This window comes from Pantherophis guttatus, chromosome 6 (genome assembly GCF_059756535.1).
Source record: "Pantherophis guttatus breed Tessera chromosome 6, ASM5975653v1, whole genome shotgun sequence".
NCBI lineage: Eukaryota > Metazoa > Chordata > Lepidosauria > Squamata > Colubridae > Pantherophis > Pantherophis guttatus.
The window spans coordinates 5,040,889-5,178,827 of record NC_142068.1 but is presented as its reverse complement, the minus strand read 5'-3'; the positions used below and the strand labels follow the sequence as shown (position 1 = coordinate 5,178,827).

Sequence of the window (137,939 nt, the reverse complement as noted above, 5' to 3'; positions counted from 1 at the left end):
GCGGTACGATCTAAGCATAGTACCCAAAATTGTCTGCTACAATGTCTTACCTGTCAACAACTTCTTCAGCTTCAACCACAATAATACACAGACAAACGATCGATACAAACTCCAGGTGAACCGCTCCGAAATCGATTTCAGAAATACGACTTCAGCAAAAGAGTGGTCAACGCCTGGAATGCACTACCTAACTCTGTTGTTACAGCCCCAAACCCTCACAGCCTCAACCTCAAACTGTCTACTCTGGACCTCACCCCAGGGGTGGGATTCAGCTGGTTCGGACCGGTTCAGGCGGAGCGGATGTTAACTTTAATCTGGTTTGTCGAACCGGTTGTTGCAATAACTGGCTGACCTCGTCCACCCCTACCCTCCCAGAAGTCTCCACGCAGCCCATTGTGGATGCCAGGTAAGTGCAGGGGCTGCGCAGAGGTTCTGGGAGGGTAAAAAGCGGCCTACTGGAAGTTCCGTTTCTAGCCTCTGGAGCCTGGGGGAGCCATTTTCGCCCTCCCAGAGGCTCAAGGAAGGCCTCCAGAGTCTGTGGAGGGTGAAAATGCCCCCCCTTGGTGCAGGAGGCCGAGTAGACCACGCCCACCATGGCCACACCCGCCCAGCAACCAGGCAGAGAACCAGTTGCTTAAATTTCTGAATCCTACCCCTGCCTCACCCCATTCCTAAGAGGTCCATAAAGGGGGCATGCATAACCGCACTGTTGTGGTCCACTAGCAGCCTGCGGAGCTGGCAGCAGAGTTCGACAGTGAGGAGACTGGGGAGAAACGTGGGCCAGTCCTGGAGTCTGGGGAAGGCTTGGGCAGGGGCTCTGCATTGGAGGCAGAGAAAGGGCCATCTGGGAGGTACGTGCTGTCTCCAGAGCCTCCAGAGTTGGACCTCAGCAAGGCAGAGGAACAGGGGGAGCCTGTTCCCAGCGCGTGCATGCGCAGAGCTGCCAGAAGGCAAGAACAGTTAAAACAAAAGGGACGACTCGGGAGTAGGGCTTGGAGATGATTGGCCCCTCTCATAAGACTTAAAAGAGGAGCAAAGGCACACAGGCCTTTGTAGGAAGCAACGTTTGTTCATTCTGTGCAGTTTAAAGTCTGAAGCTCTGTTTGATTCTGGACTCCATGTGGCTTTGCCAATTAGGTCTTTGGCAGCGTGTCAAGGGAGATAAAGGTGGGTGATTATCAGCCTTATCCTGCAAGACTCTTTACAACTATTTGGGACTCATCTGTGAATGAACAGAATTCACAGCTGTTAAAATAAAACAGGTTTTTGGGGCTACTCGTGTGTTTTACTGATTCAGGAAGCCTAGGTCAGAACACACACCAGCGTGCCTACCGTCCCTGTCTTACTGTCCCCATTTACCTGTACTTTCTTCCTTTGTTTATATCTATGTTTATACCTATACCTGTTTGTACATGTTTGACAAACAAAATAAGTAAATAAAATAAATAAATAAATAGTTTGGCCACTAAATGAGAAGAGAGGACTCCTTGGAAAAGACCCTGATGTTGGGAAAAGGCAGAAGGAGAAGGGGATGGCAGAGGAGGAAATGGGTAGATCAGGGGTGAAATGTTACTGGTTTGCTCCTGTTCGGGTGAACCGGTAGTGATAAAAAGCAACTGGTTCAGTTGAACTGGTAGTTAAAAAAACCTACCGGTTCATTCGAACCGGTATTTCCAATGATCAGCTGTGCTGCGCGATTTAGCTTCGCTAGAAAGCAGGAAATCGCACGACACAGCTTCTCCCACCCCCTCGTTCTACTTACCTAGTAAAGTCTTAAGTCTTCTTTTTCCACGCGAAGCATGCGTTTGGTGCGCACCATGCATGCGCGCACATAGCGCATGCTTGACACGCACCGTGCATGTGCGGGCAGCGAATCGGCCATCCGAGAAGGATTTCACCACTAGAGTAGATCTTGTCATATAGGCAATGAACATGAATTTGGGCAAACACTGAGAGAAGAGAGAAGAGTCAGACGTGACTTAGCGAGTGTACAACACACAACCTTCCACAAATTAGAGAAAACATAAAGAATATGAATAAGCTCAGCAAAACTACTAATTACCAGTATTAGTATATATTATAGTATATAACACATATAATATCACAAGCATGAAACCAGTCTTCTCGAGATTAGTGGGACACAACATGGAGCCACTAAGAAAAGAGTTCCACAATTTGAGGAAAGCAAACCCTAACCCCCAAAAAACGGCTTCCTTCTCTCTCCATTTTGGTTTTATTTTCACTGCGTGACATTCTGATCTTCCGTTGGCCTGGAATTAAAAACTGCTGCAGCAAAATCTGGGGACAAAATGAAATGCAAGTTTTATTGCCTTCGTAGGGGAGCGATCAAATTCCTCCAGAAAGCAGAAATAAAGAATGAAAAGGGCTCTTCTTGACAGCTGACATACAGAGTGAACAAAAAGAAAAAAGAAAAGACGTTTGATAGAGAAATACGCAGTTTGGGAAAGAGAAATAAAACGATCGGTTTCCTCAGATGGCTTGTCAGAAAGATCTTGGAAACGTAGGTGGCTACAAATCAATTATGAGCCAGCCTTTTGCTGTGGCTGCAGAAAATTCAATATTGCATCATCAAGAATATATTTTCCAAATCATGGCAATTAATCGGAGTACAGGTAGTTCTCGACTTACAACAGTTCATTTAGTGATGGTCCAAAGCAGGGGTGAAATGCTACCATTTCGGGCCGGTTCACCTGAATCGGTAGTAAAAAATGCTACCGGTTCGCTGAACCGGTATTAAAAATGTAAAAAAAATAAAGATTCTGACGATCAGCTGAGTGACACGCGATCGTTGGAATTTTTTATTTTTTTTTTTAGCATTTTTTTACTACCGGTTCTCTGGAACCGGTAGTTAAAAATGCTTTAAAAAGTAAAAAAAAAAAAAATATTCCCACGATCGTGCATCGCTCAGTTGATCGTTGGAGCTTTTTTTTTTACTTTTTAAAAGCATTTTTTACTACCTATTTGCCCAAGCCGGTAGTAAAAAATGCTTTTTAAAAGTTTTTTTAAAAAGGTTCCCATGTGCGCCACAGCTGATCACACACACACTCCTGCACACTGTTCTACTGACCTTCCCAAGCCTCCTTTTGGTTTGCACTGCACATGTGCGTGCACAGCCCATGCTTGATTTGCACGCACAGCATGCATTTGACGCATGCGTGGCCAGCAAACCAGTAGTAAACCGGTTTGGATTTCAGCACTGGTTGAAAGGTACAACGGCACTGAAACGTATGTAACATGAACGTTTTTCACACTTAGAACCTCTGTAGCGTCCCCCTGCTTGTGTGATCAAAAATTCAGACGCTTGGCAGCTGGTTCCTACTTATGACCGTTGCTGTGTCCCAAGATCACACAATCCCCTTTTGCACTTTTTGACAAGCAAAATCCATGGGGAAACCAGATTCACTTAAACAACCGTGTTACTCACTTATCAACTGCAGCGTTTCACTTACTGTTAACAATCATGATGAGAAGACTCGTGGTGTAAAAGGGGACAAAACTCACTTCGCAAAGGTCTCACGTCACAGCCAAAATGTTGGGCTCAATTGTGGTCGTAAGTCTTGGACTACCTGTATCTGTTTGTCACAAGTGTGATACACACACAGAAACAAAACCAAGGAAAGATTTGATCACGCTGTTGCAGCAGCCACAATGATTTTAATTAACGTCTGTGTGGATGTTCTTGGCAATGGCTTGGGCCTACCTTGACTATCTGGGCCATCAAAGACTCACAAAAGGAATAAGAAGGAAGGGAGAAAATAGGACAACGCCTACTTCAAAAATGGTTCACAGACGATACTTGGAGTTTCCCTCTCTGCTCTTCATTAAAGCAATCTCGGTTTTTTTTTCAGCCTTCTACATAAACCTGAAATGTGGGTGCTTGAAAAATCAATGTATTTTTTTTTTACAGATTAAAAGTTGGAAGGGATCTTGTAGGTCATCTAGTCCAAGCCCCCCCCCGCCCAAGCAAGAGACCCTACACCCATGATGGCGAACCTATGGCACGTGTGCCACCTGTGGCATGCAGAGCCATATTGGTGGGCACGCAAGTGTTGCCCTTGACTCAGCTCCAGCACGCATGTGCAAGCTGGCCAGCTGATTTTCGGGCCTTTTGGGCCCACTGGAAGTCGGCAAATGGGCTGTTTCTGGCCTCTGGAAGGCCTGCGGGGGAGTGGGGAAGGCTGTTTTTGCCCTCCCCAGGCTCCTAGAAAGCTTCTGGAGCCTGGGGAGGGCGAAAAACGGGCCTACCGGGCCCACTGTGTCATCACATGCCAAAACTGGTGAGAGCATGGGGGGGTCACACACGCATGCGTGGGGGGGCAGAGCGCAAAGAATTATGGGTGTGGGCACGCACGCACGTGACCACCCCGCACTCCCCCCGCTTTTGGCACGCGATGGCAAAAAGGTTAGCCATCACTGCCCTACACCATTTCTGACAAATGGCAGTCCGATCTCTTCTTGAAAGTCTCAAGTGATGAAGCTCCCACAACTTCCGAAGGCAACTTCTGTTCCATGGGTTGATTGTTCTCACTGTCAGAAAGTTCCTCCTTGTTTCCAGGTTGAATCTCTCCTTGGTCAGTTTCCATCCATTATTTCTTCTCTGGCCTTCAGGTGCTTTGGAAAATAGCTTGACCCCCTCCTCTCTGGGGCATCCCCTCCAATATTGGACGACTGCTATCATGTCTCCCCTGGTCCTTCTCTTCACTGGACTAGCCATGCCCAGTTCCTGTAACCGTTCTTCATATGTTTTAGTCTCCAGTCCCCTAATCATCCTTGTTGCTCTTCTCTGCATTTTTTGCTAGAGTCTCAACATCTTTTTTTATAATGTGCTGACCAAAACTGGATGCAGTACTCCAGATGTGGCCTTACTAAGGCTTTATAGAGTGGTATTAGTACCTCTCTTTTTTTATTTTTTAATTTGATTTATATGCCGCCCTTCTCCAGAGACTCAGGGCAGCTTACAATGCGTTAAGCAATAGCCTTCATCCTTTTGTATATTTATACAAAGTCAGTTTATTGCCCCCACAAACTGGGTCCTCATTTCACCTACCTTAGAAAGGATGGAAGGCTTAGTCAACCTTGAGCCTGGGGAGATTCAAACTTGCAGTAATTGCAGGCAGCTGAATGTTAATAACAGGCTATTAGTCTGCTGCGCCACCAGGCTCTTGATCTTAATTGACCTTGATCTTGATATCTCTCTGTTAATGGGTATTTGCGGGACCGCCTTCTGCTGCCGATAGCCTCCCACCGACCAGTACGCTCCCACAGAGAGGGACTCCTCAGGGTGCCGTCAGCCAGGCAATGTCGGGGGGGCTTTTCTGTGGCAGCTCCTGCCCTCTGGAACGATTTGCCCCCGGAGATACGAAGGATATTGGATCTCCGGGCCTTTTGCCATGCCCTAAAAACTTTTCTTTTCCATCAAGTAGGGCTGGCATGAACCCCCCCCCCTTTTTTTTTTTTTTAGTTTTTTAGTTTTTAAATTGTCAATGGGTTTTAGTTTGAATGTTTTAAATTTTGGGCCAAAGTCATATAATTCTTTTAAAAAATTTAAATTTTGTATTGGTATGTGTTTTAGTTTTGGCTGTGCACCGCCCTGAGTCCACTAGGAGAAAGGCGGTATACAAATTGAATTTTAAAAAAATGCAATTTAGGATTGCATTGGCTGCTACTGCACACTGTACGAAAGTGACCTCTTGTTGGCTGTGCCATGAAGGTGCCTTCCTGGTATTGAGGGACCTCTCTTCATGAATGAACTCCATCTCTTTCTTAGCCCACTGCTACGGCAGCTTGAGGCCATCCTTAGATATCCAGGTTTTGGAATGGTGGGTTTCCTTCTTCGCCCTACTCAAGGCTGGCCATCCCAACAGTATAAGAAGCTGAGGAACCTAATGGGGATGACCATCTGGGCAAAATGATCTATCTCTGCTCCAACGTGGCCTAAGACTTGGTCAAGCTTGTTGCATGAAAACAACCAATGAACTACACTCAACACTAGCTGACGGCCTTGAATTAACCTTTGATGGCCTTGAAATTCTGCCCTTGATCATTCAGTAACACGGCTGCTTTCAACAGTTCAGGCTTCAGATGGGATCCGGTCTTCTCCTTCATCTTCCTTTTCTCCTGGAGGGGCAGGAAAAAGGGTCTAAGGACAACTTGCCTTAATCAACTCTCGGCTGCCAACTCACCACAAGGACAACTGCACAAGGCCAATGCGCCATGGAGACAACTTGGTTGGAGGGAGGGAGAGCCGGGAAGGTGTGCGAGTGAGTGAGTGGGCAGAGCACAGCGCACATTGTTGTGGGTGGCAGGGAGGCGGCAGCAGAGGATTTCCCATTTTCTCAACCCCTGCCATTGCTGCCGTGCCAAGCTCAAAGCTGCCACAGCTGCCATATTAAGCCCGAGTTCACTGTGGTGGCAGAAGCTCCGGTGGCAGCAAGGGGTGTGAAAATGAGAAGCCCACAGCTGCCGCCGCCTGCCTACCACCTGCCCCAATCTGTTCTGCATTCTGCCCATCCACACGTTTGCACGGTTGCCCATGGAGCTCTCCTGTCGGCTCAGAAGCGAACCTGGCTGAAGCCAACTTGTGCTGCCTCATAGTTGCCATGAACTTTGAGAGGGGGAAGGGAGGGGGAAATAGATAGCCAGCTATAGTCAAAACAAAAGGTTTTCTTGAAGGAACCAAGGTCATCTCAACAGGTGGTAGTTGAAGGAGGAGAGGCGTGACCAAGCAGCCTGCCAGCCACTTTCATTGGACAATGTGACAGGTGACATCTGGGGAGGGAAACATTTGCTCTTTTAATTAGGGGGAAAACCGCGGGAACTTTTAGAGTTGGCTTTCACTGGCTGTGTCGATATGATATATACAATAAACATGTTCTTTGAGGAATCTACCTGCCTTGGAATCCTGCTTTTGGCAGATGCGTTACTTGGAACACTGACGTTATTAAGCCCGAGTTCACCATGGTGGCAGAGGCTCTGGCGGCAGCAAAGAGTGTGAAAATGGGAAGCCCCCAGTTGCCGCTGCCTGCCTGTCACCTGCCCCAATCTGCTCTGAATTCTGCCCAACCACTCGTTTGTTCGACTGCCCACGGAGCTCTCCCTCCGGCCATCCATGGTGAGTTCTCCCTGTAGAAAGTTGGCCACGTGGAGTTGGCAGAGACAAGCTGGTAGAGGTGAATTGGCTGCAACAAGAGGACTATGGTGAGTTGTCCCATTCCACAGAGAAACAAGGGAGAAGAAAGAGATAGAGTGAGCAGAGTAGTGGGATTCAGCCAGTTCTATCCGTTTTGGACGAACCGGTAATGGCGGCTGCGGGAGGCTCCGCCCACCTGCCTGGACGTTATCACGTCCCATTTTTGATGCTTTGCGCATGTGCGGAAGGCTCAGGCAGACCGCGGCGAGTATTCCCATTCCGCAGAGAAACGGGAGAAGAAAGAAGTAGGGTGAGCACCAGTGGTGGGATTCAAATTTTTTTACTACCGGTTCTGTGGGCGTGGCTTGGTGGGCATGGCTTGGGGGTCATGTGACTGAGTGGGCGTGGCCAACTCGACATCACCCCGCCAAGCCACACCTGAACAGGTTCCTAACCGGCTGAATACCACCTCTGGTGAGCACCCAAAATGGAGAAGGCCAGAGAACTTCTCTACAACTTCTTTCTCCATTGGATTCATTGTCTCTGCTTCTCCATAAGCCTCCCAGTTCTTGTTTTCCATCTACCACTCTGACTGCCTTGCCCAGAAAGGTGAGATACCAAATCATACCAATCAGATACAGGTAGCCCTCGGCTTACGACCACAACTGAGCTCCAAATTCTGTCGCTAAGCGAGACAGTTAAGTGAATTTTGCCCCATTTTATGACCTTTCTTGTCACCGTTGTTAAGTGAAACACTACAGTTATTAAGCTAGCAACACGGTGGTTAAGTGAATCTGGCTTCCCCATTGACTTTGCTTGTCAGAAGGTCACGAAAGAGGATCCCATGACCCCAGGACAATACAATGGCCATAAGTTTGAAAAATGGTCATAAGTCACTTTTTCCAGTGCTGTTGTAACTTTGAACATTATTGTAATTCAAGGACTACCTTTAAACGTTCGTTGGTAAAGAATACAAGTTTTAAAAGATGCTTTTTTTTCTGATTGGCTTCTGCAAAATCTTTTGCTTCCAGATGCCGCCTCGTCTTCAAGGTGGTGCAAGTTCCTTTTCAAAGGTGTGCTTGTGTATTGTTAATTCCATGTTCACGGCTAATTGCTCTAAAAACCCACCGCCAGAGCAGTTTGTAAAATTGCACAATCAGCTGAGTACAAGTAAAGCTGCAGTGTGATGACACTAACCCACAGAGCAGAGATCGTAAAAAATTTTCCCAGCTTTAATCATTACTGATTTATAGCACTATGAATCATTATGCAATACAGAGCTGAACACTGGATTTCTTCAGACTACTTTTAAAATCAGGCCCTATATTCTAATGTCGCAGACAAAATCTTGCAAAGAGTTGCAAAGACTCAGAACAGGGCTAGGTTCTAAAAAAATTTTACTACAGGTTCTGTGGGCGTGGCTTATTTTGTGGGCGGTGCTTGATGGTCATGTGACTGGGTGGCGGTGCTTGATGGTCATGTGACTGGGGGGACGTGGCCGACTCAATGTCACTCACGTCAAGGCGTGCCTCGCCTGGCCCCTCTCCTCCCAGCCATTCCTTGTCACACTCAGCCTCAACATATCTATAGTTCTGTAAAAATGTTCACCTTTTTTCAACTTCATTATCTGCGTCCACATACCATAGATGTACTTTCATGGACCACTGAAAGGAGGAAATGGCTCACATGCTTTGCCCAAGAGTGTGATAGGCAACAGGGTTTTAAGGGGCTGCCAGAAAGAGGGGGCGGGGTAATGTATTTGTCAGCGTTCCAAATTATGATCTCCTTCAGTGCTGACATGAATGAATGAAAGAGGGAGAAGCTTTGCTTTAATGCTGAGATGAACTTTTACATAGTTCCCTGCTCTTCAGTAGATAGCGTTACCTGGGTGACAGAGGGAGGGGGGAAATTCCTGTGAAAAGAAAGTGCTTGGGATGAGGAGATGGATCTGCACGATGGCCAATGAGACATTGGGGTTGAGGAACGGAAAGGGAGGGGTTTGGAAGGAGGTGCCAGTTTTGGCTGCACGCAGAGTTCAGGGATGTCGTTCTCCTATTCTTAAATAAATAAAAAAAAAGATTCATTAGAGACCTTGCGTTTGAGAATGAAGTTTATTTAAGATAGCAACGAAACCTGACAGTATTTTCCAAAGCACCAGAAGGCAAAAGAAGCAATGGATGGAAACTGAACAAAGAGAGAAACAACCTAAAACTAAGGAGAAACTTCCTGACAGTGAGAGCCAATATAGGTGCAGAAATATTTCAGTCATAATTTCACATATAAAATAGCCATTCGTGTAATACAACCTGCCTATTGTTCAAAAGAGTCATTAGTATTATGGCTGATGTTTGACAGCAAGCCTAAAAGTCAAAGATCACAAAAGTGCTTCTTTCTCTGTATGTATACAAAACATCACATACCAAGAATAGCATATTAAGGCTTCCGGTTTGCTCTTCGTAGCCACCAGACGGTCCCTCGGGACCGCCAGCCCCTTCGCCTGTAAAGAGCTGCCTGTACAGCGGAAAGGCGGCTCGAAAAACTCCATTTCCAGGAGGAAATGTGAGACAGAGCAGGTGAGTGTAGGTAGAGCTCTCCGTAGCCCCCAGAGTCTTTTTTTTTTACTCCTGGGGGCGAGCGGACAACGCTCCCTATAGCACTCGCCGTTTGCTCCGGGCGTTGGGAGACCTCTGCTTTTTGCAGAGCAAGGCTACGAAGACAAGCTTTCCAAGATAACTAACAGATTAATCAAAGTGGATGAGATCTGGATCTGGACATGGACCCTAAATTGCAAGTATTAATACTTATTTCGCAAAGGATATTCAATAAAGTAAAAAAGATCTTTTAAAATGGCGACTGCCGAAACTGGAGCAGGGAAGCTGAAAAGGGAAAGTCCTTCCGTTTCTTATTAAGCCACAAAGTAGCGGAATAAATGCTCCTGGCTACATTTGAAGAAAAAGCTACACTTTTGTGTTTTCTCCTTCCTGGAGATTTGATTTGATTCTGATCCTGTTTGGAAAGAGGCTTGGGTTTTTTTTCTTTTCTAAAAAGTTTGCCTGTGTGGAAATATGGCGTTTAGGCTTATAAAGCTGGACAATCAAGCAGGGGGGGGGGATTCCCCCATCCACAAATTATATGAACAAGTTCTTAACTTACAGTCTCAGAAATCTGATTTTAATATAATTGAATTTCTTTTGGAGGAGATTGTAAGAAGGGATGAGATTATGAATCAGAACTTTGAGTAATTTAAGCAGGAAACTAAAGAATTGGTGCAATTAAAGTTTGATATTTTGCATCGAAAGATTTTAAAAATGGCTAATGGTTTCTCAGAATTTATGATCAGGCTGGATACAAATACTAATCTATTAGAGTCCAAAGTGGAGGAAATTGAAGACAATTTGGAAAATAAAATAGAAAAAATTGAGAATGATTTGATAAATACTCAAGACAATAGTTTAGAAGAAAAACCTGAAATGGAAGCTGATTGTAATGTAGAAAATATACAGCAACGTATTGAAAAGGAAGTTTTATTGATACAATATAATTTTACTGAATATGCGATCAGACTGAGAGAATTACAGGAAAATAACAGAGAGGATTTAAGAAAAATATCTTCTGAAGTTCTGGCTGGGATTTTAAAGGTTCAACCTGAGGAGGTACTTTGTAGGATCGATAGAGTTTATAGAATAAACTCCTGGATTGCAAAGCAAAGGCAATTGCCTAGAGATGTGGTGATTTATTTTACAGATAAAGATATAAGGAATAATATTGTGCAGAAATCCTTTAAGTCTACTTTGCAATTTTTTGGAAGAAAGATTTGGATTTATAAAGAGCTCCCGCCTAAGATATTATTGGAAAGAAAGAAATTTGGCTTCTTGGTGGCTGAGCTTAAAAAAAGAAATATCTTATTCAGATGGAATATTCCAGTTGATATAATATTGAGATATCAAGGAGAAAGATATCAATTAAATACTGTTGAAAAAGCAGAAGAATTTTATCAAAAATTTTTAAAAATGAACTTAACATCTTTATGCACAACACAAGATAAGCAGAAGGAGCTAGAAATAAAGGAAAAATATCGAGTTACAGAGGCCTTTGCAGATGAATTGCCTTTGGATTCTTCAGATACCTCAGATGGATTATTTATAAATAAGAGAGAAGTGGCATCGGATTCTAACGTGATGACTCGCCAAGTTACAGATAACCATGGAAACCAACCAATTGATATACAACTTACAGAAAAGAAATATGAGTCACAAAAACAAAACCAACAGGATCAAGTTATAAAACAGAATGAAAATCGACCAGTTGATACACAACTGGCAGGAAGGAAATCAGGATGGAGAACCAACCCACAAAAAGAAAGGAAAAAAAGAAACAAGTCTCACAAAAATAAAAATTTCTAAACTAAGCAACAGTAAAGCCAGTTACTTTGAAAAAATATATGACTGAATATATGAAAGGATGGATGAGGCGAAGTAGTGGTTGATATCATCCTGAGGAGAGTGACAGACCTCTGCAATGCTGTAATTTTGGGATGTGAAAAGGGCCTATGAATTGTTGGATTGGAATTATCTATTTTTGGTTTTTTTTTATTGATTAATGTATTATATTTATGCTGAGCTATAAGGCAAGAGAGTTATGCTGGGGCATGCAGAAGATCTGGATGTTACCCCATTATGAGAATGGGAATTAATAATCCTGAAGAAAGCCACTATTACAGATATGGATTACAATTATAAAGTCACTTGGGTGGTTGTTTTCTTTTATATATATATACGTGAAGATATTCATTATTGATGGGGGCAGATGATAACCGAGGATTTTGAATATTCTGTTGCAACTGGGATGTTATGTTACCCTAATCCGGATGATGGAGTCAGCAATCCAGTGGAAAGACATCAAAGAAGATATTATATGGATTATAAATTTAAAATCATTGATTTTGTTTATATAAGGGAATATTTTTTTAGTAGGATGGGCAGAAGAATAAAGATATTAAGAATTGTTGTGCATGGTAATCTTGTAGGAAAGTGAGTGGAGACAGGCTAGTGTATTGATTGTATAGATTAAAAAAAGGGATGCTTAAGAGACATATATATGGGAGTGGAGGAAATGGATAGAGTAGAACAAATGTAAAACTAGAATTCATGGGGAAGGCTGCTTTGAAATGTTATATTAATATACGCAAAAGATTAAATGTTAAAGTAGGATTTATTATATAGTTTTAAAGTGGAAGGTTGTTTTGAAATGTTATATTAATATACAGACATAAGTATGGGGAAGGGGGAAAAAAGGGCAGACTATCGATAAATTTGGGAGTTATAATAATATTACTGTGTTAAATCAGAAGTTATCATATAGTGTTATAATGGAATGTTATTTTGAAGTGTTTGGTAAGAGGGGGAAGTAATAATATTAATAATATCACTAGAAGTAAGGGTCAGTATTTGGAGGGGGAGTAAGGGGATGGTAAAATATTATATAATCTGTTATGTATTAGGTTTTTATTTTGAAGAAGTCACAGGGGGGATGGGGTGGTGAGGGGGGGTTAGGGAGGAGGGGGGGAAAAGGGGGAAAAATTTGTAATTGAAAACTTTTTCAATTAAAAAAAAAGAATAGCATATTAAGATGGACTTATATACAACCTGATATACAAAATAAACACATACATATTTATGCTCTGGACTATAGACATTGAATGCATGTAAATACCTGAAAAATATGTGGTAGCCCTGGGCAAAAGAAAGGCAGTAAAATCATTCTAGGTGTAGGGACAGTGTAAAATATTAACACAGGATAAATAATGGAACAATTAAAAATAATAGCACACAGTTTTTTTTCTCTCTCTCTCTCCCTCTTTCTTTCTTTCTCTTTCTTCTCTCTCTCACATACACACACATTTCCTCTTTCTTTCTTTCTTTCTTTCTTTTTTTCTTCTCTCTCTCCCTCTCTCCCCCCCCCCCCCTCTCTCTCTCTCTCTCTCTCTCTCTCTCTCACACACACACACACACACACACACACCTGGTCTGGGCACAAAGTATCTGTTGTTACAGAAGTTCTCATTTCTCTCTATAATACACCTGATACTAATCGATACCCTACCTCTCAACTACGTAAAGCCTATGCATGTTTACTTGGCAGTAAGTCTACTTTCTTTCAGTGGGATTTACTCCTAATCAGTGATGGGTTGCCCCCGGTTCAGACTGGTTCGCAAGAACCGGTAGTAAAACTGGCGGGAGTCTCTGCCTACCGCCCTGGATGTCGTCTTCGGCGATCTGTGCATCAGTGGTGGGTTGCTCCTGGTTCGCACCGGTAGTACCGTTCGCAAGAAACGGTAGTAAAAATCTGTAGTAGTTCGAAGAACCAGTAATAACATTGGCTGGCCACGCCCCTGAATCGGTCCCTGGCCCGGTTGCCGCTCGCTTACCCCGCCCACCTCATCAGAGGCTTTTTTATTATTATTATTTTTAAAAGCATTTTTTCTACAACCTCTTCGACCAAAAAAATGCTTTTAAAAGTAAAAAAAAAAAAAGCCTCTGATGAGCACGTGTCTCAGCTGGGATCATCAGAGGCTTTTAAAAGCAACCTCTTCAGGTGAAGAAGTTGTAGGGAAAAAAATGCCTTTAAAAGCCTCTGGCGATCCCAGCTGACTTGCCTGATCGTCAGAGGCTTCTAAAAGCATTTTTTTCTGCAACCTCTTAAGGTTATAGAAAAAATGCTTTTAAAAGTTAAAAAAAAAATGTTGGCCACGTCCACCCAGTCACATTACCCCCCACCAAGCCACGCCCACCAAATAAGCCACGCCCACAGAACCGGTAATAAAAAAATTTAGAACCCATTCCTGCTGCACATGCGCAGAAGCTTCCCGTTGCGAACCCGTAGTAAAAGTAAGTAGAACCCACCCCTGCTCCTAATAGATACACATGATTGCAGGCAGACAGCTAGCTCCGTTGTTTAATAGGCTGTAAGTAAAATTTCCACATTAACAAAATTTATACCTAAACAACAGAATATAGGAGCAAAAAATCATAGCAATAGTCTGAGCTATGCTTTTGTTCTTTTGTTCTTTAAATGGAAATATTACCCATTTTTAACCAGACATTAAGACTCATTGGCGGTCTTCCAGGTGCGATTCAAGGTGTTGGTCACCACCTTTAAAGCGCTCCATGGCTTAGGACCGGGGTATATACGAGATCGCCTTCTGCCACCGACAGCCTCCCACCGGCCAATACGCTCCCACAGAGAGGGGCTCCTCAGGGTGCCGTCGGCCAAACAATGCCGATTGGCGGCCCCCAGGGGGGGACCCTTCTCTGTGGGGGCACCTGCCCTCTGGAATGAGCTGCCCCTAGAGGTTCGTATGATCCCCGATCTGCGTACCTTTCGCCGTGCCCTGAAGACTTTTTTATTCCAACAAGCCGGGCTGGCCTAATAGGAATTTTATAATGGGTGTATGTTAGTTTTTTAATTTTGTGGGCCAAATTTTCATATATTCGGTTTTAAATTGTTTTTTAATTTATTTATTTTTTTAATTTGATTTATATGCCGCCCTTCTCCGGAGACTCAGGGCGGCTTACAATGCGTTAAGCAATAGCCTTCATACTTTTGTATATTTTGTATAAAGTCAGCTTATTGCCCCCACAAACTGGGTCCTCAATTTACCTACCTTAGAAAGGATGGAAAGCTAAATTTAAATTTTGTAAATCTATATGTCTTTTAATATGGCTGTACACCGCCCTGAGTCCTTCGGGAGAAGGGCGGTATAGAAGTCCAATAAATCTAATCTAATCTAATCTAATCTAGTCTAATCTAATCTAATCTAATCATTAGTTTGGAATACTAGTATGGCTTGCACTGAACCTTGACAGAACTTGTTTTCCTTACAAACGAGCTCAACTTTGTTTCCTTTAAATCTTGCTTTCGTTACACACTGCCCGCTTCGGACCAAGAGCTCCGTTTTTAGGAAAAGAATGGACCGGAGGGGGGGGGTTCCTTTGGAAATAAAAGCACAGCAAGAGAAAAGGGGAAAGACGCGCTCTGGATTCCGGACTCCGAGCCTTCCCTCAGCCGGGAAGCCCTCCTCGTTCTCATCCTTCCCACTCCCGGATCCTTCTCCCCCCTCTTCCCCCCCCCGCTTCCTTTTGCTTGAAACTCCTTTCAAGGTGGGAGGGAAAAACCAAATAAAAACGGCTGAAGAGGTTGTAGAAAAAATGCTTTGAAAAGTTTTTAAAAAAAAAAGTTGGCCACGCCCACCCAGTCACATTACCCACCACCACCAAGCCACGCCCACAGAACCGGTAATAACAAATTTTACATTTCACCCTCTGTCCCCAATTATAAATAAATTTCCCCACTGGAATATAAGCCAAAAATTAGCATTTCTGTTGAGGGCTGACTCTCCTCCTCTGGTAAGAGCGATCACTCGATACCTTAAAAGAATGACGGCAATATGAGCCAGTTATATCAAAAAACATTTTATCGATTGTAAGGAAGATGAGCTCAGTTAGAGAGGAGCTATCCTATTTGGGTTATCTAGTCTTGGCAACTTAACTATTGAAATTTGATATTGTAAAATTTTAATGTCATCCATCATATATTTTTAGATTTGCTATTTTTATAACTGTTTTATCTTTTTCCCTTTTTCTTTTCTGTTTTGTTTGAAAAGGCCTTCGGGCTATTCAATAAACTATACTATACATTTCACCCCTGCTTTGAACAGTCACTAACTGAACTGTTGTAAGTGGAGGACTAGCTACAACATTCTCCTGCCCTTCTGACTTTCTAATCCTAGCATTTGTGGTAGAGCTTATGCCACACGTGCATTTCTCTGTGGATTTTTTGCTTTCTTCAGAGATGTTTCAGAGCTCAAAACATCTTTGCTACCACGCCTTCCGTATTCTTTCGAAATTAACATCTCAGTTAAACATCTGTGGAGATTCTCAGGTCATGGTTGCCCTAAAGGTGCAAAAGGCGACTGGATTTTGTTTTTCCTTTTTTTTTATTTTGCATAATTTTTTTAAAATTTTATAAACAAACAAACATACAATACATAATCAATTCTTCAGTGTAACTAGAGGATGCTTAAGAACTCAATGCATTGCCCCACAGTCCCAAAGGCCATGTGAAACACACCCTATTCTCACATGCCTTCCACAACATCAAAAACTACATAAGAAAAGAGTGTACTTTGAAGAATAATTTTGTTCTTACCCGGAGGCCTCAAAAAAAGCACATCCTATTCTTGCACGTCTTATGCAGCGTGCAAAACTCCTGCAAGAAGAGGATGTGCTTTCAGGAATAATTATTATTTGATGTTAGGGTATCAACTCTAAATATCTTGGCATTGTCACCTTTGGTGGGTGAGTCATAGGATCATAATAATAATAATAATAATAATAATAATAATAATAATAATAATTATTATTATTATTATTATTATTATTATTATTATTATTATTATTATTATTTTATTTCTATACCGCCCTTCTCCCGAAGGACTCAGGGCGGTGTACAGCCTATTTAAAAACACAGACAAAACAACAATGTAAAATTTAAAATAATTAAATAAATTGGCTCAGATTTAAAACCCCCCAAAATTTAAATACCCCAATTTAAAACTATTGTGTTGATAGTCCGGCCTGGCGGAACAACAGGGTCTTCAGTGCGCAGCGAAACACCCGGAGGTCGGAGATCTTACAAATTTCCGGGGGCAGTTCGTTCCACAGGGCTGGTGCTCCCACAGAGAAGGCCCTCCCCCTGGGTGTCACCAGCCGACATAACTTGGCGGATGGCACCTTGAGGAGATCCTCTCTGTGGGAGCGAACTGGTCGGTGGGAGGCTATTGGTGGCAGAAGACGGTCTCGGAGGTACCCGGGTCCTATGCCATGGAGCGCTTTAAAGGTGGTAACCAACACCTTGAATCGCACCCGGTCATCCAGTAGTAACAAACTATAAGGCCTAAGATGCTCATTGCTGGAGTCTCCCTTTCTATTTTGGATGTGTTTCTTCTATTGTTCCCCCAGTGCCAAAAATGGCATTTGGAAACTGGACAAGTATTAATCTCTCTCCATTAAGATCCTTTAAGAAAGTACTTAGAGGCCTCTCCTTGTTATATGACACTAGCTTTCCCAGCTAGGTTCATTTCAGACCCCTTGAACTACAACTCCCACTAACCCCTGACATCGAGGTCAAAGTCCTCTCCTTCTGCACAACTCCAATCTGGAGAAAAATTACAGGTAGTCCTCACTTTATGACCATAATTGAGCCCAAAATTTGTGCTAATATGCGAGACAGGTATTAAGTGAATTTTGCCCCATTTTACAACTTTCCTTACCACCGCTGTTAAGCGATAGTTAAAATAGTTGTTAAGTGAATCTGGCTTCCCCATTGACATTGCTTGTCAGATGGTCACAAAAGGGACCATCCCCACATGACCCCGGGACACTGCAACTGTCATAAATATGAACCAATTACCAAGGATCTAAATTTTTGTCATCTGACCATGGGCATGCTAAAATGGTTGTATGTGTGAAACAGGTTGAAGTCACTTTTTTCAATGCCGCTTTAACTTTGAATGGTCACTAAATGAACTAGGTAAATCAAGGATTACTTGTACTTATGGAGTCACTGGGGGTCGAAAACAACAATATTCTCTGCAGTCTTAACTCTGATTTAATTCAGAAATAACAGTCATAAGTGTAAAAAATGATCATTAGACACTTTTTTCAGTGCCGTTGTAACTTCGGTCACTAAACAAATGGTTGTAAATTGAGGACTACCTGGACCCATGTGGTTGCTAGGAGTCGAAAACAAAAATATTCTCAGGAGTCTTAATTCTCACTTAATTGCATTGAAGCATTCATGGGAATGCTGCAACAGTTGTAAAAAAACAGTCATAAGTCACTTCTTTTCAATGTCGTAACTTCAGCCACTAAACAAATGGTTGTAAGTCGAGGACTACCTGTATTTATGCTGAGAGACAAAGCAAATTGGAGATGAAGCCTGTCAGGGTAATGATTTAAGAGCTGACCAGGTGCTACGATGATGTATTGCTGGGAATAAGTCAGCAAGGTTTTTGGGCTGATATCACTTTAAGAGCCTGTAATAAGAAGAGCCCCCCCCCTTCTCTCTCTCTTGTGTGTGCTTAATTGCTGTAATTGCTGATTGCTCTTTGTTTGAGGTCTGACTAAAGTACATGTATGTATATATTCCTTGTAGATAAAACCACTATTTAAATACAAACCTCTGTTTATTGTATTTGCTCCTGGGTTGTCTCACATAGTCACACTGTGCGCACTCTGACAAAGCCATCCGTAGCGCTCACGACTCTTCCTGTTGCCTTTCTTCCTGCCACTCTGGTGTAGGTCAGCGAGCCTGCTTGGGAGAAAACCTGGCCAGAATGGAACTTTTTCTCCTCTTCGCCAACCTGCTGAGAAGGTTCCACTTCCAGCTGCCCGAAGGAGTGACCGAAGTGAACACAAAATACATTAAAGGCATGACGTTGCAACCACCTCCGCAACTCCTCTGTGCTCTCCCTCGCTAGCTGAATTTTGCCTTGCGGGTGACTTAAAAACCCACTCTGGTGATCACGTACTCATCGGTAGGTAGTGTCACCATAATAGAATAATAACAGAGTTGGGAGGGACAGAATTGTAGGTCATTGAGTCCAACACCATGTTCACATAGGAGATCCTACACCATTTCTGTCCAGTCTCTTCTTGAAAGCCTCCAGCGATGAAGCGCCCACAACTTTTGAAGGCAATGTCTGTTCCGTGGGTTGATGGTTCTCCCTGTCAGAAAATTTCTCCTTATTTCTAGTTTGAATCTCTCCTTGATCAATGTCTATGGAGATCCTCAGTCATCCAGGTCATGGTTGTCCCATAGTTGTGCTTTTTTAGAGTCAGCTCTGAAGAAGTTTCTTAGATGTGAAGCGAAACATCTTCAAAGAAAAACCAGAAAGTCCAGATGCCTCTTGAAAAAAAGCACCTTTTAGGACTCTCCTTGATCAGTTTCCATCCATTGTTTCTTATCTGGCCTCCGGGAAAATAGCTGGACCCTCTCCTCTCTGTGACAGCCCCTCAAATATTGGAAGACTGCTATCCTGTCTCCCCTGGTCCTTCTCTTCACTAGACTAGCCGTGCCCGGTTCTTGCATGGGCTGGACTGGAGATTGATATTTGGACATAGATCTTTTTAACATTTGTATTTTATTGTGTTTGCTAGATAAAATTATTAATATGTAGCTAATCCAAGTATGACGTGCCATACACTAAATAAATAAATCTAAGCTTTCTTGGACTATCTCTTCTATTATCTATTAAGATCATCTCTTCTTTCTTTGTCTACCTGTTTGGCATCCTCTGGGAGGAAGTCTCATATTCAAGGTGTTAGTTATCACCTTTAAAGTGCTCCATGGCTTAGGTACCTGGGTACCTACGAGACCGTCTTTTGCCACCAATAGCCTCCCACCGACCAGTTCGTTCTCACAGGGAGGGACTACTCAGGGTACCGTCAGTCAAATGATGCCGACTGGCGACTCCCAGGGGGAGGGCCTTCTCTGTGGGGGTTCCAACCCTTTGGAATGAACTGCCCCGTGAGATACGGAATATCCCTGATCTCCGTGCTTTCGCCGTGCCCTCAAGACCCTTATGTTCCAACAGGCGGGGCTAAACATACGAACATGTGAATGAATTTTTTAAATGTTATCTAATTCTGGGTTTTATTTAATTGACCAAACTAAGTAATAATTTTAATTAGCAATTTTATGATGTTTGTGTGTCTATATTTTTCTTGACTGTACACCGCCTTGAGTCCTACGGGAGAAAGGCGGTATAGAAATATAATAAATAAATAAATAAAATAAAATATAAATATGAGATGAGATGAGATTCAAGGTTCTGGTGATGACCTATAAAGCCCTACATGGCTTAGGTCCAGGATATTTGTCGGACCATCTGCAACCAGCAACAGCTCCCCGTCGCCTGGTGCATTATCACAGGGAGGGCCTACTCAGGGTGCCGTCGGCTAAACAGTGTCAACTGGCAACCTCTAGAGGCAGAGCTTTCTCTGTGGGTGCTCCCACCCTCTGGAACCAACTTCCTCTGGGGCTCCGGTTGGCTCCTGACCTCCGCACCTTCCGCCGCGACTTAAAGACATGGTTGTTCAGCCTGGACTGGGGGGAGGGGGGATGGGTTAACATGTATTTTAACACGCTTTTATTCGGATATTTTATTGTTATGAGCTGTCCTGAGTCCTATGGAGATAGGGTGGCAAATAAATCAAATAAAATAAATAAATAAATAACTATGTAAACAATAAACACATTAAAAAGAAACCAACAGAAAACAAGATTCTTACTATGAAACACTCAAAGGCATTTATCAAAGTTCTGATGGCTGCATAGACACCCCGCAGTTCACCCGATCTCATTTGGGGGGGAAGCTTGGCAACTGGCTCGCTTTTATGGCCGTTTGCAGCATCCCCCTGTCAGTCTGTAGAGATTCTCCATCATCTAAGTCATGGTTGTCCCAAAGGTGCTTTCTCAGGAGGCAACTGGACTTTCTTGTTTTTTCTTTCGAAGACATTTCGCTTCTCATCCAAGAAGCTTCTTCAGCTCTGACTGTATGGTGGGGAACGGAAGGATTGATGCTCCTTGCAGACAGCTGGTCATTTGCATCCTTTTAGAGGGTCGTTGAGGCCATTTGGAGGTTTGTCTGTGTCCTCGGGGTCACCTGAGCAGTGCAAATGGGTGTGGAGCCTTCTGGGCTACAGGATGTTTTCTGCCCCGTGTCCCTTCACTGTTGAAGACATCCTGTGGCCAAGAAGACCCCACGTCCACTTCCACCACTCAGGTGACCCTGAGGACACAGATAAACTTCCAAGTGGCCTCAACGACTTTCTAAAAAGGATGCAAATGACCAGCTGTCTGCAAGGGGTATAAATCCTTCCATTCCCCACCATCCGGTCAGAGCTGAAGAAGCTTCCCGGAGGAAAAGTGAAACATCTTCAAAAGAAAAAACAAGAAAGTCCAGTCGCCTCCTGAAAAAGGACCTTTGGGAAGTCCTCCTGCCATGTGACCATGATTTCCAATGGGGCATTTTTGCTGATTTCCAGCGTTTGCTTCCAATTTTCGGGAAAAGAGCGACCATTGGATAAAATGGGTCCACTTAAGAAAAGGGTCGGGGTCAGAATTGAAAACTCCTGAGAATATCGTTTTCAACTTTTATCAACCACTTAGAATAGGGTAGGGTAGGGTAGGATAGGATAGGATAGGATTGAATTGAATTGAATTGAATTGAATTGAATTGAATTGAATTGAATTGAATTGAATTCTTTATTGGCCAAATATGATTGAAAACACAAGGAATTTGTCTTGTCCTGTCGGTGTATATAAAAGAAAAGATACATTCGTCAAGAATCATAAGGTACAACACTTAATGATAGTCCTAGGGAAACAGTCAGTATAAATCATAAGGATACCAGCAACAAGGTTACACAGTCATAAGTGGAAGGAGATGGGTGATAGGAACGATGAGAAGACTAATAACAATAGTAATGCAGACTTCGTAAATAGTTTGACAGTGTTGAGGGAATTATTTGTTTAGCAGAGTGATGGCGTTTGGGAAAAAACTGTCCTTATGTCTAGTTGTTCTGATGTGCAGTGCTCTATAGCGTCAGTTTGAGGGTAGGAGTTGAAACAATTTATGTTCAGGATGTGAGGGGTCTGTCAATATTTTCCCAGCCCTCTTTTTGACTCGTGCAGGATACAGGTCCTCAATGGAAGGCAGGTTGGTAATAATTGTTTTTTCTGCAGTTCTAATTATCCTCTGAAGTCTGTGTCTGTCTTGTTGGGTTGCAGAACCAAACCAGACAGTTATGGAGGTGCAGATGACAGACTCAATAGTTCCTCTGTAGAAGTGGATCAGCAGCTCCTTGGGCAGTTTGAGCTTCCTGAGTTGGCGCAGAAAGAACATTCTTTGTTGTGCTTTTTTGAAGACGTTTTTGATGTTGGGTGTCCATTTTAGGCCGTGAGATATAGTAGAACCTAGAAATTTGAAGGTCTCTACTGTTGATTCTGTGTTGTCTAGTATTGTAAGCGGTGGTAGTATGGGAGGGTTTCTCCTAAACTCCTAAAGTTCTGGTTGAATGAGACCGATTGCTATTGTGTCGTCTGTGAACTTCAATAGTTTAACAGATGGATCGTTAGAGATGCAGTCATTGATATACAGAGAAACGTGGGGAGAGCATACAGCCTTGGGGGACTCCCTGTGCTAATTGTACAGGCATCTGATGTGATTCTTAGCTTCACCTGCTGCTTCCTGCCTGTTAGGAAGCTTATGATCCACTTACAAGTGTGTTCAGGTACCTGTAGCTGGTTTAGCTTAGTTAGAAGTGTGTCTGGAATGACGGTATTGAATGCTGAACTAAAGCCTACAAAGAGGACCCTTGCGTAGGTCTTCGGGGATTCAAGGTGTTGTAGGATGTAGTGCAGAGCCATATTAACAGCATCATCTGTCGATCTATTTGCTCGGTATGCAAATGGCAAGGGGTCTAACAGCGGATCCGCGATGGTTTTCGAGTGGGACAGCACTAGCCTTTCGAAGGTTTCCATGACTACAGATGTTAGAGCAATTGGTCTGAATGTCATTCAGTTCCTTGATGGTGGGCTGAAATAGGTCTTGCACTTCCTTTTCTGTGATCACTAGGGCAGTGATTGCTAACCTTTTTGCCATTGCATGCCAGGAGCGGGGGGGTCGTGCGCACACGTGCCCACACCCATAATTCTATGCACCCGGGCCCCACGCATGCGCATGCAACCCCCCCCCCCACACTCACCCCGTTCCTGGCACGCGATGGCACAGTAGGCCCAGTCTCCAGAGTCTTTCTAGGAGTCTGGGGAGGGCAAAAACAGCCTTCCCCACCCCCCCCAGAGGCCCTCCGGAGGCCAGAAACGGCCCGTTTGCCAATTTCCGGTGAGGCTGGGGACAGCAAAAAATGGGCCTTCCCCACCACCCCCTGAGATCCCCCAGAGACAGGAAACAGACTGTTTCTCTACTTCTGGTGGGTGCAGAAGGCCCAAAAATCAGCGGAGCTGAGCTCACGTGCCCACCGATATGGCTACGCGTGCCACCTGTGGCACACGTGATATAGATTCGCCATCACAGCACTAGGGGTTGTAGGAGTCTTGGCTGTTGTTGGTGTGTCTGAGATGGGGGTTGTGGAGTTAAGTAGCTGTAGTTTCCTTTCAAATCTGCAGTAAAACACATTCAGGTCATCTGCCAGTTGATTTCCTTCAGCCTGGGAAGGTAGCCGGTGATATTTTAAAGAGTTTTCTACATGTTTGCTGCAGTGGTGGGTTCCTCCTGGTTTGGTCCGGTTCGGCGGAGCCGGTAGCAGTGACGATATGACGTCACTGAACCGGTTCTCACCCACCACCCGCCCTCCCACGTTATTCTTACCTTTTATTTGGCCCCACCCCCAATCTATTGCTGCCTCCTGAGTCCCAGCTGATGGCTAGAGGGAAAAAAACTGTTTAAACTCGGGGCTTCAAAGGGCCGCCCTACGGCTGATCAGTGTTAAAAGCAAACAAATGAATCGGGTGGTAAGTGCGAGGACTGGTCGTAAGTGCGAGGACCTTCCAGAAATGACTCTGACCAGCTAGCCACGCCCACCTAGTCACATGACCTCCAAGTCACACCCACAAAATAAGCCACGCCCACAGAACCGGTAGTAAAAAAAATTAGAACCCACCCCTGGTTTGCTGGTTCATTTGTTGAGAACTGATTCTTTAGCTTTTCAGAGTAGCTTCTTTTTGCTGCTCTGATCTCCCTTGTTAATACATACATATTAACAGCATCATCTGTCGATCTATTTGTTCGGTATGCAAATTGCAAGGAGTCTAAACAGCGGATCCGTGATGGTTTTCAGGTGGGACATCACTAGCCTTTCAAAGGTTTTCACGACTACAGATGTTAGAGCAACCAGTCTGAAGTCATTCAGTTCCTTGATGGTGGGCTTCTTCAGCACTGGGATGATAGCAGAGCTTTTGAAGCAAGAAGGAACATAGCATATCTCTAGCTATTTGGCGTAGGAGGCTAATGCCTCCTACTAAGGCAGCATTTAACATCCAGCTGCCTGCAATTACTGCGAGTTCAATTCTCACCAGGCTCAAGGTCGACTCAGCCTTCCATCCTTTCTAAGGTGGGTAAAATGAGGACCCAGTTTGTGGGGGCAATAAGCTGACTTTGTATAAAAATATACAAAAGTATGAAGGCTATTGCTTAACGCATTGTAAGCCGCCCTGAGTCTCCGGAGAAGGGCGGCATATAAAAATAAATAAAAATAAAATAAATAAAATAAGATTCGGGTGAAGATGGGGGCCAATTGGTCAGCACAGACTTTTAAGCAAGAAGGAGTTATCTTGTCTGGGTCTGGAGATACGGGTGGTTCTCGACTTACAACAGTTCGTTTAGTAACCGAAATTCCCATGGCACTGAAAATAGCGACTTACGACTGTTTTTCACACTTACGACTGTTGCAGCATCTCTACAGTCACGTGATCTAAATTCATTCCGTGGCAACTGGGCATGTATTTATGGTGGTTCCGGTGTCATCTGATCCCCTTTTGGGATATTCTGTCAATGGGACAGTCAGATTGTGTTACTAATTTAACAGCTGCAGTGATTCGCTTAACAACTGTGACAAGAAAGGTCGTAAACTTTTACTTAATAACTGTCCCAGTTAGCAACAGAAATTTTGGTTTGAATTGTGGTCATAAGTCGAGGACTACCTGTGGTCATAAGTCGAGGACTACCTGTGCGGATAATGTAGCTGATATTTTAATTCAGTTAGTGTCTAACAGAAATATTTTATTTCTGTTAGTGTCTCTCTTCCCTTTTAAGGGACCTGCACCCTCTAGTGGCATTTCTTATACATTACAGTAAATAAGAAATATTGTTAATATATTGGAAGCTGTGGGGTCCTTTGTCCCAATGTTGGTCTGATGTTGGAGTTTTCATCACGTCTTTTGACTGCTAGTTGGTATTCATGGTTCGTACATGAAAACAGCTTAACTTCACAACACTTGACCATAATTTCATTTGGGAAACTCTGAGCATCCTAAACCAGGGATCAGCAACCTGCAGCTCTGGAGCCGCATGTGGCTCTTTCATCCCTCTGCTGTGGCTCCCTGTCACTCAAAATATGCGTCACAACTGCCAATGTGCGACACCCACCAGCATGTGACTTATTGAGCTTTTCAACCCCCGGTAGGCCAACCATGGATAAATCCAAGAAAAGAAAAGTTTCAGAAGAAAACAGAACATTTAATTAATAATAATAATAATTTTATTTCTATACCGCCCTTCTCCCGAAGGACTCAGGGCGGTGTACAGCCAATTTAAAAACACAAGACACAACAATGATTAAAAATTAAAATAATTAAATAGATTTGGCCGATTTAAAACCCCAAAAATTTAAAATACCCCAATTTAAAATTATTATGTTGATAGCCCTGCCTGGCGGAACAACAGGGTCTTCAATGCGCAACGAAACACCCGGAGGTCGGAGATCTTACGTTCTAATTCAACTACATATGCTAGTTTTTGTGGCCGCTCACGAAATAGTCAGGCACGGGAAGGGTTTTGTGGCTCCCGGTGTTTTCTTTTCTGTGGTGAAACGGGTCCAAATGGCTCTTTGAGTGTTTAAGGTTACAGACCCCTGTCCTAGAACCAAGCCAATTCCAAAAACATTAGAAGCCTGGCACTCGGACAAATCGGCCATCAACAGACACATAGACATCAGCAATGTGTACGCGCCATTCAAAAGAAACAATCAAAAGTGAAAAAGAAACAAAGGGGCCAAAACACTTCTCCCACCAGCAGTCAACAACTAGATGAGCACCAAGACTAACATTAGAGCAACTATCAAGAGGCAAATCCAATCAAGGAACTGCCAACCAGGCTAAAGCAAATAACAGCCCAATCAAAAACCACACAGATCACACCCACTAACAGTGGTTTGGCAAGCCGCTAGTATATAAATTGAGAGGAAACCCCACTCCCTTCTAGCACTGATGATGTTACCTAGTTGGGTAATGAAATGTCTTCAAGAAAACAACCACGCTCTGAGCACCAAAGATCCCATGGTCCTTATCTTCCTCTTCCTAATAGAATCCTTGGTTGTATAAGGAGAGGCATGAGCCAAGGTGGCGCAGTGGTTAGAGTGCAGTACTGCAGCTACTTCAGCTGACTGCTCATTCAGCAGATCAGCGGATCAAATCTCACCGGCTCAAGGTTGACTCAGCCTTCCATCCTTCCGAGGTGGGTAAAATGAGGACCCAGATTGTTGAGGGCAAGATGCTATTTAGTATACTGTCTTTGGTGTAAGCTGCCCAGAGTCCTCGGAGAGTGGGCGGCATAGAAATATGACTAATAAATAAATTAAATAAATAAATAGAATCAAAATCTCGTGAAGTATTCGTACCGCTTTATAAAACCTTAGTAAGGCCACACCGGAAATACTGCATTTAGTTTTGGTCACCATAATGTAAATGAAGCGGGCTCTGATAGATGACCACTGGATAACTTTCTATTCACTCTATTCTAAAAAGCAATGCATCCGGTTGGAAAAAGTACAAACTCAGCCAAAATCCTTTTGGTACCTCTAGGAGGCCTCTAAGTTGTCAGAAGAAAGGAACATTCTAATGACATACAGCTTAAGGATTGGTTAGGTCAAGGGGATCCACATGAGTTAAAAGTTGTCTATCGTCAGAAGATGATTTGAGTCTATGCTTCAGTACAGAAAAGATGTTGAGACTTTGGAAACAGCGCAGAGAAGAGCAACTAAGATGACTAAAGGCCTGGAGACTAAAACATATGAAGAACAGTTGCAGGATTTGGATTTGGCTAGTCTAGAGAAAGGATAGACTTAATCGCGATTATCAGAGGCTTTTTTTTTTGTTGTTGTTACTTTTAAAAGCATTTTTTCGGCCAAAGAGGTTGTAGAAAAAATGCTTTTAAAAATTAAAAAAAAAAGCCTCTGATGATTGCGCAGCTCAGCTGGGCATGGGGGGGGGCAGGGATTTTTGCTACTGGTTCTCCGAACCACCCGCCTCCATCGCTACTGGATCGGGCGATCCGGTCCGAACCGGGAGCATTTCACCCCTGCCTTCAAGGTCTGTTGCACAACCCCAGCCCAGGGAGCAGCCCCCTTCCCACACACACGTTATTCCTTGATGGATTGCGGGATGTTCTGCCTGAAGGTTTGAAATGTGGACATTCCTTGGAGTAGCAGGACCATCTGCTACTACTTCTCTTGCTGATGCAACACTCTTAAATGTCACAAGATTTGCTGATGAATAGTGGGAAAGGATGAGGGCGTGCTGAAATTTGTTTCAGGGGTTCCTGAGCTCCAGATGTATTCATAAGTCTCCTACCGAATGGCAACTCCACTAAAAGGGAATAGGCTGTCATCCATGACAGATATTCCAAAGCTTCCTGGCATAAGGGGTTTTAATGGGAATTTTAGATTCTTTTATTGTTTGAATTTTAATTTGGACTTCTGGTTGTTTATTGCTGAGACCTGCCCTGAGTCCTTGTGGAGAAAGGGCGGCATATAAATCCAATAAATAAATAAATAAATAAATAAATAAATCCAATAAATAAATAAGTAAGTAAGTAATATGTAAGTAAGTAAGTACTGGTAGTCCTTGACTTACAACAGTTCGTTTAATAACCGTTTGAAGCAGGGGTGAAATGCTCCCGGTTCGGACCAGATCACCCGATCTGGTAGCAATGGAGGCAGGTGTTTCGGAGAACCGGTAGCAAAAATCCCTTCCCCCCCCCCTCCCCAGCTGAGCCACACAATCATCAGAGGCTTTTTTTACAACCTCTTCGACCGAAAAAATGCTTTTAAAAGTAAAAAAAAAAAAAAGCCTCTGATGATGGCTCAGATGGGATCATCAAAGGCTTTTAAAAGAAAAAACCCTTTTTTTCTTTTAAATGCCTCTGACGATCCAAGCTGAGTTGCCTGATCGGCAGAGACTTTTTTTCTTTTAAATGCTTCTGACGATCAGGCAACTCAGCTGGGATCGTCAGAGGCATTTAAAAGAAAAAAAGCCTCTGCCGATCAGGCAACTCAGCTTGGATCGTCAGAGGCATTTAAAAGAAAAATAAGCCTCTGCCGATCAGGCAACTCAGCTTGGATCGTCAGAAGTTTTTAAAAGAAAAAAAAGCCTCTGCCGATCAGGCAACTCAGCTTGGATCATCAGAGGCATTTAAAAGAAAAAAAGCCTCTGCCGATCAGGCAACTCAGCTGGGATCGTCAGAGTCTTTTGAAAGTATTTTTTTACAACCTCTTCACCGAAAAGGTTGTAGAAAAAATTATTTTAAAAGTAAAAAAAAAAAAAATTGGCCACGTCCACGCAGTCACATTACGCCCCCCCCCACTAAGCCACGCCCACAGAACAGGTAGTAACAAATTTTAGATTTCATCACTGGTTTGAAGTTACCCAGAATTGTAAGCCACCCAGAGTCATTGACTGAAATGAGTGGCTGTGGGAATTGATGGATGGATGGAGGAAAACATCCATTCCTAAAATGGATTAACACTTAACAATCCCATGATTTCCTTAATGACCACATGATTTGACTTTTGACCATGGTGACTCCCTTTACAATAGTCACAGAAACAGTTGTAAAATAAGAGTCCAGCCGCGTGGTGCCTCAACTTACAACCATAATGGTTTACAACCGAAATTCCAGGCTCCACTGTGGTCTTAAATCGAGGACTTTCTGCAGGTGGACTTCGACCCCCAGGTGGCTGGGGAATTCTGGGAGCTGAAGTCCACTTCTCTTAAAGGTGCCAAAGTTGAGAAACGCTGGTTTAGGGATAACCTAACACACATAGTCCTCAACTATTTAGTGACCATTCGAAGTTACGACAGCCTTGGAAAAAAAGTGACTTATGACCGTTTTTCACACTTACAACCACGGCAGCATCCCCACGCCATGTGGTCAAAATTCAGATGGTCGTGTTAGTTGCAGTGTCCCAGGGTCAGATAATCCCCTTTTGCAACCTCCTGACAAAGTCAACGGGGAAGCCAGATTCCTTTAACAACCTGGTGTAAGGTCCCAAAATATACTTGAGTCATCAGAATGCAAAAGAGACTCAAGACGAGGCTTGCAAAAAGAAGCAGATTTTATTTATGGCCAAAAACAAAATACTGGGTGGGACTATACCCAGAACATACAGATACAATTGCGTGTGAGGAGATAGCCACACCTTGGGGAAGGTATGGCATCCTTTTTATACCCTCAGAGACATCAGCTTAGTACCCAAATTCTGGCCTCCTCGGTTAGGTTTGTGTATTCCTTGTTGCCCTGCAAAGGAATAGAAGCCTCCCAATTAGCGTTATCTTTTTTCTTGAGCGTTCCTTTGTTCTCCCAATTGTTCATTTGGCCCCCCTGGTTCTGCAAGGAAGGAGCTTATACAGATCAAAGGTGTAAGTTAGAGCTGAAGTGTAAATTATCCCTCGGATGATGTCTGCAGTTCCAACTGAGATACCTACCGTGCTCTTAGACGGCACAAGAAAAAACAGGGAGAAGATTGATATGGGTTCAGGTCAAATGGCAGGAACATACGTTTGACAAATAGCAGAGACATTACACAGGCCTAATAACAGAATATGTTCGTTACAGGAGATACAAATATAAAGGCATAATATATGTGAATACAAATACAAAGGCATATATGCATTACAGGAACCTAATGGTTACAGAATCTAGTATACCAGTATATCATATTCTAGTATTATTTATTATATCCTTATTATTGTTTCCCTTCACTGGTAACCACCTTAACAATTGCAGTGATTCACTTAACAACTGTGTCAGGAAAAGTCATAAAATGGGGCAAGGCTCTCATGATGAATGTTTCGCTTAACAACAGATATGTGGGGCTCCGTTGTGGTCGTAAGTCGAGGACTACTTGTATCTGCCAGCAAGAAAGCTTTATTTCTGTTTATTTTCTAAGCCCGTGTCCCTGTAAACATACGTAAGCCGCTCAGGGAAAGCCCTGCTGAATGGCCCAAATATGCACCAGTGATGCTATCTAGCCCACAAATATCAAAATATCAGCAGGAAGAAGACCAAGAATCCCAACTAGCAGGTGTATTTGTACAACGTGCTAAGCTTGGCTGCTGTCTTTGGTGAAAACTGCTCCTCTGATTATCCTCAAGCATATTTTGTGTGCTCAGAATGTGAGTTCATTCAGGGGTTGGACTAGAAGACCTCCCAAGGTCCCTTCCGACTCTGATGTTTAATGTTCGATATAGTCTAATTCAGGGACCAGGTTAAGCGGGCGTGTGGTGCTCTACAATGCCCGCAAGGACAGCTTTAGCTGACTGAGCCACGTAGAATATAGAATCACAGAGGCCGAAAGGACCTCGGAGGTCATCTAGTCTAACCCCCTGCTCGAACAGGAGAGCTTATCCAGGCGTGGGCAATTGTGGCTCTTTTACAACCTGTGGACTTCAACTCCCAGAATTCCTGAGACAGCCAAGCTGTCTCAGGAATTCTGGGAGTTGAAGTCCACAGGTTGTAAAAGAGCCACAATTGCCCTGCAGTGTTGACCACAACTTCTGAAGGCACACTCAGCCTTTGGCTTCCCAGCCCTCCCCACGTAGCGCAAAACCTGCTTTAAAGAATTGCGCATTTCAGCATTGCTGTAGTTTCTATGTTCTATGTTCTCAGATTTTGAAACACGCGACCCCGGAAACAGCCTATCCGCTCAAACGAAGGCGACTCCTCTTCTATCTTTGCTCTACGAGACTTCACAGCACAAGGGATGACGAGAGCTAGAGGGACCAACCATAGAGTTCCGCAGTCAAGAAAGTCCCGAGGAGCCGGAGTGCTACCGGCTTCTCGAGCCGAGCAGAACCCGCCGGCCTAAGGACAAAGGTTCCGCCGGGCCGGAAGTGGGGGAAGACTGCGAATGGAAGAGAGGAGGCAGGCCGCTGAACGGAAGTCGTGCGGCTGAGGGGAAGCGAAGCGGCTTCGAGTGACGGAGCGAGGAGGATGAACAACAAATTCGACGCGTGAGTGAGTCGGGACGCCGCGGCATTGCGGGGCAAGGGCCGAGGGGGAGATCTTCGCGTCGGCCTCCCGGTCTCGGAGGGGGGGGCGTGTGGGGGGGGGAGGCCGCGGCGCGTGCGCAGTTGGTCCCCGGGGCGAGTGGGGGGGGAGGGGAAAGCGGGGTTCGCCGAAATACCCCCCCCCCTTTGCTCCGGGCTCCCAAAGACGCTAAAACCTGACAGGCTCCGGGGCTTCGGCTTCCTCAAGCCAGAGCCAAGGTTCTAGTCCTCATTGTCATAAATAAAGACACCCCCCCCCAAAGCCAGCAGGAATGTCAAAGCAGCTGTTTCCGGAATGTGGGGGAGGGGGAGGAGGGTACAGCTAGTCCTCGACTTACGACCCCAACGGAGCCCCACATTTCTGCTGTTAAGGGAGACGTTTGTCAGGTGGGCCTTGCCTCATGTTACGACCTTCCTTGCCACGGTTGTTAAGTGAATCGCCGCAGTTGATAAAAGCTAGTAACCTGGTTGTTAAGTGAATCTGGCTTCTCCCTTGACTTTGCTTATCAGGAGGTCACACACGTCTCATAAATATGACAACAAACGGTCATAAACACGAACCGTTTGCCAAGCACCTGATTTCTGATCACGTGGCCGCGGGGATGCTGCAAAGGTCGTAACTGTGAAAAATGGTCATAGGTCACCTTTTTTCAGTGTCGTCGTAACTTTGACTATTATACGAACTGATGTAAGTTGAGGACTTACCTGTATGGAAGCCAAATCACAGCTCCTCCCCAGGAACCCTCGGAAGGGAGACCACCAGGAAATCCCGGGGGGGGGAAATGACTCGAACCGTACGCCCAGAAAAGGCAGCGAGGGGGCCCTTCTCTCTCATGGCTGAAGGCAGTCTTGGCTTTCTCCATGGACATACAGGTAATCCTCAGCTTACGACAACAATAGACCCCAAAATTGATGTTCCTAAGTGGGACATGTGTTAAGTGAGTATTGCCCCATGTTACGACTTTTCTTGCCACAGTCGTTAAGCGAATCGCTGCACTTGTTGTTAAATCTTGGTTGGGAAATTGTTACATCATGGTTGTGAAGCGAATCTGGCTTCCCCATTGACTTTGCTTGTCGGAAGGTCGCAAAAGGGGATCATAGTACAGGCAGTCCTCGACTTACAACGGTTCACTTAAGTGACCGTTCAAAGTGACGACGTCGCTGAAAAAAGTGACTTAACGACCATTTTTCACAGTTACGGCCTTTGTAGCCTTCCCATGGTGACGTGGTCAAAATTCAGAATGCTTGGCAATTGACTCATATTTATGGCCGTTCGAAGTCATGGGGTTCCCTTTTGCAACCTTTTGATTCACTTAACCCTGTTGCCAACTTAACGGCTGTGATTCACTTAATGGTCGTAAAATGGGGCAACACCCACTTAACAAATGTCTCACTTAACAACATAAATGTTGCGCTCAATTGGGGTTGTACGTAGAGGACTATCTGTACCCCGGGACACTGCAGCCATCATAAATGTGAATCAGTTGTCAAGCATCCACATCAGTGGTGAAATCTAAAATTTGTTACTACCGGTTCTGTGGGCGTGGCTTGGTGGTGGTGGGGGAATGTGATGGTGGGCGTGGCCAATTTTTTTTTTTTTACTTTTAAAACCATTTTTTCTACAACCTCTTCAGTGAAGAGGTTGTAAAAAAATGCTTTCAAAAGGCTCTGACGATCCCAGCTGAGTTGCCTGATCGTCAGAGGCTTTTTTTCTTTTAAATGCCTCTGACAATCCAAGCTGAGTTGCCTGATCATCAGAGGCTTTTTTTTTTACTTTTAAAAGCATTTTTTGGCCCAAGAGGTTGTAGAAAAAATGCTTTTAAAAGTTAAAAAAAGCCTCTGATGATTGTGCGGCTCAGCTGGGTATTGGGGGGGGGCAGGGATTTTTGCTACCGGTTCTCCGAACCACCTGCCTCCATCGCTACTGGATCGGGCAATCTGGTCCGAACTGGGAGCATTTCACCCCTGATCCACATGTAAATCGCATGATCATGGGGGATGCTGCAACGGTCATAAGTGTGAAAAATAGTCATCGGTCGCTTTTTTCAGTGCCGTTGTAAGTTCGAATGGACTCTAAGCAAACTGTTGTAAGTCAAGGGCTACCTGTGGCTGGTCAGAGTCATATGAAGCTCATGGCAGCCTTGGGGTCCCCGCAGGTGGATGGCTGTCAGAGGGTCTGCAGGAGTCAATTTTCCCAAGCCTGGGACAGCTTTTATTTGGTGGGGAGTCTTGCCAGAAGGCCTGGATTCAAGTCCTGGATCTTTGCAGCTCCTTCCTCCCCCCTGAGCAGCCTTCAAGAGCTGCCTCCAAGGTCCCTCCTGACATTGTCTTGGCCATCAAGAGGGTCTTGGGTGAGTCCACAGCTTCTGCTGTCTATGGAGATTCTCAGACATCCAAATCATGCTTGTCTCAAAGGTTTTTTTTTTTTCAAAATGACTCCCCTCCAGAAGTTGTGGGTGCTCCAACACTGGAGGTTTTTAAGAAGAGATTGGACAACCGTTTGTCTGAAATGGTGAAGGATCTCCTGCTCGAGCAGGGGGTTGGACTAGAAGACCTCTGAGGTCCCTTCCAACTTTGGCATTCTGTTAAAAGGCAACTGGGTTGTGTGTTTTCTTGAAGGAGGAGGAGACATTTCATTTCTCATCCAAGTAGCTTCACAATCCTTCCACTCTCCCCCCCCCCATCCATCCAGACCTGATGAAGCTTCTTGGATGAGAAGAGAAACATCTACCACTTCTTCTTCCTCGAGGAAAAACAGTCCAGTTGCCTTTTGAAAAAAAACACCTTTGAGACAGCTCTGCTGTTTCTTAGTCGTCTCCTTTCCAAGGACTCGAAAAGTCCTGGCCTTTTGAGGTCAACCGAGGACCAAGTACGGGTAGTCCTTGACTTACAACCACAATTGAGCACAACATTTATGTTGCTAAGTGAGAAATTTGTTAAGTGGGGTCTTGCCCCGTTTTACGACTTTTCTTGCCACCTTTGCTAAGTGAATCACTGCAGTTTTTTAAATTAGTCACACGGTTGTTAAGTGAATCTGGCTTCCCCATTGTCAGAAGGTCGTAAAACGTGCCCCCCTCCTCCCAGGAGACTGCAACTGTCATAAATGTGAGTCGGATGTCGAGCAATCCGAATGTAAATCACGTGACCATGAGGATGCTACAAGGGTCGTAAGCGTGAAAAATGATCATCAGTCAGTTTCTTCAGTGCTGTTGTAACTTCAAACGGTCACTAAGCGAACAATTGTAAATGGAGGACTCCCTTTATCAGGGGATGCAAAAGAGCTCAAGCCCAGCCCAGCCATAAGAGAGAAATTGTCATTTACTATATTTATGTCAGCTGGCATTAACACAGCTTCTTTCCTCGTGGTCCTTGTTAAATACCGTATTTTTCGGAGTATAAAATGCACCGGAATATAAGACGCACCTACCTTTTTTGGTGAGGAAAAGAAGAAAAAGAAATCTCCCTCTGCCTCTGAGCAATTTTGCCTCATTGCAGCAAACAGCCTGCTTTACTTTCATTTTCGTTTTCCGCATAGCTTGATTAGCACAAGGGGGAAAAGAAATCTGCTCCAGCAATTTACCTCTTTGCAGCAAGCAGCAGAGCCCTGCGCAAAACAGCTGAGAGCAAATCAGCTGAGAGTCGGGAGGCCGATCCAATCAACTTGTGCTAATTAGGTTGTGCTGAAGCTGAAAGGAACTGTTTTTTCTTGCTGTTTGCTTGCAAGGAGGTAAACTGCTGGGAGGCAGAGGCCAAAGGGTGGGGGCCAGTGGGTGGGCGGGGCTACATTCGGTGTATAACATGCACCTAAATTTTCACCCCCTTTTAGGGAGGTAAAAGGTGCGTCTTAACTTTAAGGGGTAATAGATGCCAAAGAACCTTTTCTTCTTAATAACTATTGTGCATCAAAGAGAGATTTTTATAGTTATGCCTATTGAAACTACTACTTCCACATAATAATTAGGTCAACTATTTGCAGGTATTGCTTTATTTTATAGTCCTTTCTATTACTCCTAATCGACTGAAGGGAGTTTTTTTTTTTCCCCTGGCAAAGTACTGTATATGGCAGGCGAAATATTCAACAGCCATAATATTGATAGAAAGCTTTCAGAGTTCCTTTATCTACCACAACAAATATTTATTTGCTATGTCTTTCAGTTGTCAAGCTTTCCATTTTTAATTTCGTAACCCTGGTGTATTATTGTTATCCAAATTGAGAGATTGGAGCGTTGTTTTTTAAAACGTTTGCTTGTTCGGGTAAATTCAGATTTACCACTTAAAGAAGGAACCTGTTTGGGAATGGATGCATCTGCTTTAAAATTAGATGCTGCTTTAAAGTTAAATTTCCTTTGTGACATCCTCCGGCTGTGTTGGACTACTGTGCCCATCGTCTCTGTTAAGCAGAACAGGATATTTGTGGACTTGCTGACGGGAATGAGATAAAATCAAGCATGGTCTTAAATATTGGAGACGTGGAGTTGTTGACGCTCGTTTATATATATATAATATACAGGCAAATCTGACATTTTTAACATAAAATATCCCCAAAGAAGAGAGACAAAGGAATGTAAAACTGAACTTAAAATAATCTTTTTTTTTTTTCCTTCATAAATTAGGCAACTAAGTAGGCTGGTGCATATACAATAAGGTTATGTAGGGCTCAGGGTGGATTTGATTTAAATCACGATTTAAATCACTAGCAAAAAGGCTTCATTTAAATCAACTCGATTTAAATCATAATTTTTAAAGAGCAACTGTCATCTCTCCTACTCCTCTGACTCGCTGTTGACTTACCGACAGTCCCAATACTGCAGAATATACAGCCTCACGCTACGTACCTTCATGCTGAATAAACTAAATTATGTATCTTAAATAGAAAGCTATCTTTAGATAGATTTTTACTCCAAAATCATTTTATTAAAATAAATTTGATAAAAATAAAAAAAAATCCAATTTAATTTTTTTAAAAAAATCCAATTTTTAATTTTTAATTTTATTTTTAAAAAATCATCGATTTTTATCCACCCTGGTAAAGCTTCATGTTTGAGAGCCGGCTTGGCCCAGGGATTAAAGCATCAGGCTAGAAACCAGGAAGCTGCGGGTTCTAATCCTGCCTTAGGCATGAAAGCCGGCTGGGTGGCTTTGGGGCCAGTCCTTTTTTCCTTAGCCCATGATGTGAGACTTGAGTGACAAATTGGTCGATCAATCCCTGTCACAACCAAAGGATTAACACTCGGTTAATCTGAAGAAGAAGGGAAAAAAGCACAGCCTATATACTTCGAGGGGAAACACTAGCTGCTTTGTGTTTGATACGCTTTGAGTGCTGCCAACATAGTAACTATCTAAAGCAGTTGTGTATGTGGCTGACCTTTTCAGGTGCTCTGTGATCTTTGAATACACAGCTGCTGTGTGAAATATTGGGACAGGTGCTGAGCCAAGTCTTCAAAGGATCTCTGGAGTCACCTGCGAAGGATTTCACAGTCCTAACAGGCTGGTCCAGCCTTTGAAGCTTAAAGTAGCATCTGGTTGCAGAGACAGAATATAGGAGAACGATCCGTCACAGATCTTCATTGGAAGCGCGATCTCTAGCAGCCTGCCTTTTATGAATTGGGGGACTGTCAGTACAGCTAGTCCTCGATTTACGACTAAAATGGAGCCCAACGTTTCTCTTGCTAAGCAAGAGAGTTAAATGACTTTTGCCCCCATTTTACCACCTTTCTTGCCAAAGTCGTTAAAGCGAATCACACCGTTGCTAAGTTAGTCACTTGGTTGTTAAGTCCACAAGTCTTACAGTTTTGCTGGCTGAGGAATTCTGGGATTTGAAGTCCACAAGTCTTAAAGTGGCCAAGGTTGGAGACCCCCCGATAATGCTAAAAGGAGAAGCTTGTTGATTTTTAAAAATACCTTTTAACTTAACCATTACCTTAATGATTTATAATCAGCAGCTAGTTCAGTTTGCATTCTCAGGTCCAGCCATAAGAGTCATGTGAAAAAGAGGGGGGGAAATAGGCTTAGATGGAATAATTTGTCCATCAATGAAGGCCAATCTCTAAATTTCACTCCACTTGTCAGGATTGTGGGAATAAATTCATTTAGCTCTCGGACAGCGGCTTTGAACAAACTCTTCTTGAACGGAAGTTATTATTGTCATTCACTCTTCTTGTTTTTCTCAATACAGGACATATAGTCCCCCTTGTCATTCTCAAAGTCCTGTTAGGTAAGTTACGAAGGTCAGTGAAAAAAGCTTTCACTGAGTAGAGATTCCAACAGAGCTGGGGTTTTTTTTCCTCCTTCACTCCACCGGACTTCCATGTCGGGCACGTAATTGTCACCTGTGTGAAATTAACGCCTTGCAACGAATGCCTTGGCCCACGCGTGTAATTTTTTTCAAAAAATGGAAATGATGCTAAAATAATCTCTCCTTCCTCTCCCTTCCACCTCCCTCTCACGGTGATGGGTATTTTCTTGCCTTGGAGAAAATAAAAACGCTGCTTGATATAACCACGGGAAAACAATTCTACTTGGTCCAGGAAAATGGTTTCTCAAAAAAACCCCACACACCTCTGATTGTTCCTCTGTCGTTCACATTCACCCCTCTCTTCTGCACTTAGAAATAAATAAGGAAGCTTGGATTAAGTTGAGACAGATAGCTAAATTATTGCTTTAAAGCAGAGGTTTTCAAACTTGGCAGCTTTAAGACTTTTGGACTTCAACTCCCAGAATTCTCCAGCCAGCCATGGTACGCTGGCTGGAGAATTCTGGGAGTTGAAGTCCATAAGTCTTAAAGTTGCCAAGTTTGGGGACCCTTGCTTTAGAGGCTTATGAATTTAACCCTCTCTGCCTTGAGAAGGGAACTTCCGCAGTTTCTCCTCTCAGTGGCATTGATTAGCTTCTGAAGTTGGGAAATAATTTGACCGAAAAGTTGGAAGATAAAACGGGTTGGTGCTTTCCCGCTGTGTATGATGACAAGCCCTCTAATGAAACTCAGGAATCCTTTTTTATTTTATTTTTTAATATCTAAGGCCATCAGACAAAGTTGTTATTTTTTGGCTTTGACTCCGTGTATCACCGGAACACATGTATTTATTAATGCATTGTAAACCGCCCTGAGTCTCCCGAGAAGGGCGGCATATAAATCGAACTAATAAATAAAATAAATAAAAAATAAATTCTTTTTTTTTTTAAATCAAACAAAGCACACTGGGTGGTATACCTCCTGTAGCTTATCCAACCATCCCTAGTCTGAACTCAAAGTCACGAAGGCTTTTTTTTTCCCAATCTCGAAGCAGAAGCAGGACTTCTCTCTTTCAAGCTACTTTTTCTTTCTTTCCTTTCCTTTTTTTTGCTAGTTTGAAGGATGACGACAGTGGCGATCATGACCAGAATGAAGAGAACAGCACACAGAAAGATGGTGAGAAGGAAAAAAACGATAAAGACAAACCCCAAAACAGCACCAAGAGGAAGGTATGTCCCTGTCTTTTCTCTAGAGACTATAGATCAGAGATCAGTGGATTACAGTTCTCAGAAGGTGATCCTTCATCCCCAAGCTGGGGCCCTCCAGATCAGTGGGAATTGCAACCCTCAGCCCTTCTAACCAGCTCCCGGATCATAGTCTGATAGATTTGGAGGAGCTTCAGCTAAACTCTTAGAAGGGTCTGCATCAACTGTGGGCAAAATACAGGGAGTCCTCAACTTACGACCCAAATGTTGAGCCCAACATTTCTGTTCCTAAGTGAGATGGTTGTTAAGCGAGTTTTGCCCCCATTTTATATGACCTTTCTTGCCACAGTTGTAAAATGAATCACTTGCCGCTGTTAAGTTAGTAACATGGTTGTTAAGTGAATCTGGTTTCCCAGACTTTGTTTGCCAGAAGATCGCAAAAGACACTGGAACCGTCATAAATATGAGTCAGTTTTCCAAGTGTCTGAATTTTAATCACGTGATTTCGGGGACTTACAATCATTTATTTAGTGACTCTTTGAAGTTACAGTGGCACTGAAAAATGGCCATTTTTCACACTTACGACCGTTGCAACATTCCCCTATGGAGATTCTCAGTCATCCAGGTCATGGTTGTCCCAAAGGTGCTTTTTTCAAGAGGCAAACTGGACTTTCTTTGTTTTTCTTTGAAGGCGTTTCACTTCTCATCCAAGAAGCTTCTTCAGTTCTGAACTCAACTTGAAGAAGTCAGAACTGAAGAAGCTTCTCGGATGAGAGGCGAAACATCTTCAAGGAAAAACAAAATCCAGTTTTGCCTTTGGAAAAAGCACCTTTAGGATTCCCATGATCTTGTGATCACAACTTGGATGCTTGTCAACTGACATGTATTTATGAAGGCTGCAGAGTCCTGGGATCATGTGATCACCTTTCATGATCTTTCTGACATGCAAAGTCAACGGGGAAGCCAGATTCACTTAATAACCATGTTACTAAGCACAGCTGCAGAGATTCACTGCAGATGACAAGATCGGTACCTGACCTAGGCTTCCTGAGTCAGTAAAACACACGAGTAGTCCCCAAAGCCTCTTTTATTTCAACAGCTGTGAATTCTGTTCATTCACAGACGAGTCCCAAATAGTTGTAAAGAGTCCTTCGGGATAAGGCTGATAATCACCCACCTTTATCTCCCTTGACACGCTGCCAAAGATCTAATTGGCAAAGCCACACGGAGTCCAGAATTAAACAGAGCTTCAGACTTTAAACTGAACAGAATTAACAACAGTTGCTTCCTGCAAAGGCCCGCGTGCCTTTGCTCCTCTTTTAAGTATAAGTATAAGTATAATTTTATTTCTATACCGCCCTTCTCCCGAAGGACTCAGGGCGGTGTACAGCCTATTTAAAAACACAAGACAAACATCAATTAAAAATTTAAAATTATTAAATAAATTCGGCTCAATTTAAAACCCCAGAAATTTAAAATACCCCAATTTAAAATTATTATGTTGATAGCCCGGCCTGGCGGAACAACAGGGTCTTCGGTGCACAGCGAAACACCCAGAGGTTGGAGATCTTACGTATTTCCGGGGGCAGTTCATTCGACAGGGCTGGGGCTCCCACAGAGAAGGCCCTCCCCCTGGGTGTCGCCAGCCGACATAACTTGGCCGATGGCACCCTGAGGAGACCCTCTCTGTGGGAGCGGACTGGCCGGTGGGAGGCTATTGGTGGCAGAAGTCGGCAGAAGTCTTATGGGAGGGGCCAATCATCTCCAAGCCTTACTCCTGAGTCGTCCCTTTTGTTTTAACTGTTCTTGCCTTCTGGCAGCTCTGTGCATGCGTGCACTGGGAACAGGCTCCCCCTGTTCCTCTGCCTCGCTGAGGTCCGTCTCTGGAGGCAGCACGTATCTCCCAGATGGCCCGTTCTCTGCCTCCGACGCAGAGTCCTCATCCGAGCCTTCCCCAGACTCCAGGACTCGCCCATGGTCCTCCCCAGCCTCCTCACTGTCCGACTCTGCTACCAACTCCGCAGGCCACCGGTGGACCACAACAGTCAGAGAATGGAACAAAATTCACTGAATGACTGTCTTGCTTAGCAACATAAATTTTGGGCTCAATTGTAGTCGTAAGTCAAGAACGATCTACAGTGGAAGGAGGGGAGCACATGCCCACCCACCCCAAATCAGAGCAACTAGAACAGGAGAAGCAGGACCCTTTGCAGTGTGAGAAATCTTAACCTTTAGTCTTTATAACAGGGTGGGAAGGGAGACGAAGCTGCAGAAATGGACTCCAGACACCGATTTAAACTCAAACCCCATCACCATGAAGGCGGCTATTTTGTGAGCACTGCAGGGAAGATAGGATTTCAGGCTTCAAAAAAAAAAAAAAGTCATCATGGTGGAAAGAAAAAGGCTTCTCTCCGGGAGCTTTTACTTGGCCAACGTTTTGGGGAAGAATTTATAGCAGATCTTGAGTCGTGGTGGCGCAGCGGTTAGAATGTAGCATTGCAGGCTCACTCCGCCCACTGCCAGGAGTTTTATCGTGACCGGCTCAAGGTCGACTCAAGTCTCCCAGCCTTCCAGGTCGGTAAAAGCCTGATTGTTGGGGGCAATAGGCTGACTTTGAAATATAAAACTTCCAGTCTTTACTTATGTTTGATTAATAGTAGTAGAGCTGTGGGTGGCACAGTGGTTAGAATGTAGTATTGCAGGCAAACTCTGCCCACTGCTACCAGTTCAATTCTGACCGGCTCAAGGTTGACTTCCTTCCAAGGTCGGTAAAATAACAACCCAAATTATTGGAAATGGAATGGAATGGAATGGAATGGAATGGAATGGAATGGAATAGAATAGAATAGAATAGAATAGAATAGAATAGAATAGAATAGAATAGAATAGAATAGAATAGAAAATATGGAATGGAATAGGATAGAATAGAATAGAATTCAATTCGATTCAATTCAATAGAATTCAATAGAATAGAATTCAATTCTTTATTGGCCAAGTGTGATTGGACATACAAGGAATTTGTCTTTGGTGGATAGGCTCTCAGTGTACATAAAAGAAAAAATAAAATATATACAACACTTAGTGATGGTCATAGGATACTAATAAGCAATCAAATCATACTAGGAAACGATAAAACAATATAAATTGTAAATGTTAAGGATATTGTTGTGTTAACCAAACAGCAGAGCGTAGAGCACAGGGAAACGGTGCTGAGAGCAATAAATAAAATACATTCAAACTGGTTTATCAAAGTTTTTACTTTGTAGCAAAAAACAATCTCATAGTCTTTAATCAATCCAAGTCTTTGCCAGTCAAATCAGTCCAGTGATACAAAAGTCTTCTTACCATACAAAACAGCAGTAGGTAATAAACAGCAGCACATTCACGCTGGTAACAGGTCACGCTGGTAGCATATCCACCCACGATGATAGCATATCCACCCACGATGGTAGCACATCCACCCACGATGATAGCATATCATCAATGACTACATTTCAGCTCCCTTCTTAAATACAGTTACAACAGAGCTTATCCAATCAGGATACAATGACTCAGCATTACAATGACTCAGCAGTACTTCTTAAAGTCATAGAATACATATTCATGTTAAAGTCATAGAACACATATATTGTCCATATATTGCCTGGACAACCTGTTAGGCTTACACCATATCCTAACAGTAAAGATACAAGCAACATAGATATAGCCATAAGCGGGAAGAGATAGGTACCAGGAAGGATGAGAACAAGAACAGTAATACAGTCTTAGTAGTTAATTTTCCAGTGTTGTGGGAATTAGTTGTTTAGCAGAATGATGGCATTCGGGAACAAACTGTCCTTGTGTCTTGTTGTTCTGGTGTGCAGAGCCCTATAAGCGTCGTTTTGAGGGTAGAAATTGAAACAATTTATACGCTGATTCTGTAAACCGCTTAGAGAGGGCTGTAAAGCACCGTGAAGCGGTATATAAGTCTAAGTGCCATTGCTATTGCAGGCTAACTCTGTTCACTGCCAGAAGTTCAGTCCTGACCAGCTCAAGGTTAACTCAGCCTTCCATCCTTTCAAGGTCGGTAAAATGGGGAGCCAGATTGTTGGGGGGCAATTTGCTGACTCCGTAAACCGCTTAGAGAGGGCTGTAAAAGCACTGCGAAGCGGTATATAAATCTTAAGCACTATTACTATCGCTAATTTTGATTCCCCCTTTATTCGTTGGGAGCTGTACTTCTGACTTGGCCTATTCAGGAAATCTAAAAACCGAGCCGAGTTGTTAACCGTGGTTTGCTTAAAAACCTTCTGTGGCGTTTGTCAGAGCAACTCAACTCCATCTGCTCCCTTACGCCAAGGCAGGGAAACAAATTCCTCGTTGCCTCGCAAGGTTTTTTTCATTTAAGAGCTGTTCTCCTCCAACCAGAGGCACATAAAGGCGTGTAAGCAGAGTTCGTGAACTGGCCTTGTGCAACGAGCCACTTTTAAGATGCCTCTCAGGAGCCTCGTCCTCTGCCAGTTTGGAGAAACTCCAGCAAAGCACCCGGCGCCGCTAATCTCCGACTTGAAATACAGTCAGTTTCTGGCAGACTAAATGGTCTGTTTCGAGCTAGCAAGAGAGATGGAATTTCAGGAAGAAAATGAAGCTAAAACCGGCAGGGAACAAGGCAGGTTGCTAATGCTTGCCAATGTCTCTTTTGAGAAAGGCGTCGGGATAAATGAGTGCTTTGAATTTCACCCGCAGGCTACGGTTCCAGGACCGGCTGAGCACCCTCTGCAGTATAACTACACCTTCTGGTACTCCAGACGGACACCGGGAAGACCCACCAGCTCTCAGAGTTACGAACAGAACATCAAGCAAATTGGCACCTTTGCCTCTGTGAGTGCATTTCGGTTGTGTAGTTCCGACAAAGTTTGAATGGGTGGGATAGGCGTACCAAGAAAAGAATTAAGGGATACGCTGTGACTGTTTGGGTTGTCATGATGTAAAAAAGATGTTGAGATTCTAGAAAGAGTACAGAAAAGAGCAACAAAGAGAATTAGTGGACTGGAGGCTAAAACATATGAAAAACGGTTGCTGGAATTGGGTATGTCCGGTCTAGAGAAAAGAAGGACTAGGGGTGACATGATAGCAGTATTCCAGTATTTGAGAGGTTGCCACAAAAAAGAGGGAGTCAAGCTATTCTCCAAAGCACCTGAGGGTAGGACAAGAAGCAATGGGTGGAAACTAATCAAGGAGAGAAGCAACTTAGAACTAAGGAGAAATTTCCTGACAATGGGAACAATTAACCAGTGGAACAAGTTGCCTCCAGAAGTTGTGAATGCTCCAACACTGGAAGTTTGAAAGAAGAGATTGGACAACCATTTGTCTGAAGTGGTGTAGGATTTCCTGCCTGGGCAGGGGGTTGGACTAGAAGACCTCGAAGGTCCCTTCCAACTCTGTTACTCTATACCAGCCTTAGATATAAAGTCTTTTCTTCCAAGATGAGACTCCAGTGAGCCATTACCAGTTAAAAGGGAAAGTCTGACCCTGGAAACAATTTAAATATTGTATTCCCAGGCTACATCAGATCGTTTATATCTCACAATCTCCTTTTATGGTACAGGCCGTCCTCGACTTACAACTGTTAATTTAGTGACCGTTCTAAATTACAACAGCAGGGGGAAAAGCAACGTATGGCCATTTTTCACACACACCACCGTTGCAGCATCCTCATGGTTGTCCCAAAGGTTCTTTTTCCAAGCGGCAACTGGACTTTCTTTGTTTTTCTTTGAAGACGTTTCTCTTCTCATTCGAGAAGCTTCTTCAGCTCTGACTGGATGGTGGAGAATGGAAGACAGGAAAGTCCACATTCTGGACAGGAGAGGACCCCTGGTTTGAAAGAGGGGTCAAAGAAATGGTATAGGGTTCCCTGCCTAACCAGGGGGTTGGATTAGAAGACTCCCAAGGTCCCTTCCAACTCTACTCTACTCTACTATTCTATCTATTCTATTCTATTCTATGGCCATCTGTATCCAAATTGAACAGCCCTCTCTCAACAGAGGGGGAGGGATACGACATCATCTATCTCCAGTCTACAACATGTGTCAAGTTTTGTGGTCGTCTCGAATAAAATGCATTTCAAACAAAATCTTTGAAGAAAAAACTCCTTTTTATTGAGCACAACATCCTAACCTGACTCAAAACGAAGCCAACACTGACGTCCAGCCCCCAACCCCCCCTTTCTGTTCCCCACTCCCCTGCACTCATTGGCCATCTTCCAAGTCATTCTACCCCTAATCTACTCCAACTCAAAGGAATTACCCCCTCCCATCTCATCTCCTCGGAAACATTATCTCCAGGGAAAATAAGTAGGTGAAAAGTCAGCTGTCCCTTTCCAGACGCCTTCGCTTCTCCTTCTTATGTCAGCACTAGAGTGAATGCAGGTTGAAGTGCTGACAACATGGTCCTTTCAGCAGCTCCAAGAAGGCTCCACACCCATTTGCACCACTCAGGTGACCCTGAGGACACAGACAAACCTCCAAGCGGCCTCAACGACTCTCTAAAAAGGATGCAAATGACCAGCTGTCTGCAAGGAGTATAAGTCCTCTTCCCCACCATCCACTCAGAGTGGAAGAAGCTTCTTGGATGAGAAGCGAAACATCTTCAAAGAAAAACCAGAAAGTCCAGTTGCCTCTTGAAAAAAAGTACCTTTGGGACAGTCATGACCTGGATAATTGAGACTCTCCATAAATATTCACCATCTCCTGGTTTCTACGCTGATGTCTTAACCAGAAAGCCAAACTGGCTCTCACATATGAAGCACTTCATAACTCAACCTATATGCAAATGGGTTTCTCCTCTTCTTATAGGAGAGCCCTGTTAATCTGGAAAAAAAATAATCAGGAGTCTGGTAGCATTTTTTCCGACAAACTAATTTTTATTAAAAGGTACTACTTCAGTGTTCTTTTCCCTTTACAGCTTTTATGGAGTTTTATCTGTGCAAGATGCTCAATTTTATTTTATAAATGAATATTAAATTGATGGGTAAAATCTGCTTTCATTTGAGTTCTTATTTGTTGCCTTTAAATTGTAAATTTTTATTTTAGCTGACAAAGAAATGTTTCTGCGGTGTGCCCAACCAATTTGGGCTGTTCCAGCGTCGATAAACTCCACAACCTCTCAGCTTTAGCTTGCATAATCAGCTTATACAGATCCCATCAGTCAGGATAGGTTCTGTAGTCCAACAACTTTGGTTTCCTCTGATGTGAAGTATCCAGAAAAGTTTTGTGTCACAAACATGATGTGAATTTTCAGAGGATAAGGATAAGGATAATTTTTATTTCTATACCGCCCCTCTCCCGAAGGACTCGGGGCGGTGTACAGCCAAGTAAAAACACAACACAAATCACAATTTAAATTTAAAAAAGAGGATATTAGTTTGACCAATTCAGGTTTCTCTTTGTTTACAAGTAAATGTAAATACCTGTTTCCCCGAAAATAAGACATCCTCTGATAATAAACCCAATCAGGCTTTTGAGCGCATGTGCTAAAATTAGCCTCCCCCCGAAAATAAACCCTCCCCAAAAATATTTAAACACAGAGCTGGAAATCAGGTAAGACGGCAAGAGGAGCCCCGTCTTGCTTCACGCACCCCAAAACAAGACCTCCCCGAAAATAAGGTTTAAGGTGCTTATTTCGGGGTTCAAAAAAATATGAGACAGGGTCTTATTTTGGGGGAAACACGGTATATATTAACATATTGTGATACATGATCATAAATACTGTACAGATACTCCTCGACTTGCTACCACAATGGAGTCCAAAATTCCTGTTGTTAAGTGAGACATTTTCCCCACTGTACGACCTATCTTCCTGCAGTTGTTAAGTGAATCACTGCAGTTGATAAGTTAGCAACCCGGTTCAGTGAATCCGGCTTCCCCATTGACTTTGCTTGTCAGAAGGTTGTAAAAGGGGATCATGTGACCCGGGACACAGCAGAGGTCATAAATACGAACCAATTGCCAAGCGTTCGAATTCTGATGGCATTCGAGTTCATAAGTAGGCTGTAGGTATGAAAAACTGTCCTAAGTCACCTTTTTCAGTGCCGTCGTAAAACTTTGAACGGTCACTAAACAAACTTGTAATTCAAGGTTTGTAGTTTGTGTTATAAGCAAGATGAGAGTTTGAATAGGAAAGATGAGTTTGCCTGTTGCAGTTTGAATTGGCAAGATGAGAAGGAAGGAAGGAAGGAAGGAAGGAAGAAAAAGAAAAAGAAAGAAAGAAAAGAAGAAAGGAAGGAAGGAAGGAAGAAGAAAGAGAGAGAGAGAGAAAGAAAGAAAAAGAAAGAAAGAAGGAAAGAAAGAAAGAAGAAAGAAAAAGAAAGAAAGAAAGAAAGAAAGAAAGAAAGAAAGAAAGAAAATCTTACCAAACCAGTTTGATTCACCGAAATGCCACATTAGACAGTAGAAGTAGAAGGTTACGTAAATACTGTTTGGGAGGTTTACCGGGCAACCTTCTTAAGATTTAATCAGAAATAAGATTTGGTCCCTAGAGGGCAGCAGGACTCTCTGGAATGGCTGGCAGATGCTTGCAACATCTGCTGAAGACCCCGGCAGCAAGAGTCTTTTTAACGATGAAGGAAGGCGAATAATAGAGTGTCCCAGGGTAATATTGTGGGATCCGATCTGGGTCGGTCACCAGGACAAGAGGTTTTGTCTTCCCAGCCTTTGGACTGCTGCTGGAGCCCATCCTCAGGGAACTTTTCTCTCCAGCAATAGAATAGGAGATGGATTGGATAGGATAGGATAGGATAGGATAGGATAGGATAGGATAGGATAGGATAGGATAGGATAGGATAGGATAGGGCAGGGGTCAGCAACCCGCAGCTCTGGAGCCGCATGTGGCTCTTTCATCCCTCTGCTGCAGCTCCCTGTCGCTGGCTGGCTCCACAATTGATAGGACTTTTGGTTAGGACAGGTAGAAGAAAAAGGACGCCGCGCTAGGAGGAGACTCTATGGTGGGGGAACTGGACTTCCGGTCGGCTCCAGAATTGAATGGGGGGGCTTCCAGTTAGGACTTTTGTGGCTCTTTGAGTGTTTAAGGTTGCCGACCCCTGGGATAGGGTGTAGAAGATAGGATAGGATAGGATATAGTGGATAGGATATAGGATAGGACAGTGATGGCTAACCTTTTTGCCATTGCGTGCCAAAAGCGGGGGGAGCATGGGGGGGTCATGCACGTGCGTGCCCACACCCATAATTCTATGCACCCCGCCACCCACCTCGCTCTCCCCGTTTTTGGCACGTGATGGCAGGGTGGGCCCGTTTTTCGCCTTCCCCATACTCTGGAGGCTTTCTAGGAGCCTGGGGAGGGCAAAAACAGCCTTCCCCACTCCCCCGGAGGCCGGAAACAGCCCCTTTGCCAACTTCCGGCCATTGATCATGTGACCTCAGGGACGCTGTAACACTTGTAAGTGTGAAAAAAGGGTCCTAAGATACTTTTTCCAATGCCATTGTAACTTTGAACGGTCACTAAATGAACTGTTGAAAGTCGAGGACTACCTGTATTCCAACTCGACAAGCCCATCATGGGCAGGACTGTTCTGGGCAGGACCCTTGAATGTATCATTGAATATCAAGCATGATATTTCATAATACATTCATAGGTCCTGCCCAGAAGAAATGTCAAGCGGACACGACTTATTATTTATTTTGGATCCTTTTTCTTCTCTCTCCTGGAGGTAGGATCATCCTCCTTCTCTCCCAGTTTTTTTTGTGGCTTTGTCATCTTTCAGGAATCCTCCAAGTTTAGTAGAAGGGGTCCTGCTCGTTCCTTCCGTATTCTGTAATCCACCTGGCCCTGTTCATTTAATCCCTTCATTCTTCTTTATTTTATTTTATTATATAAAATGCAAAAAAGAAAAGAAAAGTGGAAATTAAGGGAGGGAAAGGGAACGGGGAAAAGGGGGTGTGAGATACAAGGGGGAAGAGAAAAAGAAAAGAAGACTTCCAACTCTTCCTAGCACAGCACAAGATACACGCACTCCAACCTCAACTTTTTGCTTTTACACATTAACATATAACCAGCCATTTCTATAACACCCAATCTTTCTAATCAACAAAAACCAAGATCAAAGTTTCATATATATATATTTTTGCTTCTTCACAAGCACAAATTCCAGGAGCAATATCCAAATAAGAACCTATTTTCCTCTATAAATAAAGTAATCAAGTTAACCATTCCTGCTTTATCTTCCTTGCTAGGGAAAGAATGTGTACTTCTATTTGCACCGAGTAAACTTTGTGAGCTGTCACGCATTTTTATTTGCAAAATTTTATTATTTTCTTTCAAATTCTTTAGCCTTGCTGAGGAAAAAAAAAACTGAGTGGGGGAGAAAAAAACTTTTCTTTTCTTTTTCACTCTCCTCTAGCCCTGTTCATTTAAATTAACCTCATTTAAATTAGAACAATTAATCAGTGGAACGACTTGCCTCCAGAAGTTGTGAATGCTCCAACACTGGAAGTTTTTAAGAAGATGTTGGATAACCATTTGTCTGAAGTGGTGTAGGGTTTCCTGCCTGGGCAGAGGGTTGGACTAGAAGACCTCCAAGGTCCCTTCCAACTCTGTTATTCTATTCTACTCTACTCTCCTCTACTCTACTCTACTCTACTCTACTCTACTCTACTCTACTCTACTCTACTCTACTCTACTCTACTCTACTCTAACCCTTAACTTGTCCTCACCTCTCCTTCCTTAGGGACAAGGGCTACATTTCCTTTCTGAGAGAAGACAGACATAAAATAAGATTTAAGCAGTTCTGCCTTTTTACCGATTTGCCTTTTCTCCTCGCAGTGGATCTACGCTGTCTTTTATTCTGAACGTATCCAAAGTAATCCTTTATATTGGTTTGGTATCCCTTTGCAAATCTCAGCTTTTTTTAGAGCTTTTTACCTTTCCTGACAGGGTTTCCTACAGTTTCTGGAGATTTATCTTATAGGGCTTTTTTTTTTTTTTGGATGATGTGCCTCCTCTTCCATATCCCAGTCACGTTTCATTTTTTCTCTTCATTTTATTTATTTATTATTTATTTATTTTTAAAATTTTTATACCGCCCCCTCTCCCGAAGGACTCGGGGTGGTGAACAGCCAAAATTAAAAAACATACAATATAAACATTAAAATACTATAAAAACAAAATTAAATTTATATTGGCTTCCCCCAATTTAAAACCCCTTACCCATAAAATTCAACAATTAAAAGATGTTTAACCCAGCCCGGCTTGCTGAAATAAAAAAGTCTTCAGAGCCTGGCGAAAGGTCCGGAGGTCCGGGATCAGTCGTATCCCTGGGGGTAGCTCATTCCAGAGGGCGGGTGCCCCCACAGAGAAGGCTCTTCCCCAGGGGGTCGCCAGCCAACATTGCCTGACCGACGGCACCCTGAGGAGGCCCTCTCTGTGGGAGCGTATTGGCCGGTGGGACGTTACTGGTGGCAGAAGGTGGTCTCGTAAATAACCGGGCCCTAAGCCATGGAGCACTTTGAAGATGAGAACCAATACCTTGAAGCGCACCCGGAAGACCACCGGAAGCCAATGCAGCTCGCGCAGAGGAGAGGTGTAATTTTAGAGAGCACAGTATATATCCCTGCTGGACTCTAGATTTTTCCCCTTTTTCCTTCTTTTAGGAATTGATTGGGATTTAGAAATAATGAAATAACACAGTTGGAAGATCTTCTAGTCCAACCCTCTGCACAAGCAAGAAATTCTATACCACTTCAGACAAATGGTTGTCCAATCTCGTCTTAAAATTCTCCAGTGTTGGAGCATCCACAACTTCTGGAGGGAAGCTGTCCCACTGATTAATTGTTCTCGCTGTCAGGAAATTTCTCCTTAGTTCTAAGTTGCTTCTCTCCTTGATTAGTTTCCACTCATCGTTTCTTGTCCTGCCTTCAGGCACTTTGGAGAATAGATTGACCCCCCCCCCTCTTTTTTGTGGCAGCCCCTCAAATACTGGAAGATTGTTATCGTGTCTCCCGTAGTCCTTCTTTTCCTTAAGCTAGACATACACAATTCCTGCAACCATTCTTCATATGTTTTAGCCTCCCGTCCCCTAATCATCTGTTGCTCATTTGTTGCTCTTCTCTGCACTTTTTCCAGAGTCCCAACATCTTTTTTATATCGTGGCGACCAAAACTGGATGCGTGTATTCCAGATGTGGCCTTACTAAGGTTTCATAGAGCAGTACTAATACTTCACATGATCTGTGCCTCTGTTTATACAACCAAGGATTGTATTAGCTTTTTTTGACTACTGCCCAGGGGTGAAATCCAGCAGGTTCTGACAGGTTCTGGAGAACTGGTAGCGGAAATTTTGAGCAGTTTGGAGAACCGGTAGCGGAAATTTTGAGTAGTTCGGAGAACCGGCAAATACCACCTCTGGTACCGCCTCTGTCACGCCCACCAAGCCACGGCCACAGAACCAGTAGTAAAAAAATTTGGATTTCACCACTGCTGCTGCCACACACTGCTGGCTCAGGTTTAAGGGATTTGTCAGGTTTCGATGTCATCTCAAATAAATTGCACTCCCAAACAATTAATTTTTGCTGAAATATTCCATTTATTGAGTACGACAGATCTGGCCCCGACTTCGTCGTAGCCGATACTAACCCTCTGACCCCCAAACCCTTCCCTTTCCGTTCCCCAATTCTCATCTTCTCATTGGCCATCTTCCAAGTCAGTCTCCCCAGCTTCTGACCTTACCCACAGGAATGTTCCCCCCACCATCCCATCTCCTAGGGGATATTATCTACAGAGAAAATAAGTAGGTGAAAAGTCAAGCCTCGTCTTTTTATGGCAGCATCAGAATGCTGACAGGATTGTCCACTAGGACTCCGAGGTCCCTCTCACAGTTCCTATTTTTGAGCCAGGTTTCGCCTAATCTGTACTTGTACCTTTGATTTTTCCTGCCCAGGTGCAAAACCTTGCCTCAATTTGTCCTCAACTTACACCCACAATCGGTACCAGGATTTCTGTTAACTAAGCAAGGAAATCAGTTGTGCCTGATTTTACAGCCTTTTTGCCACTCTTAAGCAAATCACTGCAGTTGTTAAGTGAATCGTCTGGTCATTAAGCAAATCCAGCTTCCCCCAGTGACTTTGCTTGTTGGAAGCCAGCCAAGGGAAGTTTGCAGTGGTGATCACATGATCCTGGGAACTGTCATACATGCTGCAGCTGTTGTAAGTGCGAGGAATGGTCATCCTCAGTGACTTTTTTTCCCACTGCCATCATAACTTTGAAAGGTGGCTATGTGAATGGTTGTAAATCAAGGACTACCTGTATCATATTTTGACATATTAACCATGGACAATTCCAGAGGGCAGATCCAGGAAGGTTGGGTAGTTCCTTACAAAATCAGAATTCTGTGGAGCTAAACAGTTCAGTCACTTGCTCCTACCCAGCCATATTGTGATTTTTTTTATGGAGATTCTTATCATAGATCGATGGCGATGCTGACGAAACCAGATGAATTCTGCATCTGTTATCTTTTTCGTCTGGCTGGGATAACAGATTCGTTGTTTAAAGCAGCCAGATTGTCTGTGATAGTTTGTAGAATGGGACTGCAATTAACCACTGATTAATTTTCAGTGTTTTATGTGGGTTGTGTAATAATAATAATAATGTTGATTTGTTCCTTTTTCTTGGATTGCTTTTAGTCCAAATTATGGAGGAAATTGTACTGTTCCTTCATGATTGGTGTAATCTTTAAACCCAGTAAAATAAATTAAAATAAAATTATAAACTAAAATCAATAATAATAATAAAGAATTCCTCTTTGATGATCTTAGTAACTTTTGGTCATGATACGAGTTGTGCATATTGGCTTGATGTTTAAGTTTCTCTCTCTCTCTGACCATGTAAACTGATTAGATTTATTTTCATTTATTTATTTTCATTTATTTATTTAATTTATTTATTTTAGTTTTCACATTAGCCGATGACAAAAGTGAAGAGAAATAAATAAGAGCATCATTTGCCCCTACAGTGACCCCAATACAAGTGATCCTCGACTTATGACCCACAAATGAATCCAAAATATCTGTTGCTAAGTGAGACCTTTGTTAAGTGAATTTTGCCCCAATTTACGACCTTTCTAGCCGCCGTTGTTAAGCGAATTGTTGCACTTGTTAAATTAGTAACACAGTTATTAAGTGAAGCTGGCTTCCCCATGGACTTTGCTTGTCAGAAAGTCACAAAAGGGGATCACAGGACTCCGGGACACTGCAACCGTCATAACTATGAGTCAGTTGCCAAGCGTCTGAATTTTGATCATGTGACCTCAGGATGCTGCAACGGTCGCAAGTGTGAAAAACTGTCACACTTTTCCAGTGCTGTTGTAACTTTGAACGCTCACTAAATGAAACGTCTGTCAGCACTCCAAACTACATTCGTTCCAGTGCTGACGTGAGGAGGAGAAGAGGGGGCAGCTGGCAAGAGGACGTTTGACTTTTCACCTACTTATTTTCCCTGAAGATAATATCCCCTAGGAGATGAGATGGGAGGGGGAACATTCCTGGGAGCTGAAGTAGTAGATATGGGGAGAGTGATTTGGAAGATGGGCAATGAGACGCAGAGAATTGGGGAATGGAAAGGGAAGGTTTGGGGTCAGGAAGTCAGTGCTGGCTACGACGTAGTCGGGAACAGATTGTCGTGCTTAATAAATGAAAGATTTCATCAAAGACTATTTGTTTGGAAATGCAATTTATTTTGAGACGACACTGAAACCTGACAATGTCGTAAGTCGAGGACTTGCCTGTATTAACTTACCAACTGCAGCGATTGACTTAAACAACTGTGGCGAGAAAGGTCGTAAAATGGGGCTAAAACCCACTCAACAGCTGTCTCACTTAGCTGTATGTATTGCAAGTCCATATATACGATATGCCATGTGCTAAATAAGGTAAAGGTAAAAGTTCCCCTCGCACATACGTGCTAGTTGTTCCTGACTCTAGGGGGCAATGCTCATCTCCATTTCAAAGCCGAAGAGCCAGCGCTGTCCGAAGATGTCTCCATGGTCATGTGGCCAGCATGGCTAAACACCAAAGGTGCACGGAACGCTGTTCCCTTCCCACCAAAGGTGGTCCCTATTTTTCTACTTGCATTTTTTACCTGCTTTTGATCTGCTAGGTTGGCAGAAGCTGGGACAAGTCACGGGAGCTCACCCCGTTAACGTGGCACTAGGGTTTCGAACCGCTGAAACACCGACCTTTCGATCGACAAGCTCAGCGTCTTAGCCACTGAGCCACCGCGTCCCTATATGCGCTAAATAAATATATACAAATGACTGTCTTCCAGGTGGAACAGTTCTGGCGGTTTTACAGCCACATGGTCCGTCCTGGGGACCTGACAGGCCACAGCGACTTCCATCTTTTCAAAGAAGGGATTAAGCCGATGTGGGAGGTGAGTCTGAGGCGAGCTTTGCTTGCTTCCTGGGACTGACATTTCTGCTGTGGAAGTAAGCCGGGCTCAAACCCATTCTGTAGTCTGTCTGGATGCTCTCGCTGTTTCCCGTTGTTCATCCGTTTTTCACCCATTTTCTTTGGTGGGAAGGGGGAGCCTTTGGCCAACGATCCTGCCAAGGTTTCCACACTGCATTGGTTCAGAATGCTCTGGCCTATAAATTATTGGTTCGATTTTTCATCTACCTTTATTTACTTTATCAGGAAGTCAAGATGGCAGACATTACCTAATACTCTTTCCTCCCTCTTATTTTCCCCTCAACAACAACCGGGTGAGGTAGATTGGGCTGAGAGAGAGGGACTGGCCCAAAGTCACCCAGCCAGCTTTCATATCCAAGACGGGACTAGAACTCACCACCTCCTAGTGATTGGCTCAAAGTCACCCTGCCAGTTTTTCACGCTAAGGCGGGACTAGAATTCACCATCTCCTAGCGATTGGCCCACAGTGATCCCGTTGGCTTTTATGCCTGAGGCAGGACTGGAACTCATCACCTCCTGGTGATGGGCCTAAAATCACCCAGCTGGGATTCATACCTAAGGCAGGACTAGAACTCACCCCTCTCTGAGTGATTGACCCACAGTCACACTGCCGGTTTTTGTGCCGAAAACGGGACTAAAACTCACGGTTTCCTGGCTTCTCAGCCAGCACCTTAACCGCTGCACCAAACTGGCTCTCCATAAACTGGTGCTGTTTATAGGAACTGCCGCCCACTTTCACACGTCAAGTTTGCAAAAGAGGGAATAGACACGTCTTCTGTTGAAGAATAGAATAGAGTGAATGAGCTGGAAGGGATATTGGAAGTCGTCTAGTCCAGCCCTCTATTCAAGTAGTGACCCTATACCAGTGGTGGGTTCCTCCCGGTTCGGTCCGGTTCGGCCGAGCCAGTAGAGGTGACGATATGATGTCACCAAACCGGTTCTCCCCCCCGCCCTCCCACCCACCCCCACGTTATTCTTAACTTATTTGGTCCCACCCCCAATCTATTGCTGCCTCCTGAGTCCCAGCTGATGACTAGAGGGAAAAAAACTGTTTAAACTCTTGCCGCGGGGCTTCAAAGGGCCGCCCTACAGCTGATCAGTGTTAAAAGCAAACAAATGAGTCGGGTCGTAAGTGCGAGGACTGGTTGTAAGTGCGAGGACCTTCCAGAAATGACTCTGACCAGCTAGCCACGCTCACCTAGTCACATGACCTCCAAGCCACACCCACAAAATAAGCCACGCCCACAGAACCGGTAGTAAAAAAAAATTAGAACCCACCCCTGCCCTATTCCCGTGATGGCGAACCTGTGGCACACGTGCCAGAGGTGGCATATAGAGCCTTCTCTGTGGACACGCGCGCCATTGCCAGCTGCTTTTCTGGTTTCTAGCTGGTCTTCACGGGCGCCGGAAAACAGCTCAAAAAACGGACCAAAACAGCAAAAAAACAGGCTGCTCTCAGGCCATTTTCAGGCTGTTTTTCGAGCCGTTTTTCAGGCTGTTTTTGGCCCCAAAACGGCTTTAAAAATGGCCTAAAATGGCCAAAAACCAGGCATGCGCCTGCCAGCCAGCTGGTTTTTGGGTTTCTGGCGCTCCGGAAGGTCCGCCATCACTGCCCTATACAAATGGATGTCCAGTCTCTTCTCAAAAGCCTCCAGTGATGAAGCACCCACAATTTCTGGTGGCAAGCTGTTCCACTGGTTAGTTGTCCTCACTGTTAGGAAGTTTCTCCTTAATTCCAGGCTGCTTCTCTCCTTGATTAGTTTCCAGCCATTGTTTCTTGTCCTGCCCCCTGTCAGAAGAATTGTCTTCTTTTGTCACAGACCCCCCCCCACCCCATCAGTACAGCATCCTTGCTCTCTGCAACCTTAACCCTCAAGCCCGTGTAAGTTGACCCTTAATTTTCTCTCTCTCCCTCTTCCCAGGACGATGCCAACAAGAACGGGGGCAAGTGGATTATCCGCCTGCGAAAGGGCCTCGCATCTCGGTGCTGGGAGAACCTCATTCTGGCCATGCTGGGAGAACAATTTATGGTGGGGGAAGAAATCTGCGGGGCCGTCGTCTCCGTCCGTTTCCAGGTGAGTCACCGGGGAGTTAACGGGGGATGGCTGCCAATCTTGACCACAGGGCTGTCCTGTCCCAAAGGTGCTTTTTCAGGAGACAAGTGGACTTCCTTGTTTTTTTTTTCTGCTTCTGCTTCTCATCCAAGAAACTTCTTCGGCTCTGTGTCAGTTTTGGAAACTATATTAAGCCGGAAGCTTCCATGCTGCCGCTTTCTCATGTGCGGGAAAGTAGGAGGGGGGATTTATTTGAGGGTTTTGAATTTAGACAGAATAGCATTCTTCCTGTCGGTCAAGGTCAGGCCGATCCTGCATCTGGAGAAGGAGTGGTCGGAGTGCTGAGTCGAGAAGGGACGGACGTTGATTGGAGCATGCGATCGACTGAGGAGAGGGGGAATGGTTTTTTTTGGGGGGGTGTTGATTTACTGAAGGAAAACCCGGACCTCTCAGATTCGGGGTTTCCCAGATGTGCCAGTTTACCTGTTCTAGTAAATACCGTGTTTCCCCGAAAATAAGACCCTGTCTTATATTTTTTTGAACCCCGGAATATTTCAGGGAGGGCTTATTTTAACGCATGCGCTCAAAAGCCCGATTGGCCTTATTATCAGGGGAGGTCTTATTTTAGGGGAAACAGGGTAGAACTTTGAAAAATGCTTGCGTCACAGTCTTTACTTGGAGTTGGGGTTTTTCTGGAATGCTGACTCTCTGACTGGATGGCGGGGAATGGAAGGATTTATATTCTTTGCAGACAACTGGTCATTTGCATCCTTTAAGAGAGTTGTTGAGGCCACTTGGAGTCTCAAAGGAGCTTTTTCATGAGGCACCTGGACTTTCTTTTGTTGTTTCTCTGAAGACGTTTCGCTTCTCATCCAAGAAGCTTCTTCAGCTCTGACCGGATGGTGGGGGAATGGAAGGATTTATCTACTCCTTGCAGACAGCTGGTCATTTGCATCCTTTTTAGAGAGTCATTGAAGCACCTCGAGGTTTACCTGTGTCCTCGGGGTCACCTGAGTGGTGCAAATTTCATTTCATTTCATTTTTCATTTTATTTGATTTATATACCGCCCTACTCCTGAAGGACTCAGGGCGGTGAACAGGCACAAGATAAAATACATAGAATACAAAAATTTAAGAGCAGAAGTAAAATCGAATTAAATCAATTTAGCCCAAGACAAATTTAAAACCCCAGGTTAAGAACAAATTAAAATTTACATTAAAAAGAGAATGGGAAAGGTTAGGCCAGACCAGCCTGGTGAAATAAAAAGGTCTTGAGAGCGCGGCGGAAGGTGCGCAGATCCGGGATCCTCCATATCTCCGGGGGGAGCTCGTTCCAGATAGTAGGTGCCCCCACAGAGAAGGCTCTCCCCCTGGGGGCTGCCAGCCGACATTGTTTGGCCGACGGCACCCAGAGGAGTCCCTCTCTGTGAGAGCGTACCGGCCGGTGGGAGGCTGTTTGCGGCAGGAGGTGGTCCCGTAAATAACCAGGCCCTAAGCCATGGAGCGCTCTAAAGGTGATAACCAAAACCTTGAAGTGCACCCAGAAGACCACCGGGAGCCAGTGCAGCTCACGCAGGAGATGTGTTACATGGGAACTCCACGTCGCTCCCATAAGCACCCGCACGGCCGCACTCTGCGCCAGTTGGAGCCTCCGGGTGCTCCTCAAGGGGAGCCCCATGTAGAGAGCATTGCAGTAGTCCAGGCGGGAAGTGACGAGGGCATGAGTGACCGTGTTTAAGGAGTCAAATGGTTCCTGTTGTCTGCAATTTTTCCTCCGGAAATCCATTCCTACTCCCACACCATTCCAAGGGTCCCGAATTGTATAGCTAAAAGTCTGTAGAGATTCTCAGCCATCCAGGTCATGGTTGCCCCAAAGGCTGTCCTCTTTTCATCGTCTCCTGGCGGTTCTCCCTGCAGGAGGACATCATCTCCATATGGAACAAGACGGCCAGCGACCAGGCCACCACGGCCCGGATCAGGGACACCTTACGACGAGTCCTCAACCTTCCCCCCAACACCATCATGGAGTACAAAACGCACACGGACAGCATCAAGTACGTGCTGCGGCGAGGGGGGAGGGCTGGCGGGTTGCTGGAATGTGCTTGGTTCTGTGTCCTTACGGGCCGAAGGTTGCTTGAACCCGAAAACATAATGCGTGCATGTTCTGTTGGGGGGGGGGCTGTTTCATCAGGGCTGTGAACCCCTGAGCTCAGCAATTTGCAAGCTCTGTATCCTGAAGAGCAGAACTGTGACTGCTCCCCTCAGGAATGCACTCTGCCCCAGAGATCCTAGGACAGTGATAGCTAACCTTTTTCTCGTTGTGTGCCGAAAGCGCGCGTGCCGGCACCCTTAATGCAATGCGCGCACTGCTCCCCTGCTCCCCCGCCCCCCCACGCACGCAAACCCCCCCGATCCACCACCACCCCCGTGCATGCACGCACGACCATCCATGCCACCTCTGTGCATGCACACAGGACCCTCCCCCCCCCACCATCAGGGATGGGTTCTACTTTACTACCGGTTCACAACGGTAGTAAAGGTACCTTTACTACCAGCTCGCGCGCATGCGCAGAAGCGTTTTGTTGACGTCGGAGTGGGTGGGCGGAGCCTCCCTCCGGTTTTACTACCGGTTCTATAGAAGCGGTCCGAACCGGGGGCAACCCACCACTGCCCCCCGCTCCCCCCAGCCCCATGTGCATGCACGTGTGACATCCCCCGCCCCCTATTTTGGGCCTAACAGGCCTTCCTGCAGCTTTCTGGGCCTAAAAATGGGATGGGGGGGTACGCCCCTGCCCCCGTGCGCTATCCCTGCCCTGCTGCGCATACGCGAGTCCCCCCTGCGCATGTCTGCGCATCTCCTGCGTGTGCCCCGCCTCCCCCACGCATCCCAAAAATCAGCTGGCCAGCGGGAGGTGCACACACACTCATGCGCGGTGGAGCTGAGCTGGGCGACGGCTCGCATGCCCGCAGAGAGGGCTCTGCGTGCCAGCCGTGGCACAATTGCCATAAGTTCGCCATCACGGTCCTAGGACAACTTTTTTTGAATTCTCCTTCACTTCTTTCCGACTGACAGGCAGGGAATCGGTTATGGCCTTTCATACCATCAGGAACTTGACATTTATACAGATAGTCTCCGACTTAACGACCACGATGGAGCCCGAAATTTGTGTCGCTAAGCGAGACAGTTGTTAAATTGCCCCATCTTACGACCTTTCTTGCCACAGTCGTTTAAGTGAATCACTGCAGTTGTTAAGTCGGTAAATACGGTTGTTAAGTGAATCTGGCTTCTCCCTTGACTTGGCTTGTCAGAAGGTCGCAAAAGGGGATCACGTGACACACACACACACACACACACACCCCGAGGACACTGCAACCGTCATAAATATGAGTCGGTTGCCAAGTGTGTGAATTTTGATCACGTGACCACGGGGATGCTGCAACGGTCGTAAGTGTGAAAAACGGCCATAAGTCACTTTTCTCAGTGTCGTCGGAACTTCGAACGGTCACTAAATGAACTGTTGTAGGTCGAGGGCTATCTGCATTAAGCTATCTCTAAGCCAGCATTTCTCAGCTTCGGCACTTTTAAGATAAGCTTGGCCGCTTTAAGACTTGTGGACTTCAACTCCCAGAATTCTCCAGCCAGCTATGCTCTATGTCAGAGGTCTTCAAACATGGCAGGTTTTAGACTTGAGGACTTCAACTCCCAGAATTCTCCAGCCAGCTAGGCTCTATGTCAGAGGCCTTCAAACTTGGCAGCTTTTAGACTTGGGGACTTCAACTCCCAGAATTCTCCAGCCAGCTAGGCTCTATGTCAGAGTTCTTCAAACTTGGCAGCTTTTAGACTTGGGGACTTCAACTCCCAGAATTCTCCAGCCAGCTCTGCTCTATGTCAGAGGCCTTCAAACATGGCAGCTTTAAGACTTGTGGACTTCCAACTCCCAGAATTCTCCAGCCAGCTCTGCTCTATGTCAGAGGCCTTCAAACATGGCCGCTTTAAGACTCGTGGACTTCAACTCCCAGAATTCTCCAGCCAGCTATGCTCTATGTCAGAGGCCTTCAAACATGGCAGCTTTTAGACTTGTGGACTTCAACTCCCAGAATTCTCCAGCCAGCTATGCTCTATGTCAGAGGTCTTCAAACATGGCAGCTTTTAGACTTGTGGACTTCAACTCCCAGAATTCTCCAGCCAGCTATGCTCTATGTCAGAGGCCTTCAAACATGGCAGCTTTTAGACTTGTGGACTTCAACTCCCAGAATTCTCCAGCCAGCTAGGCTCTATGTCAGAGGTCTTCAAACATGGCAGCTTTTAGACTTGTGGACTTCAACTCCCAGAATTCTCCAGCCAGCTAGGCTCTATGTCAGAGTTCTTCAAACTTGGCAGCTTTTAGACTTGGGGACTTCAACTCCCAGAATTCTCCAGCCAGCTCTGCTCTATGTCAGAGGCCTTCAAACATGGCAGCTTTAAGACTTGTGGACTTCCAACTCCCAGAATTCTCCAGCCAGCTCTGCTCTATGTCAGAGGCCTTCAAACATGGCCGCTTTAAGACTCGTGGACTTCAACTCCCAGAATTCTCCAGCCAGCTATGCTCTATGTCAGAGGCCTTCAAACATGGCAGCTTTTAGACTTGTGGACTTCAACTCCCAGAATTCTCCAGCCAGCTAGGCTCTATGTCAGAGGCCTTCAAACATGGCAGCTTTTAGACTTGTGGACTTCAACTCCCAGAATTCTCCAGCCAGCTCTGCTCTATGTCAGAGGCCTTCAAACATGGCCGCTTTAAGACTCGTGGACTTCAACTCCCAGAATTCTCCAGCCAGCTATGCTCTATGTCAGAGGCCTTCAAACATGGCAGCTTTTAGACTCGTGGACTTCAACTCCCAGAATTCTCCAGCCAGCTCTGCTCTATGTCAGAGGCCTTCAAACATGGCCGCTTTAAGGCTTGTGGACTTCAACTCCCAGAATTCTCCAGCCAGCTCTGCTCTATGTCAGAGGCCTTCAAACATGGCAGCTTTAAGACTTGTGGACTGCAACTCCCAGAATTCTCCAGCCAGCTCTGCTTTTTTGGACATGCTGGCTGAAGAATTCTGGGAGTTGAAGTCCACAAGTCTGAAGGCGGCCAAGTTTGAAGGCCTCTGCCTTCCACAACTCGAATTTCCCATAGTCACCAGGCTGGCAACTTTTAACATTCTTCGCGTTTGGGAGGCAAAAACGGCAAGAGAAAAAAAAAAAAATACGTGGCGTGACCACCGCTCTGCATTCCTGGAGGAAATTGAAATACAAAAAACTAACGAGGATTTATAAGCCCATTAAGATTTATAAATGCTCTCAAGAAGGCACTATGTAAATTGACTTGCGCCGGCACAAATGATTTCTGAGCGTTACAAATGCTGTATATTAAATTTCCCCCCAGCTCCTTCGGTGACAAGGGCTCTTTAACCAGAACAGAGGATAGTAATATATGGAGGAGACGGCGGTATTTTAAAAGAAGGCTGTTCTGGTTTACCAGAGGAGACCATTCAAGATGACGTTTATTTTCTCGCCAAATGATAAAAGATTGCCACTTATTCAAGAGCTTGGCGTGAAAAATGTGAAAAACACATCAATGCTCTGTAAGGAAAAGAGGCCGGTCGGATCATGAGGACTGACGTTAAAAAAAAATATATTAATTGGAGTAAAAGAGACAAAACAGGACAGAAAATAAAATTCAACCCTGAGGAGAGTAAAATGGGGTAGAATCTTCTCCCTGACAGGATGCTTCCCTCACGTCCAAAAAGAATTTTCCGGTAGGATCAGATCAAAAGCCCTCAACTTACCGTAACCGGGTTACAGGTAGTCCTCGTCTTACGACCGCACAATGGAGTCCAAAAGTGACGCGGCTCAGTGGAACTTTTGTTAAGTGACTTTTGCCTCAGTTTACGACTTTTCCTGCCACCGTCGTTAAGTGAATCGTTGCGACTGTTAAGTTAGTCACACGGTGGTGAAGCGAACCTGGCTTCCCCGTTGACTTTGCTTGTCAGAAGGGTGGCAAAAGGGGATGATGGCGTGACCCCCCCCCCGGGACACTGCGACCGTCATAAATATGAACCGGTCAGCCCAGCATTTGAATTTTGATCATGTGACCACGGGGAAGGCTGCGACGGTCGTAAGCGTGAAAAACGGTCCTAAGTCATTTTTTTCATTGCCGTTATAACTTTGAATGGCCATTAAATGAATTGTTGTAAGTCGAGGACTACTTGTATTAACAGTGGCAGCAATTTGTATAACAATGGTGGCAAGTAAAGTTGTAAAACGGGTCAAAATTCACTCAACAACAGTCTGGCTTAGCAATGGAAATTTTGGGCTCAATTGTTTATGGAGATTCTCATGGTTGTCCCAAAAATGCTTTTTTTTTTTTTTCAAAAGGCAACTGGACTATATTTTTTTCTTGAAGATGTTTAGCTTCTCATCCAAGAAGCTTCTTCAGCTCCGACCGGACTCCGGGGTCGTAAATCGAGGACTACTTGTAATTATATTGATTGGTTGACTAATCATCAAGTCATTTTTGACACTTAGCAACCACATAGATAGATTTTCTCCAGGACTCTCTGTCCCTAACCTGGTCCACTATAACTGAGTCCATCTGCCTTGGGGCTGGTCATCTTCTCCTGTTTCCTTACACGGGAGGAGGAAAATGCTGGCCAAGCGTTGGTCACTGTGTTTGATTTCCACCTGGGGGTTTGGCAATCTAGCTGAACCCCCAAATTCCAGTGAGAGAAATTCCTTCCTTCCTTCCTTCCTTCCTTCTCCGTCCCTCCCTCACTTCCTAACTCACTCACTCCCTTCCTTCCATTTCCCTCCCTCCCTCTCTTCCTTTCTTCTCCGTCCCTCCGTCCCTAACTCCTTCCCTCCCTCCCTCCCTTCCTTCCTTCCCTCATCTCCCTTCCTTCCTTCCTTCCTTCTCTGTCCCTCCCTCCCGCCATCTTTTCCTTCCTAACTCACTCACTCCTTCCTTCCCCCAATCTCCCTCCCTTCCTTACTTCCTTCCTTCCTTCTCCATCCCTCCCTCCCTTCCTAACTCACTCACTCCCTTCCTTCCATTTCCCTCCCCCCCTTTCTTCCTTCCTTCCCCCATCTCCCTTCCTTCTCTGTCCCCCCTCTCTTCCTCCCTTCCTTCCTAACTCACTCACCTCTTCCTTCCTTCCATAGCCCTCCCTCCCTTCCTTCATAACTCCTTCCTCCCTCCTTCCCTTCCTAACTCCCTCCCTCCCTTCCTTCCTTCCTAACTCACTCACTTCTTCCTTCTTTCCTTCCTTCCATACCCCTCCCCCCTTCCTTCATAACTCCTTCCTCCCTCCCTCCCTTCCTTACTTACTCACTTCTTCCTTCCTTCCTTCCTTCCTTCCTTCCTTCCTTCCTTCCTTCCTTCCTTCCTTCCTTCCTTCCATACCCCTCCCTCCCTCCCTTCCTTCATAACTCCTTCCTCCCTCCTTCCCTTCCTTCCATATTCCTCCCTCCCTTCCTAACTCCTTCCCTCCCTCCCTCCCTCCCTTCTTTCTCCCATCTCCTTCCCTTCCTTCCTCTTTCCTCCCTCCCTCCCTCCTGCTTGCCTGCCTCTCTCCCTCTCCCTCCCTTCCCTTGCAATGACTCACCAGCAGAAATTAGGCACCGGTGCGGTGGAGGAAGGGGGTAGGTAGGTCCCTCTTGGTTCTCTCCATCCGCTCCACTAGACATTGTGTTCAAGGTTCCCCCAGCTAATGATGATGACACCCCCGGAGGTCACCGTACACTTAGAGCAGTTGCAATGGTGTTTTGTTTTGTTTTTTTCCCCAGACTGAGGAGGCTTCTGCAGACAAAGCAGGAATTCCGACCACATTTGGGGTTTTATGCTTTTATACCTTTTATTATTCTCTCTGCTGCAATCCGGCATCCATCCCAGATTTTGCAGCCTAGTTTATTCATGGGGGGTGGGGGGCACGTATGTGTCGTACAAAGGTATATATTATTTTAGGGAGACGTGATATCGGCAAACTTGGGGTGACAAACCAAAGGTAGGCAGATCATTGGAAGGTAGAGCTGTCAGACGCCGAACTGAATGTTCCTTTGTTTCTTCCATTTCCTGGGCTTTTTAGATCAATGGTGAAATGCACACAGGCACACAATATTTCCTGCTTTCAATGCAGCCGCAGGCTCTTTGCGCCGGAGAAACAGATTGAAAATGGAGCAGATCCCCCCCATAATACTTCATAAATAACCTAAGCATAGCTGAAGGCTTCTGGTTGTCTGAAGGGAGATTTGAGAGGGACGCTCAGAAACGGAGGGAAACTGCCTACTTAACAGGAAAGGAGATTTATTAACGGATCGGTTACTGGCAGCTCAGAACATTTAGGTGCTCGGCCACCACTCCGGTGGCACCCCACCTGTTCAAGCCTTCCCCAGCCGTGCGCTCCCCGAACGCCTACGGGTGGCTGAAACCATCCTGCCTGCATAGGATGCGCATCGCTTTCTAGCCCATCTGGAACAGCCCAGCCGACATGTGTTCGGCAAAATGCCATCAAATAAATAACCAGCGCGGAAATCAGTGCACGGAGAGGCTCATCGCCCGGAAAGCGAATTTGGCTGTGCAGCTGGCTGTGCCCGAGATATCCCCTGTCCCCCATGGCTGATTATAACTGTCAGTCTCCTTTTTCAGCCGTGTAATTCTAGCCGCTTTCAGCACGGAACCAATTTGGCCCCCAAATAAGGAAACACCGAAGGAAAAAAAAGAGCACCAGGACAAGAAGGGAGTCAATTGACTTGCTCCTTTTAGGTCTGTAGAGCCTCCGGAATTTCCTCGGAACAGTCGGCTTCAGAGAAATCCCAATTCCGCGGTTAATTCGGGAAGAAAAATTGGCTGAATGTGTAGAAAATGCTCCGTAGATCATTTTAATGGGCTCTTCAGCTGCCTGCTTTCTAATCCCCAATCCTTCCACCACGTCCTGATTTATACCTTGAATGCAGGTAGTCCTCGACGTACGACCACAGTTATGAGCCCAAAATTTCTCTTTGCTAAGCGAGAAATTTGTGAAGTGACTTTTGCCCCGTTTGACGACCTTTTCTTGCTACGGCCGTTAAGCGAATCACTGCAGTAATTTAAGTTAGTGACGCGGTTGTTAAAGGAATCTGGCTTCCCCCGTTGATGTTGCTTGTCAGAAGGTCGCAAAAGGGGATCTCGTGACCCCCGGGACTTTGCCACTGTCATAAATGTGAGTCAAGCATCTGAATGTAAATCACGTGACCATGGGGATGCTACAACGGTCGTAAGTGTGAAAAATGGTCATCGCTCACTTTTGCCAGTCCCGTCGTAATTTTGAACTGTTAAATGTACTGTTGTAATGTACCTGTATTAAGTAGAATCACCACCGTTGTTAAGTTAGTAACACGGTTGTTAAGTGAATCGGAACTTCTCCATTGACTTGGCTCGTCAGAAGCTCGCAAAAGGGGGATCGCATGCCGCGACCGTCATAAACGTGAGCGCGTGCTCCGAATTTTAACCACACGACCCTGGAGATGCTACCGTGGTCGCAAGGGTGAAAAATGGCCGTAAGTCACTTTTTTTCCCGGTACCGTTGTAACTTTGAATGGTCACTAAACAAACGGCTGTAAGTTGAGGACTACCTGTACCCGTAGCTGCTGTGTGTCTCAGGAATTCCTCACCTGTACGTCCACCCCACTCCAAGTGGCTTTCTAATCATTTCTGCTCTGCTTTGGAAGGCTAGCTCAGAGGCAAGGAATCTGCGGGACGTTCCCTGTGGCTGGCCAAACTTCCCGGGTGCTTATGGGGTTTGTAGTCCCCCTTCGACTTGCCAGTGCCCCCCCTTCCCCCAATTCCGCCTTTGCAAAATCCAAATTAAAGCAGTTATTGCAATCTTAAAAACCAATGGCCCGGCCAGGACAGATGGACACCCGCTTTGTATGGTGAGGCTTTATAATGTGTGCCAAGTCACCCAGAGATTTACAACCCAGACATTATGGTCATCTGTCTGTAAGTGGAGAGTTAGTTTTTCATTTGCCGTCCTCCCCACGCCTCCTCCTTTCCCCATCTCCCCCTCTCCTTGGCAAATTATCCCAAGTAATTTGTGTCGCTAGCTTAACCACTGCAGAGATTCACTTAACAACTGTGGCAAGGAAGGTCGTAAAACGGGGCAAAGCTCCCTGAACCACTGTCTCAGTTAGCCGCAGACATGTGGGCTCAATTGCGGTCGTACGTCGAGGACTTCCTGTACAGCAGCGGGAGCTCTGATGCTGTTGGGAAGGGAGCGTTTAGCCTGCAAGCAAGGAGACAGCCGGGAGTCTGCGACAACTCGCCATGGGACAAGAGTTACATTAATCTCAAGGAAAATGTTGAGATCGAATCATGAACGAAAAGATACAAGAGGAAGGACAGGAGGGAATGCGGATGTCAAAAATGAAAAGAGTTTTCTAAAAAATACGTTAATTCTTTAAAATAATTGAAAAACTTTTTATTTTTGTGACATTCACAGGTCACTGTGTGTCAATTCCATTTAGTTAATTTGTTGGATTTAATTGGCCGTGGCTAGTTGGCAAGTTGTGCCATTCCACTCCAGGAGACTGGAGGCTAAAACATATGAAGAACGGTTGCTGGAATTGGGTATGTCTAGTTCAGGGGTCAGCAACCTGCGGCTCCAGAGCCGCATGCGGCACTTTGGGCCCTCTGCTGTGGCTCCCTGTCAGGTGATCCCACCACTGGCTGGTCCTGCCCCTCGCCCTCCCCTCCCAGTCACTCCTCGCCTGGCCTGAGAAGGTAAGGACGATGGCGGGGGATGGAGAAGCGGCCAGGGCAGAGACAGAGAGATACAGAGAGAAGGGGAGAGAGAGAGACATAGAGAGATACAGAGAGAGCGGGAGAGAGAGACATAGAGAGATACAGAGAGAGAGCGGGAGAGAGAGAGACAGAGAGATACAGAGAGCGGGAGAGAGAGAGACATAGAGAGATACAGAGAGAGCGGGAGAGAGAGAGAGAGATACAGAGAGAGCGGGAGAGAGAGAGACATAGAGAGATACAGAGAGAGCGGGAGAGAGAGAGACATAGAGAGATACAGAGAGAGCGGGAGAGAGAGAGACCTAGAGAGATACAGAGAGAGCGGGAGAGAGAGAGACAGAGAGAGATACAGAGAGAGCGGGAGAGAGAGACATAGAGAGATACAGAGAGAGAGCGGGAGAGACAGAGACAGAGAGATACAGAGAGCGGGAGAGAGAGAGACAGAGAGATACAGAGAGAGCGGGAGAGAGAGAGAGAGAGAGATACAGAGAGAGCGGGAGAGAGAGAGACATAGAGAGATACAGAGAGAGCGGGAGAGAGAGAGACATAGAGAGATACAGAGAGAGCGGGAGAGAGAGAGACCTAGAGAGATACAGAGAGAGCGGGAGAGAGAGAGACAGAGAGAGATACAGAGAGAGCGGGAGAGAGAGACATAGAGAGATACAGAGAGAGAGCGGGAGAGACAGAGACAGAGAGATACAGAGAGCGGGAGAGAGAGACATAGAGAGATACAGAGAGAGCGGGAGAGAGAGAGAGAGAGATACAGAGAGAGCGGGAGAGAGAGAGACATAGAGAGATACAGAGAGAGCGGGAGAGAGAGAGACAGAGAGATACAGAGAGAGCGGGAGAGAGAGAGACAGAGATACAGAGAGAGAGCGGGAGAGAGAGAGACATAGAGAGATACAGAGAGAGCGGGAGAGAGAGAGACATAGAGAGATACAGAGAGAGCGGGAGAGAGAGACATAGAGAGATACAGAGAGAGAGCGGGAGAGAGAGAGACATAGAGAGATACAGAGAGAGAGCGGGAGAGAGAGAGACAGAGAGATACAGAGAGCGGGAGAGAGAGAGACATAGAGAGATACAGAGAGAGCGGGAGAGAGAGAGACATAGAGAGATACAGAGAGAGCGGGAGAGAGAGAGACATAGAGAGATACAGAGAGAGCGGGAGAGAGAGAGACAGAGAGATACAGAGAGAGCGGGAGAGAGAGAGACATAGAGAGATACAGAGAGAGCGGGAGAGAGAGAGACAGAGAGATACAGAGAGAGCGGGAGAGAGAGAGACATAGAGAGATACAGAGAGAGCGGGAGAGAGAGAGACAGAGAGATACAGAGAGAGCGGGAGAGAGAGAGACATAGATACAGAGAGAGAGCGGGAGAGAGAGAGACATAGATACAGAGAGAGAGGGAGTGGAGAGAGAGATATATCAAGAGGATTTTGTGGTTCCCGGTGTTTTTTAACAACTGGTTCTCTGCCCTAATGACCGGCTGGGTAGGCGTGGCTAGGGGGGTCATGTGACTGGTGGGAGTGAGTGACATTGAGTTGGCCACGCCCATCCAGGTTTTGTGGCTCCCGGTGTTTTCTTTTCTGTGGGAAATGGGTCCAAATGGCTCTTTTGAGCATTTCAGGTTGCAGAGCCCTGGTCTAGTTTAATGAAAAGAAAAAGTAGGGGTGACTTGATAGCACTCTTCCAGTATTTGAGAGGCTGCCAAAAAGAAGAGGGAGTCAAGCTATTCTCCAAAGCACCTGAAGGCAGGACGAGAAGCAACGGATGCAAACTATTCAAGGAGAGAAGCAACTTAGAACTAAGGAGGAATTTCCTGATAGTTAGAACAATTAATCAGTGGAACAACTTGTCTCCAGAAGTTGTGAATGCTCCAACACTGGAAGTTTTTGAGATTGGACAACCATTTGTTTGAAATGGTATAGGGCCGTGATGGTGAACCTATGGCACGTGTGCGAGAGGTGGCACGCTGAGCCCTCTCTGTGGACACACACACTGTCACCAGCTGGTTTCTGGAAAACGGCCCAGAAAATGGCCTGAAAATGGCCCAAGAAACAGCTGGAAAACAGTCCTCAAAATGGCCTGAAAATGGCCCAAAAATGGCTTGAAAACAGCTTGGAAAATGGCCCAGAAAAAAGGCCCCCAAATGACCTGAAAACAGCCCAAAAACAGCCCAAATAAGGCCTGAAAAATGGCCCAGGTAACAGCCCCAAAAATGGCCTGAAAACACCCCAAAAATGGTCTTTAAGTGGCCCCAAAACAGCCTGAAAACAGCCCCCAAATGGCCTGAAAACGGCCCGAAAAATGGCCCAGAAAAAAGGCCCCAAAATGACCTGAAAATGGCCCCAAAATTGCCTGAAAACGGCCCAAAAACAGCCCAAATAAGGTCTGAAAAATGGCCCAGGTAACAGCCCCAAAAATGGCCTGAAAACACCCCAAAAATGGTCTGTAAATGGCCCCAAAACAGCCTGAAAACGGCCCCAAAAACCCATCTGGGAAATGGCCCAAAAAACGGCCCGAAAATAGCCTGGAAAATGCCCAAAAAACAGGTATGTGTGGTCCGACCAGCTAGTCTTCGGATTTCCGGCACTCCAGCGCACATACATGCACGCACGTTCCGGTTTGGGCACTCGGTGCCGAAAAGGTTTGCCATCACTGGTATAGGGTTTCCCTGCCTGAGCAGGGGGTTGGACTAGAAGACCTCCAAGGTCCCTCCCGTAACTTTGTTACGTTCTATTCCTTCCGCAACCAGAAGAGACTGACCCAGGAGATGAAGAAAGATGACCAGGAGTGATCAGTGGAGACCATCTCCGGTGCCTCCCTCTCCCATTTGTCTAGCTTTGCTAAGCAGGCAGGCTGGATCTCATCCTCCCCCCCCCCCCCACACCTCCTTTCCTTTTCCCCATCAGCAAGAAAAATAGCCCCAGCAGCCGCCCCATTAGACCCATTCCCTGAGATTTATCGGAAAGCACTTTGGCGGTACATAGCCGGAGCGCATTTTTATGTTTATTGTGGGTGTCATTAGCAAAGCAGATTTAAAGCAAGCCGTGACTGGTAGCAATTGGCTTTTTTTTTTTTTTTCTTCTCCCCTTCCCAATCAAAAAATGGCTCTATTAACGGATTTGTGTGCAGCTTGCAAAATGATGCATTGGCCCAGGTTGTGCCAAGCCTTGGAGGGGTCAGAAAACATGGAATTTTTTTTGGGTGCGTGTGTGTCTGGTTAACAGCCTGCATGTTGCACCAGCCTAGGAAACACAAGAGGGCAGTTTATATTCAGACAGAATTGACAGTATTGGTCGGAGAGGTGATGGGCAACCAATTTTCCTTTTCCTCAGCTTTGGAAAGTTGCAGGGCTGCCACAAAGGGGGGGGGGGGGTTTCAACCTGTTCTCCAAAGCACCAGAAGGCAGGAGAAGAAGCAACGGATGGAAACTTAACCAAGGAGAGAAGCAACCTGGAACTAAGAAGGAATTTCCTGACAGTTAGAACAATTCACCAGTGGAACAGCTTGCCACCAGAAGTTGTGGGTGCTCCATCAATGGAGGCTTTTTAAGAAGAGACTGGACAAGCCCTTGTCTGGAATGATATAGGGTCTCCTGCTTGAGCAGGGGGTGGGACTAGAAGACCTTCAAGGTACCTTCCAACTATGTTACTCTTTTATTCTGTAGAATAACAGTTATTCTGAGGCTGTAGAAGGATTTCAGAGAAATCTGAAATTTCTCCATTGCTGGAGGTTTTTAAGAAGAGACTGGACAGCCATTTGTCAGGTGTTCTGTCCCCGTCTCACACACGCACACAAACAGACAGCCGGGGGTTAAATAAACTGGCAGACAACCAATTCTTTCGATAAGAGGATTGGCAGCAACCCAGTAGCTGCTTGCCAAGACTTTACTCATAAACAAAATACACACAGTTCAAAAATCGTCAAGTCCAGTCCGTAATTAAATCCAAGGCAGATAATGTTGTTTCCAAAGATGCAATGTGACTCGATAGTAGTTAGTTTTGTCCGTCACAGAGTCTGAATGGCCACCTCACCTCCTTTTATACCCTGTGGGGTGTGGTCCAGTGACTCAGCTTAATCTCTGGCACGTCTCTTCTTCTGTTGCGCGCGCTTATATCTGCGACGCTGCCGAGGCTCCAGCCAAGACTCATCTCCCTCATTACTGTCCACCTGTGGCTGCGTGGACGTGCTTGGCCCCGGCCCTATCTCTTGCCCTTCGGCGGACACCGAAGGCATTGCCAGAGAGGAGGGTCCTGGAGAGGGAGGCCTTGCCAACTCCTCTCCTTCACTCTCGGAGTCCTCTCCTGCCAATGACACAGGCTCAGGTAACGGAGCCACAACATCAGGGATGGTACAGGTAGCCCTCGACTTACAACCACAATTGAGCCCCAAATTTAAGTTGCTAAACGAGACATTTGTTAACGGAGGTTTTTGCCCCATTTTGTGACCTTCCTTGCCACGGTTGTTAAGTGAATCCCTGCAGTTGATAAGTGAGTAACCCGGTGGTTAAGTGAATCTGGCTTCCCCATGGACTTCGCTCATCAGACGGTCACCAAACACAGCAATGGTCGTAAAGAGGAACCAGTTGCCAAGCGTCTGAATTTTGATCATCTGATCACGGGGTGGGGGGGCGCTTCAAAGGTCGTAACTGTGAAAAACGGTCTTACGTCGCTTTTTTCAGGGCCGTTGTAACTTTGAACGGTCACTAAACGAACTGTTGTAAGTCGAGGACTACCTGTATAGGAGATTGGACTAGAAGACCTCTAAGGTCCCTTCCAACTTTATTCTGTAGGAAAGTGTGTGGTGGTCCTGTCCCCTGATATCACTGAGGAGGAGACTTGGGGTGGGTGTCACCCTTTGTTCTTGCATTAGGACGACGTGTGCATGTCTGTGTGGTTGTATATTTTGGGACCTCTTTTCATGCAAATGCATCTGGATTTGGCTTATACTAAAATAGCATAAAAGCAAGCATTTCATCACCCTTTGTTCACTGATATACAATTTCCACTTGTATGGCTGATTCAGACCACGAAACACTTAAACCAGGATTCCCATCGCCATACCAGAAAGGGCAGGGGGGAACACAATACAGGTATTCTTAACGACCGCAATTGAGCCCAACATTTCTGTTGCTAAGCGAGACAGCTGTTAAGTCAGTTGTCGAGCCTCCAAGTAACATGTCCCCAAAAAATAAAAAGTCCAAGGCATCCATCTTCCTTTTCAAATCCATTTATTAGGAACACATTAAATTGGCAAGGATTTGGTGCAGGGGTAGGCTGTTCGTATTTATGACGGTCGCAGTGTCCCAGGGTCACGCGATTCCCTTTTGCGACCTTCTGACAAGCAAAATCAATGGGGGGGAGGAGGGGAGCCTGATTTGCTGCCGTGATTCATTTAACAACTGCGGTAAGGCAGGCGGTAAAGTTGGGGCAAAACCCAAATTTGACCACTCACCAGTTTAAGCCCCAGAAACGTTGGGCTCAATGGTGGTCGTAAGTGGAGGACCCCCTATATCCCAAAGACCCTTGCTCCAAGTCTTGTCGTGAACGACCGGCCTTCGGTCTGTCCTTGAAGGCAAGCATTGTTGAGGCTGTGTACACTTTGGTGGTGGTGGGGGACGATGTTGTTTCATCGGCGGCAACAACACAACTGTCGGTCCAGCTTTTTGGTGGGGTGGGGTGGAGGGACACGGGGGTCCTTCACAGCCCGGTAAAAAGGTAGGCGTGCGAAGAAGGATTTGCAATCCAATTCCTGGAAAGTGGGGGGGGGAGCTTACAAGGATGGCGGGCAGAGGAGAAGAGAGATGAGGAACTAAGCAAAGGGTGGGTGTGAGCCAGATCCCCTCTGCTTCACGTGGGGTGGGCAAGGGGAGGGAGGCATCCCGGCACCCAACTTGGAAAACTTTGCCCTTTTTTAAAGCAAAAAAATTGCTTTAAAACAGGGGTCTCCAAGCTTGGCCACTTTAAGCCTGGTGGACTCCAACTCCCAGAATTCCTCAGCCAGCTTTGCTTTAAGACTTGTGGACTCCAACTCCCAGAATTCCTCAGCCAGCTTTGCTTTAAGACTTGTGGACTCCAACTCCCAGAATTCCTCAGCCAGCTTTGCTGGCTGGGGAATTCTAGGAGTTGAAGTCCGCCAGGCTTTAAAGTGGCCAAGCTTGGAGACCCCTGCTTTGAAAACCATCCGTGATTATCTTTTCTCTTATTTGGAGTTAAACTTTTGGTTTGAAGTGCTTGTGTTCTTTTTCTTTTCTTTTGTGTGTATGTTTCCCCTCCCCCCTTCTTCCTTCTTCCCCCCACCCCATTGGTTTTCTCCCACCCACCCCCCTGCCCCCCCCTCTGGCTTGCCAGGGCCTGGGAAGACTTTCATGGCCTGGTGAACAACAGCGGCCGCTGAATGAGCGTCCTCCCTCCCTCTCTCACAGGCCCAGGGTAGGGCACCATCTTTCTTCTTAACCATTATGGGATGTACCTCTCGGCCAGAGGTTCTGCCCTCTCTCCCCCCCCCTCCTCTGGCACCATTTGCACTCACACCCGCTCCGAAGGAGCTGCAGTTCCATTTCTAAATATTGCAGCCTTGAGATACTCCAGGCTGGCTAGTTTTTTTCCCCTTAATCCATGGCTTTTTCTAATATATATATATATATATTATTTTATTTTATTTTATTTTATTTTATTTTATATTATATTATATTATATTATATTATATTATATTATATTATATTATATTATATTATATTATATTATATTATATTATATTATATTATATTATACTATACTATACTATACTATACTATACTATACTATACTATACTATACTATGTACGTAGGTCGGTCTTTGGTTATTCGGGTTTTCTCCCGCGTAAAATTGGAGGTTTCTTGGCAACGTTTCAACGAAGTCTCATTCGTCATCTTCAGGCTGGTGTTCTCGGCTTCGTGCTTATTGCTTCTAGAAGCACGAAGCCGAGAACACCAGCCTGAAGATGACGAATGAGACTTCGTTGAAACGTTGCCAAGAAATCTCCAATTTTACGCGGGAGAAAACCTGAATAACCAAAGACCTACATACAAACACCTGCGAAAACCTCAGAAAACAAATATACATACATACATACATACATACATACATACATACATACATACATACATTAGAAAAAGCCATGGAGATATATATATATATAAAACCAGCCATGTTAAACCCCATCCTTAACCAAACTAATGATATTTACTCCTTGGCTTGGAGTAGGGGATGGAGTAGGATCACCTGCAGGGGATGATCCTTTATGGGGGTCTCATGCACGAGGAGGTTATTTGGGGGGGAGCCCATGCTAAATTCTGGGGGTGTCCAGGCCCCTTAAACACCTTACCTGCCCCCCTCCCCCTTTGGCCTGTTGCCGAGACCCTTCTTGAGGCCGAGAGGTATATCCTTAGCTTGCTTGTGTTGTGTGGATGTGGGGCCCATCGAGTGTGGAGGGAGGAGGGCCCCCAATCCAGCCAGCTTGCCACCTCACCCGCCAACACAGCTGGCAGACCGGCAGTCCGGACACAACCCGCCAGCTCCAAATTACCCCCTCTCGTCTTCTAAAAACACAACACCACAAACTGGGAAGGGCTTCTGGCAGGGGTGTGACCACGTCGTCCCAGCGTCTTCCATCCAATTTGGCTTTTTGACTTGCTGCGTAAGCCCAACTTTGCTGCCACGAAAACGTGTCCATCTCTGTAGAACTGAGGCCCAGCGAAAGAATAGCAATAGCACTTAGACTTACATACCGCTTTATAGTGTTTTACAGCCCCCTCTAAGCGGTTTACAGAATCGGCATATCGCCTCCAACAATCTGGGTCATCATTTGGGAAGGATGGTAAGGCTGAGTCAACCTTGGACGGGATTGAACTGCTGGCAGTGAGCAGAGCCAGAATTGCCTTCTAACCACTGCGCCACCCCGTGGTTTAAAGAGGGAGGGAAGAAGAAACAGGGTACTTAGAGGAGCCGTGGTGGCATGGCGGTTAAAAGACAGCATTGCAGGCTGACTCTGCCCACAGCAAAGAGTTCGATCCTGACCGGCTCAAGGTCGACTCAGCCTTCCAGCTATCCGAGGTGGGTAAAATGAGGACCCACATTGTTGGGAGACAATATGCTGACTCCACAAACCACGTACAGAGGGGTGTAAAGCACTACGAAGCGTATAAGTCTGTTCTTGCTATTAAATGACTATGCCCCGAAGACTGAGGGGGCCAGAGAGCATTGTCAGCGCCCATTGAGGGTCACCCAATGGTGATCCTCCCCCCTCAAGTTTCGGGAAGGAGGAGGACCAGGGGACCATCCCAAAACAAAATTAGCCAGGACAAACCCACCGGGCTGCTCCGGGGCTCCCTTTGATTTCATGTTGTTTTTTTAATTTAATGTTTTCTTCATTTCATGTTGCTGCTGTTGCTGTTATGAATGCATGTGCTGCCTGTGGCAAGGTGCTCGCGTCGCAGGGCGAGTTGGGGGGCCGGGCTCATCCCTGATCCTGAAGAGCAAATTCCCAAGCTAGCTTTGATCTGCCTTCGTGGTTGGCTTTGACGTTCCAACTACGAAGATCTTCCTTCCGGGGGCAATTGACGGGCCTTTCCTTCTCTGCGGTCGCTGCGTGTGTTTCATTTCTAAGCATCCGGCCGGTCATAATGGGAGGAAGAAGGAAGACCCCACTTAGAAAAGTTTTGTATCAGGAGTGCCTACAACAGGGTTCAACCAGGGGTGAAATGCTCCCGGTTCGGACTCGATCCGGTAGCGATGGAGGCGGGTGGTTCGGAGAACCGGTAGCAAAAATCCCTGCCACCCCCCATGCCCAGCTGAGCCGCGCAATCAGAGGCTTTTTTTTTTTAATTTTTAAAAGCATTTATTTTACAACGTCTTTGGCTGAAAAAATGCTTTTAAAAGCCTCTGATGATCGCGCGGCTCAGCTGAGATCGTCAGAGGCTTTTAAAAGCATTTTTTCTACAACCTCTGAAGAGGTTGTAAAAAAAATGCTTTTAAAAGCCTCTGACGATCCCAGCTGAGTTGCCTGATCGGCAGAGGCTTTTAAAGAAAAAAAACCCTTTTTTTTTGTTTAAATGCCTCTGACAATCTAAGCTGAGTTGCCTGATCGGCAGAGGCTTTTAAAAGAAAAAAAAGCCTCTGCCAATCAGGCAACTCAGCTGGGATCGTCAGAGCCTTTTGAAAGCATTTTCAAAAGCTCTTCACCGAAGAGGTTGTAGAAAAAATTGTTTTAAAAGTTTTTTTAAAATAGGCCACGCCTACCCAGTCACATTACCCCCACCACCAAGCCACGCCCACAGAACTGGTAGTAACACATTTTAGATTTCGCCACTGGGTTCAACCTTGGCAACTTGAAGACTTGTGGACTTCAACTCCCTGAATTCCCCAGCCAGCCCAGTCCAATTTAAGCCCCTCCCTCCCCGGGTTTTATGCACATCATACACGAACGTTGCGCTATTGTGACCGCTGTCCGCCATCTTGACTTTCATTCGCCTTGCCTTCTGGGCTTCCCTGCTTTTTCCATTCGCTAGTTAATCTCTGAACCATAGATTGCAGGAACGAGCAACTCAGCTGACAAAACGACAAAGCTCTTGAGGGGGAAGGGGGGGAGTGAGGATGCCTGGAGCAACAACAACAACAACAACAACAACACACACACACACACACAAGCCCCTCACAATAAAAAGAGCAGACCTCCCTAGGCAGTCCAGGAAGAGAGCCTGACCAGGTGTTGATTTTATTACCTTCCATCAGTAACAGGCTTTGTTGGCATTGTGCGACAATTACACAGGAACCCAAATCACCTTTTATGAGTGAAATGTTTGGTTGCACACATATCTACTCCTCTTTTTTTTTTTAGCAATCACAGCGCAAGGTTGCCTTGAGATGGGCTCCAATCTTACCTTTTTTTTGAAGAAGAAAAAAATATTATTTCCCTCCCAGTGTTCCCTCTTATCCAGCTGTTGCCTTTGAAGTCAGCGGAAGGAGACAGCTCACTCTCCGATAACTCGCTGCAGAACAATTTCGACAATTCTGTTTAATTATTCGAAATAATTTTAAAAAATAATTTGAATTTTTGTTATTCCCATTTCGTTTTGTCCTTCCTTTGGCCTCCTTTTATTTATTTATTTGTTTGTTTGTTTGATTTATATGCCGCCCTTCTCCGGAGACTCAGGGCGGCTTACAATGCTTTTAAGCAATAGCCTTCATACTTTTGTATATACCTGCTTAGTAGGGCTTTTTGCCACCCCACCCCCCCCAGCGGTGTTCTTTTTTATACAAAGTCAGCTTATTGCCCCCACAATCCGGGTCCTCATTTTACCTAGCTCGGAAGGATGGAAGGCTGAGTCAACCTTGAGTCTGGTGAGATTTGAACTCGCAGTAATTGCAGGCAGCTGGCAGCTAAATACTACTTTAACAGTAGTTTAGTCCACTGCACCACCAGGCTAGCTAATAGCACTTAGACTTATATGCCGCTTCATAGAGCTTTACAGCCCTCTCTAAGCAGTCTATAACAAAGGTCCCTAACTTCTGGACCACGGCCCACTACCGAGCCACTGCCTATTTGCAACTGAGCCACGTGAGTGGCAGGCCGGCATTTACGTGTGTACACGCAGCTCGACTCGCACAACTTGAGTTGCACATTCATGTGCGTGCTGGCTCGGCAAATCAGGTTATGCACACATATGCGCCAGCCCGATGCTCATGCAGCCCAGTTCCCCTCTCCTGCCCCCCCCCCAACTGGGCTGCCATGCCACAAGGTTTGGGAACCGCTGGTCTTCATATTCAGCATATTGCTCCCCCAACAATGTGGGTCCTCATTTTACTGACCTCAGAAGAATGGAAAGCTGAGTCAACCTTGAGCCGGTCAGGATCGAACTGCTGGCAGTCGGCAGAGTCAGCCTGCAATACTGCATCCTAACCATTGCGCCACTTCGGCACTTTAATGATTCTATTCCATCATTTCTTCGATATTGGTAATAACTCTGGTCTGGCGGCAAGTTGTCCTGCAGCGAGTTGGCCATGGCAAGGTGTCACAGAGCAGGGATCTCAAACTCAAGGCCCGGGGGCCGGATCCGGCTCATGGGGTGCTTAGATTTGGCCCGTGGGGCAGTCCTGAAAACAGTGAAGGATCAGCCTGTGGGGCCTCTTCCAGCGAAAACGGAGCTCGGGACGGCCGCAGGTGGCCCTCCCAAGCGCCGTTTTCGCTGGCAAAGGGTTGCGGGAGGCTTTCGCAGTCAAAAATGGAGCTCGGGAGCCCGTTCTCGCTGGCAGAGCGCTTAGCCCACCACAGGCGGCCCCAACAGAAGTGATGTCGAGCTGGCCCCGCCCATGCTGGTCCCCCCCCCCGAGGTCAAACACAACCCTGATGCGGCCCTCAGTGAAATCGAGTTTGACACCCCTGTCCTAAACCCTGAAGTCTTGCAGTCTCACCCAGGCCAACCACATGGGATGCCCCAAGCACTGTGCCAACCTGCAGCCAGGCCAAGGAAAATGGATCCTTTGGAGTGGGGGGGGTGCGTTCTGGGTTTGGGGAAAACGATTGGCACCCTTCCGGCCGCCTGCAGGCTGCTGAGGCTGGCTGGCAAAGGGCTCCGTGTCCATGTGAGGACTTAGCCTGCTACACGCATCGTCCCTTCCTCCCGTAGGGAGCCGTGAGTTACGTCTGCTCTGCTGTTTCAAAGAGAGACCCTCCGGATAGAAGTCGCAAGGCAGGAATGGGCCAGGAATGGGCGGATGTGCACGAAAGAGAGAAAGATGAAACCAGAGTGGTCAGCTTCATTGGGGAAACGGGGGGGGGGAATTCAGTCCCAGGAAAGGAGAGTTTGCAGGCTGACCGTTTTGACGTGGCAGATGCCTCCCAGATCTCTCACCCCAGAGTTCCCCCACATTTCTGGCTTTTTGGAGCAGCGGGAAGACGGTTCCGTGCGAGTAACTGGCAAGTGCACACACGTGTGCAGCTCCATTTACTCGAACGGCACGCACACCGCTCACTTGACCGGAGCGCACACGCTCGCCCGCTTCTCACACAAATGAGGATGTCTGTGCATGGCACGCGCACCTTGCCAATCATCAAACCCATCCCGGCCTCCTAGTGGGGCCACCGTCCACAGGTTGGGGACCCCTCTCTTAAGACCACCATCACCCACACACCCCGTTCTTCCATCCAGCAGAACCACAAGAGCGATGATGCTCTGCGAGGCTTGGAGGGCATCCAAATTAGGGGAACAGTTAGCCGCCTCCTTCCCGCCTCGCATCAAAGCCAGTTCGACACTCCCATCATCTCGTTTGCGCCGGGACTCTCTTTATCATGCAAAAGGCCATCAACTCTTAACAAGCCGGCTGGCCGGCAATTTCCCTGCCCTTAATGGGCTGTTAGCTGCATTCATGCACCCTCAGGGTCCGAGCAGAAAGAGCCGCTTGGCAGTGTGCAGCACACTCTTGACAGGCGGTCTCCCCGGCAGGGCCTAATGGGTTCCAGGAAGTATTTTGCTGCTTCTGCAAGGGAGAGACCCCCCCTCTTCCCCCCCCCCGCACTCCCAAGCATAGCTCATTAGTTGCTTGGCGCTCACAAACTCGGTTGCGGCTGCTATGTCTTAGCGGGAAGCCTTACAGTCTGTTTTCCTCCTCCTCTGTGTTGCAGGGATAACTCCAGCTTCCGAAACACCAAGATTACATTGTGACAAGGAAGTGAGGATGCACTACCAACCAGCTCCTCCTCGGTCCGGCCTGGAGACGGAGGGAAGGCGCCTCCCTCGACGCCCTGCAGTCAAAGCTTGTGGGACGGCCTGGACCCTTGACCCTTCAAGACGTCCTTTACACCCGTGTCAAAGACTGACCTTCCGGCAGACTAGGGACCTGCCAGGCCGAGCAGGGAAACTGTCCTCGGCGTTCCTCAGGACCCTTCCCACCCGGCTTCTCTCCGGGCAGCTCCTCTTGTTAAGGGCCCACGTCTGCCCGGAGGGTTTCCAGTATTATGAGGGTCTCCGCTGCGGCAGAGGCTGTCGGAGAATTGGCACCCCTTCCTCTGCCAATAAACCATTAGGCTCCTACTTGGTGGTGGTCCTCCTCCTCCTTGCGTCTTGTTTATGAAATGGGGGGTGTGGGAATCTGGTTTAGAAAGCCGTCCGAGCTCGCGACGGAAGCCCCTTCTTGGATTTGCAGCAGATCAGACCGGCGAACGCAAATGAGGGGCCAGGCTGCATTAATTTGGAATTAATTGTCAAGAGCCCTGGTGGCACAGTGGTTAGAGTGCAGCATTGCAGGCAAATTCTGCTCACAGCTAGGAGTTCGATCCTGACCGGCTCAAGGTTGACTCAGCCTTCCATCCTTCTGAGGTCGGTAAATTGAGGACCCCAATTGTTGGGGGCAAGAGGCTGACTCTGTAAACCACTTAGAAAGAGCTGTAAAGCACTGTAAAGCAGTATATAAATCTTAAGTGCTAATGTTAGTGCTATTTGGTCACAGCAGGGGTCCTCAAACTACAGCCCATGGGCCGCATACGACCCGCCGAAGCTGGCCCACGCAGGATCACAAGGCTGCCCCGCCCACATTGCCCCATCCATTCTTCGGCTGAGCACAGGACTTGCCTTCGTGAGCCCCGCAGGCTGGAACTGGCGGGTAAGGCCAACTTTTTTGGCCTGCAGAATGCTTCTGGAGGTGGGGGAGGTGATAAACAGGGCACACGGAGGCAGAGAGAGGGAAAGAGACGAGACGCAGAGATAGAGAGGGAAAGAGAGACGAGACGCAGAGAGGGGGAGAGAGAGAGAGAGAGAGACAAGAGACACAGATATAGACAGAGAGAGAGGGAAAGAGACGAGACGCAGAGAGGGGAAGAGAGAGAGAGAGACGAGACACAGATAGACAGAGAGAGGGAAAGAGAGAGACGAGATGCAGAGAGAGGGGAAGAGAGAGACAGAGACAGAGAGAGAGGGAAAGAGACGAGACGCAGAGAGGGGAAGAGAGAGAGAGACAGACACAGAGATAGAGAGAGAGGGAAAGAGACGAGACGCAGAGAGGGGAAGAGAGAGAGAGAGACGAGACACAGATAGACAGAGAGAGGGAAAGAGAGAGACGAGATGCAGAGAGAGGGGAAGAGAGAGACAGAGACAGAGAGAGAGGGAAAGAGACGAGACGCAGAGAGGGGAAGAGAGAGAGAGACAGACACAGAGATAGAGAGAGAGGGAAAGAGACGAGACGCAGAGAGGGGAAGAGAGAGAGAGACAAGAGACACAGAGATAGACAGAGAGGGAAAGAGAGACGAGATGCAGAGAGGGGAAGAGAGAGAGAGACAAGAGACACAGAGAGAGGGAAAGAGACGAGACACAGAGAGGGAAAGAGACGAGACAGAGAGAGGGGAAGAGACGAGACACAGAGAGGGGAAGAGAGAGAGAGAGAGACAAGAGACACAGAGATAGACAGAGAGAGACGAGACACAGAGAGAGGGGAAGAGAGAGAGAGAGAGAGAGAGACAAGAGACACAGAGATAGACAGAGAGAGGGAGGGAGGGAAAGAAATTGAGATCTCCAGTGATGGAGCACCCACCACTTCTGAAGGCAACTTCTGTTCCACTGGTTAATTGTCCTCACTTAGGAAGCTTCTCTCCTTGATTAGTTTCCATCCATTGTTTCTTGTCCTGCCCTGGAGAACAATTTGACCCCCTCTTCTTTGTGGCAGCCCCTCAAATACTGGAATATTGAGGAGCCTGAGTGGCGTAGGAGGCTAATGCCTCCTACTAAGGCAGCATTTAACATCCAGCTGCCTGCAATTACTGCGAGTTCAATTCTCACCAGGCTCAAGGTCGACTCAGCCTTCCGTCCTTTCTAAGGTGGGTAAATTGAGGACCCAGTTTGTGGGGGCAATAAGCTGACTTTGTATAAATATACAAAAAGTATGAAGGCTATTGCTTAACGCACTGTAAGCCGCCCTGAGTCTCCGGAGAAAGGCAACATATAAATCAAATTAAAAAAAAAAAATACTGCTATCATGTCATCCAGGAGTGAAATCCAGCAGGTTCTGACAGGTTCTGGTAGCAGAAAGTTTGAGCAGTTTGGAGAACCGGCAAATACTATCTCTAGTTGGCCCCAGAGTGGGGTGGGAATGGGGATTTTGCTGTATCCTTCTCCTGCCACGCCCACCAAGCCACGCCCACAGAACCGGTAGTAAAAAAAATTGGATTTCACCACTGATGTCACCCCTAATTCTTCTTTTCTTTAGACTAGCCAGACCCAAAACCTTTAGCCATTCTTCATACGGTTTAGTCTCCAGGCCTTTGATCATCTTTTTTTTAATTTGATTTATATGCCGCCCTTCTCTGGAGACTCAGGGCGGCTTACAATGCGTTAAGCAATAGCCTTCATCCTTTTGTATATATTTATACAAAGTCAGCTTATTGCCCCACAAACTGGGTCCTCAATTTACCTACCTTGGAAAGGATGGAAGGCTGAGTCAACCTTGAGCCTGGCGAGATTCAAACTTACAGTAATTGCAGACAGCTGGTGTTAATCACAATGCTATCAGTCTGCTGAGCCACCAGGCCCCTTTTAAAGTTTTATCTTAGTTTTAAAGTTGCCAAGGTTGAGAAAGACGGCTCTGGTGTCCCTTATTAAAAGAAGCCATTGTCAGAGTTAGGAGAACTCCCTGCCTGTAGGCTGAGCTCAAGCCAGCAAGTCTTGACCGAATTTCCTTCTCGTCATTTAAATGTGCCGAGCATCCTAAAGACGCTCAGAGCAAAGAGCCTAGCAAAACGCCATTGATTTTTCTTTCCTCTTTTTTTTTTATTGCTTATCTATTTGGTGGTACGTGTCTGCCTGCAGAATCACACAATCATTACGCAATTGTAATTGGGGGGGGGTTGGTTTCTTTGCCATTATTCCCCTGCTCCCTGAGAAATGCCCGACGCATCTCCGATGCCTTTTTTCTGCAACTCAGGTTCACAGTGACCGATGGAAGAAGAGTGAAGCTTGATCGGTTGTTAACCATGACAAGGATGGGAGAGGCAGACAAGGAGCTGGGAAAGCGTGGGAAAGAAGGGCTTTGCAAGAGACGGGGGCCAGGCATCCAGCAGTGGGCCAGGTGCCAATGTTAGCCACAAGAGAAGAGAAGAAAGAAAAGGAGGGAGGAAGGAAAGGAAAAGGAAAGGAAAGAAAGAAAAAGAGGAAAGAAAGAAAAAGAAAGAGAGAAAGGAAGAAAGAAAAGCCCATTTAGAAGACGGAAGATTGGTATTGTTATATGATTACTGGGTAAGAGAGAAAGAGGGAAGGAAAGGGAAGGAAGGAAGGAAGGAAAAAAGGAAATAAAAAAGCCCATTTAGAAGACGGAGGAATGGTATTGTAAGGTTATGTACTGGGTAAGAGAGAGAGAGAGAGAAAGAAAAAGAAAAGAAAAAAAGGAAGGAAAGAAAGAATACTTTCTTTAGAAAGTCTTCTAAATTTAGAAGACTTTAGAAGACGGAGGAATGATTGTAAGGTTATATGATTACTGGGTAAGAGAGAAAGAGAAAGAAAGAAAGAAAGAAAGGAAAAGGAAAAGAAAAAAAAGGAAAGAAAGCCCATTTAGAAGACGGAGGAATGGTATTATAAGGTTATATGATTACTGTGTAAGAGAGAGAGAAAGAAAGAAAGAAAAAGAAAGAAGAGAGAGAAAGAAAGAGAAAAAGAGAAAGAAAAGGAAAAGAAAAAGAAAAAAAGGAAAGAAAGAAGCCCATTTAGAAGACGGAGGAATGGTATTGTAAGGTTATATGATTACGGGGTAAGAGAGAAAGAAAAAGAAGGAAAGAAAGAAAGAAAGATGGCCACCACTGAATCTCTCTCCCTCCATCCTGCTCTCTCTTTAATACAAACAACCAAAGTAAAAGCAAACTTGACTCACGCACCCATCTCTGAAATAAAGTTGCAGAAAAATCTCAGAAACGGCTTTGATTAAGGGAGCCGCAGAGTTCGCCAGCCCTCCAGCTCTTGGGATCAAAGGACCATCGCCTTACCCACCCCGAGACTTTTATCTCTGCTTCAACGACGGTTCTACTCTTTGTGGTGAAAGCTTCCCACGAACCAGGAGCAGCTGAAGAAAGTAACGAGGGAGATGAAAACAAGGTTTTTCATCATTTGTATACAAATATCCTAGCCGCCTTTTGACACGGCATCCTGAGCTTGTTCATTTGCGGTGTGCAAACATCGCTCAGTTTTGGACTCCCCTGGATTCAGTGGTGGGTTTCAAATTTTTTTACTACCGGTTCTGTGGGCGTGGCTTGGTGGGCGTGGCAGGGGAAGGATACTGTAAAATCCCCATTTCCTTCCGATCAGCTGGGACTCGGGAGGCAGAGAATAGATGGGGGTGGGGCCAGTCAGAATTTTTACTACCGGTTCTCCGAACTGCTCAAAATTTCCGCTACCGGTTCGCCAGAACTGGTCAGAACCTGCTGAAACCCACTTCTGCCTGGATTGCTTTAGCATCCATGGATTGGGATGCTACGCAACCGAATATACTCAACATCAGGCCAATGAAACCCATACACGGCTAACGCTAAGCAAGCATCGCTTGTGAGTACAGGAAGTCCTCGACTTATGATCACAACGGAGCCCAACATTTCCATTGCAAAGCCACTCGGTTGTTAAGTGAGTTTTGCCCCCATTTTACAAACGTTCTTGTTAAATTAGTAACACGGTTGTTAAGGGAATCTGACTCTTCCATTGACTTGGCTTGTCAGGAGATCCCAAAAGGGGATCACGTGATCCCCCCCAGGACTGCCTGTAATTTGATGCACCCGTAGGGTATGGAATGAAGAAATTTGTTTCTTTGTAAGGTGAGCAATATGTGCCAGGATCCCCTCTGAGCCCCTGTTAAGCCTAAACTAGATCTGGGAGGGAGAATGTGGACCCACCACCACCAACTGCACCTCAACCACCAAAAAAAGCCACCGCAGCTCTAGGGGTTCATCAACAGAGGGATAGATCGAGAGGTGGTATTCAGTCGGTTCGAACTGGTTCGCCCGAACCAGTAGCGAAGATCGCAGGTGGTCCAGTCCACCCACCCTGGCACTCAGTGGTGGGTTTCAAATTTTTTTATTACCGGTTGTGTGGGCGTGGCTTGGTGGGCGTGGCGTGGCTTGGTGGGCGTGGTTTGGTGGGCGTGGCAGAGGAAGGATACTGTAAAATCTCCATTCCCATCCCACTCCAGTGGAAGGTTACTGCAAAATCCCCATTCCCTCCCGATCAGCTGGGACTCGGGAGGCAGAGAATAGATGGGGGCGGGGCCAGTCAGAAGTTTTACTACCGGTTCTCTGAACTACTCAACATTTCTGCTACCGGTTCTCCAGAACTGGTCAGAACCTGCTGAAACTCACCTCTGCTGGCACTATGCCATCCTATTTAGCCATGTTTCCGAGGCCGGGCGCATGCACGGAAGGCGCGCACGCAAGCAAAGTGCATGCGTGGAAGGTGCATACATGTAGCGAGCGTGTGCGCGTGGGCGAACCGGTGGTAACGATATCTGAAACCTGCATAGATCCCGTGAAGATGATCCCATGAGGTGTTAATATCACTTTATAGTGGCCTTGGTAAGGCCATACTTGGAATATTACACCCAGTTTTTAATTATTGCAATATAAAATTAATGTTGAGACTCTAGAAAGAGTGCAGAAAAGAGCAACAAAGATGATTAGCGGGCTGGAGCAGGGGTGAAATGCTCCTGGTTCACACCGGATCAGCCGAACTGGTAGCGATAGTGGCCGGTGTTTTGGAGAACCGGTAGCGATGGCAGCCGGTGGCTCAGAGAACCGGTAGCAATGGCAGCCGAAGGCTCAGAGAACTGGTAGCGATGGCAGCCGGTGTTTCGGAGAACCGGTAGCGATGGCAGCCGGTGGTTCGGAGAACCGGTAGCGATGGCAACTGGTGGCTCAGAGAACCGGTAGCAATGGCAGCCGATGGCTCAGAGAACTGGTAGCGATGGCAGCCGGTGTTTCGGAGAACCGGTAGCGATGGCAGCCGATGGCTCAGAGAACTGGTAGCGATGGCAGCCGGTGGTTCGGAGAACCGGTAGCGATGGCAGCCGATGGCTCGGAGAACCGGTAGCGATGGCAGCTGATGGCTCGGAGAACCGGTAGCGATGGCAGCTGATGGCTCAGAGAACCGGTAGCGATGGCAGCCGGTGGTTCGGAGAACCGGTAGCGATGGCGGCACGAGGCTCCACCCACCCGGTCATCGTTACTTCCTGGTTTTAACCAGGAAGTAACCTGTTTTTTACCCTCTCCGCATGTGCAGAAGAATTTGTGCATGCGCAGAGGGTCCACGCACGCAAGGGATACGTGCAAGCGAGCAAACCACACATGATGCACGCGCGCACTTCCAAACCAGTTGGGAAGGTAAGTAGATTTCGCCCCTGGACTGGAGGATAAAACATACAAAAAAGATTACTCACCATCCAGTCAGAACTGAAGAAGCTTCTTGGCTGAGAAGCGAAACGACTTCAAAGAAAAACCAGAAAGTCCAGTTGCCTCTTAAATAAAAAAAGGACCTTTGGGATACAAAGGAGAATTGCAGGAATTGGGGATGTGTAATTCAGGGGTCTCCAACCTTGGCAACTTTAAGACTTGGGGACTTCAACTCCCAGAATTCCTCAGCCAGCAAAGCTTGAAGACTTGTGGACTTCAACTCCCAGAATTCCTCAACCAGCAAAACTGTAAGACTTGTGGACTTCAACTCCCAGAATTCCTCAGCCAGCAAAGCTTGAAGACTTGTGGACTTCAACTCCCAGAATTCCTCAGCCAGCTAAACTGTAAGACTTGTGGACTTCAACTCCCAGAATTCCTCAGCCAGCAAAACTTTTAAGACTTGTGGACTTCAACTCCCAGAATTCCTCAGCCAGCAAAACTGTAAGACTTGTGGACTTCAACTCCCAGAATTCCTCAGCCAGCAAAACTGTAAGACTTGTGGACTTCAACTCCCAGAATTCCTCAGCCAGCAAAACTGTAAGACTTGGAGACTTCAACTCCCAGAATTCCTCAGCCAGCAAAACTGTAAGACTTGTGGACTTCAACTCCCAGAATTCCTCAGCCAGCAAAACTGTAAGACTTGTGGACTTCAACTCCCAGAATTCCTCAGCCAGCAAAACTTTTAAGACTTGTGGACTTCAACTCCCAGAATTCCTCAGCCAGCAAAACTGTAAGACTTGTGGACTTCAACTCCCAGAATTCCTCAGCCAGCAAAACTGTAAGACTTGTGGACTTCAACTCCCAGAATTCCTCAGCCAGCAAAACTGTAAGACTTGGAGACTTCAACTCCCAGAATTCCTCAGCCAGCAAAACTGTAAGACTTGTGGACTTCAACTCCCAGAATTCCTCAGCCAGCAAAACTGTAAGACTTGTGGACTTCAACTCCCAGAATTCCTCAACCAGCAAAACTGTAAGACTTGTGGACTTCAACTCCCAGAATTCCTCAGCCAGCAAAACTGTAAGACTTGTGGACTTCAACTCCCAGAATTCCTCAGCCAGCAAAGCTTGAAGACTTGTGGACTTCAACTCCCAGAATTCCTCAGCCAGCTAAACTGTAAGACTTGTGGACTTCAACTCCCAGAATTCCTCAGCCAGCAAAACTTTTAAGACTTGTGGACTTCAACTCCCAGAATTCCTCAGCCAGCAAAACTGTAAGACTTGTGGACTTCAACTCCCAGAATTCCTCAGCCAGCAAAACTGTAAGACTTGTGGACTTCAACTCCCAGAATTCCTCAGCCAGCAAAACTGTAAGACTTGGAGACTTCAACTCCCAGAATTCCTCAGCCAGCAAAACTGTAAGACTTGTGGACTTCAACTCCCAGAATTCCTCAGCCAGCAAAACTGTAAGACTTGTGGACTTCAACTCCCAGAATTCCTCAGCCAGCAAAGCTGGCTGAGGAACTCTGGGATTTGAAGTCCACAAGTCTTAAAGTTGCCAAATTTGGAGACCCCTGTTCTAGTTTAATGAAAAGAAGGACCAGGGGGGACATGATAGCAATCTTCCCATATCTGAGGGGCTTCTACAAAGATGAGGGCTCAATTTACAACAGCCGTTAAAGTAAAGATATGTTATTACTGAAAAGAAAGACTGTTTAATGAAAAGAAGGACCAGGGGTGGCATGATAGCAGTTTTCCAATATCTCAGGGGCTGCCCCAAAGAAGAGGGAGTCAAGCTATTCTCCAAAGCACCTGAGGGCAGGACAAGAAGCAACAGGTGGAAACTAACCAAGGAGAGAAGCAAACTAGAACCAAGGAGGAATTTTATGACAGGGAGAATTAACCAGTGGAACAACTTGCCACCAGAAGTTGTGGGTTGCTCCAACACTGGAGGCTTTTAAGAAGAGACTGGACTGCCATTTGTCTGGAATGGGATAGGGTCTCCTGCCTGAGCAGGGGGTCGGACTAGATGACCTCCAAGGCCCCTGCCAACTCTGCTACTCTGTAATATTCCGCAACAGCCTCCTGCACCCTTAACTGCACCCCTCGCCCCATCCCGATGCAGGATGTGTAGTTTTTTTTTTTTCCCATGCTCTGCGCCACTGCAGCATTTCGGCATTTATTATTCAGCTAAACACACGACCCCCGCTGTCTCCAATATCGGTTATGGTGAGATTTGCGTTCCGCTTATAATAGCGCTCCGGCGCTGTAAGCCGACGAAATACCCATGTAAAAGCGGCCTGATGCTGCCAGCTGTGCTCCCTTTCCCGCCACTGTTGCATTAATTGTTTTGCAAATGATGGCACTTAAGGCTTTAGTCTCGCTCCCGAGCCCAGCTGTGCGCGGAACAAGTTTGCTGCTGCTTCATTTGCTCCCTCGCCAACTCGGCGTACCAGCTCATCATCCCAAGCTCAACATGAGCAATCCCATTCCTGCTGAGCCTGGTAAGGAAAAGGAGGGTTTGTCTCCATTTGCTTCTTGTCTGAGCCCCTGGTAGACTTCAGGCCGGCTGCATCTTAATTTCCCTTAATAAAAAAAAGAAAAGAAAAGGAATGAAAAATAATTTTCTTTCTAACGTCAAATCTGGCGTCGAAGGAGGCTGGAGTCCTTGGTGCTGTCTGAGCTGGGTTGTTTTTCTTGCAGACATTGCATGCCGTGGTGGGATTCAAATAATTTAACAACCGGTTCTCTGCCTTAATGACCAGCTGGGTAGGCGTGGCTCGGTGGTCATGTGACCGTGTGGGCGTGGCCAACTCAACGTCACTCACGTCGATGGGCGCTTCGCCTTAGCTGTTACAATGTAACAAGGGTTAACCAGAGAGGCAGTTTCTGTAAGCAGGGCGATAAAGATTAGGCTAGAAATAACACCAGAATGTTTCCTTCATGCCTTCCTTACAGGATTAGCCCTGCAAAGTGGGGAAAAAAACAAAATAAGATTTCTTCCAACAACCGGTTCTCCGAACTGCTTAGAAAGTAATATTTTAAAATTTAATATTTTAATATTTTTAATATCTTTATACTCAAAGTTTAAATTTGTTTCAAATTGATTGGGGTTTTAATCTGTCTGGACCAAACTACTTAATTTGATTTTATTTCTGCTTTTTAAATTTTGTATGTCTGTATTTTATTGTTGGCTGTTCACCGCCCTGAGTCCTTCGCGAGTAGGGGGGTATACAAATCAAATAAAAGTAAAAAGTAAAGTAAAAAGTAAAGTTAACAACCGGTTCTCCCAAATAGGTGCGAACCGGCCGAATCCCACCACTGGTTGCATGACCCAACTAGGTAACATCATCAGGGCTAGATGGAGGGGCGCTATTCAGCAGGTTCTGACAGGTTCTGGAGAATCAGTAGCGGAAATTTTGAGTAGTTCGGAGAACCGGCAAATACCACCTCTGGCTGGCCTCAGAGTAGGGTGGGAATGGAGATTTTGCAGTATCCTTTTCTTGCCACACCCACCAAGCCACGCCCATAGAACCGGTAGTAAAATAAAATGTAAATTCCACCACTGGCTAGATGGGAGTGGAGTTTGCCAAGTGGAGGAGGATTGTGGGTCCTTGGTGCTCTCTGAGCTTGGTTGTTTTCTTGCAGACATAACCCAACTAGGTAACATCATCAGTGCTGCAAGGGAGTGGGGTTTGCAGGGAGCAGCAGGAGGAGGAGGAAGAGGAAGAGGACGACTGTGGAGTCCTTGGTGCTCTCTGAGCTTGGTTGTTTTCTTGCAAATATTTCATTACCCAACTAGGTAACATCATCAGTCCTAGAAGGAGGAGGGGCAGTCTAGTACATATTATCCATCCACCTTTCCTCAAATTCTGGGTGACTCAAGGACTGGTATAGTTCAGCTAGAAGCTTTGCAGAGAACCCTTTGCATGGCCAAGGGTTAGTCCTAGCTGAAGGTGGAGGGGCCAATCTGGGCTCGACCAGACTTTAGACTAATTCGTGGGAGTTGATGTCCACACATCTTAAAATTCCCAAGGTTGGGAAACAGAGATTGAAAGCATCAAGGTAGAAACCAGGAACGAGCCAGCTACAAATCATCTGGGTGACTTTGGGCCAGCCTCTCTCTCGAAGCCCTGGGGAAGATGGCAATGGCAAGCTAGCTACTTCTGAACACCTTGCCAAGAGAACTGCAGAGTCTTTCCCAGGCTGTTGCCAAGAGTCGGCAAGACTGACTTGACTCCAAAAAGCTTGGATTGATAAAGACATGCATTTGTGCCTTAGCAAGATTCCCAAAGCAGTCAGCAGAGGGAGCTGTTGCACCACACCTGTGAAATGGACTGTTCCCAAGTGTCACTGGAGACCATCAGTTCTTTTGGGAATAATCCAGTGCCCATTTCTGTTTCTCCCTTCCAAACGCACATCTTTCCAGGTTGGGAAGGAACTGGAAAGGGGAGGGGAAGAGAATTAAATTTGGGAAAATCAGTTTAAATCATCGGAGGCTTTTAAACAAGCCCATTGCAGGTAATCCTCGATTTACAATGTTCATTTAATGACCTTTTGAAGTGACAACAGTCCTAACGAAAGTGACCGGTCCTCGTACTTACAACCGTCACAGCTTCCCAATGGTCATGTGATCAAAATTTGAGCGCTTGGTGTGTTTACGACGGTGGCAGCCTCCTGGAGGTCATGTGATCACTAGTTGCGACCTTCCCCACCGTCTTCTGACCAGCAAAAATCAATGAGGGGACACTGGATTTGTTTAACGACTGCCTAATTCATTTAATAACTGCAGTGGTTTTGCTTTAACCACCACGGCAAAAATGCTGTCAAATCAGGTGCGGTTCAACAAAATGCCTTGCTTAGCAACAGAAATTGTGGTCTCAATTACGGTCGTAGGCTGAGGACTACCTGTAGCAGGATGTAACGAAGGGGAAGCAACCCCACTCCTTTTCTTTCTGTATTGCTGCGGTTGCCTTCCGAATACTGATACAGGTGGTCCTCACCTTACAACGGTTCGTTTTGTGACCATTTGAAGTTACAACGGCACCAAAAAAAGGGGCTTACGACCATTTTTTCACACTTACGACCGTGGCATCATCCTGATCATGGTCACCAGCTCAAAATTCAGACACTAAGCAACTGGCTCATATTTATGACGGTTGCAGTGTCCCAGGGTCATGTGATCACATTTTGCCGATGAAAGTCAACGGGGAATGCCAGATTCACTTAACAACGGCATTACTCGTTTAACAACGGCAGCGATTCACTTAAATGTGGCAAGAAAAATCGTAAAAGGGGGAGAAACTCACTTAACCAATTTCTCGCTTAGTGACATAAATTGGGGGGGGTGTCAATCGTGGTCATAAGTCGAGGACTACCTCTACAGGACCGGCTACCTGAATCTTTTCCATAATCTATTCTGTAATCTCTTGCAGAAGCCTGGAATTCCGTTTCATTCCGTTTTCCAGCAAAAATAAAAAAACAGATCGTGGAGAACAATTTGTTTAATGACCTTGGTGTTTGCTTTTGTCTACCGTCTTTGTTTAATGACTGCTGCAAAAATAAGGTCATAAAATCAGATCAGCGCACGATGATCCATAAGTCCTATCTAATTACTTTAGGGTCCAATCCGGTGCATCCGTGTTATATGCTTCATAAGAATGCATCTGTGACTTTCTCTGCCTTGCTTTTCTAAACGCTTCAGGAGTTTAGTCTGTACCAAATCTGCCTGCAATTCTTTATTGACTTTTAAATTTCCTAACGCAGCCAATAATGAAATTCGTTTCTGCAGATTAGAAAGTTACTTTAAAACATGGAAAGTTTCTAAGATGTAAACAATTAAAAGGGGGGGGGGCGTGGGGGGAAAGAGAGAAAAACCAGCCTAACAATAACAGGCTGCTAATGAATAGCAAAGCATTAAAAGCTATTATTCCAGCGTAGAGCAAACTATTAAAATGGAATCGAGTCGGAAATTATAGAAATATCAGCGAGGAATGGAAAGTTATTGCGACGCACTAAAGATGTGCAAAAAAAAAAAAATTCAAGCTGGGTGGGAGGAAAAAAATATTCCGGAGAATTCACGACATTCTGTTTCTCCTCTGGGGAATTTCCCAGAACTTCATCCTTCAAAGCAGAATCAGTTTGATATATTTGAGAAGGTCTCCGCTCGGCTTTGCCAAAACACCAGCTGAGAACACATGAACCCTTCCTAACATGAGGTTTTGCAACACCTATGTCAGACCTGGGCCTTTGATGCCCCCTCCCCCAGGTCACATCAGACCCTGTGACTGTCCCTGTCCGGCCCCCATGAGGTCAATTGGAAATGTACCAGAGCAGGGGTGTTCTGTCCCCAACCACACGCACACACACCAACAGACGTTCAAGAGTTAAAGACCAAACCAGCCGGCAAAATCCTTTTCCTTATGATAACGGAACTTGGCAACAACCTAGTGGCTGCCTGCCAAGAGTTTATTATTTACGAAGAAGAGAGATAACTTCTCCCCACTTCTGGTACATCAAAAGAAACAGCTCAATAATTACAGAGTCAATCAAGTCCAGAGATAATCCAGCAAAGTCTATAGCAAAAGTCCGGCAATGCAGAATGGCATGGAAGCTTTAAGCTTTGTTTGTCACAAAGTTTGACTGGCCACCACGCTCCCTTTTATATCCGGTGGGGTGTGGTCCAGTGACTCAGCCTAATCTCAGGCACGCCTTTTCTTCTGTTGCGCGAGCTTATCTCTGCGCCGCTGGCGTGGATCCAGCCAAGACTCATTACCCTCATCACTGTCCACCTGTGGCTGCGGGGACGTGCTTGGCCCCGGCCCTATCTCTTGCCCTTCGGCGGACACCGAAGGCATTGCCAGAGAGGAGGGAACTGGAGAGGGAGGCCTTGCCAACTCCTCTCCTTCGCTCTCGGAGTCCTCTCCTGCCGATGACACAGGCTCAGGTAACGGAGCCACAACAAGGGGTCTCCAACCTTGGCAACTTTAAACCTGGCGGACTTCAACTCCCAGAATTCCCCAACCAGCTCCCATTCTGGGAGTTGAAGTCAGCCAGGCTTAAAGTTGTCAAGGTTCAGAGGTGGTTTTCAGCCGGTTCAGACCGGTTCGCCAGAACCGGTAGTAGAAATCATGGGTGGCCGCCGCAGTTCTATGTCATCCTATTTAGGCATGTTTTTGAGGCTGGGCGCATGCACTGAAGGTGCGCAAGCAAAGCACATGCCAGAAGGCCAACCGCATGTGCGGAAGGCAGGCATGCACGCAAACCGGGGGCGCACGCGCAGGGCAAACTGGTAGTAACATAATGTGAAACCCACCACTGCCAAGGTTGGAGACCCCTGTACTAGAGGGCGTCCCCTTAAATATGAGCCAGCAGCAGCCACCAAACAAAGCTAATACAATCCTTGGTTGTGTAAACAGAGACGTAGAATCAAAACAAGGCGAAGTATTAGTACCACTTTGTAAAGCCTTTGTGAGGCCACACCTGGGATACGGAATCCAGTTTTGGTCACCACGTTACCAAAAAGATGTTGAGACTTTGGAAAAAGTGCAAAGAAGAGCAACTAAGATGATTAAAGGTCTGGAGGCTAAAACATATGAAGAACGGTTGCAGGATTTGGGTTTGGCCATCTAGAGAAAAGAAGGACTAAGGGGGACATGATAGCAGTATTCCAGTATTTGAGGGACTGCCACAAAGAAGAATTTATTGTCCAAAACACCAGAAGGCAAGACAAGAAACAATGGTTGGAAACCAATCAAGGAGAGAAGCAACCTGGAATTAAGGAGAAATTTCCTAATAGTGAGAACAATTAACCAGTGGAACAACTTGCCACCAGAAATCATGGGCGCTCCATCACTGGATGTTTTTAAGAAGAGGCTAGATAGTTACTTATCTGAAATAGTATAGGTTCTCCTGCTTGAGCAGGGGGCTGGACTAGAAGACCTCCAAGGTCCCTTCCAGCTCATTCATTTTATTCCAGTCAGTGGAACGACTTGCCTCCAGAAGTTGTGGGGGCTTCAACCCTGGAGGTTTTTAAGAAGAGACTGGACAGCCGCTTGTCTGAAATGGTATAGGGTCAGCAACCTGCAGCTCCAAAGCCACATGTGGCTCTTTGGGCCCTCTGCTGTGGCTCCCTGTCGGGTGATCCCACCACTGGCTGTCCCCACCCCTCGCCCCCCCCTCCCAGGCACTCCTCTCCTGGCCTTAGAAGGTAAGGGTGACGACAGGGGATGGAGAAGCGGCCAGGGCAGAGACCGAGAGATACAGAGAAAGGGGGAGAGAGAGAGAGAGATACAGAGAGAGAGGGAGAGCGGGGGAGAGAGAGGGGGAGGGGAGAGGGAGAGAGATACAGAGAGAGAGGGAGAGCGGGGGAGAGAGAGGGGGAGGGGAGAGAGAGACATAGAGAGATACAGAGAGAGAGGAAGGGGAGAGAGAGACATAGATACAGAGAGAGGGAGAGCGGGGGAGAGAGAGGGAGGGGAGAGAGAGACATAGAGAGATACAGAGAGAGAGGAAGGGGAGAGAGAGACATAGATACAGAGAGAGGGAGAGCGCGGGAGAGAGAGGGAGGGGAGAGAGAGACAGAGATACAGAGAGAGAGGGAGAGCAGGGGAGAGAGGGAGGGGAGAGAGAGAGAGAGAGAGAGACAGAGAGAGAGGGAGAGCGGGGGGGAGAGAGGGAGGGGAGAGAGAGACATAGAGAGATACAGAGAGAGAGGAAGGGGAGAGAGAGACATAGATACAGAGAGAGGGAGAGCGGGGGAGAGAGGGGGAGGGGAGAGAGAGACATAGAGAGATACAGAGAGAGAGGAAGGGGAGAGAGAGACATAGATACAGAGAGAGGGAGAGCGCGGGAGAGAGGGAGGGGAGAGAGACATAGATACAGAGAGAGAGGGAGAGCGGGGGAGAGAGGGAGGGGAGAGAGAGAGACAGAGAGAGAGGGAGAGCGGGGGAGAGAGGGAGGGGAGAGAGAGACATAGAGAGATACAGAGAGAGAGGAAGGGGAGAGAGAGACATAGATACAGAGAGAGGGAGAGCGGGGGAGAGAGAGGGAGGGGAGAGAGAGACATAGAGAGATACAGAGAGAGAGGGAGAGCGGGGGAGAGAGAGAGGGAGGGGAGAGAGAGACAGAGAGAGATACAGAGAGAGAGGGAGGGGAGAGATATGTCAAAAAGTTTTTGTGGTTCCCGGTGTTTTTTTAACAACTGGTTCTCTGCCCTAATGACCAGCTGGGTAGGCATGGCTAAGGGGAGGGGTCATGTGACTGGTGGAAGTGAGTGACATCGAGTTGGCCACACCTACCCAGGTTTTGTGGCTCCCGGTGTTTTCTTTTCTGTGGGAAACGGGTCCAAATGGCTCTTTGAGTGCTTAAGGTTGCAGACCCCTGGCATAGGGTCTCCCACTTGAGCAGGGGGCTGGACTAGAAGACCTCCAGGGTCCCTTCCAGCTGTATACTGATCGAAATTAAATGTAAATAAGTGCACCATGCATGCAATTCATCTCTAGAGCTTTTATTTTGAAGGCAACTGCTCCTTTTTTTCATCTTATGTATGTTCGTGTGTGCGGTGCCTACACACCTTCACGGCCTTATTAGTCTGCCCTCCAGAACATTGTAGCCTGTTGGGAAATTTAATTGCACCCCCCTCTCCAAGTTATGTAGTACCCCAGAAGGATTAACATGGACCCCAGGCTAGGCTCCTTGGCAGAGGTGGTATTCAGCAGGTTCTAACCAGTTCTGCAGAACCGGTAGCGGAAATTTTGAGTAGTTCGGAGAACCGGTAAATACGACTTCTGACTGGCCCCACCCCCAATCTATTCACTGCCTCCTGAGAGGAAATGGGGATTTTGCAGTATCCTTCCCCTGGAGTCGGGAGAGAATGGAGATTTTATAATATCCTTCCCCTGCCACGCCCACCAAGCCACGCCCACCAAGCCACGCCCACAGGAAGTAGTAAAAAAAATTTTTGAATCCCGCCACTGCTCCCCGGGGAAGAGATTTCCCACACCGAAAAGCCTTCAAATTCTTTTAACTCCCCCCCCCCCGACGCACATTTTTTATTTGATTTTTCTCCTTTTTGAAATAATGTAATTTATAGTATCTTTATCAGTAGGAAATGAATCCTGCCTCCTTTTGGGATAAAACACCCTTCGAAACCCTTGCAATAAATCACCTGACGGGCATTTTAAAAAAAACCCTCTTTTCAAAAACATCCGTAAGAATTATTATTGCGATAGGCCGCACGGTCAGCCAGACGTCGAACTTCGATTTGGCATTTTTATCCGCCTGTCGAGTCTTTCCTAAGGATCCAGGACAGGCAGATGTTATGTAATGATATTAAAAGGATCCCTTGCTGGATATAAGCTGTTTCACATTACAAGTTGTCTTCGATTTACAACAGTTCACTTAGTGACCATTTGAGGTTACCACGGCCCCGAAAAAGTGACGACCGTTTTTCACACCGATGACCCTCGCAGCATCCCCCAAGGTCACCTGATAAAAATTCAGATGCTTGGCAACTGACTCACATTTGTGACGGTTGCAGTGTTCCGGGGGGGGGTGTCCCATTGACAAGCAAAGTCAATGGGGAAGCCAGATTCACTTAACAACTGTTGTGGCCTGTACGCGGCCTGTGCAGCTAGTAGCTGATTCTGACAGCGAGGAGGCTGGAGTGGTGCTGCGCCAGCAGCCTGTGCAGCTGGCACTCGAGTCGGACAGTGAGGAGGCTGGAGAAGATGTGGTGCCAGAGGCAGGGATTCAGCCAGGGCCTTCAGAACCTCCAGAAGCTCCCTTAAGTGAAGAGGAAGAAGAGGAGGAGCCTCTTCTCGATGCACGGGGGCGCAGAGCTGCCAAAAGGCAGGAGTGGCTCCTCAGGAGGAGGTCTCCTTGAGAGTAAGTCTTGGAGCTAATTGGCCACTCCCTTAGCCTATTTAAGGAGGAAGGCCGACTGAAGCAATTTGCAGGGAACAACTTCATTCACATACCTTCATGTCTTGTCTTGCTTATCTTATCAGCTTCCTGCAAGTTGCTTCTGGGCATTCTGCCAACTATAGTAAGTTTTCAGTTATTCTTCTTTGAATTCTTGGCGGCTGTTAATGCAATTAATTAACAGCCGTTGTTATAAAAGACTGGTTTATTGTAAACTAAGGTTTGAACGGACTATGTGTGTGCTGCATTCTTTGGGGTCTGTAGCCGGGGCAGAACACAACTGTGTTATACTAACTTAACAACTGTGGCAAGAAAGGTCAAAAAAATGGGACAAAGCCGTTGTGAAAAAGCCATTGTGAATTTTGCCCGCTATTACGACTTTTCTTGCAAGAGTGGTTAAATGAATTCACTGCACTTGCTAAGTTAGTAACGCGGTTGTTAAGTGAATCTGGCTTCCCCATCGACTTTGCTTGCCAGAAGGTCACAGAAGCTGATCACATGATTCCCCCCCCCAAGGCACCCCAACCGTCATAAATATGAGTCAGTGGCCAAGCATCTGAATGTTGATCATGTGAGCAACAGTGGGTTTCACATTTTGTTGCCACCGGTTCGCCGCACGCATGCTCACTCGCTTCGTGTGCACGCGCAGTTTCCATACATGTGCCCAGCCTTCCACGCATGTGTTTTGCTCACGCACGCGCCTTCCATGCATGCGCCCATCCTCAAAACCGTGCCTAAATAGGGCAGCATAGAGCCGGGAGGGGTGAGCGGGCCCACCTGAGATCTCCGCTAATGGTTCGCCTGAACTGGTACAAACCGGCTGAATACCACCTCTGCACCAGGGGTGAAATCCAGCAGGTTCTGACAGGTTCTGGAGAACCAGTAGTGGAAATTTTGAGTAGTTTGGAGAAACGGCAAATACCACCTCTGGCTGGCCCCCGAGTGGGATGGGAATGGAGAGTTTGCAATATCCTTACCCCAGGAGTGGGGTGGGAATGGAGAGTTTGCAGTATCCTTCCCCTGGAGTGGGGAGGGAATGGAGATTTTGCAGTATCCTTCCCCTGGAGTGGGGAGGTAATGGGGATTTTGCAGTATCCTTCCCCTGGAGTGGGGAGGTAATGGGGATTTTGCAGTATCCTTCCCCTGGAGTGGGGAGGGAATGGAGATTTTGCAGTATCCTTCCCCTGGAGTGGGGAGGTAATGGGGATTTTGCAGTATCCTTCCCCTGGAGTGGGGTGGGAATGGAGATTTTGCAGTATCCTTCCCCTGCCACGCCCACCAAGCCACGCCCACCGAACCGGTAGTATAAATATTTGGATTTTCACCACGCGACCCCGGGAATGCTGCAATGGTTTGTAAGTGTGAAAAATGGTCATAAGTCGCTTTTTTCAGTGCCGTTGTAATTTTGAACGGTGACTAAATGAATTGTTGTAAGTCAAGGATTACCTGTATTTCTGCAAGATGGCGGAAGCCCAGAGTTCCTAGGTTAGACTCCCCCTCCCCCAAAAGCCTTGCATTGCAGCCTAGCTCTCTGTATGAAATTCCTCCAAGGAGAGGACCCAATTGAGATCTGTGGATCTAGTTCCTGGCCCACTCCTAGGGCAGGAATAGCCTTGGATCTCCCACAAAAGGCGCTGCCGGAGGTTGGTTGAATTGCGCCATCAGGAAGACGCCAACGGTGCCGAAGATAAAAACGGAGGCCATGATGAGGAAACAGACACGGTCAATGACTCTGCCCACCAGGATCCATTCTTCGTTTTCCTGGAAAGAAAGAAAGAAAAATAAATAAATCAAGGGAACTCAAAGAGTTCTCCGAATGTTGGGGTGGAGAAGAACGGTGGGCCCTGGAGAAATCCTTATAACCATGGTTGTATAATGTCGAACCATAGTTGTATGTCATCCAAGGCTTTCTGGTCCTTTCGAAAAAAAGCTTTCCAAGGACTCAGATGCAACTCAAATTCTGCCTCTCCGCAGAAGAGTCAAAAAAGTCAAGATGGCAGCCACGTATGTACGACACAAGTAAAACCTAGAGTAGAATTTCCATCATGGTGGCAGCTCCCATCGTTTTTTGACACACACACACACACACAGGAAGATCCAGCTTTTTTCCTCACATGTGTGGGCTTCACAGCATGGACCTGTGTGGACTTCAACTCCCAGAATTCCCCAGCCAGCTATGAATTCTGGGAGCTGAAGTCCATGCCATCTTAAAGTTGCTTAAAGTTGAGAAATAAGATTGAGAAATAAGGCTGAGAAATTCTGAGCTAGAGGCTATCTTTGGGGGATTTTTGAGAAGATACAATAAGAGTTATTTCATTTATTTAAAATTTAGCAGGAGAATCTATTAATTTATTAAATTTATCTGCCAGATAGGAAGGAAGCCGGATTACGGTAATATCTCAGTTGTCTCCGTCTTAAATTCAGATGAATTTCTGTTAATTCTGCCTCTTTTCCTTCCCAGCTCACCCTCATCCTGCCCCCTTTTGCCATATTCTGGGCACCCTTTCTGAAAACACCCAAAGATTGATACACACATTTCCTATAATTTTTACCCACATTTTCTGCTAAGGTGTATGATATTTAAATCTGGCGGGTGCCTTTTTAATCTTAAAACTCACAACATTTTGCGTTTCTTAAAAGAGTGGTCCTAGGACATCTGGGAGACACCCCCCCTCCCGAGACTCCCCCCGAGAACCTCCATTTTGGCCTGCAACGTGCCGGGGGAGGCCTGCGGAGGTCCGAACGGAGCGTCGGAGGGGCGGACACGGCTAAGAGGCTAGAAAGGAGACTTCTTGCTAGATCTTCACATGGTAAGTGACCCGGCGCGGCAGATTGGGTGGGTGGGGGAAGCAATTGTGGGGGAGCATGAGATATTTCAGTAGGTTGGGGAGGCCTTGGGTGGTCTTAGGCAGGTGGCCTAATCTATCATTAGCCCTCCCCCACCCCCATGGCCTTCCTCACCCTGAAATACTTCATGTATATTTAACGAACTTCGTATTCGATTAGCGAATATGTGGGTAAAGGAGGGAGTGATCCCCTTCAAGGTACGAGATTCACTCCCACGAATCCTTGGGTTATGAATGGACTGGGCAGGCTCCATTACATTCCTAACTCTAGGGCTATCTGTGTTCTGTTCTGTTCTGTTCTGTTCTGGGCATTTTCTCTACTCTACTCTACTCTTGTTACATAACTAACTGGTAAAGAATCACCTTAGCCCATCAGAACTCCCCCAGTTGACCAATAGGAGAGCTAAGAGCCACAATGTCCCACCTCCTGAGGTACCATAGCACCCGAAGGTGCAAAACTCTTATCGCTTTGACTCCACTGCAAAGAAGACAACCTTTGGTACACCTATGTGTGCAAGAGAGGTGGGGCTTCGATCGTGACAATGCACCCCTCATCTTCCCGATTTTGACACACGCACACACCCTCCACAATGTCATGGTTGGAGAAAGAGACAGCCAGTGGTGGGATTCAGCCGGTTCGGGCAAACCGGTAGTTAAATTGCTGGCTGGCCCCTCCCCTTACTGCCCCACCCATTCCAGGAGTCCCCCCGCAGCCCGTTTTTGCTCCCAGGGGGCTGCAGGAGGCCGGGGGCTGACTGTTACACACCCTTGGCCATGCCCACTATCAGTGGTGGGTTTCAAAAAATTTTACTACCGGTTCTGTGGGTGTGGCTTGGTGGGTGTGGCATGGCTTGGTGGGTGTGGCAGGAGAAGGATACTGTAAAATCTCCATTCCCACCCCACTCCAGGGGAAGGTTACTGCAAAATCCCCTTTTCCTCCTGATCAGCTGGGACTCTGGAGACAGAGAATAGATGGGGATGGGGCCAGTCAGAATTTTTACTACCGGTTCTCCGAACTACTCAAAATTTCTGCTACCGGTTCTGCAGAACTGGTCAGAACCTGCTGAAACCCACCTCTGCCACCATGGCCACATCCACCCAACCGGTCATTAGGGCAGAGAACCGGTTGTTAAATTATTTGAATCCCACCACTGGAGACAGCTAACAAAAGTTTCCACGGGCTGGAAAACTTTGTAACGAAGAAAGCGGGATGGGGAAAACCTTTCTTTTTACAGAGAAAAAAATAATTTTTTTTTCAGAGGCTGTGAAACAGCCGACAATTTGGACACCTTTCCTGCACAAAAAGCACGAAACAAAATAAGTTTCCCCGCTGAACAATTTGTTTTCCAGCACTTTAAATCTAACTTATTTATGAAGTCCAAATGGGGGGAAAAAACTGCTGAGGGAAATAAAGAGAGAGAGGTTGAAAATACAATCTGATGATCAATTTCGGCTTGCCAGAGAGAATAGATGAATGTGGTTTCTGATTGCTTTCTCCGATTCGGGTCTAAGAGAAATGCTGATAAATGTCTATTTTCTTTCCAAAGGAATGAAGCCGAATGGCGAGATTTCCAGTTTTCCTTTCTTTTTTTTTTCCAAAGATTTTTTAACCTGCCTCTCAAGAAAACATGGAAGGACAGGAGGTGAAGCTCCAGACGTGAGAATCAATCTTCATAAACATAAAAATCAGGGGTGAAATGCTCCCGGTTCGGACCGGATCACCCGATCTGGTAGCAATGGAGGCGGGTGGTTCGGAGAACCAGTAGCAAAAATCCCTGCCCTCCCCGCCCCCCATGCCCAGCTGAGCCGCGCAATCATCAGAGGCTTTTTTTTCTTTTAAAAGCCTCTGACGATCCAAGCTGAGTTGCCCGATCGTCAGAGGCATTTAAAAGAAAAAAAGCCTCTGCCGATCAAGCAACTCAGCTGGGATCGTCAGAGCCTTTTGAAAGCATTTTTTTACAACCTCTTCGCTGAAGAAGTTGTAGAAAAAATGGTTTTAAAAGTAAAAAAAAAAATTGGCCACGCCCACCCAGTCACATTCCCCCACCACCACCAAGCCACGTCCATAGAACCAGTAGTAACAAATTTTACATTTCACCACTGGTGGTGACCAAAACTGGATATGGTCTTACTAAGCCTTTATAGAGTGGTATTAGTACCTCACTTGATCTTGATTGTATCCGTCTGTTAATGCAACTTAGGATTGTTGTTAATACAACTTAGGAAGTTGAACCTGCCCCAGTGAACGTGGCTTTCCCTCTTTCCGTGGCACTTACGCTATCAAAATCATTCTTCTCTCTCAAAGTCTTGGTGATGTGGTTGCAGGCCTTCACACAGGACTGGATTTCCGGAGCAGCGTGGCGTAGGCTGTTGCAGAAGTCCTGGGGGCCTCCATTCTCCAAGCCTTCTCCTTGAAATGGAAATCAAAGTAGGGAAAACATCAAAGACCAAGAACAAGGAGTAGCTCCGAAGAGTTGGCAATTTCTGCCTGAACGTCTAATACGCTTCTGTCGGCGCAGCACTTGCGTTGACACCATGCTCGATGCGCGACCACAATGGCGGCTGGAATCTCCATCGCTAATGGAGGCAACGGGTGGAAACTAACAGGGGTAGGACTCACTTACTTTCCCTAACGGTTCGCAAATGTGACCATGCACACATGGCCACGCCCTTCTGCGCATGTGTTTGCTCATGCGTGCACCTTCCAATCTCAAAAACATGCCTAAATAGGACAGCATAGGTGTGGGGCGGGTGGGTGCCAAAAGTGCATGTGTGCGCCCTATTGCACACGCGTGTGTGCCTACACCCATAATCCAATGCCCCCCCATGTGCCCACCCCATTCGTATGCATGCGCGACCCCCCCGTGCACTCTCCCACACATGTGCACACCCGTTTTGGGCCTAGCAGGCCTCCCTGAAGCCTCAGGAGGCCAGAAACAGCCCATTTCCAGACTTCCGGTAGGCCCATTTTTCGCCCTCCCCAGGCTCCAGAGCAGGGGTGAAATGTCAAATTTGTTACTACCGGTTCTGTGGGCGTGGCTTGGTGTGTGTGTGGGTAATGTGACTGGGTGGGTGTGGCCAACTTTTTTTTTTTATTATTTATTTTTCAAAGCATTTTTTCTAATGCTTTGAAAAGCCTCTGCCAATCAGGCAACTCAGCTGGGATCGTCAGAGACTTTTCAAAGCATTTTGTTTACCACCTCTTCGGCCAAGAGGTTGCAGAAAAAAATGCTTTCAAAAGCCTCTGACGATCCCAGCTGAGCCGCGCGATCATCAGAGGCTTTTTTTAAAAACTTTTAAAAGCATTTTTTCATCAGAAGTTGTAGAAAAAATGCTTTTAAAAGTAAAAAAAAAAAGCCTCTGATGATCGTGCAACTCAGCTGGGCACGGGGGGTGGGAGGACCGCAGGGATTTTTCCTACCTGTTCTCTGAACCACCTGCCACCATTGCTACCGGATCGGGTGATCCGGTCCGAACCGGGAGCATTTCACTCCTGCTCCAGAGGCTTCTCTTGAAGCCTGGGGAGGGCAAAAACAGCCTCTCTCTCTCCCCCAGAGGCCCTCCGCAGGCCGAAAACACCCTCCTGGAGCCTCCGCGCGAGCCCTGTACTTATCCCAGGAGTCTCCACGGGCTGCGTGGAGACTCCTGGGAGAGGAGGAGTGTCGTCAGTGTGGCCAGCTAAAAATCAGCCGGCCAGCGCATGCATGCGCGCTGGAGCTGAGCTAGGGCAACGGCTCGCGTGCCTGCAGATATGGCTCCGCGTGCCACCTGTGGCACACGTGCCATAGGTTCGCCGTCATGGGTATAGGGCAGGGGTGGGTTCTAAATTTTTTTACTACCGGTTCTGTGGGCATGGCTTATTTTGTGGGTGTGGCTTGGAGGTCATGTGACTAGGTGGGCGTGGCTAGCTGGTCAGAGTCATTTCTGGAAGGTCCTCGCACTTACGACCAGTCCTCGCACTTACGACCCGACTCATTTGTTTGCTTTTAACACTGATCAGCTGTAGGGCGGCCCCTTGAAGCCCCGCGGCAAGAGTTTAAACAGTTTTTTTCCCTCTAGTCATCAGCTGGGACTCAGGAGGCAGCAATAGATTGGGGGTGGGGCCAAATAAAAGGTAAGAATAACGTGGGTGGGGGGGTGGGAGGGCGGGGGAGGAGAACCGGTTCGGTGACGTCATATCGTCACCGCTACCAGCTCTGCCGAACCGGGAGGAACCCACCACTGGTATAGGGTTTCCTGTCTGAGCAGCGAGTTGGACTAGAAGACCTCCAAGGTCCTTTCCCGCCCTTTTTGTAAGATCTATTCTGATCTTCCCAAACCGTTGCCCGTTAACCCAGCCACATTCCCCTCCGGCCTGCCACAAGCTCACCGATCTTGGCCAGGAGGATCTTCATCAACCCGTCCCGTTCCTTCTGCCTCTCAAACAGGAGTTCGCTTCGGGCTTTCCACAGCATGTATTCCTCGGCTTTGGCCATCAGCCCCAGGGAGCTCCGTCGCCGCGTGAGCCGATTCCCAGCGGGGAGCGAGATGCGTCTCATGTGCATGCCCAGGTAATTGGGCACCAGGTGCAGGAAGACCTACAGAGCCAGGCGCTAAAACACGTTGGGAAGCGGGAACAGAAAGGAACGCCAGGAAAACTTTCCATTTGTTCACGGGAGGGCGGGGGGGGGGCAGGGAAGAGACCGAATACAGGTAGTCCTCGACTTACAACAGTTCGTTTAGTGACCGTTCAAAGTTACAACGGCCCTGAAAAAAAGTGATTTATGACTGTTTTTCACACTTGCTGCATCCCCCTGGTCACAGCATGGCTGGCTGGGGAATTCTGGGAATTGAAGTCCACAAGTCTTAAAGTCGCCAAAGTTGGACATCCCTGGTCTAGACGGTCGTTTCGAATCGGGGGACCTCTAAATTAGATCGATGAATGTAAATTAATCAACCCCTTATTTAAAAAAAAAACACGCCGCCAAGCTTGAGTCGAAGGTACCAAAACTAAAACCAAACCTCGGGGGAAAATGGAGGAGAAGGCCCAACACTCATCCCTTGCGGGTGGAAAGCAGAGCCTCCTTCGGACTCACCTGTCGGATTCGCTTGGACATCGAATGGGTGTTGGGCGTGCGCAGAGAAACGTTGAGGACAATCACGGCGTTCACCACGATAGCAATGGTCACCACCAGAAGGAAGGTTAAGTACCTTTCAATGGAAATGGGATCATGCTGTTTATCTTATTGATATCTATCTTCATCTATCCATCCATCTCTATCTATCTATCTATCTATCTATCTATCTATCTATCATCTATCTATCTATCTATCTATCTATCTATCTATCTATCTATCATCTATCTATCTATCTATCTATCTATCTATCTATTATCTATCTATCTATTATCTATCTATCTATCTATCTATCTATGGTATTTCTCTCTCTCTCTCTCTATCCATCGCTCTCTCTCTGTCTGTCTCTCTATCTCTATCTCTATCTCTCTATTATCTATCTATCTATCTATCATCTATCTATCTATCTACGGTATCTCTCTCTCTCTCTTTCTCTATCCACCTCTCTCTCTCTCTCCATCATCTATCATCTCTCTCTCTGTCTATCTATCCATCTCTCTCTATCTCTATCTCTATCTCTAGCTATTATCTATCTATCTATCTATCTATCTATCTATCTATCTATCTATCTATTTATCTATCTGTCTATCTATCTCTATCTATCTATCTATCTATCTATCTATCTATCTATCTGTCAATCTATCATCTATCTATCTACGGTATCTCTCTATCCATCTCTCTATCTCTCTATCATCTCTCTCTCTCCATCATCTATCTATCTATCTATCTATCTATCTATCTATCTATCTATCTATCTATCTATCATCTATCTATCTACGATATCTCTCTATCCATCTCTCTATCTCTCTATAATCTCTCTCTATCCATCATCTATCATCTATCTATCATCTATCTATCATCTATCTATCTACGGTATCTCTCTATCCATCTCTCTATCTCTCTATAATCTCTCTCTCTCCATCATCTATCATCTATCTATCTATCATCTATCGATCTATCGTTCACTTCCTGCTCCAGTATCCAAATTTTGTCCATTTTGCAAAACACTCACTTTCCAATGAGAGGCACCGACTGAGACGTTTCCGGCACCTTTTTTGCAATCAGGAAAAGGAAGACGGTCTGGGCTAAGAGGACGTTGATGGAGACCGTGCACTTCTGCCCACCGGCTGCAGAAATAAGAGAGCGTTGGTTCTTCTTGGAAGAGGGCAGGGAAGAGGGGAAGAGGAAGGAGAGAAGGGAAGGGAAGGGGAAAGGGGGAAGGCAGAAGGTGGAAAGTGGAAGAGGATAGGAGGAAGGAGGAAAGGAAAGGAAAAAGAAAAGGAAAAAGAAAAAGAAAAAGAAAAAGAAAAAGAAAAAGAGAAAAAGAAAGGAAAGGAAAGGAAAAAGGAAAAAGGAAAGGAAACAGAAAAAAGGAAACAGAAAAGGAAAAAAGGAAAAGGGAAAGGGAAAAAGGAAAAAGGACAGGGAAAAAGGGAAGGGAAGGGAAGGGGGAAGGAAAAAGGAAAGGAAGAAGAAAAGGAAAACGAAAAGGAAAAAAGGAAAAGGAAAAAGAAGGAAAAAAGAAAGGAAAAAGGAAAGGAAACAGAAAAGGAAAAAAGGAAAAGGAAAAAGAAGGAAAAAAAGAAAGGAAAAAAGAAAGGAAAGGAGAAAGGAAAAGGAAAAAGAAAAGGGAAAAAGGAAAGGAAAGGAAAGGAAACGGGAAAGGGAAGGGAAGGGAAGGGAAGGGAAGGATTATACTGTCCCAATATTCTCGTTCTCTGTTACGCTGAGACAAAATATTTGGGAAATTGGACCAGGGATCCCTTCCAATCGTATCCCGCTCTGCCACTGAACCCCAGCAATTTTAGAAGAGCCCCTGATGGACCCCAATTCATGCTGTCTCAATACTACAGTATTTTTTAACTTTTCCTCCCCTGCTTCATTAGGGGATCTCCAGGTTTTCCTTCTGCCTGATGATTCCAAGGACTTCTTCCACGAGGCCACCAGGATGCTGACCTTTGGCAGGCAGGAAGTAGACCAGCAGGGCCACGGAGGAAATGAGCACGCAGGGGATGATGATGTTGACCACGTAGAAGAGAGGCTTCCTCTGGATGATCAAGAAGAAGACAATTTGCTGGTACCCGATGTCGCTCGGGGTGGAGCGTTCGGCATTCACAACTTTCTTGGCCGGCCGGTGTTTGATCGCCCACTCGCCATTCTCTGCCGGAAGGAGAATCGGATCAGCCGTAGCACATCTCACACCCTGGAAGGTCTAGGACAACTCACCGCGTACAACTTACAGTGTACAACTCACCATGGCCAACTCACCAGGGCCAACTCACCACGACCAACTCACCATGGCCAACTCACCACGGCCAACTCACCACAGCCAACTCACCACGGCCAACTCACCACGGCCAACTCACCACGGCCAACTCACCACGGCCAACTCACCACGGCCAACTCACCACAGCCAACTCACCACAGCCAACTCACAGCCAACTCACCACGGCCAATTCACCATGACCAACTCACCATGACCAATTCACCACAGCCAACTCACCACGGCCAACTCACCATGGCCAACTCACCACGGCCAACTCACCATGGCCAACTCACTGCAGCCTGAAATTTTGTCTGAAACAGTACAGGGTTTCCTGCCCGAGCAGGGGGATGGACTGGAAGGCCTCCCAAGGTCCCTTTCAGCCCTACCATTCTATGTTCTGTAAGAAAGGCTGAAGCAGAAGCCTGCTTGGACTGCTTGGGGTCTTGAATGAAGGGTCCCAAAGCGAGAAGCGAGAACCCGAACTCAGATTCCTGCAAGGGGATTTCAGCCAAGCGCTGGGCTGAGATGCAACATGGAAGCTGCAGAGCCCCCAAAATACATCATCAGTCTATTCATAATGTTACCTAGTTGGGTCATGAAACATCTGCAAGAAAACCACCAAGCTCAGAGAGCACCAAGGACCCCACAGTCCTCCTCCTCTTCCTCCTCCTCCTCTTCATTCTCTTCCTCTTCCTCCTCCTCCTCCTCCTCCTCCTCCTCTTCCTTCTTTCTCCTCCTTTTCCTCCTTCTTCTCTTCCTCCTCCTTTTCTTCCTTCTCCTCCTCCTTCTCCTCCTCCTCCTCCTCTTCATTCTCTTCCTCTTCCTCCTCCTTCTCCTCTTCCTCCTCCTCCTCCTCTTCCTTCTTTCTCCTCCTTTTCCTCCTTCTTCTCTTCCTCCTCTTCCTCCTCCTCCTCCTCCTCCTCCTCTTCATTCTCTTCCTCTTCCTCCTCCTTCTCCTCTTCCTCCTCCTCCTCTTCCTTCTTTCTCCTCCTTTTCCTCCTTCTTCTCTTCCTCCTCCTTTTCCTCCTTTTCCTCCTCCTCCTCCTCCTCCTCCTTTCTGCAAACCCCCCTCCCTTCCAGCACTGATGATGTTACCTAGTTGGGTAATGAAACCTTTGCAAGAAAACCTCCTGAGCTCAACCCCTCGTGTCAACCCTGAGCTACAAACATTTTGCTTTATCGTTCCACGAGATCTCCAAGGTGTCTCTTAGAAAAAAAAAACAAAACCCCAAAACCTCTCTTTTCTTTCCATCTCTCAGCTGCGGTGCCAACACCAGGCGGAAACGTATTATTAAGCTGATGGTTTCCTGCGTTGTGTCTCCCAGCCCATGTCATCTGCTGGAGCGACAGCTTTTTAACAGGGCGAAATGACTGGCTTGTAATAAAAAAATAAAAATAAAAACCTCTCGTTGCCGGAAGACGCGGCTTGGGTTTTCAATCCGCTATTTAACACATGACGGAGACCCGTCAGCCTCCGCAGGGGCTCAGAATTTGGGGAGGGGGAGAGGGAGGCCCCTGAGAAAGCAGCGTCAACCTCGCCATCAGCTCTAGGAGCAAAGGGGAAATCAAGCCTCTTGCTGCAGAGACTTATTAAGATGCAGCAGATTCACACACGCCAAGGAGATTTTGTCAATCCCTTTAACCAGCTGGGGTAAGGACCTACCAGCTGTATTAACATGACAGCCAAAGTCTGCTGAGCTCTAAATCTTGGTTGGCTGCAGAAATGTGTGGATTATGCGTGTGGTTGAAGATACTGCACCAATCCAACAGCTCAGGATTTTTTGCACTCGGCAAGGGTCGGGCAAGATAACGGAAGAACAGAACCACAGAGGTGGAAGGGACCTTGGAGGTCATCTAGTCCAACCCCCCACCCAGGCAGGAGACCCTACACCATTTCTGACAAATGACAGTCTGGTCTCTTCTTGAAAGCCTCCAGTCGATGAAGCTCCCACAACTTCCGAAGGCAACTTCTGTTCCATTGAATATAGAATAACAGAGTTGGAAGGGACCTTGGAGGTCATCTATTGAATTTGAAATAAATAAATAAATAAAATAAAATCTAGTCCAAACCTCCCCCCCACCCCCAAGCAGGAGACCCTACACCATTTCTGACAGAGGGCAGTCCAGTCTCTTCTTGAAAGCTTCCAGGGATGAAGCTCCCACAACTTCCGAAGGCAACGTCTGTTCCACGGGTTGATTGTTCTCACGGTCAGAAAATTTCTCCTTATTTCTCCTTATTGAATCTCTCCTTGTTCAGTTTCCCTCCATTATTCCTTGTCTGGCCTTCAGGTGCTTTGGAAAATAGCTTGACCCCCCTCCTCTCTGGGGCAGCCCCTCAAATATTGGAAGATGCTCTCCTGTCTCCCCTGGTCCTTCTCTTCACTAGACTAGCCATGTCTTCTGTCCATCCATGGTTCACTCAGATGTCTTTCTTTCTTTCTTTCTTTCTTTCTTTCTTTCTTTCTTTCTTTCTTTCTTTCTTTCTTTCTTTCTTTCTTTCTCTTTCTTCCTTCCTCCCTCCCTCCGTCCCTCTTTCTTTCTTTCTTTCTTTCTTTCTTTCTTTCTTTCTTTCTTTCTTTCTTTCTTTCTTTCTTGTGCTTTGGAAAACAGCTTGACCCCCCCTCCTCTCTGTGGTAGCCCCTCAAATACTGGAAGACTGCTATCATGTCTCCCCTGGTCCTTCTCTTCACTAGACTAGCCATGTCTTCTGTCCATCAGATATCTTTCTTTCTTTCTTTCTTTCTTTCTTTCTTTCTTTTTTTCTTTCTTTCTTTCTCTTTCTTCCTTCCTCCCTCCCTCCCTCCCTCTTTCTTTCTTTCTTTCTTTCTTTCTTTCTTTCTTTCTTTCTTTCTTTCTTTCTTTCTTTCTTGTGCTTTGGAAAACAGCTTGACCCCCCCTCCTCTCTGTGGTAGCCCCTCAAATACTGGAAGATGCTATCCTGTCTCCCCTGGTCCTTCTCTTCACTAGACTAGCCTGGCCCGGTTCTTGCAACCGTTTGTCGTATGTTTGAGCCTCCAGTCCCCTCATCATCTTGGTTGCTCTTCTCTGCACTCTTTCTAGAGTCTCAACATCTTTTTTACATCGTGGTGACCAAAACTGGATGCGGTACTCTAGGTGTGGTCTTACTGAGGCTTTATAGAGTGGTACCTCCCATTATTTTGATTGTATCCTTTGGTTAATGCCATTTATTTATTTATTTACTTATTTATTATTTACATTTTTATACCGCCCTTCTCCCGAAGGACTCAGGGCAGGTGCACAGCTTGACATTAAAACACACATATACAAAAAATTTAAAAGCAATTTTAACCTATATTAAATAATTTGGCCCCAATATTATTAAAAAACTAAAACAACCATTAAAATTCATGTTTAGGCCAGCCCAGCTTGTTGGAACAATAACGTCTTGAGGGCACGGCGAAAGGCGCATAGGTCAGGGATCATCCGTATCTCCGGGGGCAATTCATTCCAGAGGGCAGGTGCCCCCACAGAGAAGGCTCTCCTCCTGGGGGTCACCAGTTGACATTGTTTATTTCATTTCATTTCATTTCATTTTATTAAATTTGTATACCACCCTACTCCTGAAGGACTCAGGGCGGTGAACAGGCACGAAATAAAACACATAAATACAAAAGTTAAGACATGATTAAAACCCAATTAAATAATTTTTGCCCAAGACAATTTAAAACTCCCAATAATTTAAAACGAATTAAAATTTGAGTTTAAAAATTTAAAAGAAGGGGAAAAATTGCATTGGCATTTAGATGTTTAGAGAACCACGGTGCTTTCCGCCGTGCCCTTAAAACTTTTTCTTTTTTCAGCAAGCCGGGCTGGCCTAACACTTTTTTAAATGTTTTTAATTGTTTTGTCATTGCTTTTAATTACGGGGCCAAATATATATATATATCTTTTTAATTGTATTTTAAAGTTTGTAGTTTATGTTTTTACTTTGGCTGTACACCGCCCTGAGTCCTCGGGGAGAAGGGCGGTATATAAATTTGATATAAAATAAAAGAAAAAAATAAAATCTCAAATGTCTCTCTCAACCCATGCATTCTATGATGCCATGATAGAAGAGGCTGGATCGGAAGAAGCAAAGGTATTACAGACCATCCCGCAAATATCTGGTAGGTGATGAAAGAGGCAGGGAAGAGGCTTATTTTGGTCTTATTGATTAGAGGTAATCCTTGATTTATTATAGGACTGCAGGCTAAGACATATGAGGAACGGTTACAGGAACTGGGTATGTCCAGTCTAGAGAAAAGAAGGACTAGGGGAGACATGATAGCAGTCTTCCAATATCTCAGGGGCTGCCCCAAAGAAGATTTGGGGGTCAAGCTATTCTCCAAAGCCCCTGAGGGCAGGACAAGAAGCAATGGATGGAAACTAATCAAGGAGAGAAGCAATTTAGAACTAAGGAGAAATTTCCTAACAGAGCAATTAATCAGTGGAACAGCTTGCCACCAGAAGTTGTGTGAATGCTCCAACACTGGAGGTTTTACAGATGAGGTCGGAGAACCATTTGTGTGGAGTGGGATAGGGTTTCCTGCTTGAGAAGGGGGTTGGACTAGAAGACCTCCAAGGCCCCTTCGATTATTCTCCTCTCCTCTTATTCTGTTATGACTGCAATTGAGCCCAATAGTTTCGTTGCTAAGCAAGAAAGTGGCTAGGTGAAGTTTGCCCTATTTTACAACCGGTCTTGCCCCAATCACTGCACTTGTGATTGATTTGATCATTTGGTCATTAAGCGAATCTGGCCACCCCCATTGACTTTGCTTGTTGGAAGCCGGCTCGAGAAGTTATAAAAAGTGATGCCCATGACCCCAGGATATTGCAACCGTCATAAATACAGACCAGTTGCTAAAGATCTGAATATTTTGATCACGTGACGGTGGGGATGTTGCAACGGTCGTAAGTGTGAAAAACAGTCATAAGTCACTTTTTCGGTGCTGTCGTAACTTTGAACAGTCGCTAAATGAATGGTCGCTAAATGAACGGTTGCAAGTCGAGGACTTTGGGCTCTGTAGATCGCAGCAAATTGCGGCTAACGTTTATTGAGTTATTTTATTTGCCCTGGGGGAGGATTTATCGGAGGCCAGGAAGCTGCAGTTAGAAGAGAATAAGGAGCAACTAAACAGTTCAAAATTGGGGAAAGAGTGTGTTAGGGGCTATATATCCATCCCTTGATTGATTTAATTTCTATATAATGAAATCTAAATGCTATTTAGTTTATTGATTTCTAAAAGAGATGAGACGCACGCTAGACTGGGAGAAAAATGGAATTGAAAGGGCTGCGAGAAACTTCCGCCACCTCAAATACGCTGCGGATAAGAAGGAAGCGAAGATGACTTCAACACCAAAAAAATAAAATAAAAAGGGAGACAATACAATAGCCCATCTGCTCTTCCATATTAAAAAAAAAAATTACAATTATGCCGCAGATAATGAAACCCAGCGCAGAGAGGCGGAGGAAAAAGTAGGTTTTATCTTCCTAGCCTCCAAAACCCAGAGAGATTGGGCCAAGCGATGCTAAAATAAAAGAAAAACGCATTTCTACTGGTTAGGAGAAAGACTTTTGAAAAATCTCGACGAACGATTAAAATGCAGAGACGTTGCATTCCCCGACAAAGGGATGTATTGTCAAAATTCGGATTCTTCCAGCTGGAGCATATGCCTATGGAAACCTGCCAATCAGAAAAGCTGAGCAAAGGACAGCAAGGATGAAGAGCCTTCCTCCGAAATCTCTGGACCACCGGAAGATCAACTAATTCAGGACTACAGTAGATAAGGAGATGCTAATGGAAACACAAGGAATGCTGACCCGTCGTGGATCCCCTGCGAAGAACTAGAGGCCGGTTTGATGGAGTAGAATAAAAAAAAATAACAGAGTTGGATGGAAGGGACCTTGGAGGTCTTCTAGTCCAACCCCCTGCTCAGGCAGGAGACCCCATATTATTCCAGACAAGGGCTTGTCCAGTCTCTTCTTAAAAGCCTCCACCACAACTTCTGGTGGCAAGCTGTTCCACTGATGAATTGTTCTAACTGCCAGGAAATTTCTCCTTCGTTCTAGGTTGCTTCTCTCCTTGATTAGTTTCCATCCATTGCTTCTTGTCCTACCTTCAGGTGCTTTGGAGAACAGCTTGACCTCCTCTTCTGAGATATTGGAACACTGCTATCATGTCACCCCTAGTCCTCCTTTTCTAAAACATATCAAGAACTGGTTGCAAGAACCGGGCATGGCCAGTCTAGTGAAGAGAAGGACCAGGGGAGACAGGATAGCAGTCTTCCAATATTTGAGGGGCTGCCACAGAAAGGAGGGGGTCAACCTATTTTCCAAAGCACCTGAAGGCCAGAGAAGGAATGATGGATGGAAACTAATCAAGGAGAGATTCAATCTGGAAACAAGGAGTAATTTTCTGACAGCGAGAACAATCAACCGATGGAACAAAAGTTGCCTTCAGAAGTTGTGGGAGCTTCATCACTGGAGGCTTTCACAAAGAGACGGGACTGTCATCGGTCAGAAATGGCACAGAGGACAGAGAACAAGGAGGAAAGTGACTTTCGACAAGAGGCATCAGGTCGATCACTAATGGTACTAATGCTAGGATGACATTCCGGATGTAGCAAGACCCGAGTCATATCACGGAATCCTTCCTCCCTCCTGCTTACCTGTGAAAGCTTTGGTATCGATATAAATCCATTCAATGGTTTTTCCGTCTTCGGTGGTCAACAAAAGGTTGATTTCAAGGGCATTGTAGGTCTGAGATCTTGCAAGGAGAAGACACACAACTAGGATCAGTTCATGGCATTGGTGCTGCTGGAGTAAGGTTGTAAACTCCTCCTCCTCCAACTTCTCCTCCTCTTCCTTCTCCTCCTCCTCCTCTAACAATTCCAACTCTTCCACCTCCTCCTCCTCCACCTCCTCTTCTAACTCCACTTCCTCCTCCTCCACCTCCTCCTCCTCTAACTCCTCTAACTCCACCTCCTCCTCCTCCACCTCCTCCTCCAACTCCCTCCTCCTCCACCTCCTACTCCTCTAACTCCTCTTACTCCACTTCCTCCTCCTCTAATTTCTCCAACTCCAACTCCTCCTCCTCCTCTAACTCCTCCAACTCCAACTTCTCCTCCTCCACCTCCTCCTTTTCTAACTCCTCCAACTCCACTTCCTCCTCCTCTAATTTCTCCAACTCCAACTCCTCCTCCTCCTCTAACTCCTCCAACTCCAACTTCTCCTCCTCCACCTCCTCCTTTTCTAACTCCTCCAACTCCAACTCCTTCTCCTCCTCCAATTCCTCCTCCAATTCCACCTCCACCTCCTCTACCTCCTCCTCCTCTAACTCCAACTTCTCCTCCTCCTCCTTCTCCTCTTCCTCCAGCTCCTCCTCCTCCAACTCCTCCTTCTCCACCACCCCCATCACCTACGCCAGCCCTTCTTCCTCCTCTCCTCTCTATGATCTGGACCACTCAGCCAATGGCAGGGTTGGAAGGGACTACCTGAAAGTCCCACCGGATTTGAAAGTCCCACCAAGTGTAGCCCTGTTTTAATGGCCATGCTTTAATCCGGAGACCTTCGCCCAAGGCCACCGAGAAGCTCTTGAAGGCAACTCAGATGAGGCTTCCCTTCCCCATCCTACTCCTTCCTTCCTCCCCATCCTCCCCCCCCCTACCACAAAGGGAGCACTCACTGGAACACCATGGAGCAATTTTGCCAATCGAAGGGGAAGTAGGTGACGAAAACGGAGCAGACGCTCCGATAAATAGCTGGGGGCAGCCAAGTGATGCTCCCATCAGGAGACACCAAAGCGTTGGTGTACAAGGTGACGTCGAAGACCCCGTTGATGCTGCAAGAAAAGAAGGGTGGAAGGAGATCGGAAATGAGGGGCCCTTGGTGCTCCCTGAGCTTGCTTGTTTTCTTGGAGACGTTTCATGAGCCAACTAGGTAACATCATCAGTGCTACCGATAGTAAGGAGTGCTATTTGCTGTCAGTTTTGATTCTGATGACTTGTCTGTGGGGGTGGGGGTGGTCTTAGGGATTCTTTGACTGGGCTGTTTACCGACAGTTTCTTATTTGGGGTATCGTTTACTTAATTGTTGGTCTGAAGCAGTGGTGGGATTCAGCCGGTTCGGCTGGCTCAGGCGAACTGGTAGTTGAATTGCTGGCTGGCCCCGCCCTGCCACACCCCGCCCCTTCCAGGAGTCCCCACACGCCCCATTTTGGCTCCCAGGTAGGGGAGAGGGAAAGGAAAACAAACTCAAAACAAAGCAAAAGGAAAAATGGTTCCCCTTTTTGCATTTGAGCATGCAAGAAGGGACAGGAGAGGAGCCTGGATAGCTCAACGGACAGAGCACTGTAATTTAACACCAGCTGTCTGTGATTAAAGTAAGATCGAATCTCCCCAGGCTCAAGGTCGACTCAGCCTTCCATCCTTTCTAAGGTAGGTTAAATGAGGACCCAGTTTGTGGGGGCAATAAGCTGACTTTGTATAAAAATATACAAAAGGATGAAGGCTATTGCTTAGCGCATTGTAAGCTGCCCTGAGTCTCCGGAGAAGGGCGGCATATAAATCAAATTAAAAAAAAGGGGGGGAAAGAGGAAAGACAAAGATGGGAAGATGGGAAGAGAGCAAAGAAGGAAAAAATAAGGAAAGAGGGGAAGGAAGAAGAAAGGAGAAGGAAGAGGGAAGGAAAAAGAAGAGAAGGAAGGAAGGAAGGAAGGAAGGAAGGAAGGAAGGAAGGAAGGAAGGAAGGAAGGAAAGAAGGGAGGGAGGAAGATTTTAAAGAGAATCTTTCTGAGGGAAGTCCTGCCTTAGCACTTGGCCACCAGAACTGCCCCCAACACCAGTGATGTCGAGCTGGCCACACCCATCCAGGCCACGCCCCCAGCCTCTCCCCACCCCCCCCCCAAATCAAACACAACCCTGATGCGGCCGGCAATGAAATCGAGTTTGACACCCCTGTACTGGAGTCTTTTTTCTCTTTTGGGCTAATTGACTGTCTCTTTTGCATAGTCTGTAGACGTCGTTCATGTCTATGTGTCTGTTGATGGCTGATTTGTCAGAGTGCCAGGCTTCTAGAAATTCCCTGGCATTTTTGGGACTTGGCCTGGTCTAGGATGGTCACATTTTCCCCATTGAAACTGTGGTTTAAATCGGTCTATATGTTGTGAAATTAAAGGGTTTCCGTCATGGTTTTTTATTTATTTATTTATTTTATTTTTAATTAGATTTATATGCCGCCCTTCTCCGGAGACTCAGGGCGGCTTACAGTGCGTTAAGCAATAGCCTTCATACTTTTGTATATTTTATACAAAGTCAGCTTATTGCCCCCACAATCTGGGTCCTCAATTTACCCACCTTAGAAAGGATGGAAGGCTGAGTCGACCTTGAGCCTGGGGAGATTCGAACTTGCAACAATTGCAGACAGCTGAATGTTAATAACAGGCTTTTAGTCTGTTGAGCTATCCAGGCTCCTTGTGTTCATGGATGCGTTCTGTTTGTCCTAAATAGAGATTGTTGTAGTTCTTACATTGTGTAAGAACTCCTTTAAGAGAACAGAAAGGTTTGGGGGCTTCCGTTTTCTGTCCAGCTGGCCTCACCGAGGAGACAGCTGGTTTTCTCCATTTCATCTCTCTGTCATCTTCTTTTAACAACTCCATAATCCCTTGCGGGGTGGAGTTCTGGGCAACTGAATGGAGCTAGCCGAGTGTTTACTGGCCAGATGCCCTTCCTGTCACCAATGCGGAGTTTTGTTCAGCAGATATTTTCTCATTCTGCCCAGAGAGAGAAAAATATCTGCCTCTACCTAGGATTGAACTCATAGCCTCCTGATTGTGAGGTGAGAGTTCCACCTCTAGGACGCAGTCACTCATGCCCTCGTCACTTCCCGCCTGGACTACTGTAACACTCTCTACATGGGGCTCCCCTTGAGGAGCACCCGGAGGCTCCAACTGGCGCAGAGTGCAGCCGCGCTGGTGGTTATAGGAGCAACATGGCGCTCCCGTGTGACACCTCTCCTGCGCGAGCTGCACTGGCTCCCGGTGGTCTTCCGGGTGCGGTTTTGGTTACCACCTTTAGAGTGCTCCATGGCTTAGGACCTGGTTATTTATGGGACTCCCTACTACCACAAACAGCCTCCCACCGGCCAGTACGCTCTCATAGAGAGGGGCTCCTCAGGGTGCCATCAGCTAAACAATGTCGACTGGCGGCCCCCAGGGGGAGGGCCTTCTCTGTGGGGGCACCCACTATCTGGAATGAGCTCCCCCCCGGAGATACGGAGGATCCCGGATCTACGCACTTTCCGCCGTGCTCTTAAGATTCTCCTATTCCAGCAAGCCGGCCTGGCCCAATTTTCTCCCCTGTTTTAAAATTCTTTTAAATCAAAATTTTTAATCTGTTTTTAAATTATTGGGATTTTTAATTGTCTCGGGCTAAATTATTTAATCTGGTTTTAATTATGTTCTTAACTTTTGTATCTATGTATTTTATTTTGTGCCTGTTCACCGCCCTGAGTCCTTCGGGAGTAGGGCGGTATATAAATCTAATAAAACAAACAAACAAACAAACCGCACCACTCATTTCATCTCTCTGTCCCTCAAACCATTTGGTTCCTTTCTAACAAATGCCCTCGGGGATGCCCTGAACGCCTCACCCAGTGAGGGATTGATCCCCTATGGATCCATGGAAGGCTCCAATCAGATTAGGACATATATTGCACAAAGGGCTGCCATCAGAGGGAAAATGGAAAGCAAAACCAACTTTTGCAGACTACTGACTTGTTCTCCAGGACTATATCTGGCAGCCAGATCAACGTCGAAGGGATCCGTAAACAGCTGATGTTGCCATACTCTTCTGGGTCCCACTGCAGACGGTAATCTCTCCATTTCTGGCAACAACAAACTTGATTACTCATATTGGCTTGGCAAATATCGACAAGATCAGGCCCTATTATTACAACTACTACGATTGTTGGCCGAGCAGGGACAAAAACAGCCTGAGAAATGATTGAAGTCTGGGAAATGGGCCCATTGTCAGTCAATACGAGTGCTGATTTACCACCAGCCTATCAGGTAATGAAGAGCTGAGGCAGTGGTGAAATCAAATTTTTTTTACTACTGGTTCTGTGGGCGTGGCTTGGTGGGTGTGGTGTGGCTTGGTGGGCATGGCTTGGTGGGCGTGGCAGGGGAAGGATACTGCAAAATTCCCATTTCCTCCCCACTCCTGGGTGAAGGATCCTGCAAAATCTCCATTCTCATCCCACTCTGGGGCCAGCCAGAGGTGGTATTTGCCAGTTCTCCGAACCGCTACCAGTTCTCCAGAACCTGTCAGAACCTGCAGGATTTCACCCCTGAGCTAAGGCCACAGGAGTACAAGGAAACTACAATTCACAACTAAACAGCAGGCCGACAAGACCTTAATTAACAACTAAAAACTACATGCAACAAGGAGACATATAAATACAAAGTGTAGAACAAGCCCAGTGCACATATTAGAATAGAACAGAATAACAGAGGTGGAAGGGACCTTGGAGGTCTTCTAGTCCAACCCTCTGCTTAGGCAGGAAACCCTATTCTGGAGAGAGAGAAGTTCCCCGATGATGGATTGCAGCATGAACCCAAAAGCTTGGAAGAATAAACCTTTGGTCCCAGTGGCCAGTTGGATCCTACAACGTTATCCTGGGATGTTTATGGAGATCCTCGGTCATCTAGGTCATGGTTGTCCCTAAGATGCTTTTTTCAAAAGGCAACTGGACTTTCTGGTTTTTCTTTGAAGATGTTTCGCTTCTCATCCCAGTGTCAGCACTCCAAACTACATTCATTCCAGTGCTGACATAAGGAAGAGAAGAGGGGGCAGCTGGCAAGAGGACGCTTGACTTTTCACCTACTTATTTTCCCTGAAGATAATATCCCCTAGGAGATGAGATGGGAGGAGGGACATTCCTGGGAGCTGAAGTAGTAGATATGGGGAGAGTGATTTGGAAGATGGCCAATGAGACGCAGAGAATTGGGGAACGGAAAGGGAAGGTTTGGGGTCAGGAAGTCAGTGTTGGCTACGACGTAGTCGGGAACAGATTGTCGTGCTTAATAAATGAAAGTTTTCATCAAAGACTATTTGTTTGGAAATGCAATTTATTTGAGATGACACCGAAACCTGACACCCAGAAGCTTCTTCAGCTCTGACAGGATGGTGGGGAAAGAAATTGAACAGCCCTCTCTCAACAGAGGGGGAGGGATACAACATCATCTATCCCCAGTCTACAACACAGCTCCTTTCAGCAGTTCCAAGAAGGCTCCACACTAGGGGTGGGTTCTAAAATCTTTTACTACCGGTTCTGTGGGCGTGGCTTATTTTGTGGGTGTGGCTTGGAGGGTTAATGTGACCGGGTGGGCGTGGCCAACTCTTTTTTTTTCTTTTTACTTTTAAAAGGATTTTTTTCTACAACCTTAAGAGGTTGCAGAAAAAAATGCTTTTAGAAGCCTCTGACGATCAGGCAAGTCAGCTGGGATTGTCAGAGGCTTTTAAAGGCATTTCTTTGGTTGAAGAGGTTGCAGAAAAAATGCTTTGAAAAGCCTTTTTAAAATGTTTTTAAAAGATCCCAGCTGAGCCGGGCAATCATCAGAGGCTTTTTTAAAAAACTTTTAAAAGCATTTTTTCAGCCGAAGAGGTTGTAGAAAAAATGCTTTTAAAAGTTACAAAAAAAAGAGCCTCTGATGAGGTGGGCGGGGTAAGCGAGCGGCAACCGGGCCAGGGACCGGTTCGGGGGTGTGGCCAGCCAATGTTATTACCAGGTACGGGTGGAATTCCACCTTTGCGTTCACAATCAAACATTCTGGGGTCATTCTCAAAAGTCCTGTGCGGTTTTAAATTTATTTGGGGGCCGGAGATAACCGGGAACTGCAGTTAAGCTGCCTGTTTAATAGGAGTCAGCAACATTCCCACGTATTAATCCTGGGTCTTTACTTACCATCTCTACCCATACATTTGTTGTGAGAGCCTCGTCAATCTCGTTCTGGAAAAGCACACACAAAAAATTGGGATTATAGCTAGTCCTCGATTTACGACCATTCACTTAATGACGGTTCAAAGTTACTATGGTCTCAGCAAAAGTGACTCATGAACCATCTGTCAAATTATGCAACATGACCTGCGGCCACGTCTTCATAACTGGGGCACGGCCACGGGCTCGAATTTACGACGGTTGCCGCGTCATGCGGTCACGACCTGATTTGCGACCTTCCCAGCTGGCTTCCGACAAGCAAAGCCAATCGAGGAATCTGGATTTGCTTAAGGACCAGGTGGCTCGCTTAACAACCATGCAATTTGCTTAACGACTGCAGTGATCTGGTTAAGAACCACAGTAAAAATTCTGTCCACAACCACTTCTGGAATCTTACCAAGAACATTGCAGCGACGTCTCCTGGCAATCACCAGGCTTCAAAACTGATTGGATGACTTTGGGTCAATCACTAGGAGACAATGAGTTCTAGCCCCGCCTTAGGCATGCAACTTGGCTGAGTGACTTTAGGCAATCACCAGGAGACGGTAAGTTCTAGTCCTGCCTTAGGCATGAAAGGCAGCTGGGGGACTTTGGGCCAATCACCAGGAGACTGGGAGTTCTAGTCCTGTTTTGGTAATGAAAGCCAGGTGGGTGATTTTGGACTGGTCGCTCACTCACTCTCTCAACCCAATCCATTGTAGGAAGTTAGCACCCATCCCTTTCCGGGAAGAATGAAATATTTTAGGAAATATTAAAAAGGCAGAATATTATGTTTCCCTGGTTGAGAAATGGAGAAACATGTTTTAAAGACGAAGCAGCTCCCATCTTCCTGCCCCCACTACCCTTTGTCAATGGGCCAGAGGCAGAAACTCAATCTTTGTCAATGGACCATCATCTGCAACACAATAGGACCCATCTAGCAACAGAAACTCACCACATGGCACCTGGGAAGATTACATCAGTCAGCAAGGCTAGCTAAGACCCCCACCCCCTGGGAGTCTGACAACCAATCAGGATACTCTTTCTGGGCCCCAGGAAGTTCAAAGCCAGAGAGAGCATAAAACCCGGGGACTCGCTGTATCTCGCCCCTTTTTCTGTTCAAGAACTCAAGCCATGTGATCCTGTCCACCATTAAACCATCTTTCCAAACAGTCTCCATGTTTCCAGTGTCTTTTTCCCCACTTGAAGCTGAACCCAGAAGAATAAATCTTCCAACACCACCTCACAGAGTTGTTGTTGTGGGAAAGTAGCAGTAGAGGTTTTGTTGGATATGTTTGCCACCTTGAGTTATTTATAAAAAATAATAAAGATGGGACATAAATGAATAAAACAATTAGTGTGTAGAACTTCAAGGAAGAAAATGAAAATGAAAACTTCCAACTGATATGCAGGAAGTATACATTCTCCAGCCGTGTAGAACATCCGGTGTCTCTGTTTTAACCTCCTCTTAGACCGGGTCAGGGGGGGCGAGATGGTGAAATGCTACCAGCTCACGCCAGTTTGGGCGAACCGGTAGTTTAAAAAAGCTACCAGTTTGTCTGAACCGGTATTTCCGACGATCAGCTGTGCCGCACGGTTTATATTAGCTAGAAAGCAGGAAATCCTGCTTTCTAGCAAAGCTATATCACGCAGCACAGCTGTTCCCCCACCCTTGCTGTTCTACTTACTTAGTGAAGTCTTCTTTTTCCGCACGAAGCACCTATTTGTTTGTTTGTTTGTTTGTTTATATTTATATACCACCCTTCTCCCAAAGGACTCGGGGCGGTGAACAGCCAACAGATAAAACACAAGAAATACAAAATTTAAAAACAGTATTAAAATCCAATTAAATTAATTTGGCCCACATATATTAAGACCAATAATTAACAATTTAAGAATTAAAACAATTTAAAAGAGTTAGGCCAGCCCGGCTTGCTGGAATAAAAACTTCTTTAGGGAACGGCAAAAGGTGCGAAGATCCGGGATCCGCCGTATCTCCGGGGGCAGCTCATTCCAGAGGGCAGGTGCCCCCACAGAGAAGGCTCTCCTGCTGGGGGCCGCCAGTCGACATTGTTTGACCGACGGCACCCGGAGGAGCCCCTCTCTGTGGGAGTGTACTGGCCGGTGGGAGGCTATCGGTGGCAGAAGGCGGTCTCGTAAATACCCGGGTCCTAAGCCATGGAGCGCTCTAAAGGTGGTAACCAATACCTTGAAGTGCACCCGGAAGTGCGTGCGTGCTTTTGGCGCACACTGTGCATGTGTGTGTGTAGTATGCGCTTCGTGCACACCGCATATGTGCCAGCAGCGAACCAGTGGTGATCCACAGAGGATTTCACCACTGGAGGAGAACGATGGTCCTTTTATGACCCGTGGACTTCAACTCCCAGAATTCCTGAGCCAGCATGGCTCCGGTTGAAGTCCACAGGTCATAAAGCGGCTCTTTCTGGAGACTTTGAAGAAGGAAAAGGGTGGGACATTCTTGGCCCATCCTGAAAGCCCACGAGAAGGGATGACAACCCTGTTCCTTACCAGGGAGATCAAGTTGGTGAGGGTAACCTTGAGAGAAACATTTACAATGTCCCCCTTGTCTGAAGCTGGGCGAAAATTCCGGTCATAATCGACCATCAGATCGTTGAAAAGATGTTCCTCCTGATTCCGGGTCAGGACGACTGGAAAGAAAGGAAGAAAGAAAGAGGGATATGAACAACATCACCAGGAGACGGGGAGTTCTAGCTTCACCTGAGGCATGAAAGCTTGCGAGGTGACTTCGGGCCAGTCACCAGGAGATGGGGAGTTCAAGTCCTGCTTTAGTCATGGTAAGCTGACTAGGTGACTTTGGGCCAATCACCAGGAGACTGTGAATTCTAGTCTCACTTTACATATGAAAGTCAACTGGGCCAATCACCAGGAGATGATGAGTTCTAGCCCCGTTTTAGGCATGCAACTTGGCTGAGTGACTTTGGGGCAATCACCAGGAGACTGTGAGTTCTAGTCCCGCCTTAGACATGAAAGCCAGCTGGGTGACTTTGGGCCAATCACCAGGAGACTGTGAGTTCTAGTCCCGCCTTAGACATGAAAGCCAGCTGGGTGACTTTGGGCCAATCACCAGGAGACTGAGAGTTCCAGTCCCGCCTTAGACATGAAAGCCAACTGGGTGACTTTGAGCCAATCACCAGGAGACTGAGAGTTCTAGTCCCGCCTTAGACATGAAAGCCAGCTGGGTGACTTTGAGCCAATCACCAGGAGACTGAGAGTTCTAGTCCCGCCTTAGACATGAAAGCCAGCTGGGTGACTTTGTGCCAATCACCAGGAGACTGAGAGTTCTAGTCCCGCCTTAGACATGAAAGCCAGCTGGGTGACTTTGAGCCAATCACCAGGAGACTGAGAGTTCTAGTCCCGCCTTAGACATGAAAGCCAGCTGGGTGACCTTAAGCCAATCACCAGGAGACTGAGAGTTCTAGTCCCGCCTTAGACATGAAAGCCAGCTGGGTGATTTTGGACCAATCACTGTACACCCAACCCACCTCACAGGGTTGTTGTTGTGGGAAATATAGATAGGAGGAAGAAGTATGTTCACCACCTTGAGTTGCTTAAAAAAGGTAAAGGTAAAGGTTCACCTTACAGATATGTGCTAGTCGTTCCCGATTGGACTCTAGAAAATCCAGTTGCCTCTTGGGAAAAAAACCCACCTTTCGGACAACCATGTGGATGACTGAGAAACTCCACAGACACTTAACTTGGTTACTGGATTAACCTAACTTGCAATTCGCCAGACCATAAACCAACCAAACAATCTAAGTTGGGAGACCATATGAACCCCCCTCCACCAAAACAACCTTAATAATAAGGCAAGATAACCAAGTTGAACAAACGTCATGGCCAGGTCTTAAACCTGGATTGAAGATAATGTCTGAACACTTTTTTTTTTTAATTTAATTTATATGCCGCCCTTCTCCGGAGACTCAGGGCGGCTTACAATGCGTTAAGCAATAGCCTTCATACTTTTGTATATTTATACAAAGTCAGCTTATTGCCCCCACAAACTGGGCCCTCATTTTACCTACCTTAGAAAGGATGGAAGGCTGAGTCGACCTTGAGCCTTGGCGAGATTCGAACTCGTAGTAATTGCAGGCAGCTGGATGTTAAATGCTGCCTTAGTAAGAGGCATTAGCCTCCTACGCCACTCAAGCTCCCATTAAACTAATCCTGATGCATTTTAGGAAAACGGTGTTCTACATTTAGGATAACAGAGTTGGAAGGGACCTTGGAGGTCTTCTAGTCCAACCCCCTGCCCAGGCAGGAAACCCCACACCACTTCAGACAAATGGTTATCCAACCTCTTCTTAAAAACTTCCAGTGTTGGAGCATCCACAACTTCTGGAGGCAAGTCGTTCCACTGATTAATTGTTCTCACTGTCAGGAAATTTCTCCTTAGTTCTAAGTTGCTTCTCTCCTTGATGAGTTTCCACCCATTGCTTCTTGTCCTGCCTTCAGGTGCTTTGGAGAATAGCTTGACCCCCAAATCTTCTTTGGGGCAGCCCCTGAGATATTGGAAGACTGCTGTCATGTCTCCCCTAGTCCTTCTCTTCATCAAACTAGACATACCCAGTTCCTGCATCTCTCAGGAAAGCCTACATCTGCCAACATCTGCTGCCCCTCCCAAATGTTTGTATTCTGACGTGGATGCATTTTTGCCAAGTTTTTACCTGATCTATCTATCGCAGGCGCTATCTCAAATATGCGAAAAGGTGTTTTTCTTTTTATGAAAAACTCGTCCGCATCATCCACTCTCTCTCTGATGCATTGCTGCTTGATCATGTTTGGTCTATGTTAAAATACAAGCACAACAATAGATTAACTTCTGGGCCATTTCAGGTCTACAAATGAGCATTTAATTAGGTAAGCGGCCAGTTTGTTTTCGGTCCAAATTGATTACTAATAAACAGCGCTCCGGTTTTGTGCCCGAAAATCCCTCCCTATCGGGTGCACAGTTCGTTGCCTGGCTAATGACTTTTTTTTTTTTTTAAATCCTTTCCATTATCAAATTATTTGGGAACAGCAAACCACCCAATAAATGGTAAAGACTCAGCCTGGGGAGAAACTTTGACAGATTAACCTCCATTAGGATAATTGCCTCTGCTTGGCATGGGTGCGTGGGAGTCCGAATTTTGATGCGGGCGAATGCCACCGCAGGTTTACCACCCACACTCTAGCATTCTCTCTGATGGTAGTCACGTTAAGGCAGCTTTTCTCAATTTTGGCACCTTTTAAGATGATCTTTTAAGTGGGACGCGGTGGCTCAGTGGCTAAGACGCTGAGCTTGTCGATCGAAAGGTCGGCAGTTCAGCGGTTCGAATCCCTAGTGCCGCGTAACGGGGTGAGCTCCCGTTCCTTGTCCCAGCTTCTGCCAACCTAGCAGTTCGAAAGCAGGTTAAAAATGCAAGTAGAAAAATAGGGACCACCTTTGGTGGGAAGGGAACAGCGTTCCGCGCGCCTTTGGTATTGAGTCATGCCAGCCACATGACCATGGAGACGTCTTCGGACAGCGCTGGCTCTTCGACTTTGAAATGGAGATGAACACCGCCCCCTAGAGTCGGGAATGACTAGCACATATATGCGAGGGGAACCTTTACCTTTAAAATGATGGTGGACTTCAACTCCCAGAATTCCCCAGCCAGCACAATACAGGTGGTCCTTGACTTACAACAGCGCTGAAAAAAAGTGATTTAGGACTGTTTTTCAAAGTGACAACCCCCTTGATTAAAATTGAGATGATTGGCAACTGGTGGCTCTGCAGACTAAAAAGCATTGTGATTAACACCAGCTGTCTGCAATTACTGTAAGTTCGAATCTCACCAGGCTCAAGGTTGACTCAGCCTTTCATCCTTTCTAAGGTAGGTAAATTGAGGACCCAGTTTGTGGGGGCAATAAGCTGACTTTGTATAAATATACAAAAGTATGAAGGCTGTTGCTTAACGCATTGTAAGCCACCCTGAGTCTCCGGAGAAGGGCGGCATATAAATCAAATTTTTAAAAAAATTGGTTCATAGTTATGACGGTTGCAGAATCCTGGGCTCACGTGATTATTTTTTGCAACCTTCTGACAAGCAAAGTCCATGGGCAAGCCAGATTCACCTAACAACTGCAATGATTCGCTTAACAACGGAGGCAGGAAAGGTTGTAAAATGGAGTAAATTCACTTAACAATTGTCTCGCTTGACAACAGAAATTGTGGGTTCAACTGCGGTCGTAAGTCGAGGACTACCAATAGGGGATTTACTTTAGCGACCGTTCAAAGTTACAAGGCCCTGGAAAACAGGGACTTATGATAGTTTTTCACACTTTCGACCATTCCAGCATCCCGGTAGTCATGTGATCAAAATTTGGGTCCTTGGCAACTGGCGGTTGCGGTATCTTGGGGTCACATGACCCCCTTTTGCGACCTTCTGACAAGCAAAATCAATGGGGAAAGCCAGATTCACTTAACAATCGTGTTGCTAACTTAAATCATCTAAATCAGGGGTCTCCAGCCTTGGCAACTTTACGACTTGTGGAATTCTGGGAGTTGAAGTCCACAAGTCGTAAAGTTGCCAAGGTTGAAGACCCCTGATCTAAGTGATTGTTGTGAGGCTTACTGAGTCATTACAAGACACAATTAGTCCCAAACAAACATATTTTATTGTAACAGCTGAGAATTACGTTCAATCCCAGCTGAGTCCCAATTAGTTGCAAAACAAGTCCTTCGGAAGAAGTCCTTCGGGATAATCACCAATCTTCTTTGACACCCTGCCAAAGCCCCAGGGAGTTCAGAAACAAACAAGAGATGCCAACTGGAAACAGAGTTAGCAACGTTGCTTTCCTGCAAAAGGCCCCAGGTGCCTTTGTTTCTCTTTTAAGCCTCATGGGAGGGGCCAATCATCTCCTGGCCTTACTCCTGAGTCGTCCCTTTTGCTTTAGCTGCTGTTGCCTTCCGACAGCTCTGCGCATGCGTGCACTAGGAACAAGCTCCTCCTCTTCCTCTGCCTCTCTGCTGTCCAACTCTGGAGGCTCCGGAGTCCGTGCATCGCTCCCAGATGGCGCTGGCCCCATCTCTGCCTCCGATGCAGGGCCCTCGTTCGGGCCTTCCCCAGACTCCAGGACTGGCCCATGTTCCTCCCCAGCCTCCTCACTGTCCGACTCCGCTGCCAGCTCCGCAGGCTGCTGGTGGACCACAAACATGGCAAGAAAAGTGGGGCGAAACTCACTTAACAAATGTCTCACTTATCCCCATACATTTTGGGTTCGATTGTGGTCATACATCGAGGCCTATCGGTAGACGTCTGCCTCTGAGTGTAAATTTAGGCTGATCAAGTGTTGCCTTCCAAGCGGTTTTGCTGGGTCGTGTCAGTCACGATTCAAAGTTCAGCTGGAAACCATCGGAAAGAAATCTTATCCTCGGGAAGAGGAAACTCTTAAATGGCAGAGTGAATTGATCACGGGCTGTGTGCAAACAATGAACTGTCCAAGTGTTAAGATAGACGAGCAGGCGTTATAAATAGCAACAGTGAGGGAGACGCATAAGATTAGCAACAGCAATAGCACTTAGACTTATATACCGCTTCACCGTGCTTTATGGCCCTCTCTAAGCGGTTTTACAGAGTCAGCCTCTCGCCCCCAAACAATCTGGGTCCTCATTTTACCGACCTCAGGACAGAAGGCTGAGTCAACCTTGAACCGGTCAGGATTGAACTGCTGGCAGTGGGCAGAGTCAGCCTGCAATGCTGCATTCTAACCATTGCGAAGGAAGGAAGGAAGGAAGGAAGGAAGGAAGGAAGGAAGGAAGGAAGGAAGGAAGGAAGGGAGGGAGGGAGGGAGGGAGGGAGGGCAATAGCACTTAGACTTATATACTGCTTTACATTGCTTTACAGCCCACTCTAAGCAGTTTACAGACTCAGCATATTGCCTCCAACAATCTGGGTCCTCATTTAACCGAGCTCAGAAGGATGGAAGACTGAGTCAACCTTGAGCCGGTTAAAATCGAACTCCTGGCAGTGGGGCAGAGTCAGCCTGCAATGCTGCATTCTAATCATTGTAAAGGGAGGGAGGGAGGGAGGGAGATGGGGGAAGGAAGGAAGGAAGGAAGGAAGGAAGGAAGGAAGGAAGGAAGGAAGGAAGGAAGGAAGGAAGGAAGGAAGGAAGAGCAATAGCACTTAGACTTATATACCGCTTCACTGTGCTTTATAACTCTCTCTGAGTGGTTTACAGAAACTGGGGCAAGAAAGGTCATAAAATGGGTCAAAACACCCCTAACACATGTCTCGCTTAGCAACAGAAAGTTTGGACTCGGTTTTAGTCGTAAGTCGAGGATTACTTAGAAAACCTTCCTCTTTAGCTCCTCTTTAAGGGTATCTTTCTCACCAAAATGGTGGACAGAAATTTCCTCCTTGGTGTCAAATGTGCTCTTTGTCCGACTTTCCCAAAGAGTTGAAATCGTATGAGAAATGGGGACGAAGCTGAGATTTAAAAAAATTCCAGATTCAATAAATCTTGCGAAATCCAAGAATTGCCCCTAAAAGGCTGGGTTCGCACAGCATCGTTTAACCCAGTGGTGGGTTTCACATTGTTTTACTACCAGTTCTGTGGGTGTGGTTTGGTGGGTGTGGCATGGCTTGGTGGGCGTGGCAGGGGAAGGATACTGCAAAATCTCCATTCCCTCCCCAATCCAGGGGAAGGATACTACAAAATCCCCATTTCCTCCCGATCAACTGGGACTTGGGAGGCAGAGAATAGATGGGGGCTGGGCCAGTCAGCATTTTTACTACCGGTTCTCCGAACTACTCAAAATTTCCCCTACCGGTTCTCCAGAACTGGTCAAAACCTGCTGAAACTCATCTCTGGTTTAACCCCTAGCAAATTGTACCAACCGCATCCCCAAAGAGGTTAAACTTGGTTATTTTTAACTAGGAGGTTTTTGTTTTTGTTTTCTTTTTCTTTTTCTTTTTTTGCTTCTCTGGGTTTAAGTGTTGCAGGGGAATCGAGAGAGGGTATGGATCCAAACCTGAGTTAATCAATAATCAGATTAAATATGCTGTGTGAATGCAGGCAGAGGTTATTAAAAAAAATAATAATAATAAATCCTGGGAGATATTTATCAAGAAACCTCAAAAACATCAATCGAGAATGTGAAAGGATGCGCAGAATAGATGCAGAGATGCACACAGGGAGAGGGTTAAAATAAAAATCAATATATCTTAAAAGGCGGAAGAGCTTTAATTGTGTTGCTGTAGCTGCCTCTTAACTCTTTTGACCTTGTAGAATATTAGGATCCACTCCACTCCTAGAACAGTGATGGCTAACCTTTTTGCCATCATGTGCCAAAAGCGGGGGTCGCGCACGCGTGTGCCCACACCTATAATTCTATGCGCCCTGCCTGCCCCCCCATGCATGCATGTGTGATCCATCTGCACTTCCCCCTGCTTTTGGCACGTGATGGCACAGTGGACCAGTAGGCCCGTTTTTCACCCTCCCCAGGCTCCAGAGGCTTTCTAGGAGCCTGGGGAGGGCAAAAACGGTCTTCCCCACCGACCCACCGGAGGCCCTCCGGAGTCCGGAAACGGCCTGTTTCCCTATTTCTGGTGGGCCCAGAAGGCCCAAAAATTGGCTGGCCGGCGTGCACATGTGCGCTGGAGCTGAGCTCGCGTGCCCACCGATATGGCTCCATGTGCCACCTGTTGCACACGTGCCATTGGTTCCCCATCACGGTCCTAGAAGAATGAAATATTTTGAGAAATATTAAAAAGGCAGGATATTATACTTCCCTGGATGAGAAATGGAGAAACATGCTCTTGGAAAGCAGCCCCCACCTTTGTTAATAGCCCTCAGCAGATTATTATTATTATTATTAATTGAATTTGTATACCGCCCTACTCTTGAAGGACTCAGGGCGGTGAACAGCCGAATAAAATACATATAATATAAATGTTAAAAAACCATTAAAATACAATTAAATAATTGGATGTCAGCACTTAAGATGTCAGCACTTAAGAGATAAAGAGCTAGCTAGCTCTATTCATAAGCAAATGCCCTCACCCAAGATCCATCAAAGGTAGAATTGGCCCTCAGCCACAATAGGAATTTTTTTTTTTTAATTTGATTTATATGCCGCCCTTCTCCGGAGACTCAGGGCGGCTTACAATGCGTTAAGCAATAGCCCAGCTATTGTCCAGCAAGAATTGCCCAGCGCCCCTTCGTTGCATCATCTCAGTTCCGCAGTTACCCCCAGCAGTTCAAACTTCAACCAAACGTATCTCAGACAACCTGCAGAGCCAGCTATGACCTCCACATAACCCTCTACAACAGCCAATAGAATACATGTCCTTGCACAGGAACAGGAAGTTCAAATGCAAAGCCCGAGAGAAGGTTAAAAAAAAAACCCTTCACTCTCAATTCCATGTGGTCAGCTGTCCAGAATCACATGTGCTTGGCAGTGGTGGAATGCTGCTAGTTTAACAACCGGTTCGGTGAACGCATGCGCCTAAAACACTTGCGCACAACACTGAAAAGGGAGCATTTAGAAGCTCAGCTGCTTACCTTCCAAGTCAGCAACGTTAAGTAGAATAGCGAGGGGGACGGGAAATCAGCTGTGCCACGCAATTGAGATGAGCTACAAAGCAGGATATAAAGGACAGGATAGAGCGGGGGCGGGTGGGTGGACCAACTGATCATCGGCATTATCACCTGAATACCTCTGGTGCATGGTGGCTCTACTTCATCAATAAATGGATCCTCTTTCCAATCAGCCTCCATTTTGTCTCCAGTGTCTTTCTCCCAGCTTGGAACTGAACTAGTGTTGTGGTCCGTACGCGGCCCTTAAGTGAAGAGGACGAAGAGGAGGAGCCTCTTCTCGATGCACGGGCGCGCAGAGCTGCCAAAAGGCAAGAGTGGCTCCTCAGGAGGAGGTCTCCTCGAGAGTAAGGCTTGGGGCTAATTGGCCACTCCCTTACCTATTTAAGGAGGAAGGCCAACTGAAGCAATTTGCAGGGAACAACTTTGTTCACTCTCCTTCGTGCCTCGATCTTGATTCTTTGCAAATTCTTCTGCCAACCATAGTAAGATTAAGATTATTTATTCTTTGGATTCTTGTAGGCTGTTAAGAAAGTTAATTAACAGCCTTTGTTTGGAAAAAAAAAACGTATTTAATTTAGTAAAACTAAGGTTTGTACAGACTTTGTGTGTGCTGCGTTCTTTGGGGACCGGAGCTGGGGCAGAACAACCAGATGTATATTTCTTCTCATAACTTCCTCCCTCTCTGTGGATACCCCTGAACCAGAGGTGAAATGCTCCCAGTTTGGACCGAATCAGCCGATCCGGTAGTGATGGCGGCAGGTGGTTCTGAGAACCGGTAGCAAAAATCCTGGCTTGCTCGCTTTTCCCACCCAAATGGTAGGAATAGGTTGTAAAAAATGTTTTTAAAAGTAAAAAAAAAAGGCTCTGATCATCACAGCTGAGACACATGATTGTCAGAGCCTTTTTTTTTTTTTTACTTTAAAAGCATTTTTGTCCGAATAGGTTGTAAAAAAAATTCTTTTAAAAGTAAAAAAAAATATCGCGCTCCACAGCTGATCACACACACACACACACACGCTTTTCTACTTATCCCATGCCGCCTTTTGGCGTGCACTGCAGGCGCGCACCACACATACGCAGCCAGCAAACCAGGGGTGAAATACTCCCGGTTCAGACTGGATCGCCCGATCCAGTAGCGATGGAGGCGGGTGGTTCGGAGAACCGGTAGCAAAAATCCCTGCCCCACCCCCCCATGCCCAGCTGAGCCGCGCAATCATCAGAGGCTTTTTCTTTATTTTTAAAATCATTTTTTCTACAACCTCTTTGGTGGAAAAAATGCTTTTCAAAGTAAAAAAAAAAAGCCTCTGATGATCGCGTGGCTCAGCTGGGATCGTCAGAGGCTTTTAAAAGCATTTTTTTTACAACCTCTTCGGCCGAAGAGGTTGTAGAAAAAATGTTTTTAAAAGAAAAAAAGCCTCTGCCGATCAGGCAACTCAGCTAGGATCGTCAGAGGCTTTTAAAAGCATTTTTTTACAATCTCTTTGGCCAAAGAGGTTGTAGAAAAAATGTTTTTAAAAGAAAAAAAGCCTCTGCTGATCAGGCAACTCAGCTGGGATCGTCAGAGGCTTTTAAAAGCATTTTTTTTACAACTTCTTCGGCCGAAGAGGTTGTAGAAGAAAGGGTTTTAAAAGTAAAAAAAAAAAGTTGGCCACACCCACCCAGTTACATTACCCCCACCACCACCAACCCACGCCCACAGAACCGGTAGTAACAAAATTTACATTTCACCATAGCAGTGAACCAGTAGTAAACCGGTTCAGATTTCACCACTGCCCTGAATCGGTAGTAAAACAGGTTCCTAAGGACAAGTAATGACAAGCTGTGACAGAGACGATGTCAAAAAAGGCTTCAAAAGAAGCAAACGATATTGCGAGGGAGAAGAAAAGGTTTTCTTGCATTCTTTCATTCTTTAGATATGTTCAGGAGAAAGGGAGGAGAAAGGAACCCCATCTGTTCAGCAAAGATGCTGGGATGCCAACAGGTGACCAAAGAAAAAAGAAAAAAAAAAAACTCAGAGCCCTGCCTACTCTTCCGTCTCTCTGACAGGGAATTCCGCAGGGAGATGAGGAAAAACGAAATAAAGAGACGTGATTGAAGTGCCAGACTTACAGAAATAGGCTCAGAGAAAATCTTTTTTTTTTTTTTTTTAGAATGATTTTGAATCTCCAGGGAACAGAGGGATTGTATCCGAAGACGCTGAATGAGCTAATGAAATGTTAAATCTTGGTTAAAATATCAGATGCAAAACCAAATGCACAGATGGCAACTGGCTCTATAGTAGTAACTGGGAGAGGGATCTTAACAGAATAACAATTCTGGAAGGGAGCCTGGAGGTCTTCCAGTCCAACCCCCTAATCAGGCAGGAAACCCTCGTTCATTTTAGACAAATGGCTCTCCAATCTCTTCTTTAAAACCTTCAGTATCAGAGCACCAAAACCTCCAGTATCGGAGAACCAAAACCTCCAGTATCGGAGAACCAAAACCTCCAGTATTGGAGAACCAAAACCTCCAGTATTGGAGAACCAAAACCTCCAATATAGGAGAACCAAAACCTCCAGTATCGGAGAACCAAAACCTCCAGTATCGGAGAACCAAAACCTCCAGTATTGGAGAACCAAAACCTCCAATATCGGAGAACCAAAACCTCCAATATCGGAGAACCAAAACCTCCAGTATCGGAGAACCAAAACCTCCAGTATCGGAGAACCAAAACCTCCAGTATCGGAGAACCAAAACCTCCAGTATCGGAGAACCAAAACCTCCAGTATCGGAGAACCAAAACCTCCAGTATCGGAGAACCAAAACCTCCAGTATTGGAGAACCAAAACCTCCAATATAGGAGAACCAAAACCTCCAGTATCAGAGAACCAAAACCTCCAGTATCGGAGAACCAAAACCTCCAGTATCGGAGAACCAAAACCTCCAGTATCGGAGCATCAAAACCTCCAGTATCGGAGAACCAAAACCTCCAGTATCGGAGCATCAAAACCTCCAGTATTGGAGAACCAAAACCTCCAGTATCGGAGAACCAAAACCTCCAGTATCGGAGAACCAAAACCTCCAGTATCGGAGAACCAAAACCTCCAGTATCGGAGAACCAAAACCTCCAGTATCGGAGAACCAAAACCTCCAGTATCGGAGAACCAAAACCTCCAATATTGGAGAACCAAAACCTCCAATATTGGAGAACCAAAACCTCCAGTATTGGATCTTGGAGTCCTAGTGGACAATCACATATATATGAGTCAGCAGTGTGCTGCAGCCACCAAAAAAGCCAACCCAATCCTAGGCTGCATTAACCGAGGAATAGAATCAAGATCACATGAAGTGTAAACACTTTATAAGGCCTTGATAAGGCCACACTTGGGATGTTGTAGGGGTGAAATCCAGCAGGTTCTGACAGGTTCTTGAGAACCGGTAGCGGAAATTTTGAGCAGTTTGGAGAAATGGCAAATACCATCTCTGACTGGCCCCAGAGTGGGGTGGGAATGGAGATTTTGAAGTATCCTTCTCCCTGGAATGGGGAGGGAATGGGGATTTTGCAGTATCTTTCCCCTGGAGTGGGGAGGGAATGGGGATTTTGCAGTATCCTTCCCCTGCCACATCCACCAAGCCACACCCACAGAACCCACAGGTAGTAAAAAAAATTGGATTTCACCACTGGGCTGTTGCATCCAGTTTTGGTTGCGATGATATACAATAGATGCTGAGACTTTAGAAAGGAGGATGCTACATTTAACAGTGTCTGTGACTTCTTTCAATTTTCTTGTACAGTTTTCAGGGAGCTAGACCAATGCGACCTCTGGTTCTCAGATAGATAGAAAGATAGAGAGACAGAGACAGACAGACAGACAGAGAGAGAGAGAGAGAGAGAGAGAGAGAGAGAGAGAGAGAGAGAGAGAGATGATAGATGGATAGATAGAGATAGATGATAGATGGATAGAGATAGATAAATGATAGAGATAGAGATAGATGAGAGAGAGAGAGATGATAGATAGATAGATAGATAGATAGATAGATAGATAGATAGATAGATAGATAGATAGATAGAATTCTTTATTGGCCAAATGTGATTGGACACACAAGAAATTTGTCTTGGTGCATATGCTCTCAGTGTACATAAAAAGAAAAGATACATTCATCACGAATCATAAGGTACAATACTTAATGATAGTCATAGGATACAAATAAGATTATGTGTGAAGGGTGGAGAGAACTCGACTCTAAATTTTTTTCCAAATATGTCTGTATTCACACAACATGCCAAGCCCAGAGGCATTGACAGCTTTCTTAGCATGAAGCTTGCACGGACTAGTTAGCCTTCAACTTAGATTCTTGGTGGCTTTTCAGTGAATCCAATTCATCGAGTAAGCTAATGCTGTAAACGCCTTTCGCAAGCAAGAAAATCAATCCATTCGGTAGGCAAGCAAATTGTGTTGTGTGAACCCGTGCGATTTCCCCTAGGAAGTCAACTCATCTTCCAACATCAACGCATCATTCAGTCACTACATCTGTATGGGGGGGAAAAACCCGATGCTAATTCCCATGCTAATTTGTGGCAAGTTTAAAGGCACAGTTGGAAACGCTTAGGTGCCCTTTTGTTATGTATTTTTGCCACATTTGCTTGAAAACGATAGAACGATTTTGTTTTTCCTGAGTCCTTTTTTCTAGTCCATACATACATGGAAGAAAGTAATTTATCTGACTTACGACCAGTCCTCGCACTTACGACCCGACTCATTTGTTTGCTTTTAATACTGATCAGCTGTAGGACGGCCCTTTGAAGCCCAGCGCCAAGAGTTTAAACAGTTTTTTTTCCCCTCTAGTCATCAGCTGGGACTCAGGAGGCAGCAATAGATTGGGGGTGGGACCAAATAAAAGGTAAGAATAACGTGGGTGGGGGGGGTGGGAGGGTGGGGGAACCGGTTCGGTGATGTCATATCATCACCGCTACCGGCTTGGCCGAACCGGACCGAACCGGGAGGAACCCACCACTGGCAGGGAGGTCTACTAGGCCCGAAAAGGGGCATGGGGGGGTGCGGCCCCCCGGCCTGTTTTTTCTCCCAGGAGGCTGTAGGGAGGCCTACTAGGCCCAAAACGGGGCATGGTGGGCAACGCCCCCCCTGCAGCCCGTTTTTCCTCCGAATGCTGCCTGTCATATCTCATGGCCACGCCCACCATGGCTACACACACCCAGCCTGTCATTAGGGTATTACCGCCGTCCACTTGCGATCTACAGGAGCCCTTCCTTTCTTGTCACCCCTTCAAGGTGACGTTTGGCCCCTAGGAGCCCCTAGGCGCCTCCAGGCAGGCAGAAATCAGGCTGAACTTTGCAGAGCTCCGCAAGTCATAGCTGTCACACTCCGGCGCCATGCCCACCATGGCCACGGCCACCCAGTCAGTCATTAGGGCAGAGAACCGGTTGTTAAATTATTTAAATCCCACCGCTGGTCGTAATTCATGATGGTCGTACAGTGGGTGGGTCATGTGATCCACCCAACTTTAAGGCCTCTCTTGCGGTTGACGTTAAGCGAATGCCGTGGACAGAAAACAAATCAATGGTTTTCTATGGGCACAGCTTTGCTGAAAACTGGAAGAAAAAGGTGGTTTCCTGCAAAGCCATCATCAAATGCAGTCACGTGTCCAGCAGGCACTACAAACAGCAGCACAGATAGTCCTCGATTTACAACCATTCATCTAGTAGCCGTTCAAAGTTACAACGGCCCTGAAATAAGTGCCTTATGACCATAAGATTCATAATCTGAATCTGAATCTGAATCTGAATCTGAATCGAACTGAACTGAACTGAACTGAACTGAACTGAACTGAACTAAACTAAACTAAACTAAACTAAACTAAACTAAACTAAACTAAACTAAACTAAACTAAACTAAACTAAACTAAATATCCTGTTTCCCCCCAAATAAGACCTCCCCTGATAATAAGCCCAATTGGGGTTTTGAGCTCATGGCAATAAGGCCAAGCGCTTATTTCAGGGTTCAAAAAAACATAAGACAGGGTCTTATTTTCGGGGAAACACATTATTAAATTAAATTAAATCTCCCATCCCACCTTATCTCCCCATCGACCACTAATTATCTGCAGCGATTCTAACTTACCGGCAAGGAAGTTGAATATAAAAGCTAAACTTGAGCATCTGGTCCTCATGTTATATGCCTGCATACTGTTCTTTCTTTGTTCCTCGGCAGCAATGCGGCCCCTGATGTAAGCTGGAGGGTCTGGGACGTTATTTTGAGCAATAGCCCGGCCCCTCCCACCTTCCCTCCCTCCCTCCACTCACCCACCCTCATGGCAACCCCCTCCCCCCCCATTTCCAAGATAGTTGTGGCTCAGCTGTTATGCTGGGCATTGTCAGCTGTTTTGGGGAGGTTGGCAGCCCATCGCTGGGAACAATGCCTTAGACTGAAGAGGGAGGGGTCCTTTTTTAATAACTGCCTGTTCTCATCCCCTTCCTGAATACCGGAAAACTGTAAGCCCTCATTGTGATATGGGGAGGTGATCAAATTTCTAGGTTCTACCATATCGCAAGATCTAAAATGGGCAGCTAACATCCAAAACGTCATCAAAAAAGCACAGCAAAGAATGTTCTTTCTGCACCAACTCAGGAAGCTCAAACTGCCCAAGGAGCTGCTGATCCAGTTCTACAGAGGAACTACTGAGTCTGTCAACTGCACCTCTATAACTGCAACCCAACAGGACAGACAGAGACTTCAGAGGATAATTAGAAGTGCAGAAAAAACAATGGCTACCAACCTGCCTTCCATGGAGGACCTGTATGCTGCACGAGTCAAAAA

At 46.2% G+C, this 137,939-nt stretch overlaps 2 protein-coding genes across 13 annotated transcripts; one reads left to right on the top strand and one right to left on the bottom strand.

The window, feature by feature from the left end:
* The first annotated feature begins 30,981 nt into the window (after positions 1-30,981).
* EIF4E2 (eukaryotic translation initiation factor 4E family member 2) lies at positions 30,982-80,141 on the top strand. Of its 12 annotated transcripts, XM_060684955.2 has the most exons (10): positions 31,133-31,240; positions 37,452-37,490; positions 38,623-38,737; positions 42,704-42,775; positions 43,439-43,573; positions 54,022-54,126; positions 56,087-56,239; positions 58,136-58,272; positions 73,367-73,447; positions 79,678-80,086. In XM_060684955.2, the coding sequence occupies exons 1-9, from the start codon at positions 31,221-31,223 to the stop codon at positions 73,410-73,412; spliced, it is 822 nt and encodes a 273-aa protein (XP_060540938.2). In that variant the 5' UTR covers positions 31,133-31,220; the 3' UTR covers positions 73,413-73,447; positions 79,678-80,086. The 12 variants fall into 12 exon arrangements, with proteins under 12 accessions (XP_087728158.1, XP_087728160.1, XP_060540940.2 ...); XM_060684957.2 differs by lacking the exon at positions 37,452-37,490 and having other exon boundaries at positions 31,092-31,240; XM_060684959.2 differs by lacking the exon at positions 54,022-54,126 and having other exon boundaries at positions 31,125-31,240; positions 79,678-79,815.
* Positions 80,142-95,889: 15,748 nt separating this feature from the next.
* On the bottom strand, positions 95,890-137,345 carry CHRNG (cholinergic receptor nicotinic gamma subunit). The gene is made up of 12 exons (XM_060684932.2): positions 137,244-137,345; positions 123,049-123,188; positions 120,508-120,552; positions 118,319-118,428; positions 115,232-115,387; positions 114,216-114,313; positions 107,237-107,440; positions 106,293-106,407; positions 105,242-105,356; positions 104,536-104,743; positions 102,443-102,576; positions 95,890-99,081 (listed from the first exon to the last, which is right to left on the bottom strand). Exons 1-12 carry the CDS (start codon positions 137,305-137,307, stop codon positions 98,917-98,919), a joined length of 1,554 nt encoding a protein of 517 aa, XP_060540915.2. The 5' UTR covers positions 137,308-137,345; the 3' UTR covers positions 95,890-98,916.
* Positions 137,346-137,939: the final 594 nt, after the last annotated feature.

What these genes read in the sequence shown, in the direction of transcription:
- EIF4E2 (XM_060684952.2), top strand. Translation starts at nt 38,631, where the DNA reads ATGACGACAGTGGCGATCATGACCAGAATGAAGAGAACAGCACACAGA. An exon ending in AAATTGGCACCTTTGCCTCT is followed by an intron (nt 43,574 to 56,086) that starts GTGAGTGCATTT and finishes CCCTCTTCCCAG; the next exon opens with GACGATGCCAACAAGAACGG. An exon ending in TCGTCTCCGTCCGTTTCCAG is followed by an intron (nt 56,240 to 58,135) that starts GTGAGTCACCGG and finishes TTCTCCCTGCAG; the next exon opens with GAGGACATCATCTCCATATG.
- CHRNG (XM_060684932.2), bottom strand. Translation starts at nt 137,307, where the DNA reads ATGCAGGCATATAACATGAGGACCAGATGCTCAAGTTTAGCTTTTATA. An exon ending in TCGGTGCCTCTCATTGGAAA is followed by an intron (nt 105,357 to 106,292) that starts GTGAGTGTTTTG and finishes TTCCATTGAAAG; the next exon opens with GTACTTAACCTTCCTTCTGG. An exon ending in AGAAGAATGATTTTGATAGC is followed by an intron (nt 99,082 to 102,442) that starts GTAAGTGCCACG and finishes CTTTCTTTCCAG; the next exon opens with GAAAACGAAGAATGGATCCT.